This window comes from Brassica napus, chromosome C8 (genome assembly GCF_020379485.1).
Source record: "Brassica napus cultivar Da-Ae chromosome C8, Da-Ae, whole genome shotgun sequence".
NCBI classification, from domain to species: Eukaryota; Viridiplantae; Streptophyta; class Magnoliopsida; order Brassicales; family Brassicaceae; genus Brassica; species Brassica napus.
Window position 1 is genome coordinate 35,951,309 of NC_063451.1, and position 121,896 is coordinate 36,073,204.

Here is a 121,896-nt window from a genome sequence, read left to right on the forward strand (position 1 = left end):
TAGAAAGTCACATTGTTAATTTCTTAATTAAGTAAATATATCAATTGATTTTTGTTAACTTAGGTGTATTATATGTTTAGTCATCAAAACAACTATCTTCTATTCATTAAAATAACTATTTTTTCATATTGTCAATGTCAATCTTAGCTTACACCAGATATTGAATTTCCCTTTTGTTTTTACAATTTGTAGATACATCTTGTTTTGAGAATCTATTTTAAACACATAATACTAGATTTTTAACTCGCACTACGCGCAAGTTTATATTAATAATTTAGTTTAATATTAGTAATAAAATTAAAATTTACAAAAAATAGTGTAATTGCATGACTTATATTTTTATGAAAATATCTAAAATATCTTGTGCCATTGTTTCCTACTTATGGTTTATTCTTTATATTGAGTCACCTCATTCTTTGATTTTCCACGAGTTTACAAAAAGATAAAAATTAAAAAGTGACTGGGAGGAGTAAACCTCTTGTGTAAAACACATATTATTAAAAAAAGTTTATATGTGAGTTTTAAATTATTTTTTTATCAATCAACAAAAATAACGAATTTATTGTGATATTAAAAATTGAAATTTTAATCAATATTATTATCTTATGTTTTAACACAAATTCTTTTAGTCAGTTACGTTACATCTTTCATTAAAACTAATCAAATATGGTATGATAAAACAAATATAATACGAGTGTAATCTACAAAAAAGGTCATTTAAGCAAATTTCATGATGAATTCTCTTAAATCTTTAATATGGTTCACAAATAATGTTATAGATTTTATGCAATTTTAAACAATTAAAATGATCTCAAATGAGCTAATGAGTTATATAAAATAAATATATTTAGAGAAGAATATTTATAATATAGATAAAATAAAGATATAAAGATGTTTGTCTATACGTTAGTTAACATTTCTAATATTATAAACAAATAACACCAAAAAGTTTAAAAGATAACATAAAAGAATGGTAAACAAATAATGAATATTCATTTATCAGTATGATACTATACTATCTAAATATGCTTATTAACAAACTAAGAACAATAAAATTTTAAAAACTTCTAATATTTAGAAAATGAATCACGAGATACAATTATATTTAGTTAATTAAAAAGATACATTATAAATCTTGACTCAATTACTCAGATATATATAGTATATCTGTTTTGAATTCACTATCATAATTATTATATTTTGTTTAATTTTCTTACTTTAGTGATGCATTATTCTTATTCAACCTCTACCATAAATACAAGTAACAAATTTTTTGGAAATTTTGACTAAACTTTTATGAGTTTATTTAAATTTTTATCAAACATTATAAAACTACTAATTGATGACTCTTTGCAGTTAGACTAAATTTTTGGGAATTGTTTGAGAATATTTATAAAGTTGACAAGCTATCCCAACTAACCTCAAACGACTCAAGACTCCACAAAATTCTTAAACAATTGAAATCAGCACAATAGTAACACAAGTAGTCTATCTATCTTTGACACATCAGCTTTTAATTAAATTCATTGTGGAACTGCCATGTCAATTAATTGTACACGTCAATTCTCAAGTTTCTCTCACAACTTCATTTCTTTGATACAAACCTCTTCAGATCTCTCATATTCATTTCATTATATTCAAGAATCGTTGCGCCTTCACCCATCTATATACATCGTTAAATTGATGATATCGAACAATATGAAAACAGTTCCTCTCTATAAATTAAACTGTTGTTGCTTATGGCTGGATATATTGCAAAGTCGTCAAACACTGGAGAGAGAGCGGTTCGCATGAGGAAGGTTCGCGGTGGTCAGGATGACGATCTAACCAATGAGAGGCTCATGTGGTGATTATGTTTTGATCTAAGGCATGCATGAGAGATTAAGCGGTGGTTCCGGCGAGAACGTAGCGAGTGAGCATATTGGGAATTCGGTAAGTGACCTAAGAGTAGATCAACCAGAGTGGTTATCCGACGAGAGAACCAAAACCTTGACCGATCTAAGCGGTGGTTATTTGAGATATATGCAAGTCTCGGCGTTTGATGGCGGTGAGGATTGGTCCAACTACGGCCGCGAGATTTTGACGACAAGGTGAAGATTTGGTGAACCCGGCGGCTGATGGCGTCTCTTTGTCATTATTATGTTCGAACGTCGTTGGTTTGTATCCTTTTATTTTGTCCAGTTTCGGTTCTATAATCCGATTATCAAATCTAATACTATAAAGTAGAGCTTTACTTTCTTTTTAGAGAGACACGTCATCAAATAGGTCTCTGAGAACGTGACACCTGTCCTCCTTAGCCAAACTCACCGTTTCAATTATGTGTGTTTTCATAATTTAGTGGGCCTTATTCTATGATTTAGCCCAAAACAATGAGTTTAGCCGCAAGAGGATTAGGATTTCGCATTCTTAGCGAAGAGTTTCTTCTCTGATACATCGATAGAGTTTTGATGTTCTCAATCCACGTTTTGATATGGTGTTATGTCTTCTCTTTGTGTAAACGAAACGTCTCCCCTAAATAATTCATCCTCTTTATTTCATCACCCCCTAAGAGCACGATCTGTTTTTAATGATAGCAAAGAAGTTGTAGGTTCATATCTATCGTTTCTGTTTTCCATCAACATGTCCTTCTCTGATTCAAGTGGGCATGGGACACCCGTGACAGGTGAGATTATAAGTTCTTTTTGTCGGATCGGCTGCAATCGTAATCTCTCTCTTTTTATCTTTTGTTGGTTGTGGTTATGATGTGGTTAGTCTAACGACGTTTCAGGGTTGCTACACGAGATTCTTGGATCTACGAAAACAAAGAGATTCAAAAGCTTGGAAGGTGCTTTCAAAATATCTACGGAGAGAGAAAAATTTTGATTTCTCAAACGAAAGCACTTGCAAACCATTCCCAGAGTTTATTCATACAACATCACCAAAGAAGAAATAGGTACTTCTTTTTCTTTTGTTATTCGCTTTTGTATTTTTATTTTAAGTGATACACAATCTCCCCTATAAGAGAGTGATGTCAGGTTGGAAGAAGAAAATAAACTAATTAAGTAATGATGTTCTGTTTCAGTTCGTAATTACATGAAAAATAGATAGAACCAATAGATAGAAGAAGCTGTTGGATTGGAAATGGATGACGAAGGAACCAAGGGAGATAGAACCAATGAGGAGAGTCAGTTCAATTGAATAGTTCTGTCCTGAGTCCTGACAAAGCCAGGACAGGCTGCTCTCTTGACCAAATTTTGATACACAACAAATGTAAGATTCTGATAATGCTCATGTACTAAATATTTTGTCATCAGGAAGAATGCTTTTCATTACTCCCAATGACTTCACTGGGAAGGATCATGTAACCTCAAATTAATATTATTTCCTAATTGCAGGTTTGAGATTTAGTTTCCTTTATAAGCATACCAATAATGGTTTGAAGCAACTTATTATAGATATTGACATCTGATGCATTCTCTTCTGTTGTTTAGTGCAGACTGTTACATCAGATGATCAGAGTAAAAACAGCTCATGTGAGAACTGATACAGAGAGAAATGTCTCACCAATGCATATATGGAGGCTCTCCTTCTCCACATCTTAACCTTGGCGACTGGTAACATTCATCAGCTCCTGCTAATATATTTGTATTGGAGTATGTTACTATCAATCTTCTTCCCAAGAATGCCTCTTAAGATTATTAAGCTATAAGCACAAAATATGGATTCTTTTAAGATGACACGTATTAGATGACTATTAAACTCCATTATAATTTTACAACACATTGTAACAGTTTTAGTGTCACTTGTAAGTATTATAGCAAATGTTATTTTGAATCTCCTATGATCTGGGCGAGAGAGTTCATGTTAAATCCTCGCATTTTCCCTTGGTTTCAGGACATAACTAATGATATATTTTCAAGATTACTATGGTTGGAGTCTTGGAGTATTGAACATGTTATTCCAAGGAGGAATATACATAGTGTTACGTGCGAGAATAGGCATCACTCCTACATTGCTGTGGCTGGTCCAGCCTGGTTGCAGTCGATGCTTGCGAAAGCGGAAATGCTTGATACAAGAGCACAGTAGTTTTAATCAGTGTCTTTTTATACTGACGGGTCCACCCCGTTAGTTCTCATGTTTTGTCTTTTTGGCTGATTCAGTTACTCTGTAGCAAACTCTGTTTTGGTCTTTGGAATCATTGAAAGTGTTAAAAAGCAAATGTTACTTGAAAACACAGGTGGTGAATACTTTAGAATTTTTATCACGCTGTCATAAATTAAAAATGTGATTTCGCCAATTTTTCAATCACAATATCATTCAAAAGTGTATCTATTTGGAAACTAGATATTTACTAATTATATAAACCTCCATAGGAGGTGTTATTGGTTTATATATTTTGATTGATTTAGAAATCCATATAGTATTTATAAATCCAAGTAAAATATGCAAATCCGGAGGTTTTCTTTCGGATTTGAGTCTATGTGTTTTTAACTAAAAAATCCAAACAAATCCATTCAAATCCATTATAAAATCAAATATATTAGTAAATCCGTACGATTGAATAACACTTGATTTGATACAGAATTTATGAATCATTAAACCAATAACACATGATTTTAATACAGATTTGAAAATCATAGAACCAATAACACTAGATTTAGTTCAGATTTTTAAATCCATTAAAATACAACAACCAATAACCCCTACTAGAACTGAACCTACAATTTTTTTATTCTTTACTAGATTGTCCGATTCAAAATTTTAAAACTATATTTATCAGAATTAGGAATTTTTTCTTACATAAAATATAATAAGAATATATATGTATTTGTTAGATTGTAGAATGTTTTTACTAGAAATAAAAAAATATGAACATAATGTTTTTGTATCACATTGTTGGACTGAATATATTCAAAACAATTAAACAGATGCATTAATACTTAATACTGTAAAACAAAATAATATTTTTCTTTGTCTGCAAAAAAATAATATTTAATTATAAAATTAAATAAATTGAGCATATATATTGATAAATTATTGATTCTCTTTTTACACTTAGATTTAATCCAGAATTATATTTTAACTATAATTAGATTGTAATATATTGTTTTCTGTTTATATTTTTACGAATAATATAGTAAACATTAAAACATTTCATAGAAGTTTTAGTGTATTTAACTTATACAACAATTTTAAAAGTTGTTTTATTAACTTTTTATGATTTTTTTCGGATAAGAGATTAAATTTAGTTTTACTTAAAATAATAAGTATTTATATATGTTATACCTATTATAATCGTAATAAAATATATTATAGGCGTAAGAAAATATATTATAAAGATTAAATAGCATATAAAATTAATAAAAAACATGATATAGATAATATATATAACAAACTAAAATATATAATATAAGAGTAGCGCGGACCGATCATAACTAACAAGTTCTACTTTATAGTATAAAAAAAATTAAATTCAACTCTAAGAAGAGAGTAAAGTTCTATTTTATAGTATTAGATATCTTATGAGTTATCTCTAATCTGACTTTCATGAAGTTCTCGGGCTCCTTCTGCAAGGTGTAGTTGCTGCCAAGATTTCTGCTGGAGGATATTTGGATATCTTGTTCATATGCTGGAGGATATTTGGATATCTTCCTCCATTCATTAAGAAATTGGTCGACATGAGACTTCTCTTCGTTTTACACCAAAGCAAAAAATATGGATGCTTAAAAATACTCTTCTTTGTTGTTGCAGCTACTTCTCCATCCTCAACCTCATGATGCTGTTCAGCTATCCCATGAAAGAAGAAGAAACAAATATGTGGGAGAGAATATGTTTTAAAAAAGGATCTGTGAGATTAATGTATGAGATGACGAGTCCCACATCAAATGGTACTTTAAAAGTTATAGAAAGCAACAAAAGTGAGACAATGCCAAAGTTTCATGGTGAGACTAATGAAAGTTGTTATAGCACGGTTGAGAAATGGGGGTAGGGTCATGGTGACGGCAGAGTCTGAGTGGCGAGGAGGTGGTGTGGTCACGGCTTGGCAGTGATGGCTGTATGACTTAAAAAAACACAGATCAAAGCAGAGGAGAGAAGAGAAGGAATCAGAGGTAAAGAAGAGAAGGAAGAAGATAGTTTGAAGATTGGGTTTTGCCTGTACATTTAGGTATTTGCCAAGCCACAGAGGATAAATTATTAGTAGTTTGGCTACATTTACTTATAAGTTACTTTTTTGGTTTAGCTGCGATTTGGTTCACTATTTCTTTGTCGACTGAAACTTCTAAAGGCTATTTTCATACAATCACTGATAATACACTGAAACTGAATAATAAAATTTTATTAAAAATATAAACAAAATAGAAACTAATCAATGTTTTGAGTATTGAATCTAAACACAACAATAAAAAGTCGAATAATACTTACTATGTACAAAAAAATTGAACAAACATTTAATAAATGTATACCATTTCAATCATTAAAATCATTTCATGCTAATACAACTTTATAATCTCTAACAAGAATAATAAAAACAAAGAAAAAGTTAGACATATCATATGTCACATATGCGAAGATGATGTAAAATGTGTTCTCATTATAAAAAATATAACAAAAAAAAAGATAATAACTAAAATGGTATTATGTAATTAAAATATATTTGATAACAAATAAAAATACAAAAACAAGTGAAAAAATAAGCAAACATCAAACATTAACTAAAATAGATATAATATCATTCATCAATTAAAATGTTCTATTCGCCTAAAACACTAAAATACAAACCACCAAAACAAACAATAAACACTATTATACATATCTTTTGCAAATACAAACCTAAAACACCAACCACCAAATCAAACAAAAAATAAAAACCAAAGTATGCGGGCGGGCCTATCCTAGTAAATTAAAAAAAAAAAATCAGATGATAAATTGACCCCTCTAGACTATCATGATCGATCTTTGATCAAGAGGTGTCCTTAATTTGTTTTATGCTTCTCATTATATCAATATATAAGCTTAGTTTTAACCAGTTTCTTTCATGTATATGTGCAAAGTTTAAGGATATGGATTTTTTCGAACAGTTCTCACAAGTTCCTATGGCACCTACACGTTCCCTCCTTCATTCTTTCTCACTCATATAACATTTCATTGGGTGTGTGTTTATACTTTATAGGTATTTTCAGTTAAGTTGTAAGAAAGTTAAACATCGTTTGAGTTGAACATAAAGCACAAAAGAATGATCAAGATATTAGAAGAGTACAAAAGCAATGGCGAACCATGATTGTGTTCAAAAAAAAAAAGCAATAGCACGTACATAATAGGTTATTGGCAAGAGCGAGCTGACTCAAGAATATTGAGTATCAAGCAACTGTCGGAGCTGTGGGACGAATCAAATCCATATTTCATATTTTCTGCTTTCGGAAGAGGTGGACATTTGTCCTCGACTTCAGCTGAAAACAGTTTGGTTGCTTTGAATTTCTTTAACATCGATTGTTTATTCGTTAAATTGTTTATCTTGGTTTACACAAACTTATGGCTTTCTTATAAATTAAACCAAGTACATAACCCTTAAATGACTTTAGATAAAAAAAAAAATTCCAAGCACATGAAAATGAAAACAATCGTAGATCTTAAAATGTTAATTTGGCATTAATCTGTCCATTTCTCCAGTAACTTAATAAATCTTCAAAACTGTCTTTTCAATTTTTCCTTTGACAATCATGTGCAAAGTGGAAGACGTGATAGAGCAAGTTTAGATGAAAGAATAAATGATATGTGATATACCTATACAAAATGAAAAATCAGAAATGTCATGCTGAAAACGTCAATATCAAGTTCGAAGGAAAAATATGGAATGAAGACATGTAAAGATACTATCACACAAGTTTATGTTGGTTATTTGATATAAGCTTATGTCATTATAGGCATTATATATTTTCTATGTTTGTTTAGCATGTACAAATTTAAAATCAGAGGAATTTTTGGTAAATTTAGGAAAATTTGTATTTGATTTTGTTTTTTATTTTGCTAAGACAGAAAGGTGAAAAGAGTGTATGTGCTGTAAATAGAGCGTTTAGAGACTGAATATTTCTGTGTTATTATTGATGATCAAAAGGGTTCCTTTATATAAAGATTACAAGATGAAGATAAATGGAAAGTATCCAAAACCTAAATTCACTAGGATTAGGAAAACTACTAATACATAATAATGGAAAGATTACATCTACTAGGAAAAGGAAAGGGTTTCCTTTTTTCCAAGCTTTGTGGCCGTCTCTCTCTCTCTCCTAAAGTCGGCTATCTCTCTCCTCTCTCTAGGGTTCGGCCGTCTCTCCATCTTCTAGGTATTGGGCCGGTCTTGGACCGGGCCTGGTTAATGGCAATTCACTCCATGATTTATAACACTCCCCCTTGGATGCCATAACCATACAGGATTTGTAGTACGCTTCATGTTGCCTCATTAAAACTTTATCAGGAAAACCCAGTGGGACAAAACCATGATGAAGGAAAAAGAGTACAACACACACTACTCCCCCTGATGTGAACCTCAGTGTAGGTTCTACATTCTACGCATCTGGTGCGTGATCTTTCCTGTATATGTAGGAAGAGAGTAATCGGCCAAGTTCATTACTAAGCCGTATCTAGACCACTTTGACTTCTCAGGTCGTTTCTCATGTCTCTTGACATTGAGTGTCCCGGTAAAGCATGTGTGCTAAACAATGTGAACCATATTGTTCTCGGGGATCACTATTGGGTCTTTGCAAATCGTGTTTACATGTGTCCATAGTCTAGACGTGATCGTCTACTCTTAACTCTTTACTATGGTCGGATAAACCAAGTACTTATGGACAGTGTACTAGACATGGTTAGACAGGGCTGGACAAAAAATCCGAATCCGAAGAACTGAACCGAACCCGACCCGAAAAAGTAGTATCAAACCCGAACCGAAATTGATTAAATATCCGAACGGATTCAAAATTTTGGTATCTAAAGAACCGAAACCGAACCCGATCCGAACCGAAGTATTCCGGGTACCTGAATATATCTGAAATTGATTTGTATACCCCTTATATAAAAATATTTTAGATTTATTGTCTATTAAAAACATCCAAAATATATATGATATTTTTAAAATTTCCAAAATACTTGAAAATATATACAAATAGTCAAAAGTAAATGTCTAAAATAGCTAAAATATTACTCAAAACACCAAAAATATTCGAAATATCTATTGATTATCTATCCAAATATTCAAATCAAATCAAATTATATGTTAAGTTTAGGTATTTTGACATATGTTATTCAAATTTTTATGTAATATAATATTTTGTTTATAGATTTTGAGAAAATTAAAGTATATAATGAATTTTTAAATTTTTAAAATAATTTTAATGGGTTATCCGAACCCGAACCGAACCCGCACAGATCCGAACCGAACCCAAACCGAAACTTAGAAATATCCGAATGGGACTGAAATCTTTGATCCCGAAAGCCCGAAACCCGAATAGACCTGAACCGAACCCGAATGGGTACCCGAACGCCCACCCCTAAATAATTTAGTTAAATGTTAGTAATAAAATTAAAAAATTACTTGTATATAATGCAATTGCATGAATGTTATTTTTATTAAAATATCTAAAATATTATGTGTCATTTTTTCCTACTTATGGCTTACTTTTTTTATACTAAATCACCTCATTTTTTTATTTTCTACGAATTTAGAGGAAATTTTTTTAGAGGAGTGCCTGGTAAGAGTAAGCCACTTGTATAAAACACATATTATTTAAAAACAGTTTATATGTGATTTTCAAATTATTTTTAATCAACCAAAAGAAATTAACGAATTTACTTGTCATTAAAAATTAAAATTTCATTCAACGTTATTATCTTATGTTTTGACACAAATTAATTTAGTCATTTACATTCACAACTTGCATAAAAGCTAAATAAATATTTTATAATAAAACAAATCTAATATGATTGTAATGTACAAAATTGTCATTTACAGAAATTACATGATGAATTCTCTTAAATCTTTAAAATGGTTCACAAATAAAGTTATAGATTTTACATAACATGTAAAATTTAAAATGATCTCAAATAAGTTATCGAAAATAAAAATATTTAGAGAACAATATTTATAATATAGATAAAATAAAGTGTATAAATAGGCATGTCTATAATTTAGTTAAAATTTCTAATAAAAATTATCATAATACTAAAATAAGTTAGTTTGTAAGATAACATAACAGAATGGTAAAAAAAAATCAATATGGATTTATCTGTATGATATTATACTATCTAAAGAAGTTAATTAGCAAACTAAAAAAAATTTACAACTTCTAATATTTAGAAAATAAATCTCGACATACAAGAATATGCTATCTAAGTGATCTACGATGATATTTTTAGAAATTAGCAACTAGGAAAACTATCAAATTATGTAATAATTCTCAAAGAATTATAGAAATTCTCATGTCAAACTGCAAAACCAACAAACATTATTTACCATACCATATATAATAATATTTGTATATAAAAATAATTTATAAACTATGCAATTCATTATACAATCATACAAACTTCAATACAATGAAAATATTTAACTATATCAAGTAAAAGATAAATATGATACTCTAAATTTTTATATTATTTTCTCAATAAATAAAATATTACTTAACATTAGTTAAAATTTATTAAATTTATGTAAAATTCAAATTCTTTTGAATCAAAAGTCTATCATGTGCAAAATTATCTTAAACTGTATATTATCAAACCAAACTATTTTATGTTAATTAAAGTTCATAAAATATTAATTATGATTAAATTTAGAATTTAAATAATATACTATCACAATTCAAACACACACACATACACACACAGATATATATAATAAAACAAATCTGAATAAAAAATAAATATTTTAGAATTAATATTATTGGTATGTTTTATTTATTTTCTGCATAATAATTTTTGTTAAGTTTTTAAAATTTTCATATAATAGCTTTACAATTTTAAAATACAAAAATAAAATTAATATATTACATTATATAACATGATTTCTAAAAAATCGCAAATAAAATTTTTATTTAGTTGTATAACATATTAAAATAATATTACTTTTCAAATGATTTTTAGGAGCATAGCAAATATTATAAAGGAAACTAAAATATATATTTTTTTACTATCATCTTATTTAGATCAAATAACTACAAAAAAAAAAAGTATAAGTCAAGATACTTTCAGTGAAAAAAAAGTATTATACCTTATGATTATGAAATTTTTAGATTATAAATGATTTTTAGGAACATAACAAATATGATAAAGGAACCTAAAATATTTTTTTACTATAATCTTATTTAGATCAAATAACTACAAAAAAATAAATAGTATAAGTCAAGATACTTTCAGTGAAAAAATTATTATACCTTATGATTATGAAATTTTTAGATTTGTTTTTTATATTTTTTTAACCCAATTTACCCATAATAAGAATACCCAATCCAATCTTACTTTTTATTTTAAAAATAATTAAAATTTTATTTATACATCTAATGTGTAAAATAATTAAAATTTTATTATACCTTATGATTATGAAATTATTACAAAATATATATTTTTAAATGATTATCAATTAATATATATAGGAAATATGTACCAAATACCAAATTCAAAAATATCATTTGTCTAGAGAAGCAAGTTTTGGGCCTTGTCAAATGGTGGTCGTTAATGAAATTCTTGCACATTGGGAAAGTCAGAGGAACCTGAAATTTATGCAGATCATCTTGTGAGCTCTATACCGTCTCAGTTTTTGCTTCATCGTTGATTTTAGGAAACTGTCACAAATATTACATTCCTAATACCATTTTTTCATGTTTACTATAACCATTTTTATCCTTATTTTTAAAGAAAAGTAAAATACATTTATACCTCTGAGATTAACTAATCTAGACTTGAATTTTAGAATTGAAAGATAGGATATAATTTTTGAATGTGAAATTTAAGATTCTAATAAATATATAAATAAATACTTTAAAAAATTTAAAAAAATAGTTTCAAACATAATTTTCGATCTTCAAAAAAAAATTTTAGAAAAACAAATTCGAAAAAAAAATTCAGAAAAAATTATAACAAAAATCAAATGTGAAATAGTATAATTCCAAAACATTAAAAAACAATTTAGTTTTTTATTTTTTATTTGTCTAAATAATTATTTATTATATATACAGAGAGCAATGATATAAGAGTCTTATGCCACTTAAAGAAGAATATGTTTTTTGAAAATGTCTCTTTATTGGTGGTAAATATGAATGTCAATGTGAAACCGCATGTAATCTATTAACTTAGAATCCTATTTTTTATTTACTATTAACAATTTATAGTAGAACTACTTAAAAATTAATTAATGTGACATATTTGATTATTTACATTAATAATAAACTAAATATAAATTAGATTTTTTTTAATTATAACAAAATCTGTTGATAAATAATCTAACAAAATATTACAAAATTTTTAAATATTTTTATAAAATAACACATTGATTAATTTCGTAATTAGTAATATAATATTATTATAAATCAATATTAATTAAAATTTTATTCTAAAACAAGAAAATAAAATTCTATACTATTTTTTTATAAATTTTATAATTATATTATGTATTATATAAAATAGAAGTGATTTATGAATTACATATGATAAAATTATATTAAATATGTAAATTAACAAATTTTATTTTCTAAATTGTTTCATTTAAATAAATTATCACTCATCATTAAAATGAGTTAAAATTTGTAAACTATATAATATTTTTATACAAAAATAAATTTAGTAACATAGGTTAAACTTTTATATCTACAACTATATGTTATCTTTTTATTTTTTTTGAAACTCTCAACAATATGTTGTTTAAAAATGTTTATACATAAAAAAATTATGGTATATAATTTTCTTATATACAATAATTTAATTATAAATATTTTTAAATATTTTGCTTAAAAATGTTTATACATAAAAACTATTATTAAAAAACTATGAAATTTTAATAATTTATTTAAATTATTAATACAAATAAATTTTAATCATAATTTCTTTCAATTGTAACAAAATTTGGTGAGAAAAAATTTAGAAAACATTACCAAAAGTTCAAATTATTTTTTTAAATAAAATAATGTATTAATGTAGTAATAAAAACAAATTCAAAATTCATGTAATCTTCCAAACTCAAAAATAGTTGTGCAATTTTCCAAAGTTTTTTTGACAAAATATACAGTTTTAAAAATATATATTTAAACTCAAAATGATAATATTTCAAATTTTACAAAATATAAAATCATAGATAATAAAGAATAAATTTTTGAAATACACCACGAAAAAAACAAACTATATATGTTGTAGAAATTAAAGTAATCTAATATTTTGAAATCTTAATTAAAAAATTAATATCATAACATCCAAAAAATACTCTATATCAATAAAATTTACTAAAATAAATTGATAAATGCTACTATGTATAAAATTTACTAAAATAATAGAGCTATGTTATTTGAACAAAACAATATTTTTACTTATAAATCCTGTAAACTACTAAAATGATATATGTTAAAGTATATTTTTTCAAAAATACAAAATGTAAATATAAATTATCTTAAACATATATATTTTCTATAACATAAATAAATAAATTTTAAAAATGTATTATATGCAAAATGTATAAATTAAAGAAAAAACATTTTTGGAGAAGGTTTTCTATTTGATTATTTCAGATTGTTATTTTACTGTACATATCTCAAAAATATATTCGTAAGTAATAAAAATAATAACAAAGTAAAATGTATTACACAAATTACTATATAATAATAATGTCGAATAAGAAATATAAACAATAATATTATAGAATTACACAATATATAACTCTAAAATGAGAATTATATATTTAAAACATTTGTAATAAAATCAAATACATTTGTAAAATGAAAAAAATATTTGCACGGACGTGCGGATCAAAATCTAGTAAAATGGTAATTTCGAGAACCAATTCGGGATGATTGATTGGACTGTAGATATTTTTTTAACTTTAACTTTTATCTATTTTAAATTATCAATTATGTTTTAAGTCAACTTTTAAATCTACTGAACAAAAAAAATAAAAATGGCTATAAAATATCTATTTACTAAGTCAATATTTTTGTGATATAGAAACAATACACAGATAGTAGCTACATCTACAACAAAAATTATAGACAAAATTTTATAGCAAAAAAGTTAAATCGACATTCCAATTCCCCTTGGTTTGAAAAAAAAAAATCAGATCATTATCACGACTTTTCTGTAAGTCACAGAATTCTTATGAATTTGAGTTTCTTATGAATTTGAGTGCTTTGTTGAAGAGTTAACATAAAATCAATGATAATGCTTCTAACTACTTTAAATATCTAACCATATTACATCACATAAATAGAGTAATAGAAACAAATTGAACTATAAAAGATACTGGATGGAAGAAAATAATACCAAGTATCTCTACAAATATAATCAGCTATTTCAAATTCGAATTAGCATAAATATCAGTACTTTCTTTTGGAATTTGAATTTCTTTCGCATTATCCTAATCAACACTTTAGTTGAGAAAACACCCCGGACATAGTGAGTAAAAGTCAACCACGGATAGTAATGGTATACTGGTATAATCTGAGAAGGAAAATTAAAATAAACATATAAAAAATAAAATCAAATAAATCAGCAAATATAAAAGAGGCAACTGGTTCCATTGAAGAAACCCAATTTTGTATATCTCCTCTCTTCCTTCAAAGTTTGTATATCTCATCACCGTCTCTGTTTCGCTTAAATGCTCCAAGTCGATCTTGAAACCTTGGTTTCTTCAGTCTGCTCCGGTGCCCCCGACCGGAAAATCGCATGCGAGACCCTCTCCGACGACAACTCAGCTAACGCCCCGATGATCCGACCCGTTTCAAACTCTGTCGCGAGTCCTATCGATGTTCCACCTGAGTCTTACTCCGTATCAAAAGAAGCAGAGCTCGAGTGGTTCAACGAGAACGCCTTCTTCGAGCGGAAAGGATCACAGAAAGGAATCTCATCCTCCACTCATCATCCGAACTCCAATTCGAGCTCTCAGAGAGTTTCTCTCAAATCCAAGACGTCGATCATCAGATTACCGAAACCGCAGAAGACGTGTTTCAACGAAGTGGCGAAGCGGAGAAACTGCAGAATCGCGAGGACACTCATGATCCCGAAGCGGATCGGGTCGCGACTGAAGTCGGAGCCTTCTTCTCCGAAGGTCTCTTGCATTGGTACAGTGAGATCCAAACGTGACCGGAGCCGCCGTATTCAGAGACAGAAATCCGGTCGAACCGATTCGTTTAAAGATAAACCGGTTCCGGTTAAGAAACCCGGGTTTTTCGCTACCTTCAGAGCCATCTTCAGAACCGGTGGCGGTTGCAAAAACCTCTCCGCGACTGGAGCCCACGCTCCGCAGAGGGATGTCGCCATTCCGGGGAGAAGTTCCGGTGATATCAGAGGAAGGCTTCCGCCGGAAGAAGTCGGGAAATCTTCTCCGCCGAGGATGAGTATCACTTCGAGGAGATCTATAGACGGTGAGGAACCGGTATTACCCGGTTTAGGCGGGGTGACTCGGTTTAAATCGGGGAGAAGACCGGATTTGTTGGTAGAAGTTTGACGTGGCGTGACGTGCGGCGTTTACGGTGTGGACAGGTGAGAGTCGGTGGGGTCCAGTCCCGTGTTTCAAGCTTACGGAGTAAACAAGGATGGTGATTGGGTTGTTGGCTGTTCATGGGCTTTTGTGGGGCCCATGAGCGTGTGTTATTCGGAAAGTCGTTAGTGTTGACGTGGCAACCAGTTTAACGGAAACACGGCATAGAAAGAGAACAGGCGCACACTTTTGATTTGGTTTCTCGCGTTCAAACCAAACTTCCACCGTTTTGTATATCTTACTAATATTATATCGTGCCCCTTTTTTCTTCTTAAGACTTTGATTTTGATTAGTTTTGCTTTTTTTTTTGGGACCTTTTGGTTGTACATAGCTGTTTCTATAACTTATTTGTCTATGTGTTTGCTTGTAGAATTTATCAATAATGTAAAAAATACTTCATGAGTAAACGGTCAATAGTCTGTTTTCTACGAATGAGCATGTTTTAAAATGAGTCAATTAAATAGTGCTATAATCTCAGGAAAACATAAAAAAGATTCAAAACAATGAAAGTGAATTTTACCCACTAAAAACTATGAAAGTGAATAGTGGGAGCCATAAACATTTTCAAAAACTTTGACGTGTTCAAGTCCTGGCAAAGAGACGAATTAAGTAAAATTAATCGCGAGTGTCTTTTTTCTTTCTCTTTTTGTATTTAATTTGTATCTTATTAGTTGTTTCGTTTTCAAGAAAAGACAGGACATCCTTTAGCCATCTTTGATTCTATAATATAAACAATAACAATTAATTTGGAAAAGTCAGTTCTTCGAATTGGCATTTTATTATTGGTCTTGCCTAAATAATGGGGGTATTTTGACAATTAATATGAGGTCTGATAGACTGGTACCTGTAAGTTTTTGTTCATTTCCTGGGGAGGCTTATGATGTGTTAATATTCATCACCATGTCTTAGCAATTGTTTAATTTTAGCTGCCTTTTGTGTTTTTCCTCAGATGTATTGTTAGTTCTATTTATAAATTTCACTGAAATTATAATAGAATAGCTTTTACATATTTAGCATTCAGCAAACTACTTGTAGTATTCCTAATACTTATTTTCAAACTGTACTTCTAAATAAAGGTGTCCAGAAAGTTTAGCAGCGATCACAATTTCTTGTCTGTACTAACTTTTGGCCTTATGCGTATTTGTTGTTATGTTCGTCGGTGAGGATTTTTAGTTTTTATCAACGCGTCGCCATTGTTTCTCTCGTCATCGTGTTGGTTTTATGGTAAAACTTTTACCATTTACAATATAATTGCCACTTCTCCACTCGTCAATGAGATAAATAAGATCAATGAGACTAAGGGAGTTCCAGGTTCGATGTCTATATTAATATGATATATACTCGGTGACAAATAGCATTTCAATTTGAGACCGACGTTAGAATGGTTCCATACTCAAAGATTTTTGACAGGCAAATATGTTGAAACAGAGAAGTTTTGACAATTACCCAATTAAATGCTTTCTATATTTTCTACGACATTTCACAAACTAAAAAACAACAATTGAACTATGACATGTCTAACTTTTTTAACAGAGGAATTTATTTTAACAACTAAGACCGCGAAGATTAAGTCCAGTGAGACTTATGAAAAAGGAGTGTATGGAGGAAAAAAATGTTTCGCTGCAAATAAGAGAGGTCCACCAATTTTGATAACATATAGTTTTTTTTCCTCTTATAGCACACCTTTGTAATATATACATATAGTTTTAGTTCTAGTTACAAGAATTGTTGTTCGGAAGTTGGCAGGAAGGACAATGACAATAAATTTGTCTCACTTTCGATCTCACTTTCAATTTTTTCCTAGCAACAATTATTTCTAACCAGTATTGAAACAACCCCCTTTTACATTTGTTTTCTCTCCATCAGATTTATGATCCAGTTGCAATAACTAATATACCTGTTTATTTTCCAATATATAAAATAATAATAATGAAAAGTTTCCAAATGTATCAGCTCACAAGATATATATTTATGTCTACACATATTTTCTGTAAAAATGTTAGAGATATATTTAATGTATTGTTCGAAATTATATAGCCACATCATGTGATTCTAGACATGTCTAAATTTTTTAATGTAAATTATATTCAACAACAAAAATATATGTTCGAGTTGTACATTTTTGTGTGTGCCAACCCATCAATGGTTAAACAGATGGATACATTGTGATCAATAGAGATCAACTTGGCTTTGGATCATTAAACTGGTCAACTGATTAACTAGGATTGATGCCTTGACGTTTTCAGGTCAAAACGTGTTTAACACTTTGAGGGTATTTATGTACGTAACTGTAGTTATCAATAAAAATATAAAATGCGGATCAAAATGAATTAGGTGCGACATACTATATAACTCATTACTAAATGAGATATTAGCTGATGCACGTTATTTTCAACGTAGCAGCATATAGCTCTCAACACCACATTCTCAAATTTGGAAATCGAAGAGAAGTACTGTAAACAACAGCATAGTACCACATACGATTATTTTTTCATTACGATTTTACAAAACTAGTTATTAGGGGGTAATTAGGTTCTGAACAAATCGACAGGCAGAAATAATTTAATTGGGTTTTTTCTTTTTGTTTCCGGCTTTCTTTTTGGTGGCGCGCTCGTGGAACATCTCAACTCGCCGGCCGTTTAGGGGTTGACAAGGTCGTGCATTTTTCTTGTAAGAAATATCCAATGGAGATCTTAGTAGTTCTACTTGTTCCTTTGACATTGACCTCACCTGCATTTAATTATTATACACGGCAATTAGAAATCAAGAATCAAGATGTCACATTAATTTGGACCGTTTCCATACAAAAATGTCAAATGAACATGAAAGTAGTAGCTAGGTCAAAAAAAAAAAGAGAGTAGTAGCTAGGTCTTATCCATCCTACATCGAAGTTCTCTATTTCGTTCTAACGTATATAATAAGTTTGACATAAACACATAAAAGCAGGGACTTGTCACACATAAAGCATGGACTGTGGAACCCAAAAGACACTCCAACCGGTTAGATATCTTCATAACGTACGTGTACTATACGGTCTATTTATATGTATATTAAATTACTTTGATAAAAAAAAATTTGATAAAAAAAAAGTATATTAAATCACTTCTATTTATAGTCGGTATTTTAGAGGCCTAACAAATAAAACATAAAAACTATTTATGTATATTAATATACATATTAAAAACAAATAAAATTTAAAAGGTTGTAATTTAGGGAGCTTATGAAAAGTAGAACTAGTTCATAAAATTTACTTTAGAATGTAAATTATTATATTCTCACCAAAAAAAACCAATTATATGCATAATCAGAAGTTTTTTTTTGGTAACCAGACCAGTCTCGAGCATAGGCGAGGGAAGCGACCGCTTAGGGCGTCATATTTTAAGCGAAATTTTTAATTGTATATAAGGCATAAAATTTTTTTACATAAATAACAAATGCATAAAATTTTAATTGAGCTTAGAGCATCAAGAAAAAAATTAAAAATGTTGGACCGCCACTGTTGGTAACTACGCGGTCCGTGGTCGTCAAAAGCTAAAGTATTACCAACCAAACGAATATCATTTAATTTTAAAACCTTTTTAACCCGAAAAACCTCCTAATTACAAATAATGGTCCAAAAGGTTACCTTGCCAAGAATGGTCCAAGATACGTTTTCGGAACAAGGAGGAGTGGTGAGTGAACCAAAGTATCTGAAGTACTTTCGAGTCTTACGTTCGATATGTCTTGTGTTTATTTTTCCAACTTCCACTTGTGCTGTTCGGTTCCCTTTGAGCCTCTCCTCCTTTAGCTTCACCAATTTATCCTTCATCTAATCATTTCACTTATATTATTTTTTTTTGAGAAAAAATTATCCGGTATATTTCACTCATATTATTATTAACGTCATACATGTAAATAAACAAATATATATATAGTCACGTCAACAGTTGTATATATGATATTTAGACCTCAAAATATACCTGAGAGAGGAAAGGCTCTTCACTGCCGATTTTGAAGAGGCTTGCAACCACAGCAAAGCTTCCATCTTTTGCTTGGTGTACCATGTGTAGCTCAGCTGCATATCTACGTTATTTTACCTTTTATTTAAAAGTTTTCTTGAACACATTTTCTAAATTAACACAAGATAGTACAACTCCAAAAATTGTGTGACAAAAACAAAATAAGACAGCGGCCTCACGGGCCTCACGGGCCTCACGGGCCATACTAGTTCACAATTAACATTTACTTATGGGCTAGACTAAATCTGGGATTTTTAATACAAATAATTTCGGACATTTCTTAAAAGTTAAGTGACAATTGGCATATAATAGTAAACTATTTGAAATCCAAGCTAAGCTAATTCGGCAAATAAACAAATAAAAAGGTGGGTTGTTTTAGTTTTATGTGTCACAGATCATAATAAAGTTGTAATGCTTATATTAAAATTATAAATAATACTAATGAAAAAGGAATTGGGGCGTACTGGACACCATGAAGATGATGTTCGGAAGGAGTGTGCCAATGCATTTGCAATAAGGTATAGTTCTTATTGTTTATCACCACATCTCCTGCTCCTTCCGCGAAGAACATGGCGACATTGCAGACGTGGTTCACGAGTGTTGCATTTGTCGTGTAGTAATCGCGGTGAAGCGGTTCCAATGTGCTGTTGTAAAAGGTTTGTGTCCTTTGGATATCAATTGGAGATTGCAATTTACCAACCGAGCATTCAGTGTAGTGAGGGTTTAAGCGTCCCCATTGTTTTGGTCCATTTCTACCTCGATATCCAAACCCTATTCCTTGTGTCTCTGCTCAAAAGTCACCAATGTTTGTACTGTTTAGAAGTTATATTCATAATTCACTACTACAAGTACCTAAGGCAATAGCTAATGCTTTTGAGGATGAAACCTCTTTAAGGTTATTTTTTTACCGTTTTATGATCAACTAATGTCTAGTATAATTTAAGCACAACACATATCTCTACCTAATCCTGACTCAAATCTTAAAACCCATATAACTTTGTTGAATTTTTTCGAAGTTATTTTACCCGGTGTAAATAAGCTTATACACATGTGTATGCATAACCATATATGTGCATATAAATACATAATATAATTTATATATTAATAGTTATGAATTATATGTGTGTATATAGATAGAGGGAGATAGAGAAAAGAGTGTTAGCATTACGAGCATTTGCAGCGGCAGTGCAGAGGGGGGCCATGGCCAAGAGGCAGAGCTTAATAATCAGCATCACCATCTTCTTCGTGAATTGTGTATGTTTAATTCCTGTTTTGTTGGAATCTGCTAAAAACCGGGAGAAAAGGGTTTGCATTAGAAAAATAGATTCAGAAGAGGACAAATGTTCCAAATCTGCAAACTGGCTAATGATTTTTCTAAGTTAAACCTGTGGAGATAACAAAGTGTTGTATTAGCTTTACTTCATGGCTGACACGACCGGACTGGCTCTGCTATTTATAGCCCTCTCTTCAAATCAGTCCTGCTTCAAACATTAGTTTTTTTCTTCCTTTCGAAAAAGCAATAAAGAAATAAAATTAAAAAGATAAAGAATTACCTAAAAACAAAACAAATGTTGTCCAAGCGAATTTATGTGGTTATATATTCGTTAAAGCAAGGATTCGGGTTGAGGAGTATAAGCATATAATATTCTTTAGTAATAATATGTTTTACGTCATATATATTGAATAAGGAAACTTTTGTATTTGGTCAACAGTAGAATAAATAGTAATTATATCGTAAAACTATTATATATGAAAATACGTAGTCAACTTTTTGCCAAAAAAAGAAATATGTGGTCAACTTTTGAATTCAGTGTTAGACTAGTTAGTAGTTACAATGGAAAGGTTGAATACAATTGAATCATTAATGAATATAGTAAAAAAAAAAATTGATAATGTGGATTATTTGATGCTAACAAAAATTTAACATGGTAAATAATGATAACTAGAGTTTGACCCGCATACCCGTGCGGGTACGTTTTTGATTTATATAACTTTTTCATTTTGTTTATACATAACAAAATTATTTTAAAACATTATAACTTAGTTTTGTATATTGTGTAACTTTATTAGCAATGTTGGTGGATATTTTTTATTTGATTATTGCTTATATGAAAAATAATTGAAGATTTTATGTAGAATCTGTAACATATATACTGTGTAAACTTTGTATATTATGTAAAGTGGTAAATGAAAAACATTGCAAGAAAGGAATCTCTACCACTAATTTCAAGTGAAAATTTTCATTTTACTTTGTTTACGACTCAAAGTCTACCTTATAAAATGCATCATTCATTTTTAATAAGATAGATTAAATGGCTATCAATGCTTTGATTATAGGTCCCCTCACATCTGCTTAACACCACCTTTTTCCCGAGAGTAGTACCAATAAATTAATCTTTTATCCCTATACCAATATCTGTTACAAAACTTACAATCAAATTCTAAACACAATTTATCCTTAGTTGCCTCATAGACCAACCATTACACATGGTTATAAAGTAACGAACTGGAATCAATTACAGATCAAACAATTCTCAAGAAACATGAAAAGCTCATTCACTATGGTACATAAATCTCAGTACATCACAAAAGCAACCAAACAAGAAAATCACAAGGAGCTTTATAGAGAAAAACTCAAATCTCAAATTCAGAAAATCGTATGAAGTTGTTGGGTGGGTAGTGTCTTAAAAAAGTTTTGTTACAGCTCTGTTTTTCTACACTGTTTAATCTATACTTTTATACTGACTTTATTATCTCACGACCATAGTTATATGGCAAAACTTCTGATGATGATGAGATGATTTCACTCTTCTTCTTTTATACTCCATCATTAATATATCATAACCAAAAATGAATAACAAAACATCTCTGTCAAGTTGTAGAAAGATAAAATATTGTCTGGCTTACTTTGTACATTATTTTTCGTCGACAGACCTGTGAGAGTATTATACCAATGCATGTAAGTGATCAGTTTACAAAGATAAGTTTTGTTTTGGAGGTTAGAGAAAAAGTAAAACCTTATAATGCTGTTTATTTTTCGGGTAAAGAATTGTTTCGTTCATTTGGTAGTATTTTATAATAACTATTAAGGCTAGTCCAATTTCTAGTTAGTTAAGAAAACTTGTTGGACTCAAAAGATTGAGAATTGTTTCGTTCATTTGGTAGTATTTTATAATAACTATTAAGGCTAGTACAATTTCTAGTTAGTTAAGAAAACTTGTTGGACTCAAAAGATTGATATCTTTATGGTTAGTGTGATTGAAATTAATTAAACTGACATTAAAATAAGTTAAATTAATGGGAATGACATGATTTTAGGAATATTTTGTGGAACAATTACTTTGATTGTTGGTTCCAATCAGTTACTTTTAAAATAAATAATATTATATTAAATTAATTAATTCAATGGCATTCACTTATAATTATTGAAAAAAATTGAGGGTTAATTCTAATTTGTACTTCAGTTTTAATAGATTAGATTGCAGAGGTTGTGTAATGACATCTCTTCTTATAAATTGTCCAGTGTATTAGAGGTTCAAATGAAATAGTTGATGCATTCTAAGACATCGTATATACTATAGGGAAGTTTAGTATACTAACCTTAAAAATTTGTTTCCGTCGATGCTGGTGTGATCCAGAATCTAAGGCGCACCAATCATATCTTCGAGTTGGACAGATCTTTCATAAAGAATAGCATCTCTATATCCTCTCTTTAGGTAGATTGTACTGCAGATGAGATAGGTTGACAATACGGAAAACGGATTAGATGTCTAATATAAAGAAATAACCAAAATTTTAAGATGAAATTAGACAAGAACAAGCTGTCGTAAATGACCTAATCCCCTGAGCAAAAATAAAATCAACATTTTCGAAATCTCTCTGAGGCCATTTAGAAACGAAAAGGCCTTTAATCATCAGTTGGTCCATTTTATATTATTTTACATAATACTAATAGAGTACAACCCAGAACAATATATATATATATGTCCCACGAAGTCCATAATTTAAAAACTCACTAATCTTGCGCAGTACATCCGTGAGGGTTTTTTCTTTTTATACTAAAACATTTTAGTTAATATAACAAAATTATCACTAAATTAATGTGATTTATATATATTATATAACTCTATAATGCTTATATTTAAGTGGCTTATATTGTTATTACTATATATTTTTGTAATAAAATTTATTTTGAGAGCATTATTATGTAACAATACTATTTTACATAATTTTATTTTTTCTAAGTTTGAAATGTATATGGAACTCAAATTAAATTGGACTTACATAGTAGAGGATAAAAATTGTGAGATATTGTTAAAAACAACAAAAAACATTTTTTTTTAAAAAGAAGCTATAATATATTGTACATGCAAAATAGTTTTATAGTAAAAATCTTATTTGAAAAATTGTTTGAAATACACAAAGTTGGATAAGATTTATTTTATTTTATTTTATTTGAAATAGAAATGGATATTTTTTTCTAACAAAATCTTTTTAAGGTATTAATAAAATGTATTTCCGAAAAATTAATTAATTTAAAATTTTATTATCATTAAATAATTATTAAAATTATTTTATATGATTTTAATTTTCGTTCACTAAATAAAAATAAATTTAATTTGAAATTCTAATTATATTTGATGATAGCTAAAATTTAAATTAATTAATTTTTGGAAATAAAATTTAAAATAATTCTGTAAATATTTTCTTAGATTTTTTTAAACAATATTTATTTGTATTTTAAATAAAAGATAAAGATATTAAAAGATATGATGATTAAATTATGTAAAATTTGATAAACATTATAGAGGATGATCCATTTTTAAATATCACACATAAAAGAAGTCATGACTTCTATTTTAATAGTATAGAAGTAGAGCCCACCAACATCACAATGCCACATTATAAAAATTTATGATATTTACATATCATCTTAGTTATTTAAAATTAATTATTTTCACTATAAAAAAATATTTAAGTTATTTAATTATTATTTTATACGAAATTTCATTATTTTATTCTCTACAAATAGAAAGTAAATTTATTTAAGTTCGACATAGAAAAAAATTAATTACTGACTAGTAAAATAAAGTGTTAAATTTTATAAAACAAAATTATTTTACAATGTTAAAAGTAAATGTGCCTTAAATTAGAAAGAAGAAAATAAGACGCGGATGTTAAAAAGTATAGTGTTGAAACTTAGAACCATTATAGATAATCTTCATACCTACATAGGTCAATTCTAGGGGTGGGCAAAAAAACCGAAACCGAAATACCGAACCGAACAGACCCGGAAAACCCGAACCGGACCGAACCGGACCGAACCGAATTTATGAATTACCCAATTGGATAGTGAAATTTTATGCCCGGAAAACCGAAACCGAATCCATACTGAACCGAGAACCGAATAATACCCATATAGAACCGGATGAAAAACCCTTATACACGTACCTTATACGTATATCTTTATAGTTTATATTTTATACACTTGTCTTTTTGATCAACACTTATCTTATACGAGAACCTTGTGTTTTTGGATGTTTTATTCTCACAGTTTAGATTTTGGTTTATGAATGAAAAAATCGTTTGAATGTTATTTTGGTATTGGTTTTAATTCATTTATTTGCAAGCACATCAGATTAATTTGGGCAATATGGTAACTTTGTAACCATTTAGAACCGACCCCAATTGGAACCTTTTCCGGTTCTAATATGGTTATCAAACTCCAGGAACCGAAAGAACCGAGAACCGTAAGAACCGACCCGAAAATTTCACGGTTCCTTAATGGTTGTCAAACGTCAAGAACCGAAAGAACCGAGAACCGACCCGAACCGAACCGAACCGAACGCCCACCCCTAGTCAATTCGTAGTAAGGATGTTCAACCGATAAAACCGAACCAACCCAAAATAGAGAAAGTAGTTTATATTTGCTAGCTAATTGTTATAAATTAAAATACCAAAAACCGGAAAAAACTGAACTAAAACCGGATCAATATCCAGATTGACCATGCCTAATTCTTAGTACAAGTGTTGACAAAAAATATATTAAATTTCATATATTAGAAACTCTATGAATTGGTACTCAATACATTAATAAATAAAAATTAATAAATATGATAAAGTAATAACTTTCTGATCTTAAATTGAGGCAGCGTAAAATCAATAAGATAATAATACAATAATATTTAAAAATATTTAGCTAATTATATGGTTTTACTAAAATCATAAATTAATAATAATATATAATTTTTATATAAGTAGAAAAATATTTTTGATGCTTATTTATTTTAAAATATATTTTATCTCTAACTATTTATTTTAATATTCTGATGTTACTTTATTGAATTACATATAAAAACATTTTTCTATCATACATATTTAATATATATATATATATATATATATAAATAAATCAAATAATCTTGGCACGCAGTGCTCGGAAACAACCGTCTTTCGTCGTACACATGGATGAGTGTTACCGATTTGGTTTACAGAGTCAACATTAATCTGTGTTTGCTGTCAAAAAAAGAAATCAAATAATCTTATAAAATAGATGAAATTTAAATCTATGAAGTTTAACTAATATATAACTTCATGAAAAGATATTATGTTCATATTTTTAAATAAGAATATTTTAAAATAGAAATTTAAGAAGGATTTTAAAATAATTAATAACTAAATAAATTGATAAATGATCATAATTCTAATATTATTAATTTATAAAGTTTTTACTGATATGGCTAAACCCGACACTGGGTTTAAGCACATTCTTTTCTTAAATCGATCTCTCATCTCATCAACTATGTTTATGCGGGAACGGCACACACAAAAAATTGACTCTTCATTTAGAAAACAAAACATGTAGCTCATAAATACTGTTATTTTACTCATATCAGAAGTTAATGTGTTTTTCAATTTTCATCACCTTTTAGCAAACTTGAGTATGGAATTTGTGTTGTCTTTACAATTGGTGAATGGACATAACAAAATGCAAGAAAAGAACAAAATTAAAGTGATTCATGACACAAGCCACATATTCTCTATTTTTTCTTAAATCCTTTTTCGTGAAATGTTATTTTCACGCTACAAAATACAATTATTAATTATGTTACCGTGCGTACTAAAAGTTGTCCATTAAAGTTATTATTCCTTTCATGGATCGGATGCGAAGTTAATTAGTGGAAGTTTTCTAAAAAGTTTATTTTCTTTTGTAAAGGTCTAGAGACTTAGACTATTTTGTGCTTTCAGTTTTAATATTATACAAGAATTGTCAATCTTAAATTTTAAAAATAAACGATTGTCTTATCTTTTTGGTGTATGCATGATACCTTTACGTATAATCCACAGATGGTGCCTGCCTCATAAAAACCCACCTCCCATTTTTCTTTTCCCCCACTTCTTATCAAGAGAATTTTCACTATTCCCATCTCCTTGTTATAAACTATTCCCACTACCTAAATGATTATTTGAGCCAAAACAGAAGATAATTATTTAAAAAGAAAAAGTGAAACATGTGATGTGATAATCAGGTAGGGGCATCACTCAACGGGATCAAGACAAAACTTTCGGGAATATTCATTTGTCCATACTCCAACCCCGAGAACATAAACATTTTCACGAGCTCGATCTCTAGTCTCTTGTCGCAACAATAAAAAACGCATTATGCGAATCCGCAAGTTGATAAATTCCACTTGGTTTGTCCAAAACAATGTTCTTTTAATTTGTTTCTCTATAATTCAGGCTAGTCTGGCACATTTGAAACTTTTCTTATACATTGGAACGATATGCTTGGTTCAGAGTGTTTTTATGGTTGTATAACAACTCACTTACGCTCACCTTCTAATTTGTATCCGGTTAATGACATGTTTGTGGCACTATTACAAACCAATACGACACGCCGCACGTGTGTGTTTTCTTCGGGGTAGATGCATGCCGTTAGAAAGTAGTGCGCAAATTATATGATTTATGATAAAGAGGTGGTCAAAATCTAATCTCTAATATTTGCCCCACAGCATAGTGGGGTGAATGCTTTAAAGATCTCTGCACGAAATTGAACCAATGTGGTTTTGTCGGTTAAGTCCCACTTAGTTCTACAAAATGCAAGAACGATGATTCTCTATCGACGACAGTGACTCCTCTGGCTATTCTTTAAAGAAGGCATATAATCATAATAACCTTTCTTATTTGGGATCAAACAAAAGAAATGGAGCGAGAGCACTAGTGAAAAGACGTCTTTAAAGGTTTAATTATTGCACAATCCAAAAACAACTTTTAATTAATCAGAATCAAATAGCAGGTTTAGGTGAAAGTATATGAAAACCATCATCCCAATGATTTTATTCAACAAAAAAAGAGAGACTTGTAAGTGCAAAACAACAACAAAGGAGAAATCTCATTCTTCAATAGGCCTTTGACCCAACACAGAGATGTCTTCATACCGTTTCTGCACCATGACAACAATATCAATGTTATAAATGAAACAAAAGAGGTGCAAACAGAGATGTAATCATTCCATAACAAAGTTAGCTAATACAAAGAATAAAGAAACAGCTACCACCTAGGCTCTAGTTCAAAAGACAAGATTAAGCAATACTAATCAAATTTTTTGGCAAAGTTGTCAACAGGAGGATGCATCTTCTGAGTTGAAAAGTATTAACACATTCAGACCAAAATGCAGAGAATCCAAACTTAAGACACTGGAACAAGTAGTGCTCATTCTTCATCAACCGATCAATCAAATCCACAGCAACACACAAGAGGGAGACAGAATAAAAAAAAAAAAAAGAAACAGAACATACCCCAACGTTTTTGCTTTCCCAAAGCTTATGAACACCATAATCCACAGCCTGCACATATAACATTTTCGTATTAAAAATGACCCCTTTTGTATATAAACACCAAAAAAAAACAAGAACTTTCTCACAGTTTCGTCTTAAAATTAACAAATCTCCAGCAGCTATCTACTGCAGATGGCTCAAATTCTATATCGAATGAAATGAATTCACCAAAGATTGTAACTTTACATAAAAAAAATCGAGATTTTGTTCCGATCCCAAAACAGATCCGAAAGCTAAGAAGGTATTATTGTAAAAAAGGGGTTAAGGATCTCTGACCCTTTCGCCGAAGAAAGCGCCGGCGATGATGAAGGAGACGTAGACGGAGTTACGGCGCATGATGACTCTGTAAAATCCCTCGAGAAGTGCCATGTCTGTCTAACCCTTTCGTTTGTTTCAGGTACGTATCGGTTCTGGATTAAGGGTTGAAAACGCGAGCGGATCTACAAACAAATGGAGAGCGAGAGACTGAAGAAAGACGACGAGATTTGCGCGACTAATCGAGAAAAACAATCTCGACCTTTGACTCTTTCGTATCTGGAAAGGCCAAGTGGGCCTCAATAACTTAGCCCAATAGTTAGGCCCATTATCTCGGTTACTCAAAATCCAAAGGCTTGCCACGGCCCGATTCTCTTTAAGATCTTATATGAGGTTTTAGAAATCATGTATGTACACATTCTGTGCACACAAAAAGAAATGCATGTACATTCAAAGTTCTGGGATATTTTTAATTGTTTGATAATTTAGGTAATTCGGGTCTTAAACACATATAATCATGGGATGAGGTGGTCCGTTAAATACTCTTCCTCATGTAAATCATATAGACCTAAATCCATAAGCCAAAACAAATGTGTAAGTTTCTAGTTGTGGATCGAATTCAGGAAAAATTGATGAGTTGACCACAGTCGATGAGTTAAAGTTTGAGATATTGTGAGTGATATTGGTATCTTACGAAAAGTTGGTCTGATCAATTATCCGGAAAAACATATAATTAATGTTAATTGTATTATGGCTTCAATATTTTACTTTAGAGAGCTTTTTGAGTACTTTGTTTCAAATAATATTATAGTTTGGTATCGGGATCATATCATAAAAATAATTCCTGAGACTTCAGATCATATTACATAAAGCGTATTTGGATCTGTGTGAGAAGCAGAAGGAAACTATGGGGAACCCTAGTGTAGGGAGATTAAGGGCAGAGAGTGCAGCGAAGTATAAATGGCAACGGTTGGCTGAGTTAGAAGAAGAGTTTCTGAAGCAACGTTCAAAAATTCATTGGCTTGACGTTGGAGATGAGAACAATAAATTCTTTCATAGCTCAGCGAAGATTAGGGAAATCAGAAATGCTATTCACGAGATTGTATGGGCTGATGGATCTATTGCTAAGACAGATGAGGAGATCAAAAAAGAAGCTGAGAATTTTTTTGTTGAGGTTATGACGCTACAACCAATGAATTTTGAAGGAGCTTCAGTAGAGAGTTTAAATGAACTATTAGGATTTCAATGTAGTGAAGTGGATTGTTTGAAGCTGGAAGAGAGGTTACCAAAGAAGAAATAAAAGAGGTATTATTCTATATGCCTGGCAATAAATCTCCAGGACCAGATGGGTTTACAACAGAGTTTTTCAAGGGAGCTTGGAAAGTAATTGGAGAGGATGTCACAATGGCGATACAATCCTTTTTCGTAAAAGGTTTTCTACCAAAAGGGTTAAACTTCACGATCTTGACTCTGGTACCAAAGAAAGAAGAAGTGAAGATGATGAAGGACTATCGACCCATCTCCTGCTGTAATGTGCTTTACAAGGTAATATCGAAGATCATTACGAATAGGCTGAAGTGTGTGTTTCCTAAATGCATTACTTTGAATCAATCTGCATTTATCAAAGAGCGTCTGCTGATGGAGAACGTATTGCTAGTGATGGAATTGGTTAAGGACGACATATCTCCACGATGTGCCATGCAGATTGACATCTCTAAGGCCTTTGACTCAGTTCAGCGGCCCTTCCTGATTAATACATTGAAAGCTTTGGGCCTGCCGAGTAAATTCATCAACTGGATATCACTCTGTGTAACATCTGCATCCTTCTCAGTGCAAGTCAACGGGGAACTAGCATGGTACTTTCAGAGTATAAGAGGACTAAGGCAAGGATGTTCTCTCTCTCCATACGTATTTGTGATTTGCATGAATGTGTTATCAAAGCTATTGGATGATGTTGCTAGGAAGGGGAAGATAGGTTATCATCCAAGATGTAAGAACATTGATATTACCCATTTATGCTTTGCGGATGATTTGATGATTTTTGCGGATGGCACAAGGAATTCTGTTGAGGGGATTCTTAAAGTGTTTGAGGAATTTGATAAGATGAGTGGTCTGAAGATTAGTAGAGAAAAATCGGTGTTGTTTATGGCGGGTACTGATCAGAGAGGAGAAGAGATTCTAAGACTGTTCCAATTTGCTACAGGAAAGCTACCGGTACGTTATCTTGGCCTACCTCTCTTAACGAAGAACATGACCATCACTGATCTTCTTCTGTTGGTTGAGAAGATTAGAAAGAAGATTAGTTCTTGGACAGGAAGATTTCTCTCTTATGCTGGGAGATTACAGCTGATTAACTCAGTCATTATGAGTCTCACAAATTTTGGATGGCAGCTTTTAGACTCCCTAGTGGTTGTATAAACGAGATTGAAAGGATCTGTTCTGCGTTCTTATGGCCGGGTCCTGAACTGAATGGAAGAAAAGTGAAGATATCATGGGAGGATATCTGTAAATTGAAACAGGAGGGGGGCCAGGGTCTAAGACCACTAAAAGAAGTGAACCAGGTTAGTTGTCTTAAACTCATATGGAGAATACTCTCTGCTCACTCGCTTTGGGTTAGTTGGATAAAGGTCTACCTCATTAGAAAAGGGTCTCTTTGGATGGTTAAAGAGAATATTCAGAGTGGGTCTTGGATGTGGAAGAAAATTCTTAAGAATAGATAGATAACGAAGCAATTCTATAGAGTTGAGGTTTATAATGGGAGGAAAACGTCTTTTTGGTATGAAACTTGGAATTCTCTGGGTCGCTTGAAGGAAGTTGCAGGGGAGGGAAATCATATTGACATGGGTATTTTGATGAATGCTAGTGTGGAAGATAGCCTGAATCATCGAAGGAGGCAGCATCACACGAGATGAGATTGAGAAATTTAAAGAAAACTGGAGTCAAGAAGATGATATCTCATTATGGAAGAATGATAAGGGTAAATACAAGAAGAATTTCTCTACAAAAGGTACATGGCTAAATATTAGAGAAAGACATCAACCATGTCATTGGCATCACACGATTTGGTTCAAGTATGCAACACCAGAGTACTAAGTTGTAACTTGGATTGCCATGCGAGGAAGACTAGCAACGGGCGATCGAATGCAGCACTAGAGTGGAAATGTTGATGTGTCGTGTGCATTATATCAAGAGCCGCTCAAATCACCTCTTCTTTGAGTGTCCTTACTCAGCGCAATGGGAAGTACTAACAAGAGGTATACTTAAGGACCAGTACACTGTAAACTGGAAAGGGATCATAAACTTGCTTGTGGGGAACTTGAGTTGGAGCAAAGTGAAGATGTTTACCATGAGATATATTCTTCAATCAACGGTACACACCATTTGGAGGGAACAGAATAGAAGGAGGCATGGAGAGGTTGTAGTACCTGCAGAGATTATGATCAAGAGACTTGATAAAAATATGAGAAATCAATTCGCAGTGATTCAAAGAAGGGGAGATAAAGATTATGGAGAGGGGATGGCTTTTTTGTTTGAAACTAGATAGCTTTATGAAGTGAAGAATGAGACAAAGTCTGAAGTTTTAACGAAAAGCCTAAGAATAGAGATTTAAATTGTTGTTGTTCTAAGCTTTCAAAAACACTTGGATGCTAGATCTTTTTTTTTTAGTTAAATATAACATTCAATTCAAAAAAAATATATATATCTTTCAGCAATGCCCATACTCTGATCTATAATAGTTCTATAGACGTTCCTTGATCCTTAAGTAACTGGACATGATTTCTTCTCACTAATTACGTACGATGTTGTCTCTTTAGTCATTTTGTCACTAAACGTTGAGTATTAGACTTATAAGAAGTTAGGAACATGATTGGGTATGTTTAAGCACATGCAAGTGAAACTATAGGAAAAATGGGCAAATGTCACATTCAGAATTAGATCTTTTGACAAAATTGCTGATTCAAAATAAGTATTGAAGGTTTGAAACACATACTCGAAATGAATCACCAAGCAAATTTTTTTATTAAAAAAAAATAGAACGGCAAATAGAGCAAACTGGGTTCTGAATTTAGCAATGGAGCTTTAACCAAGACAAACTGAAATATCTCATGCGTTTGTAGATGCAATTTTGCTAAAATAAATAACTTGATTTGTTTATTTTGATTTGGCAATTTTGATTTGGCAATTTTGATTTGTTTTTCCCTAGTATATTTTTAAGTTCTTCAAATGTATTATAATTTTTAACAAATGGGATGTCTTTTCACTTGATATTAATACTAGTTCCGAGATGAATATGGATTATATAGATATGCCGATCCGTAACCGAATGTATCACACTATCATAAAAATCATATAAAATATGCTCTTTACCACCTCTACCAGTATAAGCAAACAAACACACTAAAAGCAATATTGGCAATGTTCTATATAATTATTGGTAAAATGAAAAAGACTCTATATCAACAATATATCAATAGTGTCTTACATATATTATTGAGCAACAAGAACCACATTTATATATGATATGATATTATATAAAAATTCAGCGTAAGATCAAGCAACGACTATGTAACCCACCAGAAGCCGAAGCAGCTCGCCTAGCTTCGTCTACGAGAGCTGCACGTGCCGACGAGATTCCGGCAGGGACAAGACACGTATCAAACGTTGAACAGTCGATCCAGTCCTTAAGAAGCTCTTCTTGTCCCCATATGTCAGGTATCCAAACTCTTCCGGCGACGTCTCTCCGGTGCTTCTTTAGCTTTTCTCTCCCTGTGTCCACTCTCTCTTCTTCTTGATTTTGCTTCGGCTTCTCTTCGGGCAAAGCTTGATCCTCTTTCTTGTCGGTGACAGAAGAAGCTTCATTGGGCGAACTTGGATCTTGTTGGGTTTGGTCGGAAGGAGGTTGAGATGGAACGATCGGGTGGGCCATTGGAGATGTCGTATCGTCTATATTCATCATGGTTGAACAAAAGTGAAGCAGATTCAGATTCCTGGGAGAAGCAAAAGTTTTTTTGAAGAAAGATGTGTGTGTTGTGTATGAGATTCGGTGTTGATAATATGTATATTATGTAGGGTTGTGTAAAGAAAGAAACAATCGGGTGGGAGTATGGGTTACACGTCGACGTAAGTTTATTGCTTGGTGAATTTCTCTTTTGTTCGCTTTTGTATTTTTGTATGGTAATTGACAACTTTACGTGTCTTTTTAGATTGGTTAGCTTTGGCTCTTAATTTTTTGGGATTTAAATAAAAAATAAATAATCACTTTGATTTTTGAAAAATTATTGATTAGATACTCCTATTAAATATTTTTAAATCTTGATCTTTTGCATGTGATCAAGTCTTGACAATTGGAGCTAAGTAATTCTTTTTTTGCTAAAATATTGGGGCTAGTTTCTTAGACGAGACTCTCAATTAGAGTATCTCTAAGAAGAGATGCAAGAGAAGAAGACATTATATTTTCTATAAATTTTGTGCATGTTTTATCGATATTCATTCATCATATAAGAACATAGTATTTTTGTCACCAGAACATAGGATATCGTCATTTTTTTTTTTTACATTTTAAACATATTTATTTACTTATTTTGGTCATATATATTTACCTTCAAAATGGAATATATATATATATATAGATATATAAAGATTCAAGTTCTCAACTGTTTCACGAATATTATTTTATTTTTTTGGTAAAGAGAATCGTGAATATTATGTGCAGAATATAACTTAAATCCTCTTTGTACTGTGCCTATGGGCTTAATCAGTAATATTAAGCAGGTTGACAAAAAGAAATGTGAAGAATATATAAAAAAGCATTCAAAGGGGTTGGATTTTTTTGGGAGGAACATGAGGCTGATGTTGATTTAGGATTTATTCCAATGAAATATATTGAAGTGGGGATACGTTGGAATTAAATGATCCTGATAATGAAACAAACAAAATTCTTTTAGTTTCTACATTACCAGATTTTGATCCGCGTTTTAAAAACGCGGAATTAATTTTATTCAAAATTTTATTTACTAAAAATTAGAATTTTATACATATGTATTTACAAAAAAACATTTATTTTTAAAATTATTGTAATTAAATTAAAATTTACATGAATGTAATTTCATGAAATAAAATAATTCATTTACATAACGCACCACGTATTAATTTTATTTATATTTTAAAACTTTAAATTATAGTACAAATTTCTATTTAATTTTTGTATTGGTCAAAATTTATTTTATTTTTATATAAATTAACTATATGTCATTCAATCCATCTCATACTTGATAAATATATTAAATTATTTTTAATATTATAATCTAAATATGTATATTAAAATATGAAATTATTTCTTAGTTATATATCTTACTTAAATATTTTGTTTTAATAAGTTGAAATATGTTGTAAAACTCATGAATATATGTTATTCTTTAATTTAATAATTTATAAGATAGTTAATAAATGGACTAAGTTATTTAATATTTATTAATTGGTGTAGTAATTTAATTATGAATATAAGGTTTGTATATATAAATATTATAAAATTCTATAAATAAAAATGAATTAATATTTTTTTATAATTATAGTTAATATCAATTATGAATTTTATTATTTAAAATTAAATTTTAAAAGAAATGTAAATTTATATTTTAAATAAAAATATATTATTAAAATGCAGTTTTAGAAAAAGATACTTAAGAATATCTTTTTAGATATCTTATTTTGAAAATATTAGAATAATAGTATAGGTTTTAATAATAACTAAGTTAGTTGCATGAAAAATAATAGAAAATTAAATAAATATAATGGTCTAAACTGGACTATTTGTAAGTAGATAAAGAGTGTTTATGTTTTAATAGTATTGATAAAAACGCTATTTATATTCACGCAAACAAAATAAAATTTACATTATGATTGACATAATAAAGAGGTCACGATTTGAAAGTACATTTTCATGTGTCGGTATATGAAATTCATTTGTCTCTTTGACAACTTTACTGCCCTCTCCAAGTATATGTTTGTAACCGAGAGAGCTCAGTAATAGTAAGGAGACATTATAGTTGATTAATTTGATATTGTCCATACTCTTTACATTTTGGCTAATTAAGCACAAGCTAGACTATAGAGTAATATATGAAATGTTTTGTATCCTTCTACAGAAAGCAAATACGTACCAGCGTATAATATCCTTCTGATGTAGATGTATAATTTATTGGGATAGAATATTATGTGTCGTGACTCGATAGGGAGATCGAAGAAAGGATATATTTAGTGCAGACGTTAACATTTAACCATACTTTGAAGTTTGATTGTATTTGGTCCTCTCGCTTCGATATTTTCTATAGCAAAAGTACGTACACGTTTAAAAACAAATCAAAAATAGACGTACGCCTGATGTGAAAAAATAAATATAAACAAAGATCATTATGTTATACATAATGCATCTAAGTATTATGAATAACAAAATTAGATATCTTTATTTGTTTATAATCTTTGTTTCAGTGACAGGTTTTGTCGATCATCGACATGTTTAAACAATCAAATCGCTGGTCTAGTGACACCAGTCGAGGCACGCCTCTTCTTGCTTCTTGGGTTGAAAAATATTGGAATTGATTTAAGTTTTTTATATGATTTTTTATAAGTTTTTTAAATATGATTCTTTCCATAGCTGATGTACAAACCGCGTTACATTTGAAGTTTGAATTCAAGTTTATTTATTTACTATATATATGTTTGATTTTTCATAGCTTCTGTTCCATATTATTAATCTGCTAGACTTCCTATATATTTATCCTACTGGTCGGCATTCGGCATGTTACAGGTTTGGAACTAAACTAAGTATATACGATAATGAAAAAAACAACAAAAGCTTTTCTTCTTCTAAGTTGGCTTCACATACTCCTATGTCTATCCTGTCAGGTTCGTGTCACAGAGGCTAGATTCCGTCACTTAGGTCAGTCTCTTCTTATTCCAAATATCTCTGTCACATAAAAAGATTTACTTACATAATATGACTTGTGTGTTAAAAGGTATATGTGCAAAACCTTCCCCATCATGTGGAGATTCTCAGGGAAGCCATCAAGTTAATGGACAACCAGATAAGCCTTGTAAACGCATTCCAAGACCACCTCCTCCTAGAGACTGCTAGCAACGTTATATCGTTAGGTTCGACCAAGATTTTCAACAGAAGCTTCTCCTTTTCATCTTTTTTTTTGGTAAAATCTCCTTTTCATCTTTTCTTTCAAGGAATCATGTTTACAATGTAAAATAAATAAATAAAAAACCAAGCTACTAGAGGTTATATATAGTTTGTTTTATATGTGATCAAACATTCATACATACATAGGGAAATCTAAATTCATGAACATGAGTGATGTGGCCAAAACGTAAATTAAAGGACTCATGAAATGTTTGACAAAAAAAAGGACTCATGAGATATAATGGATATGTATAAAGCAGAGTAAATTTTTTTTTTAAGTTTTCACCCATAGAAGGCGACCTCTTGAAACAAGTGCGAGTGCGACAGAGACTGAGATTTATAATACCATCTGTCAATCAATAGACATTTATTGTTATGTTTTAATATAATCAACAACAAAAAACATTTATATCACCTAGCAATGAATCACCAAAAGAGGCATTTACTTACTTAGACCGCACCAGTTCTTAAAAATATGAGTTTTAGAGGCATGCATAATGCATCTAAGTAATCTGATAAACAAAATTAGATATCTTTAGTTGTTTAATCTTTGGTTCAACGATAGGTTTTGTCGATCATCGACATGTTTCAGCAATCAAATCGCTGGCCTAGTGACATCAGTTAAGTCGCACCTTCTCTTGCCTCTTAGGTTGAAAAATGTGGGATTTGATTTAAGTTTTTTATATGATTTTCTCCACATAAGTGATGTACAAAAACGCGTTACGTAGAAAACAAGAAACCGTTGAAGTTTGAATTCAAATTTATTTATTCACTACATGTTTGAGTTTTTTTTTTAGCTTTAGTTTTCATATTTATCAATCTGCTTGACTTCCTACTATATATATTCTACTGGTCGACACTCGGCATGTTACAGGTTCGGAACCAAAACAAGAATATCTGATAATGAAGAAAACAACAAAAGCTTTTCCTCTTCTTCTAAGCTTGATTCACATACTTCTATGTCTATCCTCTCAGGTTCGTGTCGTAGAGGCTAGAATCCATAACACAGGTCAGTCTCCTCTTTATTCCAAATATCTCTGCCGCATAAAAGATTTAAGTAACATATCGGCTCGTGTGTTAAATTAAAAGGTGTTCGGATATGCGCAAGACCTCCCCCTCCTTGTGGAGATGAATCTATGGGAGACGATCAAGTTTCGGGACATAAAGATAAGCCTTGTAAAACCATTCCAAGACCTCCTCCGCCTAAGTGCTCGTAGCCTCTCTTGTTCATCATGTTTACATTGTAAAGTAAACTAGACCTTCACCCATGCGACCGGCACGGGTATTTATTTTCTGTTTTTAATTTTTTTTATATTAAATGATGTATTTGTAATATTTGGTCATAATTTAGATTGAAAACTAAACATTACAATTATAATAAAAATTAAAATTTTAATAAAATATATTGATATAAATTCAATTATCCTAATTAAAATAATTTAGGGGTGGATCATAATGCTTTCCAATTCTAAAATTTTAGCACCCTTTAGATTTTTTTTATAAATTCACAAACTATATACAAATATTTGAAATTTCTCGTAAAATAAATTTGTTAAAGAATAATAATCTCGCGCAGTCATTGTTTATTCTTAGAACTTGACTCGTGACCGTGTGAAAATTTGTTTTCACAATATTTTTGTTTGTACTAAATGGTATAATATATATTTATAAATTTAAATGTATTACATAATTGTTAATATAAATAATTGTTAATATAACATTTTAAAACATCAAATTTTAATTATTACTTTGAATAATTATATTTTATGATTTTAATTGTCTATTATATCACAGTGTATCATATAAACAAATCCAGTATTTGTAATAAATTGGGCTTATATACTAATAACTTAATAGATTATTTTATATTATATATATATATATAATGTGTGATTTTTTACTTTATTATTTATTACTAATAAATATTAAAAAATATTTAACATATTACTACGAAATCTATTGAGAAATTTATTTTTGTTAAGATTCGATTAAGGAAATCTATTATTTAAATTAGGAAAATACATTAGATACTTAAATCTATTGTTTAAATTAGAAAAAAACAAACACACTTAAATATAGGTTCAATAAATATTTCAGTAGTATTATAGTGTAAATAAATAGTAAAATTAAAAGGTATTTTTATTTTGTATTTTTCTTTTAATAACATAGATAAACAAATAACCAAGCTACTAGAGGTTATGTAGTTTTTTTATATTTGATCAAACGTTCATACATAAAAGGACGACCTGTGGATATGTACGACGCAGAGTACAGTTTTTTTTTTAAGTTTCACCTATAGAAGGCGACCCCTTGAAACAAGTGTGACAGAGACTGAGATTTATAATACCAATTGTCAATAAACATTTATTGTTATTGTGTAATATAGTCAACAATAAAACCATTTCTAACACCTATTAACGAATCACCAAGTGAGGCAATTACTTATATCCGCACGCAGTTCTTGAGGAGATGAGTTTTTTAGAGGCGAGGATAGCGAGAGCGGCCTTTCTTCTTCAAGAACTCTGGGATCTCTATGGAACTGCCTTCACTGAAAGATGAAGAAGGACGTCTTGTTGTTGCTCCCATCGTTGCATCCGCTTGTGTCGCCTGCGATTTTCATATAAAGAGTTGGGAAATGAGTGTAAGAATCGAGTAATGTCAAGGGAGACGAAGTGAATATAGTACCTGAAGAGGCCTCCCTTCTCCTTCTTCTTGGCGTTTGAAGCCGGTTGCTATTAGGGTAATACTTACCTGACAAAGAATAAAAGGTTGAACAATATCTCAGAGGCTCATATAAGATCAAAAAAAAAAAAGATGACTTACTTGACCACTAAAGGATGGATCGACCACAGCGCCAAATATCAGATTTGCTGTTGGATCAACAAGGTCATATATCACTTCTGCAGCTGCATTTACCTACAAAAACCGTTTCTCCAGGAATCAAAATAGAGCAACAAACCATTATAAATTTCATGAATTGAAGCAAAACTAGGCTTTGCTCTGAGTTGTCTAGGGAAGAAGATGGCTAGAGAACCTCGAACAATGTTAAGTCAGTTCCACCAGTTATGTTCCAAACAATACCAGTGGCTCTCTCAATCCCAATATCTAACAACGGTGACTGGATTGCGTTTAATGCAGCATCTCTTGCTCGTGTCTTTCCTGCTCAAAACAACAGTATAGCATGATGACAATGATGCAACCAGAACATACTTTTCTTTAATAGTAGAGTTACATGGAGTGTCATATAGTAATTTTTAGAATAACAAACACTATTAGACTGGTTCCTTAGTCATGGTTACAGAGTACCAAATCTATAATCCTATTAATCTACTCAATATGTAATACCAATTCTCAGCAACATTTTAGTATTCTAGTTAACAAACATATGCATATAGCGTCTTACATAGATCTTATCTACACAAAGTCTTAAGTCTTAACCAATGTTCTAAAAATCGCCAGGCGGTTGTTAGGCGCTAGGTCGATTTTTGGACGACTAGATCGATTTTTTAATAAATCGGTTTGAAAAAATTGTTCGCTCATATCCGATTTGCCGACTAGGCACCGCCTAGACCGAGTTTTAGAACACTTGTCTTAACCAATTATGCCTACTGTTACTCAAATAGAGCCTATCTACAAAAAGAAGCTTCAACTCCAAACCACACTCTACTCTTACCTGTTGCAGTTCCTATGCCCATCAATGAAGAACCTGCATTTGCCATTATAGCCCTCACATCCGCAAAATCCACATTAACCAATCCAGGAATCTGCATTCATCAATACAGCTGTTAACCATTTTCTGTAGACAATTGACTCAGTTGAGACAAAACAAAGCCATATTACCGTAATGATATCAGAGATTCCACGGACTCCTTGACGAAGTATATCATCAGCCAGATTAAACGCTTCTGTAACAGGAGTGGACATAGAGACTGCTGTGAGCAGCTTATCATTCGGAATAACAATGAGAGTATCAACATTATCCCTCAGCGCTGCAATCCCTTCCTGAGCTTGAACCGTTCTTCTCCTTCCCTCGAATGAGAACGGCGTTGTCACAATACCAACCGTTAATATACCCATTGCCTTCGCCACACCAGCTATTATCGGAGCCCCGCCCGTTCCGGTTCCACCTCCCATTCCAGCCTATAGAAACAATAGGCAATATTAAGCTAATGAACTTAAAGAATACACAAGAAGTGATTGAGTACATACTGTGACAAAAACCATGTCTGAACCATAAAGTGCTTCTTCAATAGCTTCTTTGCTTTCTCTAGCAGCGTTCATTCCAATCTCCGGATTACCTCCAGCGCCTAACCCTCTGGTCAGCTCCTTACCAATCTGCAACCTCTTGTCTGGAAAAACCGGAGACATCCTCATCGCTTGAATATCGGTGTTCACAATCCAAAACTCCACGCCGATCATCTCGCTCTGTATCATGCGGTTCACAGCGTTTGAGCCACCACCTCCAACGCCGATAACTTTGATCCTCGCCTCGTTGTAGTTACTAGGAGGAGATGAGTCGCCAAGATCCTCGGTACTGGAAGAATCTTTTCTTGGGTTGAGCATGGAGATCTCAGGGTGGAGGTTCAAGAAAGGGTCTTGGCTTTGTAAATGGTTGGGAGTGTGAGAGCTGGAAGTGGACCAAGGCTCGGATCTCTGAGCTGAAACAAGACGGTTTCTTTTGCCTTGGACCATTCTAAAGCAGCTTACCCTGCTGCCTTCTGGTGTTACACTCTTTCTAAGAAGAGTGAGAACTCGTGAATCGGGAGAAGTCAAACAGGGAGAAACACAAGTTGTCATCTTTGAGAACACAGAACAAACCTGTTCAAGAGAAGGAACAAAGAAGTCAACTTTCAAGTCCACAGATTGATAATCAAAACACCCATTTTATTAACCTAAACAAAAGCACAAAGAGTGAAGTAATGGTTCAATTAGAGTCATGAAGAGAGTCAATTTGACAAATTTTGCGCGTTGTGTGATTACGAATTAACGAAATTGAGGAGATGGGTTTTGAGCAAGCAGTACACGAAAACAAAAAGCTAAGACATTTGAATGGTAAAGGAGGAAGAGAACCTTGGAGAAGCAGCAAGCAGCAAACAGAGGATTTTAAGCTAGAGTGAAAGGGAATGTGAGGAGGAAGAAACAAAAAGAAAGGGAGGGGTTTTGGAGTTTTCTGGGCTTGGAATCTGTTTCTCTATCACATACGAAAAGTGGATTGTGATCTTGATTTGCCTCTAGTTGCACTCACTAAACTCATCTGTTTAAGTTGGCTAATGAGAAAAACGTTGGCCGACGACGGCAAAGTTATGAAGTAAAAATAGCTTAAAGGTTTAAGAGATATGGGCTTTAAAGCCCATATGATATTTTGGGCCTTATTAAACTAAACAAGTGCTGATACTTAAAGCCCATATAATCTTTTTGTTTGGTGTAAGTTCGATCTTTTTTAAGTATATTTAAGGTTTATACTGGAAGTTACAAGTCAGTTTTGAGAACATTTCACAATTTTATGTTGTTGTTTCATGTATTTTAAACCGGTAAGAACACACAATTCATCAAAGTCAAATGAAAACTATTAGAATCCTTCAAGCTCGTAACGGAAGAGATGAAACAAGAGAGAAGAGTTTGTTATGAAGGTGAAAATGAATTGTATTATTCAGCTCAAAGAATAAGTGACTGTACATAAGTATAAGTGTATATATAGAGCTGGTTAAGCTACATGAAACTTAAACCAGAGTAAACCAGATTACAATAACCGGTTTTATAACTCTAATACCCCCCTTAAGATGGAATGGACAAGTGATGAAGACCCATCTTGAGTATAAGCTGCTTGAACACAGCCGGTTGCACCGTCTTGGTGAGAATATCTTCAAGCTGATGTTCTGATCTCACATGCATAATTTTCAAGAAACCACTGAGCAACTTCTCCCGAACAACGTGGCAATCTATCTCGATATGTTTTGTCCTCTCATGAAAGACAGGATTGGATGCAACGTGAAACGCGTATTGATTGTCACAGAACAGTGTAGCTGGACCTGTAAGTGGACAATGCAGATCACGAAGCAGAACAACAAGCCATATCAATTCACACGTCGTATCTGCGATCGACCGGTACTCAGCTTCAGAACTGCTACGAGAAACTGTGTGTTGTTTTTTTGCCCTCCAAGAGATAAGAGAATCGCCTAAGAACACACAATACCCAGTCGTGGAACGACGAGAATCAGGGCAAGACGCCCAATCAGCATCACAAAATGCTGTCAAGTGAACTGAGGAAGAAGCAGGATAGAACATCCATTGAGCTGGATCATTCTTCAAATATCTGAGAACCTGTTGAGCTGCGGTAAGATGATCCTGACGAGGAGCAGACATAAACTGGCTCAACTTGTGCACCGCATAGGTAATGTCAGGGCGTGTATGCGTCAGGTACAATAGCTTCCCAACTATCTTCCGATATACTGACAGGTCTGAGAGAAGACCTCCTGAAGAATCTGAGAGCTTCGAGTTTGGTTCCATCGGAACCAAAAATGGTTTACAACCAAGGTATCCTGCTTCTTGAAGTAGTTTTAAAGTGTATTTCCTCTGATTAATAGAAATCCCACTGTCATTCCTTGCAATCTCAAAGCCAAGGAAATACTTCGCCGTACCAAGATCTCGGAGTTTGAAAGCTCCTTTGAGAATGTCTTTGAAATTCTCGATGGCTGCTTCATCATTGCCAACAATCAAAATATCATCCACGTAGACAAGAGCTGCGACAAAGATCTTCTCTGATCTCTTAACAAACAATGAATGATCAGAAGGAGCCTGAGTGAACCCGCAGATGTGATGACATGACAAAACTTGTGATTCCATTGTTTAGAAGCTTGCTTCAGTCCGTAAAGGGACTTATGCAGACGACAAACATAATTTGGAAGAACAACTCTACCCGTTAGTTCTTCATAACCTTGAGGGATCGTCATGTATATCTCCTCGTCTAGGTCTCCATTCAGGAAATCATTGCTAATGTCAAGCTGCTGAATAGACCAATTCTTCGAGGCATCAAGACTGAGCAATAACCGAAATGTTCCCAACTTAAAAACTTATGAAAACGTATCCAAGAAGTCAAGACCCTCCAACTGAGTATATCCTTTGGCCACCAAGTGAGACTTAGGGCGTTCAACCGTGCCATCAGTGTTGAATTTATAAATATTCACCCACTAACAACCAACAAGATGCTTCCCCTGAGGCAGTGGACAGATAAACCAAGTACCAGTCTCTTCTAGGGACGTCATTTCAGATTTCATAGCACCTTAAAACTCGTCGCTGAGAATGGCTTCCTTAAAGGTTTTGGGAGCCGTGACAGTGGTAATGGCAAGAAGAAAAACACGATGATGGGAATCAAATTTGTCATAAGAGAGACAAGCAGAGATAGAATATGCAGTAATTTGAGTAGGGTGAGAAGGAAAGGGTTTAGTTTTATCTAAAAGATAGCAGTGATATTATCAAGATATGCAGGAACTCTAGTTTGAAGTTTTGTACATTGTGAGGAACATTAGTGTCATGTGAAGGAGATGCATGCACATTCTCAGAAGGAACAAAATCAGCAGAAAAATCATTTTGAAAGGGAAAATCAGTTGAAGTAGTAAGACCTAAATCGAAAAATGCAGGAAATGGAGAATCTGGAACAGGAAGTGGTAAAACATCTTGACCAAAGATGTCATCTCCTAAAGAATGGGAAAGTCTTTCAGAGAAAGGAAAAGCTGATTCATGAAAAATTACATTTCGAGAGATGGAAATCCGATTTGTATGAAGATCAAGTACTTTATATCCTTTATAACCTTGAGGATAACCATTTATTTCTATCTTTTAGTAAAGTTGATGTGAAACAGAGACAGCCAAAGACCCTAAGATGATCATAGTTTGGAGCTTTGGAAGTAAGAACTTCAAAAGGAGATTTGTTTTGAAGAATAGGGGTTGGTGTTCTGTTTATGAGATAAATGGCAGTTTGAATACAATCCCACCAATACTCAATAGGAATGTTAGATTGAAAAAGTAAAGAACGAGCTACATTCAATATATGTTGGTGTTTGTGTTCTACTACTGAGTTTTGTTGGGGTGTGTATGCACATGAGAAGTAATGTACTATGCCTTTTGATTTTAACAAAGAAGAGAAAGCAAAGTTCAGGAGCATTGTCTATTCTAATTGATTTAATAGATGTGTTGTATTGAGTTTCAACAAATGTGATGAATTATGGAAAAACCGTAGCTACTGAACTCTTATCTTTAAGTAGATATATCCATGTTACTCTAGTGCAATCATCCACAATTGTTAAAAAATATCGATAACCATCAACAGTAGGTACATGAAATGGTCCCCATATATCAAGATGAATAAGCTCAAATGGAGAAGAAGCAAGATTATTCAAAAAAGAAAATGATAAACGTTTTTGTTTTGCTATGGGATAAATCTTTTTTTTTGAATTATACAGAGGTATCATGGCCCCACAGAAGTGATCCAGACTAGTCACGTGTTGCCACGTGTCGGTCCTCTGTCCCTGGCGATGCCGAAATGTTAATTCCCCAGTGGCCGGGATTCGAACCCAGGTCGCGGTACTCACAGCTGTAAGCCCTTTACCACTAGAGCTAGAAGCCCCGGTTTAAGGCACAAATTAGGCCTGGGCAAAATAACCGGAACCGAAGAACCGAACCGGAACCGAACCGAAATACCCGAAACCGGAACCGGACTAATACCCTCAAATACCCAAACGGTTCTTATATTTTTATATCCGAACTAACCGAACCGAACCGGAACCGAACCGAAAACCGAACGGGTACCCGAATATATAAAAATATTAATTATATATACATATAACATCACTAAATATATATTTTTAATTTAAAATTCTATTAAAAATATCTGAAAATAGTTGAGGATAACTAAATTATTATAAAGTATTCAACCTACCCGAAAGTATCCGAAACTATCCGGATAGTTTTATCCGAAATATCCAAAGTAATCCGAAATATCCAATTTTTTTATCTAAATCATCTTAATTATTTGATATTTTACCCTAAATAACCGATATTTTATCCAAATTATCCGAACTACCCGAACTATCCGAACCCGAACCGGATCCAAATGAGAACCAAACTTTTTTCGGATATTTTCCGGTTCCTACATTTACTATCCGAACCGAACCGAACCCGAAACTATCCGAACCGAACCGAACCGAAAATAGGTCAAGTACTAAATGGATCTTCTAGCCCCTATCCGAACTACCCGAAACCCGAAATACCCGAACCGAACCGAACCGATACCCGAAATGCCCAGGCCTAGCACAAATCTTACACAACTGATCATATTTAATTTTGTCTTTTGAAATATCTAAGTACTTTGATAAAAGCTGAATTTTGTTTGGTGATGGGTGACCCAAGCGTTGATGCCAAACTTCAGATGAAACGTGAGCAAGATGATGAATGTTAGCTGTGGAAAAAGAAGCAGGAGCATTATAGTCCAGGATATAGAGATTGTTGTGGAGGTTACCCTTCCCAATCATGTAATCCGGAATATGCTCCTGAAAAAGTTCCAGAGGGTTGTAAGAAAGAATATGACAAGAATGCTAAGAAAATAACACAATAATAGATGTGTTTTTAGTTAAAGCACTAATGCTCAAAAGATTAAAATTGAAGTTAGGCACAAACAACACAGAATCAAGAGTCAATTGATCAGAGAGAAAAACAGTTAATGAAATCATGACAGCTATTTGAGTACCATTTGGTAACGTGACAGAAGTGTTTGTTATCAACCTAGTTTGTGAAAACATTTTCAAATCAGAGCAAACATGACAACTAGCGCATGTGTCTATAACCCATGAATGCGATGAAAAAGTAAGGCTGTCTTTAATTTCCGCAGATGAAATAAAATGATTTTGCTTAAGAGAAGTACCTGATGAGGAAGGATGAGAAGAAGTGATAGGCTTCATAGTAGATGAGGAAGGATGAGAAGAAGTGATTGGGGTTTCATAGTAGAGATGGAGCCATCAACGAGTTTAATGGTGCTGCCTGAAATCTGAGAATGGTTGTTCTCAATGCCAGATGAATTGGTTTTAAGAACACTTAGAAGATGTTGAACTTGATCTGTTGTGACTGTCCCCAGATGAACACTTTGTTGATCATGCATAGTGATACTCCCAAAATCTTGAGTGATAAGACTGGCCACGTTTGTACCTTTGGACATCGCTTGTTAACCTCCAGAAGACTGAGAGGAAGGACCATTTTGATTCCTTGAACCGTAGTTGGGAAACTTGTAGCCTTGAGGGTAACCGTGCAATTTGTAACAACGGTTAACTATATGACCCGAAAGACCGCAGTGAGAGCAAATAGGTATGTTCTTCTGCTTGTTATAGCCACCTGAGTATGCTGCAATAATCGGCTCAGGAGATGAAGAAATAGGAGAAGCCTGAAATGTTAAGTTGCTCGTAGACTTCATTGACCTCTGGCACTTCTCTTGAGAGATGAGATTGAATACTTTTGACAACAGCGGCTTAGGCTTCATCATCAGTATATGTCCTTTACTAGCCATGAAAGTGTCATTCAATCCCATAAGGAACTTCAGAACTCGGTCTTGCTCTTCCCTCGTGGCAAGTAACTTGTGACTCGCACAATTTAAAAGGCCACAACAACATGTATATGGATCTCCATGATTCTTGAGCTTCTCCCACAACTGTTTGAGTCTCGTATAGTATTCACTGACCGTCTGAGAACCTTGTACCTCAGTATATATCTGTTGCTTTATCTCAGCTGTGCGAGGGCCATCACTCTGCTTAAACTGGTCATGTATATCCTACCACATCTGCCTAGCAGTATCGAGGTATATTATGCTTTTCGCAATAGATTTATCCACAACATTGACGATCCAAGTGCAAACAATGTTGTTGCATCTTGACCAAGATCCATAATCCGGATGACTCTCATCAATAACATGATAAGCACTAGTAACAAAGACCGCCTTATTCCTAGCACCTAAGGCCATAAGCATCGATCTACGCCAACTATTGAAGTTTCCAGGACCAGTAAGTTTCTCAGAAACGAGAGATATACCCGCATGATCCCACTACAAGAAAACAACGGCATACTGAGGGAAAAAATCGTCGGTATGTCGTCGGAATAACGCTATTCCGACGACATACCGATGAAAAAAGTCCTCGGAAATAACTCCTCGAAAATTCATCTTTCCTCGGAAATCCCTCGGAAATTTCCGACGGAATTCCGAGGAAACCCTATTTCCTCGGAATTTCCGAGGACCACAAGTTCGTCGGAAATTCCTCGGAATATTCCGAGGAAGATGTCGTCGGAATATTCCGAGGGATAAACTTCCTTGGGTCCGACGGATATTTTCCGTCGGAATTCTCTCAGTATTTTCAATTTCAATTTTCCCGAAATATTTGGCGGCTTATTTGCCCGGTTAAATGAAAATATTCCGAGGAAATTCCGACGGCCACTTAAATATCGATCGGAATTTTCTCGAAATATTTTCATTAATTCGAGGAAAAAGAATATTATGTGCATGTATTTCTATAAATTTATATTGTTCCTCGGAATTTCCTCTGAATATTCCGAGGAAATACCGAGGAACTAGTGTTTGGGGTTTCAAAACATCAATTTTTTTTGTCGTATTTCATTTCTTATACAATTGTAATGCATACCATTGAGGATTCTTTGTATAGATGAGCATAAACCATGAAATAACAAATTTCAAAACGAATTGTAAGTATTCCCTTTACCGTTCATTAAAGTGTATAAGTGTTTCTCTTATGTTGTGGGGATTTCGTTCATACAATCGGAAAAGTGTTTATTATAGGGTAAGGAACAAATTTTTGACTTCATAATGAACGTAAGACACTTAATAAGGGTTATATAGGTGTTATTCAAACCGCAAAAACGTTGTTTTCGGTTTAAAAACCCTATTTCCTCGGAATTTCCTCGGAATATTCCGAGGGAATTCCGAGGAAACCCTTTTCTTCTTCGGAATTTCCTCGGAGTATTCCGAGGAAATTCCGAGGAACTAGTGTTTGGGGTTTCAAAACGTCAATTTTTTTTATACGGATCGATCGATGGATATATGTCCAAAAACGCATCGATCGATCACTAAGATGGACCAAAGCGTAACAATGTGATCGATCGATGAGATTATCCCATCGATCGATCGAGGATATCAAGTGTTCCTCGGAATTTCCTCGGAATATTCCGAGGAAATTCCGAGGAACTAGTGTTTGGGGTTTTAAAATCTCGAATGTTTTTTTATAAACGGATCGATCGATGGATATATGTCCAAAAACGCATCGATCGATCACGAAGATGGACCAAAGCGTAACAATGTGATCGATCGATGGGATTATCCCATCGATCGATCGAGGATATCAAGTGTTCCTCGGAATTTTCTCGGAATATTCCGAGGAACTAGTGTTTGGGGTTTCAAAATCTCTAATGTTTTTTTATAAACGGATCGATCGATGGATTTATGTCCAAAAACGCATCGATCGATCACTAAGATGGACCAAAGCGTAACAATGTGATCGATCGATGGGTATATGTCCAAAAACGCATCGATCGATCACTAGTTCGTCGGAATTTCCTCGGAATATTCCGATGGATTAATGTTTCCTCGGAATTCCGTCGGTATATTCCGAGGAAATTCCGAGGTTTTCATTTTCCGTCGGAATGTCCGTCAGAATACCATTGTTTTCTTGTAGTGTCCGTATTATGCACGTACAGAGAATTAGAATTCGGATCTGAATGCGACGGCGACGGAACATCAGTTATCGACGGCGAAGCCAAATTAGGATGAGAAGACGGCATCGGAGATCCAAGAAATGCAAATCAAGATTAAGAAGATGGTGAATTGATCGGAACGAAGACGAATAGATCGAGATGAGGACGAATCAATTCACAAATTGTAGAACGAGATGATGAAAGAAACGAGGTAGAAAACAACAAGAATCTGCGTCGGTAGAATTTGAAGAATCTCGCAAATCGCAGGATGAATGAAAGCACTCATGATGAACGTTGTGGAGCTGAAAGCGGAAGAATCGAAAATCAGAAGGTGTCTGATACCATAGTAGAATCCTTCAAGCTCGTAACGGAAGAGATGAAACGAGAGAGAAGAGTTTGTTATGAAGGTGAAAATGAATTGTATTATTCAGCTCAAAGAATAAGTGATTGTACATAAGTGTATATATTGAGTTGGTTAAGCTAAAGGAAACTTAAACCAGAGTAAACCAGATCACAATACCGGTTTTATAACTCTAAAAAAAATCCTTGTAGTATTATTTTATTCTCATATATAGACGCATAAATTGAAATGTAAGCATAATGCTTGGCCAAGACTCATCATTATATCATCTTATCAACTTAAGCAACTTAGGGTTTAACGTTTACGTCTATAGACTCTATACTTCCCATGAAACTTAAACAACATAAATACATTTTGAAACCGAGATTCTTAATCTCTTATCTTTCTCCAGCTACTGAGGATTATGAGTTCGATGGGAAAACCTCACTCATACTTCACCTAGACATGATTGTGAAGATTCTGAATCATCTATGCAGCCTCTGTTCCAAGTTCAGACCACATATAGCCGCATGTGTTGCAGAGACGCTGATGTATAATTAGTATTCTTAAGCTTTTTTGTTTTGTTTTCGACTATCTCTTATCTCTTATCTCTTGTTTGAACATTTCAAGGACTTTTGTTTAGCTTATTTACTTTGATGGTTGTAAACTTTACCTCCATGCATCGAGACTAACTTTTTTTATCACATTCACATAATAAACTTCGAGTTAATTTTCTGACATGTAATCTATCATATATTTTATGCTAGTTAAATATATTATTATTTTATTTTTTAATCTGGGGGCATCTCATGCATATGGAAAGGCCCAGACTAATCTCCAAGGAGAGGTGTAACCCACAGATAGACCTTCTCTCCGGATATATGCAAAAAGATCTTAAAGCATAGGTCCATATATGTGTTGGGTGTCCAGAAACATCATAAAGTAGTTCCTTGCAACAGGGCTCGAACTCGCAATCTGGATGCAGGAAAGGGCGGTCTTTACCATTGGACTACGATGTTCCGGACTAGTTAAATATACTATGCTTGATAAACTTCTCAGTGATGTTTTGCAAATTCGCCTCGGAAGAGTAACGTTAGATAGGAACAATGCAAATATAAGTTCCCCTTTGCACGAAGAAGCTCTCCATCAGTCATTGCGCGCCGTTAATTCAGAAGACCAAATCGAAGTTTATGTCTTGGACAGTACGTGCTCTATCTTTCACAGGACGGCTCCAGCTTATCTCAACTGTGATCTCCGGACTTATCAACTTCTGGACTTCAGCATATATACTACCAAAAGCTTGTCTAGCAGAAAATGATTCTCTTTGTGCTAGATTCCTTTGGAAAGGAAAACTTGACGGCAGTGGCGCTTCAAAGGTGGCTTGGATCACGTGCACAACACCAAAAGAAGAGGGAGGACTCGGACTTAAAAATTGGGTTGTGTGGAACACAGTGTGTGCCCTCAAGCTCATCTGGTTGTTGTTCTTCAAGTCTAATTCAATATTGGCCTCGTGGATTATCACAGAAGTTCTTGATGGTGACATCGGCAGATTCTGGGTGATTAATACAAAGCAAAAACACTCTTGGTTAGCCAATCACCTCCTATCACTTAGAGACACCATCTTCCCTTGGATGAAGATTGCAGTAGGAAATGGTGAGACAACTTACTTCTGGACGAGCAACTGGTCTCCATTTGGGAACATAAGAAACTATTTGCAAGGCGAAGGACCTCGTCACTTTGGAATCCCTCCAATGACAACTCTGGCTGAACTTTGGAAAGATGACAATTGGAATCTACCTCCTGCACTTTCAAAAAGGCAGGTTAATATCCAAACATTCTTAACCACGATTTCACTATCGCACGCTCGTGATGAATACTCATGGGAACCGAACAGTAATATATCAAACACTTACTCGGCAAGGAGGATATATGATTTGTTGCGTGTAGTTGTGCCTCCTGTGTCTTGGCACAAAGAGGTCTGGTTCTCAGGTGGAATTCCAAAGCACAGATTTATAACTTGGCTATTTGTTCTGGATTGCTGCCCGACAAAAGACAGAATGGCTTCCTGGGGGCTAGATGTAAACAGGGGATGTGTTTTGTGTAATTGTGCGCAAGAGTCAAGAGACCACTTGTTCTTCAACTGCCCCTTCACTTCCGACATTTGGGAATTCCTAACTCAAAGAAGCCCCATCAATACCCCTTCCAATTGGCAAGATGTCCTCTCAATTCTGAGATCGACTGCTATGACTAAACCGTGGCGCCTTCTCACCCTCCTCTATTGGCAAGCAGTAATCTACTTCTCCTGGTCTGAACGTAACAGCCGCATTCATCGTTCCACCTTCCGTCAGGTTTCAGCGATCAAAAAAGACATTAACAAAGTTATCAGGTTGAAAATCGCAGCAATACGACTAAAGGACCCGTCCCTTTCATCTGCAATGTACCAAGCTTGGATTTCATAACGAGCATCGTCTCTTCCTCTCGCACCCTCTGCATGCAACTGATCGTCTCCTTCGGTTTCGTTTGATCGCGATCCTCACTATTGAGAATTTCTAGACTTGGGCAAATTTGGAAATTTTCTATCTTTTCTTAGCCTAAGAGACTCTGGTTCTGTTCTAAAATGTATGGCCTTTGGCCCACTAAGTTCAGCTTGTAAACTTTTTGGTCTCATGTTTTAAATAGAATATAGCAAAAAAAAATGCAAAATATAATTGCATAGGTTGATGAGGTTCAAAGATAATATACATCATAACTCAAACCCTATGTCATATATTGTCCATAAAATATATAGGTCTCGTAGATAAGAAGTGAGAAGAATAATGATTATAGAAATTGAAAACTGGAACTTCATAATTAATTCTGACGTCAGATAGTGATGTCTTGTATGCTCTTCCAAAGAGATTTTGAGTAATCATAAATCGGACATCTCTAAAATTGAGATTTCAAAGTTGACTTCGAGTTTGCCTAGTGACCTTGTATAATATAATATGATGATTCATTTTGGCCAATTATAACATGATGGTTCTCGGTCTCTATGTAATTTTCATACCCACACTTGAGTTCGATGCGACATCTTCCTTATTTCTCTTCTTTTTGTCTAAGACGTTTTGATATGCAAGAACATTGTGGATGTGCCCGAAATTGTTTTTAATTTACGATTTTAAACGTAGACATTTTATGAAGATATTATTATCAATATGAAAAAGGTTTTTCAAAAAAAATATATATGAAAAAGCCAAAAAGGTTTTCAAATAGTATTGAAATATTGAAGTGAAAATGCGAAGAAAAAATAAAATAATAAGTTAAATCTGATGAGTTGATGTTTAGGGTAGGAGTAGGAATATAAAAAGTCATTAAGACCAGAACTTGAGTAACATTTAAAAAAAAAATGAATAGTCGTTTGACTAATAATTTATGGCTTGGTGACGTTCAGAATCCGAATGAAAAGCTCCTTGTCACATCTTTGCACAGAACCCCTTGCATATTATTTAAAATAATAAAACCATTATATTCCCTCTTTTTCATATTAATTGTCGTTGTAAAGAAAAATTTTCGTTTCAGAATAAGTGTCGTTTTGTGATTTCAATTAAAAATTTATTGATAAGATTATTTTGTTTATTTTTCTATTGGTTAGAAATATGGTTAGGTGTATGGGTAATGATGTTTTTATTTTGAAAATGTACAAAAATAAATATTTTATTAATATGTATGCATGAACCTAAAACGATAACTAAATTGAAACGGAGGGAGTGGTTTTCTGGGAAAAAACATCTACGGGGATTTTTTTTTTTTTTCTGAATCTATATGGTGAATGAATTGTTGGGCATGTTATACTAGTCTTACCATTGTAAAAATGTTTACTTTAATGTAATTACGTAACTAAATCAGCTGGTTTGAGAAGCTATAAATCATCAGTATCGTCCTAATTGAATATTTTTTTTATTTAGTATTGTTGCTGATGATACATGATTTACGTATAGAAATGTGATGTATATTATTAAAAATAACTTGTTTGAATTTGAACCCATAGAATAATTGAAATCTCCAGATCACATGGCCTATTACGAACTCCTTTCAATTTAGGACGTTAAAACATCTCAAACCCATTTTTATATTTGTCTATATAGTAATATTTAGAGTTGAAATTATTCTATTTTTTAGTGTTTCTAAAATAAAAATGTTATTTTTTATTTATTAAGAAGAAGTAGCAATTTTTAATTTTTAATTCTATATTTAAATTAAAATTTTATAGAAATATGAGTAAATTTTGTCTGTGTGAAAAGAGTTTCTCTATTTTAAGAAAACATAACAAATATATTAAAAATTATATCCTAGATTACATTTTTTTTTGTCAAATTGCGTCTACACTAGTATTATAAGTTGTTTTTTCTTCATATTCTCTTAAAAATATTTAGAAAGATAATTATTAAAAATTTGTTGACATGTCCTCATTATATTTTTATCATTACTATATTCTCAAATAAGAAGATAATATGTCAGAGTTACCACTTTGGTTTACAGAGTCACATGAGTCTTTAAATGTTTGCTGTAAAAAAAGAAAGATAATATGTTTTTTTTTAACATTTAAGGTGTGGTATCAAAGTTAATAACATAAATAATTTCATTTACCTTGTTTTGAATTTTTGGTAAAATTTATGGAATATGATAATAACTAGTATAAATAAAATAAATTAGGAACATAATTATAAATATCACAAATTTCACATCAACTTAGAATTAAAAAAAATTGTATAAATATTTATATTTCTGTTGAAATAATTAATGTATTTTATAAATACAAAACCAAAAAGATGTGGATGAAATGTTAAAACTTATGGATAATTAAATTTTTGAATTTTACTTGAATCAATTTTACTTGGATTCATTTATATAAGTATAAAGAAAATTCTAATCAAGTAATCAAATCTAATGAAATGTTTTATGAGTTTGCTAAATTGCTGCCTCAATCCAAATATTTTTTTAATTGTGGTAAATTATCATGGACAAAATGGTTAAATATTTTGTTTGGGCGTATTTCATGATACGTTAGGGTTCTACATCTCTTTTTGACACATAAGATTTATATTTAAATGCTGTATAAATGAAACTTTGGTCCCTCAGTATAAATCAATGGATAGTTATAGAATTAACCAGATATTTGATAAGTAGAGCAGAGGTACCATATTATTGTAAGAAAAAACCAAGTCCTAAAAACCCAAATCGGCAATCTCACACAAGAAAGCAAAGATCTTTAGTTAACGTAGAAAATAGAAATAAAAGTGAATGCGAGTGAGAAGACCAACAGAGAGACACTGTCGTCTTGTAATAAAACAGAATCTTCTTTTCAGAACAAACTACTGGATACACCACTACCTTCCCTACATTACACCAAATAACAACAACAACAAAAGATCCTTCGGGTTGAGTTTTTTCTTCTACCAATGTCAGATCTTTTAATTCAGGATTTTCCAGAAGCAGAGCTTGATGAACAGATATCGTTGTCATTGTTTGAACCATTAGGGTTCTTAGTTTTGGAGAGTCTCTGTTTGAGCTGAAACAAAAGTTGTTGATTCTCTTGATTCAGAAGCTCAGCTTTCTTCCTTAGCCTCTCGTTTTCTTTCATTATGTAACAGTTCTCCACATACAGCTTCGAGTTCAGCCTCTCCATTGCTTTATTTCTTTCTTTCTTCAAGAACAAAAACAAAAACAAAAACAAAAACAAAAAACTATTATCAAGAATAAAAGACAAGAGAGTAATAGTAACAAACATCAAAGCTAGCCTGTGTTATGATTATTGTTCATATTAAATCATTACATAAGTTAACATAACACATGGGTTGTGCAGCTTCACACGTCGGTTGTGAGTTACAGTAGGGAAGATTTTTTGTCGCATTTATGTCGTTTTCGTCCATAAAATGTGAATTTTTTTTCTAATAAATCAATGATCAAAGAGAGAAGAACATGATTATATTTCGTATGGAAGATCAATATATATAAAGTTGGCTTTTTCCCTTCTTATGACATGTGAAAAGAGGGTTTGTTGACATATGTCCTCATGTTTTTTTTGTATTTAAATTCTTCTTCTTTTAAATTATTGCAATTTTTTCTATCAATTTTTAGTTTTGTATTATCTAATCCTTTTCACATTTACTTGTTTCTAAAATTCAAAAAATAAATAAAATAATATAAATATATTTTAAATATTTAATTTATTCACAACTAAAAATAACAAGACTTTTCATCATTTTATTATTTTCACTAATTTTTATTATTTCATTTACAAATTATATTTATTTCACTATTAGTATCATAAGATAATCAAATTAAGAATAAGAAACTAGACAACCAACGCATAAACTAAGAAAGCGGGTCAAAGGAAGAATAATAATCGAAAAGCCAAAGCCACCAAAAAGCAGGAAAATATATGCCTAAAACACCGGAATCACTACCAGTAGCTAAAAAGTAAGAAACACCTCACAAACTAAACAAGAACATACAAGCCGACATGCAACTGAAAAACCACAAAACTCTGGATAGAAGGGACCAAAGCTCTAAGAGACTAACTCCGCACACCAATACCAAGAAAAACATGGAAATAAAAGAAACAACTTGAGAGAGGGAGAATGGGATACAACCACCAAAAAATCAGAGACTAAACTTGAGACCAGAAATAACCTTCCAAACCCACATAACATACACGAACGAAAACATTATTCAAATCTCGTGTGGCAAACATGGTGAAAGGGAGAACCACCAGAGATGCAGTGAAAGCTGCAAAGAGATTCAAGAATAGAGAGGGAAAGGGAGACAGAGCGAAATCAGAAAACTATGGAGCCGTCCTCGAGTTATGAAAGAGAGCATAGAAGTCAGAACACCAAAAACTAAATATTGAAAACCAAAACGAGAAGAGACTATTGACGGTAAGCCAACGACGAGGAATACAAAATCAAAGACGAATAAACTCTGACCCAACCAAGGAGATGCAGTTCCTAACATCAGCTGAAATCTAAAGAAGAAGAGGAGCAATCAATATTGACTGGAACAGCCTACAATGCCGTGGGAAGCAACCGAACAACTGAAAACTCATAAACCCAATCTGCAACAAATACCATATAATCTCATAGGTGAAGAAGGCAAGAAGAGCAAGAGAAAAATGTGAGTCTTTTTCCGGTGATGGTGAGAAGCACCGCACACCAGAAATGTAACGAAATACATAGACGGTGAGGACTCAATTTTAAAATATGGGGAGAGGGCAAAAAACATCTTAAAAATTATAATTTTCTAAAATATGAAAAAAATATAATACAATTTTGACGATGAAACCGTTAATTTTAGAATCAACAAATGTGTAGATGCAAAGTCATTGAAATTCAATATTAGTTTATGTTAGATGCTCATTTGACTACTAACAAGTATTATACACACAACAACACATTATTCAAAAAAAAACGTAAAATATATTAACTTATCACCTACTAGATAACACACTAAAAACATCAAATAATGATCTTAACAAATAAAAACGACAACATAATTACATTATCCAAAAAAAAAATCATGTTCTTAGCAATAATAAAACAATATTCCGCGCGAAGCGCAGACATCCTTTTGGTAAAAGATAAAAGTAAGAAACGAAAAATGAAAAAGAGATAAAAACAAGTAATCATGATGATATGCAGTAATTACAATTGTCTTTAACGTCTATGCATTTTTTGTATTGACATAAAGTAATGATTATTTTCGAAACGCAACCAAGCGAGAAAAAACAAAATAAGCAACAAAACCAAAATCTTCATAGTATTAATACAAATTTTACAGGAAATCAAACGTATTTTGAATCATCAAAAAGATAAGAAAAAGATAATTGTTAATATAGAAGAAAGAAATCTAACATTTTATAAGAATAAAGATTAAAATTTCCATCACTTAGGGGAAAATAGTAAAATTTTAAATAAAGAAAATAAAACGGATTTGTTTTCATGTTGCTTGCTTCTACCGTTCTACGTGTGACGTTACTACATAGTTTGACCTAAGTAACGTATATGCCCGCAAAAAAAGAATCGAAACAGAGCAAGAAAAGAAAAACAGAACAACAAAGCAGAAAGAGTGTAGACACATAGCGCAAAAGGAAACAGAGCATACAGAAAGAGAGTACTATCATTTGCTGGTAAAGCTTCTAGAAGATACTAAAAGTGAGATAGGAGAAAGGTTAAACCTTTTGGGAAGGAGTGTTTGCGAGGCAGAAGAGAGAGAGATGGTACTACGTGTGTGTATGAAAGGTAGAGGGACAAAGAGAACAAAGTGAGGCACTGTCTGTTATATAGATCCCCAAAAGCTAGAGAGAAGGTTATTTATCTCTCTCCTGACACAACGATCATGCAATTGTGTTGTGTTTATACATACATGGCGGCCGCAAGAAGAGAGAGATGTGTGTGCATATTGCGTCATGTGAATGATGATGATTTATTAAAGAGAAAGAAGTTAGAGAGAGGTTTCACGCTTTGCTTGCTCTCTTTTCGAAATTGATCTCTAGGAGTATTTTAGTAACTTCCAAAAAATCCCTTTTCAAGCATTTTCAGCTTTTCATCGTATTCATCCTCTAAACGGAAGAAGACTCGTTACAAGGGACCTAGTCCCAACTCCCAAGGGTGTTTGTGTAGTATGGATGAGGTAGTCAGGAAGGATAATTTCGTCATTCGAAATGAGGGAGCTAGTAAAAGGCCATCAACGACATCTATACAGATCACAATGATGGTAAAGACGGGTTCGGACCATCATTTTCATGATTCAATTTCAACCATTTTGGACATTTTTAAATGTTCTGTTACCTCCTCTTATTATTTCCTGGTTTGCTTAATATTGGTCTAAAGTCAATATATAAACTCAGCCTTGATTACATTACAAATGATTTAGGTCATGAATGGGAGGACAAGGACATATCATACGTGGTGCATAAGAACTGTTTTTGAATTTCTATTCACTATTTTTCTGTTTCTAAAAGTAAAAGGCAGAGCAACTGCATATTTGATTTTTTTTTTGTATTTTTGTGCAAAAAGCAGTTTTTCTGTCTCATGTTCCAAACACTCACTTTTTAAAAAAGGTTCACACATTGCCTCTCTCTTCTGACCAATAACATATTTTTCTACAAATTAAATTTTAAAAAAACTATTATACTCTTCTCTCTTATTTTCTATTATTAGGTAACTTCACTTATCAAATACAAATACAGTAGATTTAATTCTTTTTTTTTCTTGTCAACATATAGTAAATTTAATGTTTTTATTGTTTTATCTATAATATATGCATGTAAAAATGACTAATATTTATGAGGCTTCAAATTTAGAACCACAGATTTTAATACAAGCTTTCATAGAAACCATATACATTACATGAAATATATGTATTAGATATTTTTAAATATATAATCATCAACCGGGTTTTTTATTTTTTAAAAATTAAATATATATATATATATATACAATAAGTATAAATCTAGCTATATAATAAACAAGAAAATATTATGTAAATTGAAATTGATAAAAACCAAATAATTAACGGTTCAAATTACCATATTTATTTATTCTTACAATTGAAGTCTTAAATTTTTATGAATATAAAAAAAATAAGAATAGTATATGAGAACCAAAAAGGAAATTTTTACATTCTTTCTTAAGAAAATAAAATTAAAGAGAAAATTAGTTAAATAGTGATAGTTAAACATTAGCTATTAAATATTAAATTTAATAATAATTGAAAGCACATTAATTCTATGTTGATTTTTTAAAACCGGGTTTTGAAATTGAACATGTTCACTGGTTTTATCGGTTTTTAGCCGGTTTTACTTGTTTTTCTTAAATCCACGTTTTAAACCGAACAAGACTCGACTTTTTCACTGAGTCATGGTTGGACTGGTTCGATCGGCCGGTCCGGTTTTCAAAACACTAGTTTAATATTGTAGATATGTTATGGGAAAATCTAAATATTTTTCAATAAATTAGTTTATCTTTGTTATGTATTATTTATATTATATGTTGATATTTTGGTGTAATTTTAATTGTTTAAATATATGATCTGCATTTTTAACTGTTTTTGCCATTCATAACTTCAAAAGTAACTTGTCCTGCTTGATCTGCATCTCTCCTGCATGATCCGCTTGATCTGCACTTGTCATGCTTGATCTGCACTTGTCATGCTTGATCTGCATGATCCGCTTGATATGTCCTGCTTGAACTGCTTTTACCATTCGGAACCTTAGTACATCTTTCCAAAAAATTAGGAACTTCTCATTACCATAGCATTTTGTGGTTTTTTAAAAAAAAAACTAAAATTTTGGAAGGTAATTTTTGGAAAATAAACATAGAGAGCAGTAATTCTAAGAACTATACATATATTTTATGTAATACTATTAAATTTATCACATTAATTTTTTTAATTTATAATATAATTAAACTTGTATTACTAACTAATACAAATTTTATTAAATAAATATAATATTTTGTTATGTGCTTTTCATATTTAATAGTTTGTAATTTTGAATATAAATAATATTTTAAATGCGGGAAAGTAAAATGATACATTTTTCTATGACAATTAGTATCAGAATGTATAGCATTTTAAAAAAAAATTAGAGCAAGAAGAATACAAAGGAATATAATTTGTGCACGATGTTGAGCACCTGAGGAATCAATAAATCATGTGTTTTTTGAATGTTCACCGGCGGTTCAGGTTTGGGCACACGAATTCAATCGAGTCTCACTTAATCACTCTTTGCAAACATGTATCATTTATTTTGGAGGGCTTTTCCAAAATTTGAAGATCTTCAATTTGCATGTATCTTATGGTACATATGAAAATGAAAAAACAACAAAGTATTTAGAAATTTAGATATTGATCCTAGAGATATTTTCAAATTGGCAGAAACGTAATCATTACTTTCGGATGAAGCACAACTTTCATTTACACAGGGAATCGATCAAACTCGATTACCAGTATAAGCAACAGTAATGTCTATCCTAGGTAGATGGTGTTTTACGGATGGATCATGGAAAAATCAGGAAACCTATTCGGAACAATGGTGGAATAGCACACTGGAAGGTTTTGATGGTTTAATGGGAGCGATGAATGCAAGTACGAGTCAGTCGGTGAATGCATGAAAAATCTAAGACAGTTTATTGTTACATTTGCAATGAATTGTTCTCAGTTGGTGAATATGGTTTCAGAACCAGAAGAATGACCAGCTTTTGCAAGTTATTTAGAAGACATAAAGATCTTGAAGAGAAATTTCAACAGCTCAGAGCTCATTCATATACCACAGACGCATAATTCAAGGACGGGCAGTCTCGTACACCGTACAAGAAAGAACCGGTTGTTTGTTGTCCATATGGATGCGAAGCTACCGGTTTGGTTTACAGAGTCTATATGAATCTATTTAAGTTGATGAAAAAATACTAATATTTTATATAAAATAAATACATAAAATATTATATTGATAAACCAAAAAATATATGTAAATAAATTCTATAAATATTAAACTTCAAATATTTAACAAATATATTATCTAAGTATGATAAACTAATTATTTATTAACTACAAATAACAAAATATAAAAATTATTAAAACTGAAAAAATATATAATACACTTTTGTTGTAAATTTTTGTGTTATTGTTGAAGATTACATAGATATTATGAGGCCAAAACATCAAATTTGATATAATTTCAACACCAAGTTTAATGCGTCCGAAATGCCGTAACTACTAGAATAACCGAATGGTTTGTGGGTGGATAGTTGATCCTTGCCTCCAAAATCTATGAATCATTAGACTATCACATATAGTATACTTCTTTATCAATCAATTTACGAATATCATTTGTCAAAAAAAAACTTTCGAATATCTTAACATTTGAAATCTTCGCTCTGATTATCACCAACATACGTTGTCAAAAATCACACCAATATACCAAATATGTGGACGTGTTTGGTTGAGAATATATTAGAACATAGTTAAGAGAATTTGTATCTCTTTTGGTTGAGAATATATTAGAACATAGTTAAGAGAATTTATACCCCCTTTGAATAATTTTCTTTTTACATTCCCATTTGTTACATATAACATTTTTATAACTTTACTTCTTTAATCCATGTCTCCTCAATTAAGATTTAAAGTGGTTGATAGTATTAGACTGCATGCAAGCAATATCCTAGCTGGTCTTAGCTTCTAAACATTAAAACTTTTTTTTTGTCAACAGCTTTTAAACATTAAAACTGAAATATTTTAATAAATATTTTGTGGGGGCGATTTTGAACCAATGACTATATTTTAATATTTTATATTTGTTGTCAATACTCAAACTATGAATATTTCGATTCCACCTTGACGACTAATATTATATTCAATGATGAAGAACATTTTATTTTAAACACACGAACGGAGCCGGTTTAAATATGACAAGATGAATCGGCTGAGAGGCTTGTTAACCAAACCGAATCCTTTTCTACCGACGCATCATCGTCGTTCCTCTGCCATTTCCATTGTGCATGAGACGCATTCACCACCACCAATTGACCATGCCCGAAACTTGCTTCTCTAAACAATGATATTGCTGGAGTTGGATCTCGGTAACTGTATATATATGAGTTATAAACATCATCAAAATCATATAATATTGTCACTAATGTATAACAGCTCTTTTATAATAAAAAATAACCATATTACGAAGATCATCTTACTTTTTAGCAAGGCCTTCTTTGTTTCCTCCATCTCCAATGTTAATATAAACCGGACCACATTTGTCGAATTTATCTTGGTACACTCGGTTCTGTCAAACAACTACAAGAGTTAGCTATATAAATCCAAAACAAATAATTTAGCCCTTTGACTTACAAAGCGTTCGTAAGCATGGACATGACCGGCGAAAACCAAATCAACACGAGCATTATAAAGAAGAGTTTCCATGGACTGTTTCATATCGACACTCTCTTTCTCTCCTTGGTGTGCTTCGTTTGTGTTGTACCACGGTGCGTGTATCACAGCCATCAACCACGGTGTGGTCTTACGATCAATGCTTTTGAGATCTTTTTCTAACCATTGGTACTGATCCGAGCCAGGCTCGAAATCAGCGTATGACCCCAACATTATAAAGTGGACTCCGAAAACGTTGAAGGAATAGTACAAGTTCGAGCTCGAGCCACTCTCTTCAAATGGCATGCGCCACCTGCCACAAGTATATAAAAAAATATCAACAACTTACTGCTTACATAACAATATACAAATCTTCATTTATTTACTAGCTAAATTTAAGACCGCATGAGTTTTTATTTTCTTAATATATGTGTGAATAAGTGCGTTTTAATCAAAAAAACTACACATGACAATTCCTATAAAAATTTAGCAAAAGTTATCACTCTCTATTTATTTTCCATGCATCAGAAAACTATAAATTGGATGGTTGGATTGAAAAGAGCTAATGTACCTGTTGTTATAGGCGGTGAAACTTTGACGATGGAGGACAGGAATAAGTTCGACTTCGTGGTTGCCTTGAGTGACCATCCATGGTCTTTTGCTCGCAAGTGGTTGCACCATGCGACCGAAAGTGTCCCACACGGGTTGCAAAAGGTCAGCATACGACAAATCTCCAGGCAAGATAAAAACATCATGTTCCCATTTCGATACATGGTCCAATGTTGATTTACTCCATTCAGTTGTACCAAGGTCACCTTCATTTTTCATCAATTTTCAAGATCATTAACAAAATAACGAATTAAGTTACAAAACTATGATCACATATATGTTTGTATATTACATATAATTTTTGAAATGAAGTATAAAGAGCTATATGAGTGAATGAGGGAAAAAAAAAGGAAAAGTGTAGTACCAGCCACAGCGAATCTGATGGGAAATTGAGAAGGAGGGGTCTTGAAGTTGAACTCTTGGGTTGAAGATTGACCACCACATTTGTAATAATAAACTGTATTGGGTTTTAATGGACCTATAACCACATCGTTAATTTGGCCCGATCGATAAATCATCAGGTAGTGGTACGAGGAGGATGTTCCATTAGCCGAGCCTTCGTATTTTCCAGAGGTTGTGCCGTATACAACAGTCGGCATGACTGAGTTTTTCGTTATCCATGATATTCTCATTTTGTCCGGCCCAACCAGAGATATATGCACCTTGCAATTTATGATTTTATGTTTAAAATCAGCATAACATATTCAATACTTAGATAAGAAAATTACGCAAAAGAGAAATAAATTAATAAAAATAACAAAAATCGGGAAGTACAAACCTCAAAGCGTCCAAGCAAAACCTATGAGGGACGACTGTCTAACGAACAAAAGACATAAAGTGGGCAAATTTGCTATGCCTTTCATCGGACACATGGTTTGCATGAAAATACGTCACATGGTTACTATACTACTATTTGCATTTAAACTGTTTGTTGACTACCGTGGAAATACATTTTTTATTAGAAATTTATTTATCTCATATTACATGTTCTGTTTGTTGATAAAAAAATGTTCTGTTTTAGGATTCCAGTAAGAATCTAGCGACTAGAGACTAGAGAGTATGTGTGTTCAAAAAAAAAAAAAAAAAAAAAAAAAGAGACTAGAGAGTATGTTTCCTTTGACCAAATGGAAAAAAAGAAGAAGAGAGTTCCCATGTTTCCTTGGCACAGTTAATAAATATAGGTACTAATGTAAGGTATTTTGTCAAGAAAAGCATTAGGTTTGTAGTGTGAATATATCAATAAAATGTCTCAATTCATAGTTTCGTAATTAATAAATGTACAAAGTACAGTGTCGGTTCCAACAACATATGTGTGAACAGTATATGTATCTTCGCAATAATCAACCCTAATTATGTCAATGCATCGGTCGCAAGTACTCTGTACTGGTAAGAAACTAAACGGATCTGTGTTTGAAAACTAACACAGATCTAATGTGTGAAAGACAGAAGTCTTGAGATTTGTTGGTCAAAATTCTACATGTAACGATTTATATGAATGAAACAAAATACATAAATTAAATATAGAGCTTAGTGTAAATTACCTGTTCCGGGGACACAGGATCGTTGCTGGATGGATGCATCACTATATTTTTCCGAGTGGCCGGCCGATCATACGACGAAACATTTGGGAGTAAAACAATAAGCATTATAGCCACTAAATTCCAAATCTTCACCATTCTGGCTTCTGGCGACAGAGAAAGAAAGGAATAGAGAGAGCGATGGAAATATATCTTATGGGTTTGACAAGAACAAGGATGTAAGGGACACGGGGCTTTATAGAAATCTCTTACTTACTGTTTTGATTTTTTTTTTATAAATGGGGAGATGTATTTGACCCTAAAAGATAAAAAAAATTAAGCATGGATTTGAATAACGTATGTGCATTAATTAATTAGATGCCCCCGAATTCTAATCATCTAATGTCTTTAAAAAGTAAATAAGTTGGGCGTATGTATTTTTGAATAAAAAATAAATGTCAGGCATGTTTTATAAAGTTACATGTTATAGTCAGGCCCGGCTCAAAAATTAATTGGCCCTGTGCAATATATAAACATAAACAAAATGTGGTGTATTAATTATGTTTGTAAAATTTTGGGTCCTATTTTACAAATTTTCAGAAAATTTGGACCCTAAAATGCATAGGAAAAAATAATTAATAGGACAGGACCCGGTGCAAATGCACTGTCCCCACACCCTTAAAGCCGGCACTGGTTATAGTTTATCAGACAACGCATACAATTTTAACTTAAAATTTGGCTATCTACATGTAAATTATTAAATATACACACACGATTTTAAGTGACTTTTGACTGGTCAATAATTTTAATTATTTTTATGTTAATTAGATTTAAATATTATAAATAAGTCTAGCACGAATTAACATAACTTGTCAAATAATCTAAAAATATTATTAATAATAACTTAAGGTAACTAATTGTCAAAATCATAGAAAGATTAATAATTTTTGATCAATTATTTTAAATATCAATAAAATATATATCCTCTTATATATTAAATGAGAAGTTAAGTGACATTTGGATAATTCATAAAATAAATTATTATAATTTGATTGGTCAATAATTTTTAATATTTATTTTAGTTAGATCTAAATAGTAAAGATAAGTTTAGAACTAATTAAAATCACTTGTCAAGCAATCTAAACAATATTACAAATAAAAATTTATGGTAACTAATTGACAAAATTATAGAAATACTAATAATGTTTGATCAATTATTTTAATATTTATAAACTATATAATATAATGATTTTTTATATATATTAATTTTAATTAGATCTATAAAAATAAAAAAGTAAATCTAGAACAAATTAATATCACTTGCCAAATAATCTAAATAATATTACAAATAATGATTTATTGTTCATATTATAGAAACAGTAAAAATGTTTGTTCAATTATTTTTATATTTATAAACTATATAATACAATTAACAATTTATTTATATTGAAACCAATGTAATAATTTTCTATTTTAAATAAAAATTATATTCATATATGATAACGAATAATGTATTATAAAGTTCATACATGCTTTATAAACCATTTATAAAAATTTATAAAATTTATAAAATTAAATATCTACAAAATCATTTTATAAGATTTTAAAATTATTTATAAGAACTTATAAATTTATATGATAAAATTAAAAAAAAATTGGAAAATAATTTTATATTTTACATAAAAAAATAATATTCATATATAAGTATATGATAACTAATAATGTATTATAAAGTTCATACATGATTTATAAATTATTTATAGAATATTTAAAAAAATTATAAAATTAAATATCTACAAAATCATCTTTCAGATTCACGGACAACCATCTAGTTATCAATTATTATCCGCGAATTCACGGACAACCATCTAGTTATCAATTATTTACATTAAAATATACTAAATTGAAATATCTTAATTATAACACCAATTATATAAGTAAAAAAAAATTATTTGGACATGTGGGGGAGATAGAATGTTACTATAAAGAGGAATACAATATGGATCAAAATAAATCTCTTGACAGTCAAGGTTTCCTTTAAATAATCAATCACAATTATGTATAACTGAAATTTATATATGTATGTATAAAATAATCCATCACGCTTTTTAATCAGGGAAATTTGTAAAAATGTCAGTTTAATCTATTCTATGACTTAGGATAATGGTACACAAAGATTTAATAAATCTTTTAGTTTGAATAATAAAATATCTAAATTCTTACTTGAAAATTATTAACATTTAACTTTGGAAAACCCCAGATTTTGTGTTACTAATTATCTATTATAGTTAATTTTATTTTATATTATATATAAAATTGAAATTGGAAGAAAATAATAGTTCATTACTTAGCTTACAAGTTATAGTTGTTGTTTCTCAAAAGCAAATGCACTTTTTAATCTGGGATTTTTGGATTTCATGAGTAAAGTTGTGTGTAATCCAATTCTTACATCCCCTCCCCCGAAAACTTATTTCCCCCGAAAACTTTCTATTTCACAATACTAATCCCATATTATTAGTTAATACTGTATTAAAATTTTAATTATGCCAAAAATAAAATTTTAATTAAAATGTGTGAGAAAGAAAATTGCCTATATGCTTGTTTTTTCAAATACAAGCCCAACATATATTGGAATATTGATGAATCATATCTGAACTAGGCCCCAAAAATATATGTCCAATAATTCACAAGGCAGAGATAATCGTATAGATTACGTATAGATGATTAGTGACTACAGTCTGAGGGATCAGGAACTTCATCCAATCGGTTAAAACTGAAGAGTAATACTTTCTGGCGAGAGACTCGCAATACAGTGGTCACTTTACGTATTGCATGAGGTCTGTGGGAGCTACAAGCTCGATTCCAAATTGTTACAATTATATGGCGTAAATTTGGACGTGATCAAGACAACAACTGAGTTCGGATGCTTCTTTCAAATTATTCTCGTTTATTTTACAAATCTTTGTTTTTATGTTTTTTTTCCAAAATATATGTTTAAAATGTTATTTTTTACTATGCTTTATTTAATCAATAAATTTTAAGTTTAATAAAAAATGTTTAATAATTTTCTTTTAAGAACCCTTGATTAAGAGACTTGCATTGGAGCTCATAAATGTCCGGGTCTCTTACGGAGTCTCTTAAACACACATTTATTGCTTAAAAGTATTATAAAATAACTAAGAGACCCTAAATGGGTATTATGGATAATGATGCTCTTAGAGCACGTTCAACGTTGTCGCTTAAGTGTGTATTTAACGCTTAAACATGATTAAAAGAAATAAAAAAAAAAGACAAAACCCGAAGCCACGTTCCTTAATTAGGGGCGCTATGATACCGTATGTTACGGGCACGTGTCACACAATAATTGGAAAGAGCAACGGTGGAGACGCGTCTTCGTTTCATCTTCTTTCTTTTCTCTCTTTCGGTTTCTCCGTCTCGACGACGAGAAGGGCGATTCCTCTGGCCTCGGTGGCTCTTCTCTCGTCGACTCCTCGGCGACGTCTCCTCTTGCCGAGGAAGGAAAAAGGCGACGTCTCTATCGATGGCTCTGCTCGAGGAAGGATGACGGCGATTTGGATGGAGAGCTTGAGTCGGTGGCTTTCCTCGGCGATACGGCGATGTCTCAAACTGTGGGTCTCGTCGACGAAGGAAAGCGACGATCTGACTATTGGTGGCTCTCAGAGACGCAGATAAACGCCGCCAAGTGTTAATCTTTGTTTTGGTTGTTGATCAAAAGGTAAAAATCTTTTCACTTGATTCTGTCTTAAATTAATCATGTCTTAATCTTTGTTTTGGTTGTTGATTTGTTTTTTAATTTGTTTATGTGGTTCAGTCGATACATGGATGGATCAAGACGCACAATCTAGGTTCAAGACGAAGATAAACGGCGTCTGTTGCTCAGGCGTATGAAACGGTAATACTTTGTTCATTTGGTTATGTCTTTGAGTCTTCCAATTATCCATGATCCCTTTTTTCTTTCATTTTCTAATTTGTTTTTTGTTTCTTTCTGTCTTTGAGTCGGGAGATGGATGGATGAAGACGCATGATCCAGGTTCGCCAGACCAAAGGCGTACTCTTGTTGATAGAGGTAAACATTTATCTTTGCTCTGTCCAATAGAATAAAGCATTGTCTCAGGTAATGGTTAGGTAAAGCATTGAAATGAATTGACTCCTCGGTGATAAATGCTTTGGTTAGGTTTGCGTTGTGTTTAGGTAATAAATTGATGGTTTTGTGTAGTTAATGAATTGATGTTAAGGTTTGATAGATAGAGATGGTGTAGTGTGATGAATATGTTAGGAATATGTCAACTCGGTTTAATAGATATAGATGGTGGTTGTGATCAATGCGTTAATCCTCCTCTTTCTTCTATTAAACTCTTCCCCTTTCTCCTTTTTTCTTATCTTCTCAATTCGTTGCTTCTGTTCTTTTATCTTCTCTCTTCTTTGATCAATGGAAATGGATTACAATCCGTTTACGCAGTCATCAAACTTTGTTGGACTACTTAATAGTCAACAAAGTATTTCCTTTGGTTCATCTCAAGTTCCAACTCCAGTCTCTAAGGATGTTGGTAAGCGTCGGGAACGAAGGAAGTGGACGCCCAGTGATGATATTCTGCTAATCAGCTCGTGGCTCAACACGAGCAAAGATCCAATTGTTGGCAATGAGCAAAGGTCAGACACATTCTGGACGAGAATTGCAGCGTACTATGCCGCTAGTCAGAAGGTTGCTGGCTGCAAAGAGAGAGAGAGGCTGGTCACTGTAAACAATGCTGGCATAGGATCAATGACTTGGTCAGCAAATTATGTGGCTCGTACGAAGCTGCTAAAAGAGAGAAGAGTAACGGCTGCAATGAGAATGATGTGCTCAAAAAAGCACATGAAATATTCTACAATAACTTTAACAAGAAATTTAACCTCGAGCATGCTTGGAAAGAGCTGAGGAATGACCAGAAGTGGAGTGTCCAATCTTCTGCAAAAAAATGTGGGAAACTCTAGCAAGAGGAAGGGTGATGACGGTGGAGAAACATCGAACTCCCAAGGTACTGAACCCAAGCGTCCCGCGGGTGTTAAGGCCTCAAAGGCCTCTGGGAAGAAGAATATGGTAGAGGAGAAAGCGCTTAAAGAGTTTGAAAGTATGTGGGCTATTAAACAACATGACTTGGCCGCCAAGGAAAAGTTGTCGAGGATGAGTCTACTTGACTCTCTGCTTGCAAAAAAAGAGCCTTTAGCCGAGTATGAAGAAGCCTTAAAGAAGAAGCTCATCAGTGACATTATGTTTAATTAGCGTAGGTTTAGTTATTGTTACTTGACTCTCTTAGTAATGGTTCTTGTTATTGTTAGAAATGCTTCTTTTTCTTGTTAGAAATGGTTCGAAATGTTTATTCTTGTTCTCTGTTTCAAGTCAGGACAGTGTGAAAAGATGGAGCAATGGGAGTGGAATAATCACGGAGTCTCTGTGGTCTTGCGGTCCTGGCGTCTTGTGTCACCGAGCTTTTAGAGTCACGGAGTGAAAGTGTAGTAGTACTTGTGGTCTTGGAGTCTTGTGGTCTTGAAGTCTTGTTGTCTTGGAGTCTAGTGGTCTTGGAGTGTTGTAGTACTTGTGTCACGGAGTAAAAGTGTAGTAGTCTTTTAGTACTTGTGTCACAAGTCTTGGTATGTAGTCTTGGAGTGTTGTTGTAGTCTTGTAGTACTTGTGTCACAGGTCTTGTATCAGACTTTAGTTCCCAATCTCTATATATTAACTCATGTTGCGTTGATGTTTTATTCACAATCTCTCTATCTCACTGTCTCACTTTCGAACAAACCAAGCGTACAAAGATCACAAACCAATCTCATTAAACCAAACACATTCACTGCCAATAAAAATAAACCAACTCCTAATCTCTCCAAACAATTATCAAAAATGGCATCTTCTTCTAATAACACATTTGATGGATCAATTGATGATACTTTTGATCAATATTTTGATCAACATTTTGATCAAACGTCTGAAAATTTTTCCAGCGATCATGGTAATCAAGAAAGAGAGAAAAAAAAGAAAAAAAAAGAATTTATATCGAAAGGAATCGTGAAGAAGGTGATAGACGTTTATGGGATGATTATTTTAGCGAAACCCCAACATATCCTCATAATCTATTCCGACGACGCTTCCGAATGAACAAGGGATTGTTCATGCATATCGTTAATCGACTCTCCAATGAAGTTGAATTCTTTCAACAAAAGAGAGATGCTCTCGGCAGGCGTAGTCTCTCTCCACTTCAAAAGAGTACAGTAGTCATTCGTGTCTTGGCATATGGTAATGCGGCTGATGGGGTCGACGAATACCTCCGTCTCGGTGCATCTACTACTCTGTCATGTTTGGAAAATTTTGTGGACGGAATAATTTCTTTATTCGGCGAAGAGTACCTAAGAAGACCAACACCTGCTGATCTTCAACGTCTACTTGATATTGGTGAGTATCGTGGCTTTCCCGGGATGATAGGAAGCATTGATTGTATGCATTGGGAGTGGAAGAATTGTCCCACCGCTTGGAAAGAGCAATATTCTCGGGGTTCGGGTAAGCCAACAATCGTTTTAGAGACGTTGCTTCATATGATCTCTGGATATGGCATGCGTTTTTTGGACCTCCAGGTACCTTAAATGATATCAATGTTCTTGATCGCTCACCTGTTTTTGATGACATAATAAATGGTCAAGCTCCGCAAGTCACATACTATGTCAATGGAAGAGAGTATCGTATGGCTTACTATCTCACCGATGGTATTTATCCGAAATGGTCAACTTTTATCCAATCAATTTCATTACCACAAAGCCGGCATGCAGTTTTATTTGCTCAACAACAAGAAGCTGTCCGAAAAGATGTCAAGCGTGCTTTTGGAGTCTTTCAAGCTCGCTTTGCCGTTGTTAAAAATCCAGCACTTTTTTGGGATAAAGTCAAAATTGGGAAGATTATGAGAGCTTGTATCATACTCCATAATATGATAGTAGAAGAAGAACGAGATGGATACACTCAATTTAACGTTTCATAGTTCCAAGAAGCAGAAGACAACGGAAGTTCACATGTCGATCTCTTGTATTCTACAAATATGCCTTCAAATATCAGCAATATGATGGATGCTCGAAGAAGAATTCGTGATAGACAATTGCATCAACAACTGAAAGATGATTTGGTTGAACATATATGACAAAAATTCAGACATAATCAAGGCAACAACTGAGCTGTAATGCTTCTCTCAAATTATTTCACTTTATTTGAATAATCTTTGTTTCATGTTTTATTTATAAATCAATATTTAAAATGTTATCTTTTAATATTTTTTATTTAAGAATTAATTTATTTTTTTAAGTTTATTAATTTTTAATTTCTAAGAATCCTTAATTAAGAAACTAGCATTGGAACACATTAAATACCGCCGTCTCTTAGCCAAATCTCTTAGCACACAATTACTATTAAAAATTAGTTATGATACCCATAATGGGTTTTTGGGTTGTACATGCTCTTAGTCTCAAACCAATGACCCCTACTCCATCTACATGGAGCTTTGATCTGTAAAGAAAAAAAAAAGGTTTTAACACAAAACTGTTATATGTCGCCGACCAAATTAAGTGAGAACTAAAGTGATAAATTATGAACACAAACAAATCTCAATCTACATATGTAGCCGACCAAATAACGAAACAAAACAAATGGTTCAGACAAAGCATAATTTATCATATAAGACAGTGAAGACATGTGCATAACTGATTACCAATGTTCCAAGAGACCAAACTTATACAAATGGTTCATTCCGACAAAGCATACACTATCAAAAAAAATTATTCAACAAATTAACACTAACTACACATTGCAGGAAACCAGTAACGTAAACAACCTTACTTTCATTCTTAAGAGATCACAGAGATGAAATAAATGAACAAAACTATGAGTCAACTAAACATACACAAAAATAACTTAAGAGATCACAGGAAACAATAACGTAAACAACATACACAAAACTATTTCATTCTTAAGAGATCACAGGAAACAAATAACGTAAACAACATAATATCAGCTATTACTGAGTCCAAAATCGAGTTTTCTAAGCCACACATAAATAAGTTCAGACAACAGTCAACACAATTATATGTTCCAGAGTAAACCAACAAAACATACTTGAAAAGAAACTCACTTGAAGTATCAGTAGCCTTGGTCCCGGTGGGATGCTCACGTCTTTTAGCGCACTGGACACACACACACATAGACAGAGAGTTTAGAGCAGATCAGTTTTCGATGATACAGAAATGAAAAGCTGGAAAGCTCATTTACCTATCAGTGAGCAATGATACAGAAACTAAGGACGCTCACAGCAAAAACGTACCCTTGAACCAAAGCAGCCTGCAACCCAGAATCAAAATCAGAAGAAGCTGAAAAGAGAGAACAAGAGAAAATAATGAAACAATTAGATGCTTACCTTCTCCTAGTGAAGAAACCGAAGAGACCCACAATATTGTTTCTCAAATTCGATCATCTATCTATCTATCTATCTATCTATATATATAAAAGAGTGTTTTGCTCTCTTCTAGTGAAGCCACGTCACTAAGTCGATGGCTGTGAGCGTGACACCTGTCATCTTCATAAAACGCATAGTTTCATCTAAGTTAGGATACAATTAATTTAGGCTTTCGTGTGGGCTTATGCTTTATGAATGGTATCTAATTTTGTCTGTTCACTTTGAATTTGGGTTACCCGTCGTCTTCTATCTCTGCGATGATTGAGCTAGAGCAACAATGGAAATCAAATCAAGTCAGCCGAAACGTCTCATTAATGATACTCAGCTAACACCAAGGCGGTTTTCTTTACCTATAAAAGGGTAAGTCTTCTACTCTTGAACATCATCCTAACATTTTGTGATTCTACAGAAAACAAAGAAAATTCTCAATCATGGCTAACTCATCGGTTCTTCTTGGTTATTTGAAGACTGGTGACTGCTCTTACACCGTCCATGTGCGGTTGCTCCGATTCTGGGAAGCTGATTCTTGGTGATTTGAATATTTTATTATCTCATGCTCATAGTATTTTTTTTTTCCAGCAACCACCTTCATAAGGATGATCTATTTTATATAGATTTAGATCTTCATTGAACCTATTTTTGTTTTTTTCAATGTTGTTTGATAAAGATCTCTTTCACATTTGTTACAGTCAACCGTCATGCCAGCCACCATGAATGTTAACCGGCTAGCCACTTACAGAGACCGTCTCCAGGCTGGTTTCACCGGTGCAACCAGAACTTCAGGCTTTCAGACTTGCTTCTGACAGTCCGGTACAGTGATTCAACCAATCTAGATGTGCTAAACGAACCAGATTCTCACATTCCTGAAGAACGTTTCAGGTTCGGTGATCACGATTCGCTTCTTGGCCCAGCCAACACCAACACACATCTTCTAGGTACAGCTTCTTAAAGACTGTTTATGACAGACTTATCATTGAAACAGATAATAAAAAAAGATGTTATTAATCTCTCAGACGTTATTACTGAGCTCACTGCTATGAGAAGTACGGTGAGTGACATTCCTCAAGTAAAAGAGCGAGTTATGGCGACTATGTAGATCGACAGGAACTCTTCTATATTTGAATCTATTCAAAACTTTCATAAATTATGTAATTTCCTTTTGCATATATGTTGACCTTTCTATGATATGCCTTCCTTTTCACACACATATCATTGTCACTTTCAGTCTGTTTGACTCACAAACGATCTCTTTTCACAAGAAACTTGAAGGTTGTTGTTGCAAGTAGCATAAACCCAAAGATGGTAGGAGGTATATTTGTGTCTAGAGTTAAAAACACATGCATACTGTCACTTATACTAATTTTAAAGTTTAGTGCTTATGTGTGAGGATCCTAATATTCTTAAAACACACATGGAATATTTTTCTGCAGGACGTTTGTCACACATGTGTTTTTCGACAAGGAAACTGATGCAGAAGCTAGACATGTCTCTTTCATTTAAAGTGAGGCACTTGCAATTCCATTTTTTCTGAGAATACTTTTGCAAGATTTTTTTTCTTGGTGCACTGTATTAATAGGTCTTATATTTGTGGTTTTAGGATCAGTCAAAACAGAACACATTCAGATCTCGATTATTAATCTATAGTACATGAAGAAGTTTCAGGTAGATATTTATTTCCCTATGTCATCTAATCTTATTCATGTTCAAAGTATGAAGGCTGTCTCATGAACGGAGATGATGATTGTGTCATCCTTTAGCACGTTAAACATGACAGACATGATCTTTTGAAGAGAGAAATAGATGTGTATCTGCTGCAGTTGTACGGCTACTGAGATAGAGAGGACACAAAAGAGGATGAATACAAAATAGAGATCTGCAGTACTTTGATGAACTAGAAGCTAGAAATGATGTGTAGCCTTCTCCCAAACTGGAAACATCAACAAACTACCTTGGTCTAAATATAAAAAGAGTCTTAACAGCAAGTAGGGTCTAATCATATTTACTAATATATAAGCCCATATGTAGAAAAATAATACGAGTGTACACAATGATTTGGTCTATGTGTTATTGTATATATTTTTCTTTCTAGACTACAATTCTTCTTTAATCTTCTTCTCTGAATATTCTTCTACTCAAGTCATTAGAAAATTACCAGTTACAGTACTACTTTGGAAAAAATTGTTTCAGTTAATAACACTTGGTACATCAATTGATATGTTAGCTTGCACAGAGTAAGTTTACAGCACCTTGCGAACCACCGAGTTCGTATATTGAATCAAAAGAATTTTTCGACACTACTTCCAATGGGTTTGGATACAACAATACAATGAATTGTATCCTAAAGACTTGCCCATATCCAAGTACCGTTGGTCGAAGTTTTATATGCTTATCAAAGTCTGCATATTATGATTTTAAAGTAATTATTGTTTTGAATCTACTTTATAACTTTATATTATAATAATAGACTATAATAGATTAATTTCATAATAATATACTTTTAAAAATTCCTTTTCAAAATAGCTATTCAGTGAATCAGTGTTACATGATCCAAAAATATAGCTTGCAATATATCTATTGAAAAATATAATATCATGAAAATAAAATAACAATATTTCATAAAAAAAAATTACTAATAAAAAATATGGTAAATTTTTAAGGAAATAATAAACTAATTATATATATAATAAAACCAATGTACAAAAATCATATTCAAAAGGTAATCAAATAAAAATAAAACAACAACCAATTATACTCTAAAACTAATAATAATATTTGTTTAATAATCTTAATCAGTTTGGATGATATGGTTTAATTGAAAAAGTTTTAATAAAATATGTATATTCTTAAATAATCAATTTCAGAAACAAAATTAAAATTTTCATATTATCTACAACAGTAGGTTTAGAAATGTATAAAAAGAAAAAAGGTAAAATAATTACATTAATGAATTTTTTTTTATTAATTTATAAATTCTTTTATTTTTAATAATAAAACAAAAACAAATAGTAAAGATTAACATTATTTTAGTTTAAAGCAAACCAAATATTCGTACACGTATATTAAAATATAATCTATTTTAAGTTGTTTTTCATTTGCTTACCCGTTAGTAGGACGGGTTTAACCCTAATATCATATAAAACAAATCAACTATAGAGTTCTACAATTTCCCATGAAACACATCAAATTCCTTCTCCAGTTATTAAGAAGTCTTTTAAAAGCAATACAAATTAATACTAAAGGTTAACATTTATTTCTTATTGGATTCTTAAATGTCAAAAAAAATTGGTATGGATAAAAAAATTAAACAAATAGAAACATATGCAAATTTCTTAAAAAACATCCTTATAAATATACTATTAGGTAGGAGTACGCTGCACTAAAATTATATAAAACTCACTGATTGCTTGGTCGATAAGATATTAATAAACCGAGACTAAGATAACAAAATAAAAAATAAATTAATCCAACAACATATTTGACTACTTAAAAACGTTACATACTTTCGTCAAGCTCATACAAAGCCACATTAACAAACGTGATAACCCAATATCTCTAACAGTCCTATAAAATACAGCTCACATACGTTTGAACTTGTATATCTAACGACGAAAAGTCCACCATTTTTTTCAAATATCTCATAATGTAAAACAATCAATACAGTATGAAACTAAAGAATACCTAACAAAAAATGCTTTTACGATTCGGTTCAAAGGAAAATGACACATAATCCAAATCTGCGCGTAGCGCGGGCCGATCCTAGTATCATATGTTTCTGAGTTTGACGGCAACAAGATTCGTATATTTTGAGATCAAAAGGAACCCTAAGACAATACGAAGCCGTTTCTATACTCTCAAAAGAAGAAATAAAAATAAACGGGCACCCTTTTATTCGCGGGTAAACCCGCTAGGCCCGCGGGCATGTGTAACTAAACGGGTACGGGCGCCGCCCTACAATCGGCCCGCTAGGCCCGCGGGCATGTGACCCGTTTAAACATCCCTAGGAGATGCTATAGGGGTAGAGCGAGACTTACGAGGCTGTTCGGATTGGGGTGTGAGGATACGGTTTGGCTTCTGTTCATCCTGCCATCCTCTAGCTTCTTTGATGGCCCTTAGAAGAGCCTCTTCCTCCGTTAGGCTAATATTTTCGAACATGAGTTTATTACGGGTAGCCCTTAAATACCAGAAAATCCAGGGATGAAGCGGAGAGACAATTCCTGTGGGAGGCAGGCAGGCAGCCCGCTCTTCCACTGTATTGGAGCAATAGAGATGGCGTGGTGCAATCTATACTTGAAGGTTTGTAAGATGCCGGAACCTTATCAAGGCATGACACATCGTTTACATTTATCATCCACATCAATACCTCTAACCCGTAGATTGTATCCCACCGAGAGGGCATTATTTCCAACTCTCTAGAGAAAGTGCTTGAGCTTAGGTGAGGTAGACAACTTCCAAATATTCTGCTTCCAATTAAATGTGAGGTCTATGTCTGGAGTAGCATTGAGCTTTGAAAGGGAATACCCTGACTTTGTAGAATAATCTCCATTCTTTTCTGGGAGCCAAACATATTCATCTTTCATCCGAGGTGAGCTCGGGTTAAGAGCTTCAAAATCAAACCCTCATACTGAGGTAAGTGCGTCTAATAACAGGAAGGTCCCATTCAGTAGAATTTGGCAGAAATAAATCTTGGACCACGAGATCTTTTGAGCTGAGGAAATTCAGAGTCAGCCATGGCTCTGTCCAGATGCCAATATTTGACACATAATATATAGGAAAAACAATTACCAGAAAGTAATACTCGAGTACAAATATAGATAAGTTGAAAATGTTATAGATCGTAATCCATTTTCAACCTCTAATGAACCGTTTTACTTTCTGCTTGCTCTTCACTTTGAGTGGCAGTACAAGCTTTTATCTAAGATAATCCATAATATACGAAAACTATAGGTATCTCTTATATATTAATTGAAGAGCATTGTTTAAGTTGTAACTTATAGTATCATCCTGATGTGTCAGACTCTCAGCCTCTCTCAGAACCCTTTTGAAAGAATCCTTTAGTTACTAGGAAAATTACATTTTATGACATTCATCGACCAACGTTATATATATAGTAACGGGAGATAATTAATACAAGTTACCATTTTAATTACAACTTGGCCTTTATTATATTGTGTGCCATAACCACGGCCCATTATACAAACTAGTTTCTCTCTCCGCGCGATGCGCCGAAAAGTGTGTTTATAGTCGATTTTCGATTATAAGTTTCAATGTTTTTGTTTGGAATGGAAGCATTGTATTTTCCTAAATGTTTGGAAAATTGGTGAATATCGAATCCATGCAAATGCTTAAAAACAAAAAAAAAGTAGGTAAGTAAACATAAATAATGTGAGAAACAGATTAAGTCTTTTGTAGATCAGAAGTTGCGTTGTGTCTCATAAGAAAGAAATAGCCTGAAATTGGTTAAGAATAAGTAGTTAGCATAAATTTAGGTAAATACAATAGTATTGTTATTTGTATAGAAAGGTTCATACCTGGCATAGCCGGAGAAAAAAACTCCGTGTAAATCCCTTATTTATTTGATGAAAAAAACTCCGTGTAAATCCCTTATTTATTTGATTGTATCATCGCTTAATTGATATGTTGGAAATTGTAAATCTGTGAATATAATATTTTATCAGAAGACTTCTGAGAAATGGCGGGAGTGAAAACTACTAATTTAATTAGAAATATCTTTGTGGGGAGGAATGCCTTTGAATATTTCTTTGTAAACACAAAGAAAGAGTTGAAGAATATGAAATCCAATACGGAAAGCCAATACCCCCATAAGATGAGATAGTGTTTGTGTCCGATTAAATTACTCCTATGACCAATACGATATCTTGAATTATTATAATTATCTTAATTTTTTAATAAACTTAAGCAACTGTAACATCTATTATATATATATTCGACTCATCATCAGCCAGCCACACGAGTTAAAGAAACACAAACCACAACACATAACAGAATAAAGCAAAGATATAACATAAGTCGTACATAAGAGCACATAGACTCGGATATGGTTCAACATTATCTAAAACTTAATGAGCAAAAACTCAACATGGGCAAACATCTCAAAGATTTTGAATACACCACTGATCACATTCCATAGGGGCCAATAATTTACTTTATACATTTTTGGTTTAGACAATAAAACCATACTAAAACATAACCGTTACATAGATAACAAAAAGAACATGTATTAGTCACAACAAAAAATTAAGTACCATGAAAGACTATGGACATAGCAAAAAATCAGATGGCTACTACACTAATTAAGCCTCCTACGTCCTCTTCGTCCACTTGTGTCATCTGTAAAACCATGGATAGGGAGCCCTCTTCCAATTGCTTCCTCGTCACTTGGTAACAAAGGAACCTCATGTTGAAGCACCAAGAGTTGGTAGATGAAGTTTGGAAAAACCAAATTCGTGTCCGAGTCTGTTAAGCGGGTCATCTCGATCACTTGATCATACACAAGATGGCCAAAGCTAATTGGCTTGTGTTCGGCAACAGCATATAGAAGGCGTAGTCGATTCTTGATCATTAAATCAGTCTCAGGACCTGGAAGCCAATTCAGTTCACAAACACGATAAAGAGCTTGGAACGGTTTGAGCAAAGCGTTGAGATTGAATCCCGTCCATCCGAAGCATTCGCCTCCAGTGAGGTGTGAGATAGCTTGCTTCAGAACAACGTCCCTCCACCCAAAAGACTGAGTAACTGATGGTGTCATCATCAATCGATCGATCACCGAAGGGCTAAACTGGAACACGTGTCCCCGAATAAGAACACCTTCATCATCAAAGGGTTGGTTTGAGATAAACTCTCTCACAACCCTAGGACAGAATGGATGCACATGCATCACAGTGTAAGCCCATCCTACGCTATCGATAATCCTAAACGCCTCATCTAAAGAGTGATCCTTAGGATCTAATGAACCTTGAACTACAAAGCCTCTGAGTGAAAGACAACGATACCCGGTAGCGGCTTCGTTATTAGGAAAATGGTGAGTTTTATCTCCGATGATCGGAACAGTGCTGGGGAATAGACGTCGGCTTCGTTGGAGACGCTCCTCGAATGATGCGAATGGAACTTCTTCTCGGTAACAATAGTTTTCTCCGAAGGAATAGCCGACTTCACTGAACCTCCGACGTCGACCGGTAGAAGAACTGCTCTGATTAGCCATGGCGATGAGATTCAAAGAGATAGCGGTGGGGTGAAGGAAGAAGAAGACTCTCCGGTTTCCCTCGCTAAGGAAGAAGAAAATCTCGAATCTCTAACTTGACGTGACTGACAATTTGGACCAAGTACGGTTAATATACCGGGCCTGTCCGATTTGAGTTGTATTTAATCAGTTTCTATATTTTGTTTTGATTAACTAATGGCCCAGCCCATTTCCATATTTGGGAATTTCAAGCTTATAATTGATATTTATAAAAACTATGAAACCAATGATATAAACTTAGAAATGATATTATGATAATTAATATATGTCTAATATATATTTTCATATATATTAAATATTGTCTGGACTGCTTTATCAGTTGTTTATATCGCATGTAAATATGAGATTTAATATGATTTTGTATCAAAATAAAATCATGTGTATTTGTAAGTCTGTGTGGGTTTTAATTCCTTTACAAAAATGTATTGTCACATAATATGACTCTATAATACTCTTACTATCCAAAGAATTTCGTTATAAGTTAATTTGTTTGTGTAGATAATTAGGTTTCAATATAACTTTTCCTCAAAAAACTAACCACTAAAAATTTAGTAAATTATACAATATAAAATACATGAATTACTATCCCACAACCACATCTTATTCTTGGTTATCAGCAATACAAAGAAGAACAGTGAAGCTTTGTTGGGAGCATTAATATATAACCCAAGAAATAATGAATTTTCTATAAGTCTTTTAAATACACCATACGTTACAACAATAATATATGTTGAATAGTAAAGAAGTTATAAAAATCAATTTAAAAACATAATTATAAAATATGGTTCCGTTTCAATTAGGTATAAAAATCAATTTAAAACTACTAACGTAATCATAAAATACAATAACATAAAATACGGGCTATAAAGAATAAAAAATCTAAATACACACCGATAGGTATCAATTAAATTTTTAATGAGCAAAAGAAAAATAGAACATGAGAAAAAATGCCGTAGATAAAAGTTCTATAAATCTTTTTCATAGAAAGTTTTATAAATTTTCATAAAAAGCAACAAACTTCTTTTTAAACCATGAAAATGAATTATTGTTATAGACTATAGACCAAAGCCTAGTTGATCACTCATGAGTGATTACTAACTTTGTTCCTCTGATTGAAGCTTCGTATAAGATCAATAGTACTGTCACAGTAAAAGCGGGTAGCAGGTGTTGACGTGAGTATCAGCTTTCCTGTAGTCATATAAGAATATGTCGGTGTGAGTTACTATGCATTTTACTGATTAAACAACGTTTAAAACAACCATATAAGATCGATTGATATTACCTTTGCACACTCTGGGATTGATGCTTGTAATGATTACGACTTCGTGTTTCAAGTCTGTCCTGCAATGTAACTCTCTAAACAGAGCAGATGCATTGTCCATTAGGGTCAAGCGAACCCTTTTTGACCTGTATGTAATGTGTGAGTGTAAATAAGTTGGGCTCACTCAAAATATTAAATAAAGGGGTGGGTTTAATGTAATCTCGGTACCTGCTTAGCAGTACACAAATTACTACCTTTGTTGTTGCAACTGGATTTTTGATATTGGTACCTTGAATCAATAATATTTGCCCGACCACATCTGCAATAATGTTTGTATTGAAATTAGAGTTATACTTATTAATAAATAAACAAAATAACGTTGATGTTTACCTGGTAAGTAGTTTGTAGCAGTCGCTAGGTTGATAAATTGTTTGTATAGGAGAGGATGGAATGTGTTATGAGGCATTATCGGGATTTCTTCTTCTATTCGATCAATCTTTGTCCATGCGTTGATTTGAATAATGTATGGCTGAGTAGTGAGCTTGTACCGTTGATTATTTTGTAAGAGGGAGAAATACTGAATTTGATATATCTTATTCTCTTTTAGGATCTGAGTTGTTTCTACTGGAATTCTGCTACTAATCTTGCCTTCGTATGTCTCCCCCTATTTTCATTATGTTAATAATTGTATTTGTTTTCTATTTTTCTTATAATAAATAATTAAGATACTACATACCTTGATGTCAATACAAAGGAATGAAGTACCAAGATACTCGTTTTTATTTTTGTGATTAAAAATTTACCACATCCGACATATACGAACCAATTTTGGCGTCATTGCCAACTCCTCGTTCGGCTGAAAAACAAACACAATACTCGTATGGAGAATAATTGTTATATTATCAGTTCAACCAATTGGGTATTAAATGGTTCTAAAACAATTATCAAACAAATTAGCCATCAAACTCTAGGATACTAAATGGTTCTAAGATTTTCCAGTAGATCACATATATAAAATTAGGAAAAACGGTTTGGTTTGGAACATCCTTAACATCCTCTACGGTTTGGTATCATACTACAATTTGGAAATGGTCTTCTACATAGCAGAAAACACATGATCCATATGTACTACGAAGAATGAGGTATACTTAAAGAATACAAATATTATATTAGCTGAGGAAGAATAAGAGCAGGGTACCTATCTGGTGAGCAGTGGAGAAAGGGAGAGAAGCTCTTGATCTGAGAGAGGTGCTTGGAATGCCTGCGTAATAAATTATATGGGGTGAGTATTGTTACTTTCTAAACAAACGTCTATATATTAAACGTATTGTTGCAGATTTCCTAAAATGCATGATAGCGAATATCTTTATTAAGTGTGAGATTGGAGATTAGTTATCTAATTGCCATATATGTTTATGTGCAGGTCTTTTTTTTTGTGTTTTAGAAAAGGCATATTAGCTTTTTGTAGAGAGAAGAAGAAGGGCTTGATTCTCGTGAATACTTGCCTTTTATTAAAGAAATGATTTTACAAATATGGTTAATAGATATTCTCAAAATAATTTGATATAAATCTATTAAACTCTTCGATACTAAAATCAGCCGTATATCATCCTTATAATTGCTACTTAATAATAAACTAAAAAAAAATCATGAAAATAACTTGGGACATGAAAATAGAATCCACACATCAGTAAGTGAAGCTTATACGGTTATAACTAATAGATTATGCATACATTCTCAGATGTTTATCCCCAAGTTCAAGGATAATCGTAAGTTATCAACATTCCTAATCGTATGTTTCTAAAGTGAACTGCCTAAAGTGATAGGAAAAAACATATAAAAGATCATATTAGGATAAGTAGATGCTTAAAGGGATAAGTAAAAACCATATAATGAAAATTGTATCAGAATAACTTAAACATAAAAAGACAAAAGTTTGAAGATTAAAATGGAAAGAAGGCAAAGTCTTTATAGAAACGCAAAAACAATAAGAAGATAAGTTGAAGCTATATTAGCCACTCTTGGAACGCTTGTCATCGTCTGACTCAAGACTATCAGCAGCTTTTCTAGCCCTATCACCCACATGATCTCCAAAGCCGCTGGAAGGAGCAGATCCATCACCCGTAGGATCTGCAAAGCCGCTGAAGGAGCAGATCCATCACCCCTAGTCGTCGGAATATCATCGGACGTTGCTGGAAGTGGAGCTTCTGGTGGGAGTATCTTTGTGACAGTTATGGTCTGAGTCTTGCCTTTCAAGTTATGGTCCGACACTTTCACGATGAACTTTCGTGTCTGCCCTATTGTATCAAGTAAAGCTTGCGGAACCGGAACGCAATGGTCAGCTCATGCTCCCTCATTAGACTAAAAATCAAGTAAAAACATACGTGAGTTCAAATAATACAACCTTTACTAAATGCATGAATAGGTGATGTTCTAACTAATTTGCTATAATACAAAATTATTTGCTATTTATAGACAGGTCTAACATTACCTCAAAAAAGAAATTAGCAACCAATTATGCTGCATGTTTCCCCGTCAACTCCTTGCTGGCATTACCAAGGATGACAAAAACTGCTTGCTCACTCTTATCATAAACAGAAATCTTCGTGAGGTACCTGCAACGAAAGAAGATTAGCTATTAGTACTGATAAAACGTAGATGAAACTATGACTACAACACTTACTGAGGCACACATGTGACTTCACTCTTCTCACACTTCTTGTTGTTGCACATCAGAGAAGTAGGGCCTTTAACTGCCTTACTATTACATCCACCGCAGGAAACGTAATACCAAGAAGAACCCTGGACAACATCATCTATAGTTGCTGTGCATTCAAACTAAGCAACCTTCATTGTGGAAAGTAAAATAAAATTCATAAGTGCCCAAGCACACAGAAATGAATGATAACAACTGAACAACTCTTGACCTTAGAAGCTTCCTGCTTAATGTAGGAGAATAGCTCCTCAAGAGTCACTTTCTCAGGCTTTGTGACTACCTCAGCAGCAATCCTATTAGCACTACCTGTGTTGGAGCTCAACCTGAGAAAAGGCGGAAGCCCAAAAATTGTTACAGATGAAGACGCTTGAATAAATTAGCAAAAGTAGCATGAAAAATAATTAAATACACAAATGCCTACCATTCAATGTAATCCTTGCTAGGCTGAACATCGTCATCCATGACCACTCGAGATGATGACATAGAAGTGAGACAAAGGGTTTCTGTTAACCAAAACTATACGATTAACCACAGCTAATTTATGCATATGAGTATGAAATTTTATTATTAAAATGCTAACCTCCAAGATGCTTAGGGTTCACTGTGGTGACCAAAAGAACGTGTGGGGTCCTTCCATACGATTTAAATTTCTGGCAAAACTCAGATGCGGCATTATCCCATAGATAGAGCTTCATCACTGGTCTGCAAACATTACGTGTTAAATATAACACACAACGAAAACAACTAATAAATGGACAAACTTACTCATGTGTCTGAACATGAACACATAGATGCCGCTTCTCAGCTATGGCAACTTCGTCAAGAACAATATGGTCAGTGAGAGTCTGCCCATTCACCAGCCTCATGTGGCCAACATAATCTGAGATAGAATAATTAAACAGTCAACAAAAATCAACAGAATAATACTGTAAATAGTTAACAAAACTCAACTGAATAATAATCATTGGAGGTGATAAATTATAAACTAAAAATTCAGGCATAAAGACCAACCATAGTTCAACATGACTTACCGTAAAGATCACCCTTGGAATCACACTTGGCCATAAACTCCTCGAAGCTGTGGAACCTGAACCTGTCTTCTGGAATCAGAAACGGAGGGTTCTCAAGAATGGATACATCAGAATTCCAACTGAATGAGACGATGGCGATATGATCAGCAACCGAGAAATGAGCTTTGTCCCTGCATCCGAAAAAATTGCTGAGCTTATAGACGGAACCAGCTACCAGATCAAATGTCCCTACTCGACTGGCTGGAACAAAACCTTGAATAACAGTTCCCTGAAAATAAATTGAAATCTTCGATTAATATAAATCAAATAATACATCAGATCACTTTGAAAACTTAAGCAGACATATATAGAGCGACATATATAGAGCAGACATAGGAACCAATCTAATCTACTGAAAAAGAATAACACTCGGAGAAACCAATCTAATCGATGCCGTCGCCCACTTGAAGTACGGTACCGGTATTTACAATCGTCACTTCTCTATAAAATCAGAAGCACGAAAAAACTAATACGTTATACTGAAAGCAAGACCAAGAATAGCAGTCGGAGGAAATAATCTAATAGACAAATATAAATTCAGAAACACAAAAAAATTAATCAGATCTATTGAAAGCAAGACTCGGAGAAAATATCTAAACGACTAATATTAAATCAAAAACACTATTCAAGACAAAAATAGAGAGGGAAGATAAAGACGTTGACAAACCTCTTCGTCGATAAGGAGCATCTCTTGTCCAATCAAGGTTTTCGTGTATATATTTCGAGCCTCCCATAAGTGAATCAGATGAAACCTCAACTCGGCTTCGCGTGGGCCGAGTGAAACATCTCTGAAGAACATCACTTGGTTTGCATGCGCGGAGGACAGAGCGGTAACAGTGTTTGGGTTCATCAAATTTCTAGACGAAACAGGGGATTTCCCGTTTGGTTTCGCAGTCGTAGAGGAGGCGACGGTCTTCTTGCTGGCTTTGCGATCGCCGGAGATGGATGAGTTGCCGGTGGATTCCATCGGGATGAGTTTCTGAGAGTCTTTTCAACTTGGATGGAAAGATAAAATAGGAAAAGAGATTTATATATAGAAAAACAGAGAAGAAGGTGAAAGGAATCCATTGAATGAGTTTAATCAAGGATTCAGTTAGTGGTGATTTAGTGGTGGAGATGAGAAACTGAAGAGATGGAAGTCGCAAAGGTACGGGGAAAAAAATTAGGGCTACGAAAGACAAGACGGAGACAGCTGCTTGTGGCGAAGAACACATACACATCATTCCAGAAAATGGGCTACACCTAAACAGCCCAAACTACATACCAAAACCACCAAAAGCCCAAACCAATTAATGATGCATTCCTATTGGTCGAATTTTCTGTCCGATGTGAATGCCGTAAGAAGACTTCCTTCGCTCCTTTTAGTATAGTTTTGATTGTAATCGTCCGTAGACAAAATCATATTATATCAAATTGGTTTAACAATGTACCAGATATACCATAGTTATGAATGAAAACTTAATTGAATACACTTTAATTAATTTCCGTCAAGAAAGGTTTCTTCCAATACATATAACTCTCAACACACAAATACATTGGTTAGATACCAATGATGAACAATATCAGACTGAATAATAGCGTGTGATATTCTCAATTGTATCATGTAACTATATAACGTTTGAGTTAAATGTGTTTACCTGATAACTAAATTTTTGTAGCTCGATGGCAGTGGCAAATATTGACCCACGTTACTTATCCCTAACACGATAAAATATATATTAACAAGAGATCATCAACTTAAACATCGTAACATATTTCATATTAACCCTGAGAACGTACGTAGTCAAATGGCAGTCATTCAAGTATTTCAGAAAAATTGTTATGTTTATTTTGTCAATGTTCATATATATAAATTATAATATAATTTTGTTGACTAGATTAGTATTTTTTTGGGGATAAGTGACTAGATTAATATAGGTTATAAAAATACCTTAAATGCTGAAAATGGAAGTTTTATTATTGCTTCCCGCACAAGTGTTCCCTGCAAAACAAAGCAATAAAATATTTATTATCAGGATCTTATTTCTATATTTTATATTTTTGTAACATTTAACTCCATATATTTAGCAAAGATATTAGAAAGATTTGCGCAAATACATTATTCCTTTATTTGTTACGCGTATAGAAATAAGATTTATTAGAGCACAATATATTTCATTCATATATATCACTTAACTCTCTTAAACATAGTTATCCCCCCTCCGTTTCAGAAGGATCTATATTTTAGAAAAAAATGTTTCTAAAAAATCTATATTTTACCTTTTCAACGTATGTAATAATGATAAATTGTAAATTTCAAAGATATTATTTGTGTTTACTGAATTTTTATAGATTAGAAATCATATGAAATAGTTAAACACGGAAAACAATGTATTTATTGTCAAAATTTTACGTGTTTTCTTAATAAGTGTGAAAACTCTAGAATCTCATATATATTAAAATAGAAACATTACAACATTTAAGATAGTCATGTGTCATCACCACAATGATTCTTAGAGTCTCTAGAAAAATAGGTTCATCCATCTAAATATATAATATACTTTTTATTAAACTTACCATAAATTAATTATTAATGTTCTTCATTCATTCCATAAATAAAAATTACATAATTGCCTAATGTGGCTAAAATATATATGAAAATTAATGATTTTGAATAATAAAGATTTGATAAAAATTAGTGTATCCTCTATCATTTTAAGCAAAAATTAACTTATTAAAATAAATTAAACAACCACATTAACCATATAATATAAATTTATATTTTTCCGTATATGTTATATTTTAAATTTTAAAAAATGACTATAAATTACAAAAACTATTAAAAGTCTAACATTAATTTTTTTGTGAACCATGGTTTAAAATTTTTGTTATGACAAGACACAAATGATTACAAAATCATATAAGTATGAAAACTCATTTAATAATTATATATATGTATATATTAATATCATTTAAATTAACAATATACCATATAAAATACATAAATAATTTAATTTTGAAATTTTCTTTGAACAATGTTTTGGATAAAAGCTTTGAAAAATATTGACAACTTAATAGTTTAATTTTAATTGCATTGATTTTTTTTGTAAATTATAAATTAGAAAACTATTAAACATCACACAATGAAAATTTTGTTATCAGTGATTCAAGTTTTTGTTATAAAAAGATACAAATGATCAAAAATAATATAAATAGAAAAAAATATTTAATAATACCAATATTAAAAATATACAATATAGATAAATATATCTATGTTAATATTATTTAATTTAATTATACACGATATAAAATAAAAAAGTTTTTTTGGATTAATAAAATTTATCTAAATATGCACATCAATTTGATAATATACGTAATAGTTATTGAATTTTTAATATTTGAATTCATAACATGTAAAAAATATATAATACTTAAAAATAATTTATATCTTGACCTAGTATGTATTATTGCCACTGGATATAGGGGATACCATGTTTCCAGAGAACCGTATATATGACATCATGTTTTCAAATGTGTGTACGAACTTCATATTTTTTTTTTTCACATAATGGAATTCTTACATAAAGAGTTAGGATAATGAAAAACATATACAATTGTTACAAAAAGGTGGGGAGAAAAGAACTGAAGAGAAATTTTACATCTATCTCTTATATATTAATTGGAAAATATTGGAAAAACAATAACCTTATTTTTGTAAGTTAATTACAACCAAACCAGCTGTTGTGTCACTCTATTAAGCTCTCTCAACTTAAATATGTAAGGACTCTTTAATCAATACTATTAAATTAGGATCATGACCCATTGATATATGTTGTGTCCAACTTATTTTATAACTGCAACTAAATAAAAAAATTTCAAATAATTTTATAATTGTATCTACTTTAATTAAAAGCAGAACCACGATCTTTTTCTCTCTAACTTTAGCAGTTACGTTTCCCTCTACAAAAAAACAGTTGAATTTATGGTTTTTGATCGTACACATGGTTTCTCAGGATCATCCTATCGATGTGGAAGGCCAAAGCAAACAAAACTACTATTATTAAGAAAATATATGAACTTGGAGAACATAAACAGAATACAAGTTCCACCTGATCCATTTTTGAAGAATAGGGATTTCTCCTCAACTCCTACAATGAAACCCAGATGAAGAAAATCAACATCTTTCTTTATGAATACAAAGACTGCAATTCGTTACGATTAAGTTGTTGCAAATATAGAATTGGATGTATTCATAAACAAAAAGAATCTGATATGAGTCCAAGTTTCTTACATCAAGACATTGTGATTGAGTTAGATTTTTTCATGTAGCTCAGCTGCAGTGAGGCCAGCGTGTATTCATTCGAATTTTCAGTTTATGTGCAGATGAATTTCTGTTCCACTGGCATAAAAGAAAAAGGTAAATCTCTTAGTGAAAATCAAAAACAAAAACTATGCAAGCACTATGTGGACCTTGGATTAGAATTATATAACTCAACACAGTTTACTGCGACTTTTACCTAAAGACGATGATTCTTGAGTTCATAGAAGCACAGCTTCCTGATGTTCCTCACGTACTCCAAGCGTATTCTTACCAACCTACAACTCATAGATAATGAATGAGTTAGCTGCAATGCATAAAATATGCGCAGTCAAGCTATTAAGTAGGTTGGAAATGATAAGTGGATCGGAAGCTGTCCTGTCATACTCCTCAGTTAGGCCTGCAGTACTTCTCCCTCATGGATTTGCTGAGAAACGCAGTTTTTTTAAGGAGATTTTTGACAAGCTTTTACTTGGGACATTGATCGAACCTGAAAGTTGACAAGGGTTTCAATAGTTTATTAGATTCAGGGTCATGAAACAAAACTCTATGTATGTATTACAAAATGAATACCTGAGTAAGAAAACCTCTCTTTGCAGGACAAATGTTGAGTCAAATGACATAAGTTAGAAGTTTGTTATTATATTTAGATTAAGTAGAGAATCTACAACAAAAAAGTAGTGAATCGACAAAATCAAAATAGTTCAAAGAAAGCTAAATACATATTTAGCCATGTAACTAAGTGTTCTATAATCAAAGAGAGCTTGATGTAAAAAAATCAAAGAGAGCTTAGCTGTTTTATTTTGCCTAATGTCCTCTCTGTGTTCAATTAAAATCGCCTTAGGATGATCGGGTTGACCTTCCACCTTCATCTACCAAGTTCGAGAGACAAAATATCTGTTTTTTTCTTCATCCAGTTTTTTTTTGTTTTTTTTTAAGTTCAATTCGTGAACGGTCACACTAGAGAAGCAATGCAGATTACATGGACTTATTGATTCTATCTCTATTTTTGAGCTCTTTAATACTAGAATTGGGTCGTTGTAAAAAAATAGAGTTGGGTCGATTGACAAAAATAAAAGGAGTATTGAGCACTAGAGTTGGGTCGGTATTTAGTATGATTTTAATAAAAAATATTTATATAACCAGTTTTTATATGTTTGCTCCAAACATAAAATTAATCACCTTCATATGTTTGGTAAAAAACTCATCATGTCGTTCTAAATATCAATATCAATATTTATAAAATGTAGTTACAACTTTTTGTTAGTGAATTAATTATTAGTCACATTTTAAATATACTTTTATGTATTTAATGTCCATTTAATATTATTGATACAAAATTGTTGAAAAAGTTAATTATTCTTTTTAACATATTTTTCTAAATTTCAAGTCTTGCGCAAGTACAAAACTAAGGGATAAAAACAATGTTTGAAAAACAAAATTACATTTTCTCATTTTGCAAAATAAAATTTCAAATGACATCTATCTAATCAAAACACATAACTTTCACCCAATAATTTTATAAATAATCAACCAAAAATATATCCGCTCTCTGCGAGGGCGGGTCAAAATTTAGTTGCTAGAGAATTTACATGCAGTGCCACTGACATTTAGTTTGTCGGGCCAAATACAAATCGCTACTATGTTTATAATTATTAATTGATATATCCTTATTTAATTGCTACATCCTTATTTCCTTTTCTCCATCTTTATAACAGCTCTGAGAACGGAAGGAGGTTGAACTTTGCTACTGGTTCAGATTGTTGGGTGAAATAAAAGTGCCTACATACAAAGAAAATCATATGCTTAGAGGAAGATTCATCAAAGAACGCTATACTCGAAAAATCACTTCTGTAAATTCTTCCACGAGACGAGAAAAAAATATATTCCCTCCGTTTCAAAAAGTTAAATAGTTTAAAAAAAAGTTGTTTCAAAAAAAATATATTTTTTATATTTTTAATGCAACTTTTGTCAATTAATAATGAAAAATTGTGAACTTCGAGAACATTAATTACATTTTTTGAAGTTTTATTGGTTTAGAAATATAAGAAATATAAAACTACAATAAACATGAAAATCTTAAAACATGTATTATTCTGAAACGCAGGAAGTATATAACAAACATTTTATATCTTATTTGTCGACAGATATATAGGTTCAAGAATTTCAAAGAAAAAAAATAAATAAATAACAGAATACTTCTATACTATTAAAATAGAAGTCATCACTTTTTTCATGTATGATTTTTTTATTTGAACCATCCTTAGAAAATTTATTAAGTTTTAAATAACTTAATTATAATATATTTTAATATCTTTATTTTTATTTGAAATACTAATAAATATCTTAAATAAATTTCTAACAAAATATTTCAAATATCTTTTAGAATCTTTTTAAAAATATATTTTCGAAATTAGTTAATTAAAATTTTAATTATCACAAAGTATAATTAGAAACTAAATTTTAGTATAGTTTTTATTGTAAACAAAAATAATAATTATATAAAATAATTTTAATAATATTTTAATGATAATAACAATTTTAAATTGGTTTCATTTTCAAAATTAAATTTAAGAAATATTTTAAAATATGATTTTAAAAAGAAATATTCATTTCTATTCTAATTTAAAATAAAAATATCTTATAAATTTAGCACATAAATTATGAGTTATTTCATATGTGTTTTTTTTTTTAATTTAGACCACTAGAAGTCATACCTTTAAATATTTTTACCATGTAATACAATTAATTCCACCTCCCTTCATATATGGAACATTTGATCTTTTATTTATATCGTATATATAAGATTTTTTTTTTTGATAATCCAGGTAATCCGGACATCCCAGAGGGAACCCGACTAGCGCCTAAGTATACCTCCGCAGAAGGCATCCTGGAGGGCCGACTTTTCCACCCCATTTTAAACGACGGTGGCCAGCAGGGTTCGAACCCGTGTCCGTATTGGGGCCAAAGCTCCCTCAAGACCACTGAGCCATCCTCGCTTGGTTTATATATATATATAAGACTTTAATCTATTGTTATTAACGTATGTGTATTCTCCTGAGTTAAAAACCAATTCGATTTATTATTTAAACAGTTATACTAAAAAAATTAATTAATTACTGTATACCAAATTCTCTATTATACAGGTTCAACTTAATTTAATTTCCACATATATTTCAAATTTAGAAATAAAAAAATAGGTAAATCATTAGTTACATATAATGTTTTTAAAATAAATTTTGTTACAAAAATACAAAATTTATAAATTTTATAGTAATAATATTATAAGCCAAACAAATATTATTATAAAATTAGATAATATATAACCCCAAATTATAGAATTTATTGATATATTTTATTACATAACCTAAAATATTTTAGTATTAAAGAAAACTCGCACACTCGTGCAGGTCAACATCTAGTTGTATCTTATTTGACTATATAAGGGTTTGCTTTGGTTCCGTTTGGTACATTCTGTCGTTTTAATACATTCTGAATCCGTGTTGTTTTGCTGTATAATGAACATGAATTTGAACGCATTGTTGTTTTTGTATGTTCTTCACTCGAGCCAGTTAAAAGAAAGCCATCATGTATAGATGTTTTGTTAGTAGATACAATCTTTAAGATAATGCATTTTTTTATTATTCGCTAATTACAAATAAGGTAAATTATTATTGTATATGTTAAACTTTGTGTACAATCTCTTAGGTTTGATTTGATTGACAAGTCAAATTTGCATTAATATTGATAACAATATTACAAAATTCAAGGTATATTTGTTATTCAAATCAAACTTTACTTATTTTATTCATATAATTAATATAGTTTATTACCAAATTACTAAGGTGTAACAAGATATGGAATCTATATTACTAGCTCAAATCATACATAGATTTTTAAAACTATATAAATACGACAATTGTCTCACAACTTTGCCAAGAAAAAAAAAACATACGAAAATACTTCAATCTTCAAATTCTCTCATTTGTTCCAGCTATTTAAAATTCTATAATTGTTTACTCTTATTTCACCATCTACCTTATTATTTTATCTGTACTTATTATTTACTTATAACAAATACTATACTAAGAAATAAGCTATATAAATAAGCTATTTGGGTACTTATTATTTCACCATCTACCTTATTATCTTATCTGTACTTAGTATTATTTATTTATAACGAACACTGATGTATATCATTATATTGTTTTAGCTATTGATTTTGTTCATTTTAGTGTCTAAAAATTGCATTTAGATGTCATTAGGTGCTGCATTTGTACATATTGCATATAGAGAAGCTGGAATGCACAATCAAAAGTTATGGGGCTAAATGGAGGACAAAAGCGTACAAAATGGAAGTTATGAAGCCAAAGTCGAAGAGGAAGAAGAAAAAACACAGTTTCACCTACAGCTTTGAAGTGCCCACTTCAAGAACTTGTCTTCAGCACTTTACTGCTGTAGGAAAATCTGCGAAGTTATCTAAAACCCTGAAATGACCACTTTAGGAAAATTGCATATTGCACATTGACACTCTAGGAAAGCTGTTTTGTTTGGGCATTTGTGTTTTGAAGCCCATTAGTGTTGGGGCAATTAACCACATGCCATAGTGCATATATATATGTTGTTAAGGGTAACATAAACCCTAAGCTACCTCAGCAACATTTTGTTTCTCTCTTTTTAGATCTGCAATTCTTGTTAGTTCTTGCATTAATCTAAGTACTTATCTTATTTTTATATTTTATACTCTTCTCTAAACATGATTCTTCAAGGATCGGCGACAGATTCTTGGATTTCTATGGCTTACAGTGAGTAGGTTTTTAGAGTTCTTGGGTTGGTAAATTAGAGTGAAAGATGAATGATTGATGATGCTTGTGACTAGATTAACATTGTTCTAAGCTTGTTAGGTGTTCTTAATGTTAGATTAGACTTGATCTCTCTAGTCTAGATCTTAAGCTATTTCACGCCCGGAAAGTGTTTGTTGAAATGCTTGAACCAACCTAATATTGTTCTTTACGGATTTGGCCAACGGAAGTTGATGCCCGAGATGTTAAGTGGTTAGTAGACTTGTGATTCATGCATGCTTGATTGCGTTAGGCCAACGGAAGTTGATGTTCAATTCATGATAAGCATAGGGGTTTTTGTCACGGAAGTGGATTAATCTATCTGAATGAGATCTAGACCTTTAGAACATATGTTAGTCGATGATGTCTGGTATCTAAATCTGAAGTCAATCATCTCTTATCAATTACCTTACCCAAGAGCTTGTCTTTCTTAGTTTATTTCTAGTAGTAGCTATAAGTTGTCTTTATATTTCATTAGTTTAGAATTCACTTCACCTTCCTATTTGCTTATATTAAGGAGATTTGTGTATTCTTAGTGTTATAGATCACTAGTTCTCTGTAGATTCGATCCTAAAGTGCTGCATCGATATACCATTCGATTGTGGTAGCGTGCACATTAGGTTAATTGGCATGTGGTAAAACGCAGAACATCAAACACTATACTAAAAGTAAGCGATATTTATTTATTTTGTATAGTATTTCACCCTCTCTCTAAGAAATAAGCTATAGTTGTGTTGTGCTTTGATTTCAAAACTGTATGCATGGCAAACTATAATTTTACGTAATATATAGAAATATATCATACACTACACATGTACTAATATATTGTGTACCTCAGTTTCTACGGAACCAACAAATGCATAGATATATTTAATCTAAATGTTTGACAAGTAAGAGTCAATGTGTTTGAGACCACAAAATACGTACTATATAGTAACTATATAACGTTATCATTTTTGATACGTGATTCCACGAGAGAAGTAAATATTAGTCGAAACAAATATTTTGTAAACTGTGTTCACCCCGCACAAGGTGCATGTCTTAACCTAGTAGCATATTAATAGTCAGAATAACTAGTTTAGCAAAAAAAAAAAATGAAATGGCCATAATACCTGAATACACTCTACAACAAAAGTATTTGTATTTTTAAAGTCCAACCCGCACATTGGGATATAACTTAACCATAAGTGAAATAAATCAACGTTTAAATTTGATGAGAAACCCCCAATTTACTGGAAGGAGAACCCAAACTTTAGATTTATGTGAGAGCAGAGACATTAGGACAATATGGTTTATTCGAGGTCTAGTAAGTTATCTATATGTATTATTTCAAAAATAATCTCGTATGGTATTTTTTTTTTTCTTTTTGTAGGAAATGAGGGTCGAACCGATCAATCTAGTTACTGAAGATGTGAAAAGTGAACTTCTGATTTTAGGCTACAACTCTCGGCATCTCAGATGATGATTCCCATCAAGCATATCATAAAGTTCATAGTATGATTCTCATCAAGCATATCTCAAAAACTATCATATATCATCAGAAACTACGATCTCGTGCTATTCTTCCGTGAATTCAAAGTTACAAATCTATTTCTCTCCGAATTGATAATTCAAAACGTAATTATCCATAAAATATGGATTAATTGGTTTGCAGTTAACCAACCGCTTTAAATCAGCTAAACCAATCGAAATTCCAATTCTTATTATTATTATTATATTTTTAACACCTTCCAAAAAAAAAATTTTATCTGCAAACACCTTCCAATTCGTATTAGGAGTGTCGTTCTTACTATCGAAGCTAGGGCATGATTAACTCTGGTCTCTTAGTCGGGGTTCTTAATTCATGGTTTGACATTGTTTTCTTTTACACTTTTCGGCTAAGAGACGTTCTTATATCTCTTATTTAAAAAACGTTATTAGCTTTTCTTAGTTAAAATCTAAAAAAAACTAAGAACAGTCAGCCGAACTTGAACCTAAGAACCACGGTGAAGAGAGTGGTGTTAATCATGGTGTTGTATCTTCCCATCTCTCCTAATCGTCTTCTTCTTCGACCGTGAGGGTTGCGAACTCTGGCCATGGACACAAGAATCCAGATCAAATCCCAAATCAGATATGTCGTTAATTGCATCAGTTTCCTCTTGTCTCTCGACTTATGTGAATTGTCCCTCCACAGCCACGGTGAGCGATAACCTCAAGCCTGTTCCAATTCGCCACTCCTCCACCACATTCAAACTCCACTCCTCCCACACCTCTCCGTTCCGACACTAGATCAAACCGACCTCGCAACAAAAGAGAGGCAAGAACGGCGGAGATTAGGGACGTGAGAGATGGGTTGAAGTCGGAACTGAGATTTGAGAGAGCGGCGAGACCGGTATAAAGCTCGTCGAGTTTTGTTCTTATGAGTTGCCATTTGACGTTGAAGGACTTAATTGAGTTTGAAGGATTTGATTGAGTTTGAAAGTGAAATCAACCTTTGATTGTGTTAATGGGGTTGACGAGAGAGACAAAGAGTTTGACTAGGAATCAATTTTGATGAAACAAATTATATGGTTTCGTAAGATTACGGGAGATCGAAGGAGAATGTTGATGATTTTTTTTGGTCTGGAAAATCAATTTTGTGATTGTTTAAACATTTTTTTATGAACAAAATTTCTAAAATAAAAATTAGAATTTCGATTGGTTTAACTGGTTTAAAACTGTTTGGTTAACAATAAACCGATTAAAACCATTGTCTATAGATTTTTAAGTTCTGAATTATTAATTTGGAGAGAAATAGATTTACAACTAATAATTCGGAGATAAATAAATTTAGAACTTCAATATTAAAGAAAAATAGCACGAGTTTATAGTTTGATGGATATCTGATGCTATATGATAGTTCTCGTAGAGAAATAGATCGTTCATCCAATCTCTTTTTGTTCTACTAAAAGATATGTTTTGTTGCCGATAACTGCAGGTTATTACTCGCTAATAGGCTATGTGCTGCTTAGAATAAATTTGTGGTTAAAGTTATTTAAATAAAAAATATATATAAAGATAAGGGAGAGAGAAGAGAGAGTACTCTTAAGGATAAAGGTAAAGGCTGGACTTCCATTTTGGCTCCTCTTCCCGCGTGTCTTACTTCTCATATCTTTTTCATTTTACGCACATTTTTTTGTAATTCTCTTATTACATTAAAATGATCATATAATTAGAATCAGTATCAGCTTAAAAGAATGAGTCATGTTTGATTAAAAATATTCGACATACGAGGAGTTAAAGAAATTCCACTATCAATGGTTTTGAATTTCTATTGTTCTTTTCGAAATAATTGATTTTTTTGTTGTTACTTAAACACTACAAGAAAACACAAACCTAACGAGAAAATTTAACGATGAAAAACATTCCTTGTAAATTTACGTCGATTTTACGAGAAACTTAAGTGAAAAAATAGTATCATCGTTATTTCCTCGTAAAGTAACGACAAAAGCGTTTCGTCGTAAAATCGATGTAAATTGACGTGTCTTTTACAAGGAAATATTATTTCCTCGTAAATACGACGTAAACTTCGCGTGTTATTTACGAGGAAATAATTTACGTGTATTTAGCAAGAAAATTTTGAATCCACCAACTTTGTAGGTGTTACACGTTTTTTTTTCCCACCTAATTAATGTTCGTCGTAAATTCATAGGAAAATTACCACTACCAGATTCGAAATTTCCTATAAATATGGATGTTTGAACATCATTTTAAACACACCAACAACAAAAAACGTGAAAGAAAAAAAAATGGCTGGCTCCGGGACTATTTACGAATTGCGGAAGTGGATGTATATGCATAGAGATGCTAACGGGAGAGTGACGAAAGAATACCTCGCGGGGCTGGAGACATTTATGCATCAAGCAGATTCAACACCGCTCGCCCAAGAAAGTGGTAAAATGTTCTGTCCTTGTCGGAAATGCAACAATTCGAAACTGGCAAACCGTGAAAATGTTTGGAAGCATTTAATAAATAGAGGTTTCACGCCAAATTACTATATCTGGTTTCAATATGGAGAAGGTTTTAATTATGATCAGAATGAAGCTAGTAGCAATAGAAATTTTCAGGAAAAAGAACCGGTTGATCATCATTTGCATAATAAACATAGTTACCATATGATAGGGTTCATGATATGGTAGCTGATGCATTCGTAGCTCATGATGAAGATGAAGAACCTAATATAGATGCAAAAAAATTTTATGAAATGTTAAACGCGGCGAATCAACCACTTTACAGTGGTTGTAGAGAAGGTCTCTCTAAATTGTCGTTGGCTGCTAGAATGATGAATATTAAAACTGATCACAATCTACCTGAAAATTGAATGAACGAATGGACGGACTTGTTTAAAGAGAATTTGCCGGAAGACAATGTGTCTGCTGATTCTTATTATGAGATTCAGAAACTGGTTTATAGTCTTGGGTTGCCTTTACGACGAATTCACGAAGAAAACCGCCCTCGTAAATCTTTGTGTGTTTCTTGTAGTGAAAATGTTACTTTTATTATATTTTTATCAGTTTCCATCTTTTTTATTGTTACTAAAGCACCATGCAACTTATAACTATATGATGTTCATTACTTTCATCTTACTCATTTAGGATTTACATCTTCTTCTGGTAACATCTCTTATATCCAGTATTCTTGAATTCCATGCTGGCTTGGCTTGCATCAACCCAGGTAAAAGCGTGAAGACAAATTATTGTTCCCCCACTAATAAACATTCCTAACACTATCTTAGGATACTTAATTCTAAACCAACCCAATCAAAGGATTGCGTGCATCATTTCGGCCACCCTTCAAGCATCAAATTGATCAATTATTAGAGGTTTTATATGTATTTTTATTTTAATTGGACCGTCCAAATGTTTTCTAAAAAAATCTCTGATAAGTTGGAGAAACGAGTGGTAAATTGGATACCAAGTTGACATAAAGAAGAAAGATCCCAAGTGGTTCTTCGAAGGTATCAACACGGTACCATTTATTAATAACGCACACGGTGTAAGGTTTGACCCATCTAATGAGTTTTATTTCTGGTGAGGAAAAGGACTTTATTTTTGTAGGAGAAAAACATTCAACCATAAAATTAAATGAAAATACTATATGAATCAAATAAGTGACACCACCATGACGACATTTAATTACTAGTATAAGATTTGATCGTCTAATAGAACGAACCATTACGTGTCTAGTAATAATTATTCTCCTATTTATAATTAATTTGTAATAATACATAAAGCATTAGTTTTATTGTTTAGAAAAAGTTAGCGTAATATAAAATTAATATATGAATGAAACGAAATACCATTATCTTTCTATTTAATTCCCAGCAGCGTTGTCTCTGTTTTCGCCGTTGTTTCCTTTCCCCTCTCTCTCTCTCTCTCTCTCTCTCTCTCTCTCTCTCTCTCCTTTTGCTCTGCATATATTGTCTCCCTTCCCGATTCAATCGTTTCTAGCAAAAAAAAAAAAATAAGTGAATCATCTTTCTTCATCTTTCTTCATCTCTCTCAAGAACAGGTAAACACAACCTCTCTCATCCGCTCCTTCCTTTTCTCCTATCTTCTCTGTATTATTTTCCTTTTAATAAACTCTCCTTCTCTTCTCTTCATTTCCATTTCTGTATATTTTACAAAGAAAGCGGAGGAAAATTTTCTGAATTTTTCTTCGCTTTTAGTACCCATCTTCGGTTTTATTACAAGATTCTGGTTCGTGTTTTGTTCTTCCTTTTATTAATTCTGTAAATTAATTATCTTTTAAACGTTTATTTTCCAGATTTTCGACGAGCTTGATCGATCTAAATTCTCAAGATCTATGGCGGAAGAGCATCGATGTCAGACGCCGGAAGGCCACCGTCTATGTGCTAACAACTGCGGCTTCCTCGGCAGCTCCGCCACCATGAATCTCTGCTCCAATTGCTACGGCGATCTCTGTCTTAAGCAACAGCAACAAGCTTCCATAAAAACCACCGTTGAATCCTCTCTCTCCTCCGTATCTCCTCCGTCGACGGAGGTAGCTTCCGTCTCTTCTCCGGTGATCTCACCTCTCGTTCAAAACCCATTAGCCGAACTGGAGGTAACGACGAAAAACGTTCCGGCGACGTTTACTCCGCCGCCGCAGACAACGACGGAGGATAAGCAGCTGAAACGGCCGAATCGCTGCACGACGTGCAGGAAACGGGTCGGGTTAACCGGGTTTAAGTGCCGGTGCGGGACGACTTTCTGCGGGGTCCACAGGTACCCGGAGGTCCATGGATGCACCTTCGACTTCAAATCGGCCGGTCGTGAAGAGATCGCAAAGGCGAACCCGTTGGTCAAAGCGGCGAAGCTTCAGAAGATTTGATCCGAGCCGTTCGATGCGTTGACTTTTCTGTCTTCATGTAAACGCGTCCGTCTCGGAGTAATCAGGATGGTGTGAGATTGATCTCAGCCGTTCATCATGGGTCATTATGTAAAAGATATGTATTATCGATGGACACGTGTCACGTGACGCTTCCATCTTCCCAATTAATTTTCTTTTCCCTATAAAGAAATAAGATTATTCGCGTTGGCTTTTCTTCTCCGGTAAATTATGTGGCTTTTGCGTGTACAGAGTTGATTCTTTTTTTTTTTTGGTCATCTAAGATTTGTATTAAGTAAGAGTTCGGGTTACAAGACAGGTCCTTCTATACTGAAGACTTAACCCATATACAAGATCAAGGAATATAACTATAACGCCCCTACCCACCCACGGCTAATGGACCACAACCGTTCATTTGGTCCGTGGGCCCATCCGATGGGTGGTGCATTAATTTCCAAGGTTCTAAAATCATTGTTTACTGGCCCTGCAATCACCACCCGACCTTTCTTCGAGCTTTGGTTTCATTCGCACGGTATCGCGAATCACTTCCCGATAGGTCACTCATCTTTTCACTACTCCAGTCCAAGCACGCTTAACCATAGAGTTCTAAACGGATGTGTGACGAAAAAGGTAAGTCAACTTTGGTGATATAGGTAGTCAAATCAATTATCTTAAACCTTTTTATATATAACAATTCTGTATGTTACAATAACCGGTCCCGATCATATACCAAACCCCAAAAACATTTGTAAATAAAGGAAGAACCATTCTCAGATGCGAAGCTGATATTCAGACAAACATACTTACAATTAATAATTTTGAAACTAAAAGCTGATAATCTTACAAAGCGTAAAAGGCTTTATAGGTTCTTATGTTGTGCTATATGGATGTGGAATATATTAAACACGCGAATTTTGATTCCACCTTAAATATTTTTTTTCCAACTTGAATATTGGATAGTATAGAAAGTTATCACCAGTGAAAAGAAAAAATTATACGTATAACAATCAAATTTCCAATACAATCTTTTTTTTTAATCTTTAAGAGTATAGAAAATGTCTGATTAATAGATTATGTATCTTTAAACAAAATGTATGGTTAATAGTTTATGTATCTTAATAGTTTTATCACAAAATGTGTTTGAGATATTTGTCATTTCTGTTTTTTTTTATATATGTAAAGACTCACTTCATATTTTACATCAAAATGAAGTTTGAAATAAAAAATGCTTCAACTTCACTCCATTTTTCATTCTACAATAAAATAAAATTGAATTTATTACATAAATAGAATAATATTTTTATTTTTTGTTCATTACTCCAAAATAAAATAAAACTGGGATAAAATGAATTTTATTATGAAATTGCTATATTAAAAAAATAGAATTTTATATTGAAAATGCTGTTAGATACAAGTTTGTGACAAACTATTGTTGTTCCTTTGAAACGGAATACATAAAAAGTTGAGCAAAGCTTATTTAACCTGTTAAATTAATATTAAAGTTGGAAATAATATTAGTTTGTATGGTCTAATTATATATCCCAAATATTTCTACAATTTAGGTAGATCGATAATATACTTCGGTTATTGTATTCATTTGAATAATTTTCTGAAAAAAGCACAAAACTATATGCCAGGCGAAATATACAAATTAGATATATAATGGGCGGTGGTGACATACAATAAAGAGAAGCCCTTTTCGCCTGTCACCGTCACCGATTGTTATGTTCATTGGTACACATGGGTCGGCTTTGTTGTTGTATATCGGCTGCTGCATCAGCAATAATTTGCAATCAATAAAGTAAAAGAATCAAATCATTTGCACATAAACATAAAGTAAGAGAATCATCCTTTATCCTTTATTTTAATTTTAATAACTAAAAATGTTAAAACAATATCAAATATGGCAAACTGAAAATTTTCTATATAACTAATCTTAAAAGTAGGAGTTATTTTCTTTTTAGAACTAGTATGTATCAGACCTAATTTGTTTGAATGAAAGTTGTTTCACAAAAAAAAAAACTAGTTTTTCAGTTGTTTAGTTTTTAATGGTTGATTTAGCATATATTCCGAGTAATGTTGCTTTATAATTCGAATCATGATCAGCTTGGGATCAAACGGAGAGAGGGGAAGAAGAGAGTAAAGCAAAGTAAGAGACCAAATATTTTTATCTTCTTTTAAAACTTGTTAAGATGGAGATGAAGGAAACAAAAGATGTGATGAAATTGATTAAATATTGAACCGATATGTCTTGGGTTTTGTTTGTACAATTCGACAAGTCATTTGTTTCGTTTTTTTTCTTCTGAGTTTTGCTTGCAAACGAAACAAAATTCAAAAAGAACAAAAGTACAACTCAGGCATATGTCTTAGATTTTGTTTGTACAAAACTCGACGAGTCATTTTGTCTCGTTTTTTTCTGAGTTTTGCTTGCAGCTTTCTTCATCTTTTCCTATCGTGTAACGAAACAAAATTCGAAAAGAACAAAGCACAAAGCCAATGCTTGAGTTATAATCTACGTACAATATATAAAATGAAAGAACATCTAGTAACACTGTCAAGGCCGCATGGGTGCTTAGATTATAACTCTTTTTGCTAAAATATTAAGAAAGTCGTGAGAAAGATTAATACAGACGGGATGAGGTAGCTCACTTGGTAAGAACCCTGTGAGCCAATTGTCATGCTCACGGGTTCGACGCCAGGCGGAGGCGAACTGCCCATTCTGTCACCAAATGCGGTACTGGATGTTGGACCTTGTCCCCAGCCCAGATACAGCCCTCCCGGGTGAAGTGGACCGCTGCCTAACCGGTCCCAGGGGAATGATCCACGTAAGTGGGAACCCCTGGATTAAAAAAAAAAAAAAAAAAAAAAAAAAAATAGTTTAATACAACAATTCAGGAAAAATGGTGAGTATAATTTGATAATTCTTGGGTTTTTGGTTACCACTTCACTAGTTTAAACCAGCAAAAATACTTACGAACGGTCTTAAATAATTAATAAATTCAAAGGGAGCAAAGAATTAACGAGTAAGATAGGTCCAGTTTATATCATACATCCATCTATCTTACAAAATAACAATGTTATAACCTAAAACATAAGCAAGCAATACTTGAGCATATACTCATAAATTTCCAAATACAAAATAAAAAATGCCTAATAAGAATGTGATTTTTTAACAAAATGAATATTTCTTCTTTCTTCTACGAACAATCGAATGAAAAACAGAGAGTAAAATGTCTGATGGTATGATGATTTAGAGCTCATCATGGGATTGACTTGAAGACCAACATGATGATGATGAGCTAAGACTCTCGAGCCAGACTTCATCAGCAAGAAGTGTGTTGGAGTCATTGTTTCTATGCCACGACCAATGTGCTCGTTTTCCGTCTATAACCTTCAATCTCCCATGTCCAAAACTCGATTCGCGGAATACCGATAATGGCGAAGGAGGTTTCTTAAACCTGCAATTCGAGTGAAAAATATGGAAATTAAGAACCATAAAAAGAATATGAGTCTTGAGTTTAGATTAAATGATAGAAGGTCAAAAAAATGATAGAAGGTGACATACGAAGTAGCAAGGCCTTCTCGGTTGCCTCCGTCACCAATGGTTATGTGTATGGGTCCACATTGATCAGCCTTGTTGTTATATACCCGCTTCTGCATCAATCAGAATTCGCCATCAATATAAGTAACAATAATTATCTTTGTTTAAAAAATGAAGATGAGTACTTACGAAACGTTCGTAGGCATGAACATGGCCGGCAAAAACGACGTCCACTCGAGCATTAAATAGCAAAGACTCCATAGCTTCCCTCATGCTCTCTCCTTCACCTTCATGCGCTTCATTTGTGTTGTACCAAGGCGCGTGCAGCAACACTATCACCCACGGTGTCGTTTTCCGGTCAACCTTTTGAAATGATATTAAAAAAAATAATTAAGAAAAAATCTAATTCTTAATAATTGATAGAAAATTTTGAAATAATGTGAATTTAGGCAATGTATTTTTTCACTAGTTTATAAAATATGATGTTTTGTTATTTTACAAACATTTTAAAAGTAAAATAATATATATTTATCAATTTCTATTGGATATAATCTTAAATAATTACTATGATTTGAATGATTCATTACGTTGGTTAAATAATAAATTTACCTGAAATACGATAAACTATTATTTGATCCGGATATAACTTTTGAAAAGATTTTTTTTGTGAAAGTGATGAAATGATTGTATACTAAACATTGCATAATCCCGCAACTAACCTTTGCTAAATCGGCTTGGAGCCACTGGTACTGATCGGAATCACAATCAAAGTCGGTGTAAGAACCAAGCATAACCGTGTGGACACCAGCGACATCAAAAGAGTAGTAAAGGTTGGACTCAGAGAGGCTCTCAGTGTAAGGCATGAGCCACCGGGAATTGTATGACTTGAAGGTTGTGTGTTCAATGATTGGGAAGAATTCAATCTCGTGGTTTCCCTGAGTAACCATCCAAGGGCGCTTGCTCGCGAGTGGCTCCACCAGGCGACCAAAGGAGTCCCAAAGTGGTTGATTAGTGTCAGCGTAGGAGAGATCGCCAGGAAGTAGAAAAACGTCGTAGTCTTGGCTCTTTATCTGAGCTAGTGTTGCTGCTGTCCATTCGGTTTGGCCTAGGTCGCCTTCAATTTGACATAAAAACCGGTAATTCATAAGTACATATGAACATTTGGTCCTTAACCGGTATGAACAGAAACACAACGTATATAATAGACAAATAGAGTGTGGAAGTACGTAGATCAACGATAATCCAAACACAACTCGTCGTGGACTGAGTGTTTTCTAAGCTTTAGATTCAATTCAAATAACTATTTGTATCCATGAATTTTCTTGTTTTTCTACATGGACCTGAATACGTATCTACAAAAAAGTTTTATGCTTATATAGGTCATTCGGTCAAATATTAATATATGTTGATAAAAAACGAATATTAATTATAGATTACAAAGTTATATATATATATATATATATATATATATATATATTGATTGGGAAAACAAACTGGTTTAATTAGTGGATATACCATTAAACCATATTTTGGAACTAAAGCCAACACATACACATATAAAGCTTTTTGGCTCATAAATTTGAATTTTTAAAAACTTAGTCAAAACTCAAAACTCTTTTAAGAAAATTGAATTTCATATGTTTGGCTATACTATTTATATACATCATATTTACCTGTTGTGCTATCGTTGTGCAATTAATGTCTCCAGTTCCAAAATAACCAACATAAAACTGGTAAAATGAGTTTAGGGAACGTACCAACTATGGCGAACTCTACCGGAAAAGATGAGGGAGGAGTCTTGAAAGAAAACTCAAGACCGTTGCAGCCGCACATGTAATAGTAAGTTGTATTGGGTTCTAGAGGTCCGATCTTGACGTGGTGGATCTTGCCCGAATGGTAGAAGAAGTATTTGTAAGAAGTGGATTCTCCAGTGGTTTTTCTATCGTACTTTCCCGGTTGCTTACCATATTCCACCACCGATTCCACCTTCTTGTCTTCCGTTATGTATGTTACTCTCATGTTGTCCTTACCCGCAAGTGATACATGCACCTTTTATTTAACAAATATTTAACAACACCAACACAAGCCTTTAGAAACAAGATTTAAAAGGGAAATTTATGTCATCAATAAAAGCAAGAAATATAGAAAACATTTGAATTTTTTTTTCTGTAAGAACATGAGATTAATTAATTAAGACTACAAAAGAGACATAAAATCGAAAATAAGTACCATCTTGTGTTGCACAAAGTTGAGATTCAATCAAAGAAAATGAGATAATGTAGATTAATAAAAATATGCAATGAAAGATTCAACAACATAATGGGTTTTGTACCTTAATAATTACTAATATATCTGTGATGCTTGAAGAACATAACATAGATGAGGAAGGGAATCAATCTACCAAAACTCAAATACATTGATGTTAATTAACTATACATCTCACATTCCACAGAAAACCAAGAATGAAAAATCTTAGGAATTGCTAACACAGAAAATGCTTTGAACTAAACATGCATTATATGAAGCATGTTTAGAAAGAGAGTTTAATCAAAGAACCTGTTGTGGATCGGATTTGGAGCCGTCATGAGGGACAAAGACAATGGGACGAGGGGGCTCCCGGCTGAGTTCCGGGACATCGGCTTGAGACAAGAACGGACAAAGAAACAAAAAAGTAAAACTAAGAAAGAGACTAAAATTTTTCATCTTGTTGTCTAAAGAGTTAAAGTTTGGTGAAGAAGAAATAATTGTTATTGAAGAGATCGGTGGATGAATTCAGGTGTGTTACTACTTTATACATCTCTTTAGCCATCGCGTCAAGTTACTTCATTTCCTTTAATAAAGTCTTTTTAAAAATCATATATACGTTTTGTTAGTTTTGCTTGCAGCTTCCTTTATCTTTCCATCACTTAACGAAAAATAGTTATTAAAGTCAATGCTTGAATTGTTTAATTATGAGGTTTCCGTAACCTTAAAGAACTAGACCTAAAGGAAGTAATAAAGAATGAGACTAACATGAAAATTTAAATATTCCCTTTAAATACAGCATTGTCCAGAACTCCATATATTCGTATATATCTGTATGAAAAACGTATGGACAGTAGCAAATTATTCTGTAACATATCGCTGGCCGTAATTAATTAGCCGAAGTGTTTATTGTGAACAATTAACATAAGTTTAATTTGTGTTTAATTATACACCATTGAAGAGAAAAAGGTAACAGTTAAGATGTATGATTGAATTTAAAGTGATTGAGTTTAAAGATCACTAGTTATATAGTGATATAAGTACTAATAGAATAATAGTACAAAAGAGAGAAAGATGAAGAAAGGGGACCATGTTTAAGTTCCTAACGTCGACAGGTGAGCGATAGAGCAAGAAGCCTCAAGACCACACACATATGCGAGTGATATGGTTCCATTCAACATAAATCGTTGTACTATTAGACTTGACTATAATGTTTTTGTCCCGACATTAAACCTTAATTTGCTGGATAATCGTGTATGAACACGGCACATAAAATTTTCATCCATATTTTTCGTAGCTAACGACGAGAATATTTATACGAAGGGACGAGCACGTGTCAAACAATGAACAAGAGGAGAAAAGAGTAAAACAAGTAATCTGATCTGATGGAACGTGAGAAGATGTAGAACGCGAATTATGTCATGTGGCCACGTTGCTTAGATAATATGGTACAAACGGATATGCTTTATGGATCTTTCCCAAGTCCAAATCAAAAATATGAATAAATTGATCCATGTGTTACGTATTCTAGATAAGCCGTGTACGGACGTTGGAATCAAAAATAGCATATGCCATTGTTTCACTCCACATCCGTTTCTACAACTCTTTGACTTAATCTATTCAATTACACTATTTTCATATTTCTAAACATACTAACATACAATATTCATTTTGTTCTTACTACGGAACTACTAAATGTTAAAACCTTAGCAAATTTAAAACTTTTTCCTACAACTACTAGTCTATAATGTCTATTGCGATGTAGAATGCTATATTTCCTATGATGCAATGGTTCATCTTGGCAATCTGAGAATCTACAGGCCCATTAAATTATTTATAACCCAAACTATTAGATATCAACCCGATATGAGACGTTACAAGCCCAATACTTTCTTATGTGAAAATTGAAAATTCTAAGCCTACACCCGTTTTAGTTATAAAATTAATGAATGTCAAAGCATTTTTATAAAGCTTCAATGGTGTGGACTATGTATATCTGAGTTTTACTGAGCTTAACTAAGAGCATAGAATAAGATATGTTAATATTAGATTATTTTTTTGATTAATCTAGGGTTATCCCGGACCTATGAAAGGGTCCAGACTAATCCATAAGAGGAGGTGTAGTCCATGGATAGACCATTTCTCCGGGTATTCAAATGGGTCGAAAGTAAGGGCCCATATCTATGTAGAATGTCTAGATAACATGTGACTTAGTTTTGCATAGCAGATGAATCGAACCTGAATGTGTTGACATCTCAAACTCTTTTCTTTACCATTTGACCACAAGCTCCCGTACTAATATTAGATTTTTGCACTCTTTATTTGCAGTCTTTTTTTGATATACGGGTAGGCAAATGAACCATTGGCTTTGCAAATGAACACAATGGCGGAAAGGTAAAGTTTTGGTAATGAACATAAACGTCACTGGCCTGCCTAGATGGAGACTGCGGCTTCTGTAACTATGCTGGAACTTAAAGAAGAAATGTCTTAGTAACTGTGGCCAATCTTCTCAAAGATAGTGAGAAAAACAAAACTTGTCTATCATGTTCTTATTCTTCTTCTTACTTGCTCTAAATATTAGTCACGTAATTGATATATTAACGGGTTCTCTTTTCTGACCAGGTACCATGTATCCCGTTCATGACTAAAGCCATATATGGGAACCTTCTAATTGTGTTTGAGGAATGGAATGGTGATCTAAGTGGGATCTCTCTTGTTAAAAGAATAAACAAATTAAGCTCTTCTTAAATCGGCCGGATATTTTCGGAATTTTTTTAACCAGTGGTGTGCTTCTTTTGTGAAATTAAGATTTAAGGTTATGTGCAGAATGCTGTATATCCTGGTTCACAGGAAAAAACAAATAAGACAATCAATGCTAGTTACCCTGCCTATGAACACCATTTCAATTTATTACATGTATCATCTTCTCAATCTCTTGAACTCTAATCGGATAAACAAGCAAATATGACATTAGTATTTTACCAAAATAATGACATTAGTATAACTTATAGAAAAAGGGCACAAACTTAAAGTTCTGCCCTAAAAATATATTTGTTTTTTTTCTTTTGAATACACATAGGTTCAGGTTCAAAGACCATAATCCTCCATACTCGAAACTACAATGTAATATTAGTTTCGTTCCAACGATAATTTGAACTATGGACCTTTAACACAATGACCAAAATCTTTTAGATTTGAGATAACAACCTCTGCAATAATATATTTGTTTCGTTCTCTTTATCTTAATTATTTTTTTTCTGGTTTATTTCAAACGTCCTTATTTTGACCAAGGGGTTGATTGGCTTATTTTCACCAAGGGGTTGATTGGCCGTAAGATCTTTCTACGGTCTAAATTATTTCTACATTCCAAATTTTCGCCAATCATGCTTTGTAAAAAAAATTTAAATCTACAGACTTTTCTTTCATTTTTATTTATTTTTAGCCGTAGAAAATCATAAATCTAGAACATTTATTTGTTTGCTTTAGAAAATTTATATGTAAGTCATTGAATCTTTTTAAACCTACAGCTGATATTTTACAGCAAAATTATCTACAACCACGACAAAAAAAATCTACAGTTTTATTTTTAAAACAAAAATATAAAGGCACTGCTCCTCCCAATCATTCCCAAGTACGTATTTCTTTTACTGTACTGTTAACTATGTGTTATTTTTAAGATCGTGAAAGACTATGATCAAATAAATATAAACCACAATATTATAATTTGCTTCAGATCTGAAAGTTATTGCTCATTTAGGATAGTGAATAAGCTAAGTAATGGGTAAGAAACGTACTTAAATAAGAATCTAGATATGGGTGAATGTGTGTACCTCTGAGTCTGTGCCAAGGACTAATCTTTTTCAGTACAGCTTGGATACTAAAGATCTTAATTACAAGATAACAACAACACACACGTGTTTCCCGTTTTACTATACATAACCAATTCTTAAAACTCTTCTTTGTTATCTTCATTTACGGAAACCGACAAAAGAAGAACCATTCCATTAACCCCATCTCACTTCCCTTTATTAATTAAACTAAATTAAATCTAATCCTTAATTTAAAATTATTAAATAAACCCTCTTCTTCTTCCTTAACTCATAAGCCTCTCTCCTCCTTCCAAAGCATCGTGCTTTTTTCTACGAGATCTTCTCTGTAATCTAGGATCTTAGTTATAATCATGAATCAGGAGAAGCTAGGGGTTTTCAGTGTCTCGTTTCTTCTGATCTTGAGCCTAGCGGTGGGAAGATTCGTTGTGGAGAAGAACAACCTCAAAGTCACGTCACCCGATTCGATCAAGGGTATTTACGAATGTGCCATTGGGAACTTCGGAGTTCCTCAGTACGGTGGTACATTGGTGGGCACCGTCGTGTATCCGAAATCGAATCAGAAAGCTTGTAAAAGCTACAGCGATTTCGATATATCATTCAAGTCTAAGGCTGGTCGCTTACCAACTTTTGTTCTCATCGATCGTGGAGGTTCGGTTTCTTCTTACCTTAATTGGTTGGTTGATCAATTAGGTCTATAGTATCTGGAAAATATTCAATTTTTGCTTATAGTTTGTTGAAAAGATTCAGTTTTTGCTTTTTTTTGTCACAAAAATGAAGTTAATACAGTTTTTGCTTTTGGTATGTGAATAATGTTCAATTTTCGGTTAATAGTATTAGGAAAAGATTCAATTTTTGCCTATAGTATGTGAAAATATTCAATTTTTGGTTATAGTATGTGAAAAATATTCAATTTTTGCTTATAGTATTTGGAAAAGATTCAGTTTTTGCTTATAGTATTTGGATAAGATTCAATTTTTGGTTAAAACATATGGAAAAAATCTATTTTTGGTTATAGTATTTGGAAAAAGATCCAGTTTTTGCTTATAGTATTTGGAAAAGATTTGATTTTTGGTTACAGTATGTGGAAAATATTTGTTTTTGGTTATAGTACGTGGAAAAGATTCATCAATTCTTGCTTATAGCATGTGGAGAAGAAGATTCAGTTTTGGTTATAACATATGGAAAAATCTATATTTGGTTATAGTATTTGGAAAATATACAATTTTTACTTATATTATTTGGACAATGATTAAGTTTTTTTGCTTACATTGAAAAAGATTCAGTTTCGCCTATAGTATTTGAAAACTATTCAATTTTTTTCTTATAGTATTTGAACAAGATTCAGTTTTTGCTTATAGTATGTGGAAAATATTGGATTTTTGCTTATAGTATTTGAAAAAGATTCAGTTTTGGTTATAGTATTTGAAAAATATTTGTTTTTTGGTTATGGTATTTGAAAAAATATTCAATTTTTGCTTACAGTAAGTGAAAAGATTCTATTTTTGGTTATAGTGTCTGAAAAGGGTTCAATTTTTGGTTATAGTATTTGAAAAGATCATTTTTTCATTATAGTATTTGGAACGGGTTCAATTTTTTTGTTTTAGTATTTTGGGAAAAGATTCAATTTTTGGAACTGAATGTGTGTTTCTTTTATGAACACAGACTGTTTCTTCACTTTGAAAGCATGGATAGCTCAACAAGCTGGAGCAGCAGCGATTCTTGTAGCCGACAACAAAGCCGAGCCATTGATTACAATGGACACACCCGAAGAAGACAAATCCGATGCAGACTATCTCCAAAACATCACCATCCCTTCTGCTCTCATCACCAAGTCTCTGGGAGACAGTTTAAAGTCTGCTCTCTCCAAGGGCGACATGGTGAACATGAAGCTAGACTGGACCGAGTCTGTTCCACACCCTGACGAGCGTGTTGAATACGAGCTCTGGACCAACAGCAACGACCAGTGTGGGACAAAGTGTGACACTCAGATTGAGTTTCTCAAGAACTTCAAAGGAGCAGCTCAGATTCTCGAGAAAGGAGGGCACACTCAGTTCACGCCGCACTACATCACCTGGTACTGCCCTGAGGCTTTTACGCTGAGTAAACAGTGCAAGTCTCAGTGTATCAACCATGGGAGGTACTGTGCGCCTGATCCTGAGCAGGATTTTACTAAAGGGTATGATGGGAAGGATGTTGTGGTTCAGAATCTGCGCCAGGCTTGTGTTTATAGAGTGTTGAATGAGACTGGTAAGCCGTGGGTTTGGTGGGACTATGTGACTGACTTCGCCATAAGGTGTCCGATGAAGGATAAGAAGTACACTAAGGAGTGTGCAGACGAGATTATCAAGTCCCTTGGTGAGTTATATTGTTTCATAACCCTATGGTCTTTCCTCCTGTGATGTTATTTAACTATCTCATTATGCATTCAGACATTGATCTCAAGAAGGTGGACAAGTGTATTGGAGACCCTGAGGCAGATGTGGAGAACCCTATTCTTAAAGCAGAACAGGAGTCTCAGGTTTGTCTTCTTGTAACCAATTGGCTCTACTCTTCTCTACTAGATCTCTTGTAATGAGTTTGTTTCAGGTTGGCAAAGGTTCCCGGGGAGATGTGACAATACTTCCAACTCTTGTAGTGAACAACAGACAATACAGAGGTACTGAAGAACAGCTAACTTGTCAGTTCCCTTTCTAAACTTTTTGTTGCTAAATCAAATATCTCTGATGGGCATTTAGGTAAACTGGAGAAAGGGGCAGTGCTGAAAGCTATGTGTTCAGGTTTTCAAGAGTCAACAGAACCAGCTATATGTCTAACTGAAGGTTTTATCTCCATATCTCATATCTTTTAACGTTTTGGTGAGGACATCGTCTTGAGGTCAGTTTCTGTTTTTTTCTTTTTTTTGCAGATCTAAATACTAATGAATGTTTGGAAAACAATGGTGGGTGCTGGCAAGACAAAGCTTCCAACATAACTGCATGCAGGGTATACCGTTTAGCCTTGCTATTTTTATCTCTTTTCCAGTTTTTGGTTTTGTTGTTGCTACTAAAGACTGATTACTCTTTGTTTCATTTGAATTGGCACTTTAGGATACATATAGGGGAAGATTGTGTGAGTGCCCTACTGTTCAAGGTGTTAAATTTGCTGGTGACGGTTACACTCACTGCAAAGGTATATCAATTTATCTCCCTGTAGCTTGACATGTTTTTTTGTGGAACAGGACACAAACTCTGGCATGGTTATTCTATTTCCTGTGTATTGCCTGCTCTAAGTTCTTAACGTTTTTTTTTTCTTTCCTGGCAGCGTCTGGAGCTTTGCATTGTGGTATCAACAATGGAGGATGCTGGAGAGAAACCAGAGGCAGCTACACTTACTCTGCTTGCGTAGTAAGTATTTCGTCTTCTTTATCAACGACTCATCTTCTTAACCTATAGTAAAACTTGTTTGGTTCTTGAAATGGATTTTTCAGGATGATCATTCAAGTGATTGCAAATGCCCGCTTGGGTTCAAGGGCGATGGAGTAAAGAGCTGTGAAGGTACTTGTTTACTAGCATCTATATTCATGCGGTCTGCTTGCATACAGAACTAAACCGTATTCTTTTGATTGAATGTGGTAGATGTGAACGAGTGCAAAGAGAAAAAGGTTTGCCAGTGCCCAGACTGTAAATGTAAAAACACATGGGGAAGTTATGAATGCAGCTGCAAGAATGGTTTGCTCTACATGCGTGAACACGACACTTGCATAGGTTAACAAAAGAGAGATCTTCCTTCTGTCTTAAACCCATACTTAATGAAGAGTCATTAATCAAGCTTTGATGCTTTTGAATGTGTAGGTTCAAGCAAAGTTGGAACTACAAAGCTCAGCTGGAGCTTCTTGTGGGTTCTTATAATCGGAGTGGGTGTTGCAGGTCTTGCCGGATATGCCGTCTACAAATACAGGATCAGGGTATGTGTCTCTCGTTATCTTAATAATGTACACATATGAAGATCTTGCCCATCTAGATAGAGTAACAAAAGAAACTCCTTGTGCAGACTTACATGGATGCGGAGATAAGAGGCATCATGGCACAGTACATGCCATTGGAGAGCCAACCCACCCCAAGTGGTCCTCATATGGATATATGAGTGAAGCTGTCAACACAAACCAAGAGAGACACTCTTTCCACGAGAAGCTTCTTCTGTGTTTCCATGTAAATGAATCTAATAGACTTGGAAAAAGTCACAAAACAATAATTTAAGTGTATCTGCGCTTTTTTGTAAGGGATGTGGATTTGCAGATGGAATCACTTCTTTTGTCTGCATTACGCTTGCAATGTAAAATAAGACATAAATGGATGAATAAATGAGTAGGAGAGTTGCATCTATATACTACTGAAACAAATTAACATTTGCTTTGATGTGTTAATTATACTTTCTCCAGCTCCACTCTGTGTTTCTCAATCTGTTCTTTCACTAGCTTCTGTGATTCTTGGATAAGCCTTGAGTGCTTCTTTATTAGCTCCTCTTTTGTCTTGAGCTCTTCCTCCATGACTGAAATCTCCTGTCAAGTAACATAAACTGATGAGACAAATGTGTTTGGAGATTCCGACACATTGGTGAAGTCTTGGAAACTAACCTTCCTAAGACTTTCAGCTCTTGTGGGGGCGTGATTTTCTCGCTTCAACCCCATGAAATAAAGCTGAAGCTTTTTAGCAGCTTCCATGAAATCTCTGGCGTGACGTTCAACATCAACTGCAATGAGAGGAAATAAAGGATATTAACTTATAAAAGACATAAGCATTGATCAGCAGGCAAGCTAGAATATTGAAAATGCCTCAGGTTATGTATGATCTACTAATTAGAGATCATAAGTTAAGAAAGTTAACTAAAAGGATATTCTCTAGTAGAAAGAAACAGACAACTTTCAAACTATCAATCCCCAGACAAGAAGGCCCTTGTCTTTCTTGCACTCAAGAAAACTCTGAACTAACAACAGTTACAGTAATAGTATTCAATAGCACAGACCAAACCAAGAAGAAAGGAACAGACAACTTCCAAACTATCAATCACCAGACAAGAAGCCATTTGCCTTTTTACTCCAAATTAACAAAGAGTTACAGTAATAGTATTCAATAGCACAGACCAAACCCTAGAAGGGGAACCGGGATTGATTTACTGAGTCAAGTCAACTCTTATACTAAAAACTTGAATTACTTCTCAACGGTGAAGTGAAGATCGAGAGATAAGAAAAGGGACTGACTTTGGTGAGAAGGATGAGGAGAGCGGTCGATGGCTTGAAGCTCTCTTGCGGGCAAACATGGGAGCAGTGCTGCTTCCAAAGCCGTGACGCAAGCCATTATGTCCTCAATCTCGTGGTTCTGATTGTTAGATGGCGTCTCCGGTGATGTGATTCCCGGAGGACGGTCAGACGGCGACGGGGAAGGGTCAGAAGACGGCGGCGGTTGTGGTTGATAATCCATTGCGCCGATCTCTGTCGCTCTCTCTCTCTGGTTAATTGGCCTTGGTTGGTTTTAGTGAAGTGAGTCGAAAAGAAGTGTTTGTTAAGTGGGCTAATTATTGGGCCCAGTTATCACATTCTCAACTGTTCGGACAAAAATTAAGGTGTTCAACTAATACTGACAATCTAGCTTAGATTCAGAGAATTTTATTTATCTTCGTTTAAATATACACAGAAACATCTATAAATTAATAATATTGGGATTACACTAAAATTATAAATTTTTTATTAATTTATAGAGATATTAATTTATCGATATACTAATTGAACTAAAAATCAATTTGGGACTATAAAACTATATTATTTTATAGAAATTTTTAGTGTATATTAATTTATATAATATTAATTTAAAGAGGTTATACTGTATTTTTAACGTTTATTTATTTCATTATAAATTATAAAATTATTGCATCAAGAATTTAGAATAGAAATTTCTATTCGGAAATACCCTTGGATAACACTAAAAAAGTTTATGTCACAAATATAGACTCTAAGGAACAAAATGACCAAAATATTTTATTAAAAAGGTAAATATACACTTATACTCTTATTGTTAACTAATCTAAACCTTAGGGTTTAGAGTTAGGGGTGGAGATTTGGGATTGATATTTAAAATTTTATAAAATAAAAAATAAATATTAAAAAATTAAAAATAAAAATTTTAAAAATAGTTTCAAAAAGTATTTTAGAAATTACAAAAAGAAAATTTGAAAAAAAAAGTTTATAAAAAAGTTCGAATTTGAAAACATATAATCTAAAACTATAAAAAAAATTATTTTTTTAATTTTGTTTTAATTTTGTTTTAATTTTTAATTTTTTTGTATTTTTTTATATATCTAGGGTATTAGGGTCTTTTTACCTATTAAATGAAATATTTTGGTCATTTTCTTCTTTGTAGTCTATTTTTGTGATCAAAACTTTAAAATTGTCTATTTAGGAGAATTGCTCTTGGGAAATACCCTAGGATAACACTAAAAAAAATTATGTCACAAATATAGACTCTAAGGATCAAAATGATCAAAATATTTTATTAAACAGGTAAATATACACTTATACCCTTACGGTTAACTAATCCAAACCTTAGGATTTAAAGTTAAGGGGTGGGAATTTGAGATTGAGATTTAAAATTTTATAAAATAAAAAATAAATACTAAAAATTGAAAATAAAAATTTTAAAAATAGTTTCAAAAAGTATTTTCGAATTACAAAAAGAAAATTAGAAAAAAAAATTAAAAAAAAATTAAAAAAAAAAATAGAAAAAAAAAATTTATAAAAAAGTTTGAATTTGAAATAATATAATCTAAAACTATAAAAAAAATTATTTTTTTAATTTTGTTTTTATTTTTTTTATTTTTTTATATATCTTGGGTATTAGGATCCTTTTACGTATTAAATGAAACATTTTGATCATTTTCTTCCTTGTGATCTATTTTTGTGATCAAAATTTGAAAATAGTCAATTTAGAAGAATTGACCATATTCTATTTCTCTTATATAAATTTGATGGTTTCATTTGTTTCACCATAAATATCCATACATAATGGTTATATTTAAATATTCAAATGTAAAAACATTAATCAACTTTTAATCTTACGTTAAAAATATTTCACATACTAATATATTTTAATTTATTTTATCTATAAAAAGATTAATTCACATATTATTTTATCTTTTAAATCCTTGACTCACTTACGGTGGTGGTATACGTATACTAAATATTAATATTAGTAAGCTGTGTACAAGTTGGTGGTATATGTTATCATGAGCTGACTCATCCTCAATACACACACTTCCGTGTTTTCCCTCGGTGAAAGAGATGCTTATAGGTTTTACAAAGTTGCACATATGATATTTTTGCTGTATGTGTCATGAACTCCATAACTGATTGTTTGCCCCACCAACAAGCTTATGAATATGCATCACATCTCTCATTGTATTCTAATAAATAATAGTGTGGCTCATCCCATGTGAACCACAGTCGAGATAAAATCACATTATCTAGTTTCATGAATAGCGTTTACAAGTATCCAATCAGGTTTCATTCAAACACAACTTTATTCAGCATAGGTACGTGCAAGCACATTGCTTAACATATTCTTTTATTGTAAGAGAATAGAAAAAAAGTTTAAACTCTCCCATCTTTCTCCTCAGATCTTAGCAGCAAAGGAGATACCTTCTTTGGTAAGATCATCAAGGCTCTCTGCAGCAGGTCTAGCTTTGGCCACTTTAGCCAAGGCTTTGTTCTCATCACCACTACCTCCTTCCATGAATGCTCCAACCACTTTACCATCTTGAACCCAATATGCTCCAAATCTTGGTTTTGGGTTTGATGGATTGCTGTCTCCAAACAGGACAGAGTCTCCTACGTTGTCTCCATAGAACTGCCATGAGAGATCAAACGAGCGGGAGTAGAAGAATGGGAGGTAGTCGTATTCCTCCACAGCTCCGCCTCCCTCAGCCGCTTTGATCGCCTGAAACAATGTATCACATATATGAGGATGTTATAAACGAGCTCTTCAGATATAAATGTAGCGTTTGAAACAGTAGCAGGCTTATTGTATTCATCATTTTACCTTAACAGCTTGCTCTGCGGATTTGCGAGAATGGTCAACATGCTCGACCCTTCTCATGTCTCCATACATTTTCAGGGGGAAAGTGGCAACGTCACCAACAGCGTAAACATCAGGAACACTTGTTTTGAAGAATGCATCGGTCTGTGAAAAAGATTCAAATCAGAATGGTACGGTAGAAAAAGAAGAGACGCCCGCAAAGCAGATAAATACCTTAATTCCACCTTTGTCTTCTTCGACCTGTCCCTTGAATAAGGCTGTCAATGGTTTCGCACCAACTCCAACTATCACAATGTCAGCTTCTAGTGACCTTCCATCCTTGAGTTGTACTTCATTCACCTAGAGGCGACGAACAAGTGAGACATTTGTACCGAGACAGTTTGGAAAAGCTAATTAATTAAGTGAACCAAACTGAGTTTATAAACCGACTGGTTTTACTATTTTAAAACCACAATATCTGGAACCATAGTCGACTTCAATTAGTACAAAACCAATAGAGTTGAAACTGAAATGTTTAATTTAATCGCCAACTCTTACAGCTAATGAATATTTGGTTTACCTCTCCATTTGGATGAGCGGTGAACCCAGATGCTACTGTTCCTTTAATGATCTTCACTCCCTTGTTTGTATAGTAAGTCTCATAGAACGCAGCAATGTCGGCGGTGAAAAGCCTAGGCACTGCGGGAACGATTTTTCAGTCATGTGCAACTAAGCAGTACATATATATATGAATAACTGAATTGTGAAAAGTTAGGAGTCAACTTACTGCACCAAGGTTCAGGGAAAACCATAGTGACATCAAAATTGTTGATCCTCAAAGCTGCACTAAGCTCAAGACCAATGTAGCCTCCACCAACAACCACAGCCTTTCCACCTTTCTTTGCTTGAATAGCTTCAACCACTTTGTCTGCATCATCAATCTCTCTAAGATAGAGGATATTCTTAGAGTCAGCACCTTTTACACCAAAATCAGTCAATCTCAAGACCTGCAAGTAAATGAAAAGAGAGTTACTTTCTTCTCATCAGAGACATATAAGAAGCTTGCTGATGCGAGATATGCAAGGATATCGGTGTTTACAGTAGAGCCAGTTGCAATTATGAGAGTCTCATATTTGAAGACATCCCCAGCTGCACTGACAAGACTCTTGGCAGCGAGATCTGCTTTCACTATCTCTGTTCTTAGTATCAACTCAATCCCTGCAAACACAAAGAACAATGGAAATGTAGCACGATTTAGCACCACTATCACAATCCCTTAACCTGGCAGAGAAGTGTAACGCCGATAAATTCTGTGGGATCATAACCAGTGGGACTACGTGGATGAGGCAGCACATTGACACTGGTGAGATGCAGAGAGAAAGAGTTCATTACCTTTCTGTTTGTATGATTCAGGAAGCAGTTTTTCTCCACCACTACCAACACAGCAATGGAAACCTGGGAGTCTAGCCGCCCCTGCAACAGAAGGAAGATTATAAGTCGCTCTGGAAACACAAATTCCAAGTTTCACAACTAATAACTGTAGTTAGAAAAGTAAACACGAGAACATTGACTGTCTTACCTTCAGGAAACAAATAGCCCTTGCTAAGAGCAGGACGTTCATAAGGAGCCACCTAACACCAATATACAGTACATAAGGATCATAGTTTACAAAACACACCGCATCATAATAAGGTTTCCAAAGCTTTACCGCCTCTTTGGAGATAACTGCCAATTCCCCTGGTTTAACCCCTTGACTAGCAAACTCCTTAGCTGCGTATCCCTGCAAAAAAAACAACAAAAATTCAAGATTAGAGTTGAAATTGCTTCCGTAAGTGCAATTGTAACTATCTTAATTAACAGTAGACGATCATGTACTACTACGATTAATCTGAGCTCAAACTAACAGTTTAAGAAACTAAAGAGAGGCATGAGGTATAGAAGACTATAGTACGCTAATTCTCAATCATTTGTACGCAATTTTGCAAAGAACAATAACTAATCTCATACCGAAGCGAAACGCTGTACATGCGAATTCATGAAAGACGACGAAGATTCGATTCACAATAACACCAATTTTTTCATGCGATTGTTCGATTTCAGAATCAAGTTGCGATCGTAATATCATCTCAACACGATCAAAATCGAATCAGTCACTGATCGCACGTTCAAACTCACGATTCAAAACAGCTACGAGGGAACTGTGGTATTTTGCGAAACAGATCGAAACAAGCTCTTCGGAATTCTAAAATACTGGATAAGAAAACGAAACTACGTGATATTACGAGGGAGAGAAGAAACTCACGGCTGAGACGCCGCCGCCGAGGATGATGTACTTGAAGCTCTTCTCCGCCATTTTTATCCGATCGATCTTCGGAAAGTTGTTGTTATCTTGTCGCTGGAGTTGGTTTGTGTGAAAAAATGCTGGGCTAATATTTGAGGTGAGCCTAATTGGCTACTAACTTAACTAAAACTCGGCCGTTGATTGGAAGATGAAGACCAAACCCGTACACGTGGCAAGATAATCGCCCTTCGATTATTCATCGTCGTGAATCTGGAAAGGAAATAAAATAATTAGGGGATTATGGATTAGTTTTTTTTTTTTTTTATTTAAGTCAAAAATAGTTGGTGGGATTGGAAAAGTCACAAATGTGCCACGTTACTGGATAAGTCATGAGCTAAGTACGATGGGTTTGAGGCTTATTGGGCTGCTTTTTTGGACACTTAAGACCCCATAATAACAAATTCAATCAATAGTGCAATTGTGATGATGACTCCTGATAATTATCTAACAAGCCTCACATTTACACACAAATACATGCCTAAAATAGCATGATTTAGACCAGGGTTCATATTTCTTATATAAAGTTTACAGAG

The 121,896-nt window shown here is 32.9% G+C and overlaps 17 protein-coding genes and 4 long non-coding RNA genes across 28 annotated transcripts; 7 read left to right on the top strand and 14 right to left on the bottom strand.

Moving 5' to 3' along the window:
- The first annotated feature begins 2,361 nt into the window (after window positions 1-2,361).
- LOC106365043 lies at window positions 2,362-4,198 on the top strand. Of its 3 annotated transcripts, none has more exons than XR_007327100.1 (5): window positions 2,362-2,662; window positions 2,752-2,932; window positions 3,062-3,374; window positions 3,471-3,593; window positions 3,874-4,198. It is a non-coding gene; the product is annotated as an uncharacterized LOC106365043 (long non-coding RNA). The 3 variants fall into 3 exon arrangements; XR_007327101.1 differs by having other exon boundaries at window positions 2,363-2,662; window positions 2,768-2,932; window positions 3,476-3,593; XR_007327099.1 differs by having other exon boundaries at window positions 2,370-2,662; window positions 2,768-2,932; window positions 3,062-3,249.
- Window positions 4,199-14,457: 10,259 nt separating this feature from the next.
- LOC106364867 lies at window positions 14,458-16,134 on the top strand. Its single transcript, XM_013804353.3, has one exon. It carries the CDS (start codon window positions 14,825-14,827, stop codon window positions 15,671-15,673), a length of 849 nt encoding a protein of 282 aa, XP_013659807.2. The 5' UTR covers window positions 14,458-14,824; the 3' UTR covers window positions 15,674-16,134.
- Window positions 16,135-17,997: 1,863 nt separating this feature from the next.
- On the bottom strand, window positions 17,998-21,251 carry LOC106367815 (alpha carbonic anhydrase 1, chloroplastic-like). The gene is made up of 6 exons (XM_013807672.3): window positions 21,090-21,251; window positions 20,873-20,986; window positions 20,169-20,490; window positions 19,666-19,768; window positions 19,332-19,514; window positions 17,998-18,436 (listed from the first exon to the last, which is right to left on the bottom strand). The coding sequence occupies exons 2-6, from the start codon at window positions 20,940-20,942 to the stop codon at window positions 18,269-18,271; spliced, it is 846 nt and encodes a 281-aa protein (XP_013663126.2). The 5' UTR covers window positions 20,943-20,986; window positions 21,090-21,251; the 3' UTR covers window positions 17,998-18,268.
- A 6,671-nt stretch (window positions 21,252-27,922) lies between these two features.
- Window positions 27,923-29,069, bottom strand: LOC106364866 (cytochrome b-c1 complex subunit 9, mitochondrial-like). Its single transcript, XM_013804352.3, has 3 exons — window positions 28,818-29,069; window positions 28,503-28,550; window positions 27,923-28,147 (listed from the first exon to the last, which is right to left on the bottom strand). Exons 1-3 carry the CDS (start codon window positions 28,908-28,910, stop codon window positions 28,097-28,099), a joined length of 192 nt encoding a protein of 63 aa, XP_013659806.1. The 5' UTR covers window positions 28,911-29,069; the 3' UTR covers window positions 27,923-28,096.
- A 4,126-nt stretch (window positions 29,070-33,195) lies between these two features.
- BNAC08G23940D (protein BIC1) lies at window positions 33,196-33,987 on the bottom strand. Its single transcript, XM_013804351.3, has one exon. It carries the CDS (start codon window positions 33,751-33,753, stop codon window positions 33,337-33,339), a length of 417 nt encoding a protein of 138 aa, XP_013659805.1. The 5' UTR covers window positions 33,754-33,987; the 3' UTR covers window positions 33,196-33,336.
- Window positions 33,988-39,291: 5,304 nt separating this feature from the next.
- On the bottom strand, window positions 39,292-42,280 carry LOC106367814 (cell division protein FtsZ homolog 2-2, chloroplastic). Of its 4 annotated transcripts, none has more exons than XM_022708348.2 (8): window positions 42,052-42,280; window positions 41,191-41,799; window positions 40,822-41,121; window positions 40,655-40,745; window positions 40,016-40,140; window positions 39,805-39,897; window positions 39,667-39,732; window positions 39,292-39,588 (listed from the first exon to the last, which is right to left on the bottom strand). In XM_022708348.2, the coding sequence occupies exons 2-8, from the start codon at window positions 41,776-41,778 to the stop codon at window positions 39,460-39,462; spliced, it is 1,392 nt and encodes a 463-aa protein (XP_022564069.2). In that variant the 5' UTR covers window positions 41,779-41,799; window positions 42,052-42,280; the 3' UTR covers window positions 39,292-39,459. The 4 variants fall into 4 exon arrangements, with proteins under 4 accessions (XP_022564069.2, XP_048620544.1, XP_048620546.1 ...); XM_048764587.1 differs by having other exon boundaries at window positions 42,004-42,228; XM_048764589.1 differs by having other exon boundaries at window positions 41,874-42,054.
- A 476-nt stretch (window positions 42,281-42,756) lies between these two features.
- LOC106363462 (uncharacterized mitochondrial protein AtMg00810-like) lies at window positions 42,757-45,794 on the bottom strand. The gene has a single exon (XM_048766951.1). It carries the CDS (start codon window positions 43,822-43,824, stop codon window positions 42,757-42,759), a length of 1,068 nt encoding a protein of 355 aa, XP_048622908.1. The 5' UTR covers window positions 43,825-45,794.
- Window positions 45,795-47,194: 1,400 nt separating this feature from the next.
- LOC106363461 lies at window positions 47,195-47,989 on the bottom strand. The gene is made up of 2 exons (XM_013803196.2): window positions 47,879-47,989; window positions 47,195-47,779 (listed from the first exon to the last, which is right to left on the bottom strand). Exons 1-2 carry the CDS (start codon window positions 47,987-47,989, stop codon window positions 47,195-47,197), a joined length of 696 nt encoding a protein of 231 aa, XP_013658650.2.
- A 3,263-nt stretch (window positions 47,990-51,252) lies between these two features.
- On the top strand, window positions 51,253-52,521 carry LOC125591989. Its single transcript, XM_048766953.1, has one exon. The coding sequence runs from the start codon at window positions 51,253-51,255 to the stop codon at window positions 52,519-52,521; it is 1,269 nt and encodes a 422-aa protein (XP_048622910.1).
- A 2,776-nt stretch (window positions 52,522-55,297) lies between these two features.
- LOC106364864 (protein LITTLE ZIPPER 3-like) lies at window positions 55,298-59,441 on the bottom strand. Its single transcript, XM_013804350.3, has 2 exons — window positions 58,275-59,441; window positions 55,298-55,745 (listed from the first exon to the last, which is right to left on the bottom strand). The coding sequence occupies exon 2, from the start codon at window positions 55,725-55,727 to the stop codon at window positions 55,518-55,520; it is 210 nt and encodes a 69-aa protein (XP_013659804.2). The 5' UTR covers window positions 55,728-55,745; window positions 58,275-59,441; the 3' UTR covers window positions 55,298-55,517.
- A 2,915-nt stretch (window positions 59,442-62,356) lies between these two features.
- On the bottom strand, window positions 62,357-65,357 carry LOC106367813 (probable purple acid phosphatase 20). Its single transcript, XM_048764590.1, has 6 exons — window positions 65,110-65,357; window positions 63,933-64,230; window positions 63,531-63,774; window positions 62,942-63,272; window positions 62,788-62,876; window positions 62,357-62,680 (listed from the first exon to the last, which is right to left on the bottom strand). The coding sequence occupies exons 1-6, from the start codon at window positions 65,242-65,244 to the stop codon at window positions 62,497-62,499; spliced, it is 1,281 nt and encodes a 426-aa protein (XP_048620547.1). The 5' UTR covers window positions 65,245-65,357; the 3' UTR covers window positions 62,357-62,496.
- Window positions 65,358-69,541: 4,184 nt separating this feature from the next.
- Window positions 69,542-70,595, top strand: LOC125591990. Its single transcript, XM_048766954.1, has 3 exons — window positions 69,542-69,876; window positions 70,081-70,359; window positions 70,448-70,595. The coding sequence occupies exons 1-3, from the start codon at window positions 69,542-69,544 to the stop codon at window positions 70,593-70,595; spliced, it is 762 nt and encodes a 253-aa protein (XP_048622911.1).
- Window positions 70,596-72,357: 1,762 nt separating this feature from the next.
- On the bottom strand, window positions 72,358-73,488 carry LOC106365479. Its single transcript, XR_001273502.3, has 3 exons — window positions 73,391-73,488; window positions 73,254-73,305; window positions 72,358-72,631 (listed from the first exon to the last, which is right to left on the bottom strand). It is a non-coding gene; the product is annotated as an uncharacterized LOC106365479 (long non-coding RNA).
- Window positions 73,489-73,569: 81 nt separating this feature from the next.
- Window positions 73,570-75,763, top strand: LOC106364863. 2 transcript variants are annotated; one of them, XR_007327103.1, is made up of 7 exons: window positions 73,570-73,934; window positions 74,042-74,103; window positions 74,264-74,509; window positions 74,588-74,883; window positions 75,005-75,075; window positions 75,172-75,236; window positions 75,332-75,763. It is a non-coding gene; the product is annotated as an uncharacterized LOC106364863 (long non-coding RNA). The 2 variants fall into 2 exon arrangements; XR_007327102.1 differs by having other exon boundaries at window positions 73,572-73,934; window positions 75,172-75,763.
- Window positions 75,764-76,600: 837 nt separating this feature from the next.
- LOC106363459 lies at window positions 76,601-87,201 on the bottom strand. Its single transcript, XM_048764591.1, has 8 exons — window positions 85,390-87,201; window positions 85,231-85,312; window positions 85,021-85,132; window positions 84,777-84,940; window positions 82,484-84,708; window positions 82,322-82,412; window positions 82,115-82,239; window positions 76,601-82,020 (listed from the first exon to the last, which is right to left on the bottom strand). The coding sequence occupies exon 8, from the start codon at window positions 80,791-80,793 to the stop codon at window positions 79,882-79,884; it is 912 nt and encodes a 303-aa protein (XP_048620548.1). The 5' UTR covers window positions 80,794-82,020; window positions 82,115-82,239; window positions 82,322-82,412; window positions 82,484-84,708; window positions 84,777-84,940; window positions 85,021-85,132; window positions 85,231-85,312; window positions 85,390-87,201; the 3' UTR covers window positions 76,601-79,881.
- Window positions 87,202-89,723: 2,522 nt separating this feature from the next.
- Window positions 89,724-92,416, bottom strand: LOC125591115. Its single transcript, XR_007327104.1, has 3 exons — window positions 90,376-92,416; window positions 90,150-90,257; window positions 89,724-90,006 (listed from the first exon to the last, which is right to left on the bottom strand). It is a non-coding gene; the product is annotated as an uncharacterized LOC125591115 (long non-coding RNA).
- A 7,796-nt stretch (window positions 92,417-100,212) lies between these two features.
- On the top strand, window positions 100,213-101,581 carry LOC106367933 (zinc finger A20 and AN1 domain-containing stress-associated protein 6-like). 2 transcript variants are annotated; one of them, XM_013807803.3, is made up of 2 exons: window positions 100,213-100,546; window positions 100,802-101,581. In XM_013807803.3, exon 2 carries the CDS (start codon window positions 100,841-100,843, stop codon window positions 101,366-101,368), a length of 528 nt encoding a protein of 175 aa, XP_013663257.2. In that variant the 5' UTR covers window positions 100,213-100,546; window positions 100,802-100,840; the 3' UTR covers window positions 101,369-101,581. The 2 variants fall into 2 exon arrangements, with proteins under 2 accessions (XP_013663257.2, XP_022546816.2); XM_022691095.2 differs by having other exon boundaries at window positions 100,219-100,734.
- Window positions 101,582-104,381: 2,800 nt separating this feature from the next.
- Window positions 104,382-107,863, bottom strand: LOC106367810 (purple acid phosphatase 22). The gene is made up of 6 exons (XM_013807668.3): window positions 107,463-107,863; window positions 106,664-106,955; window positions 105,626-106,020; window positions 105,096-105,269; window positions 104,931-105,019; window positions 104,382-104,823 (listed from the first exon to the last, which is right to left on the bottom strand). The coding sequence occupies exons 1-6, from the start codon at window positions 107,607-107,609 to the stop codon at window positions 104,616-104,618; spliced, it is 1,305 nt and encodes a 434-aa protein (XP_013663122.2). The 5' UTR covers window positions 107,610-107,863; the 3' UTR covers window positions 104,382-104,615.
- A 3,349-nt stretch (window positions 107,864-111,212) lies between these two features.
- LOC106367808 (vacuolar-sorting receptor 1) lies at window positions 111,213-115,341 on the top strand. Its single transcript, XM_013807666.3, has 12 exons — window positions 111,213-111,628; window positions 112,643-113,335; window positions 113,410-113,498; window positions 113,567-113,636; window positions 113,716-113,799; window positions 113,886-113,962; window positions 114,067-114,148; window positions 114,281-114,363; window positions 114,447-114,513; window positions 114,595-114,723; window positions 114,811-114,923; window positions 115,010-115,341. The coding sequence occupies exons 1-12, from the start codon at window positions 111,331-111,333 to the stop codon at window positions 115,100-115,102; spliced, it is 1,878 nt and encodes a 625-aa protein (XP_013663120.2). The 5' UTR covers window positions 111,213-111,330; the 3' UTR covers window positions 115,103-115,341.
- LOC106367809 (mediator of RNA polymerase II transcription subunit 28) lies at window positions 115,248-116,500 on the bottom strand. Its single transcript, XM_013807667.3, has 3 exons — window positions 116,217-116,500; window positions 115,593-115,708; window positions 115,248-115,517 (listed from the first exon to the last, which is right to left on the bottom strand). The coding sequence occupies exons 1-3, from the start codon at window positions 116,434-116,436 to the stop codon at window positions 115,383-115,385; spliced, it is 471 nt and encodes a 156-aa protein (XP_013663121.2). The 5' UTR covers window positions 116,437-116,500; the 3' UTR covers window positions 115,248-115,382.
- A 1,941-nt stretch (window positions 116,501-118,441) lies between these two features.
- LOC106367807 (monodehydroascorbate reductase 1, peroxisomal) lies at window positions 118,442-121,577 on the bottom strand. Its single transcript, XM_013807665.3, has 10 exons — window positions 121,325-121,577; window positions 120,731-120,802; window positions 120,602-120,653; window positions 120,415-120,495; window positions 120,122-120,240; window positions 119,810-120,029; window positions 119,603-119,721; window positions 119,257-119,382; window positions 119,047-119,187; window positions 118,442-118,944 (listed from the first exon to the last, which is right to left on the bottom strand). Exons 1-10 carry the CDS (start codon window positions 121,373-121,375, stop codon window positions 118,621-118,623), a joined length of 1,305 nt encoding a protein of 434 aa, XP_013663119.2. The 5' UTR covers window positions 121,376-121,577; the 3' UTR covers window positions 118,442-118,620.
- Between the last annotated feature and the right edge of the window lie 319 nt (window positions 121,578-121,896).

Coding starts and splice junctions, on each gene's coding strand:
- LOC106363459 (XM_048764591.1), bottom strand. CDS start 80,793: ATGGCTAATCAGAGCAGTTCTTCTACCGGTCGACGTCGGAGGTTCAGT.
- LOC106367809 (XM_013807667.3), bottom strand. CDS start 116,436: ATGGATTATCAACCACAACCGCCGCCGTCTTCTGACCCTTCCCCGTCG. Junction 115,709..116,216: donor TCCTCATCCTTCTCACCAAA/GTCAGTCCCTTT, acceptor CTCTCATTGCAG/TTGATGTTGAACGTCACGCC. Junction 115,518..115,592: donor GAGCTGAAAGTCTTAGGAAG/GTTAGTTTCCAA, acceptor GTTACTTGACAG/GAGATTTCAGTCATGGAGGA.
- LOC106367808 (XM_013807666.3), top strand. CDS start 111,331: ATGAATCAGGAGAAGCTAGGGGTTTTCAGTGTCTCGTTTCTTCTGATC. Junction 113,963..114,066: donor CCAACATAACTGCATGCAGG/GTATACCGTTTA, acceptor TTGGCACTTTAG/GATACATATAGGGGAAGATT. Junction 114,724..114,810: donor TGAACACGACACTTGCATAG/GTTAACAAAAGA, acceptor TTGAATGTGTAG/GTTCAAGCAAAGTTGGAACT.
- LOC106363461 (XM_013803196.2), bottom strand. CDS start 47,989: ATGCTTATGGCCTTAGGTGCTAGGAATAAGGCGGTCTTTGTTACTAGT. Junction 47,780..47,878: donor GGTCAAGATGCAACAACATT/GTTTGCACTTGG, acceptor ATACATGACCAG/TTTAAGCAGAGTGATGGCCC.
- LOC106367813 (XM_048764590.1), bottom strand. CDS start 65,244: ATGGTGAAGATTTGGAATTTAGTGGCTATAATGCTTATTGTTTTACTC. Junction 64,231..65,109: donor ATCCTGTGTCCCCGGAACAG/GTAATTTACACT, acceptor ATAAATTGCAAG/GTGCATATATCTCTGGTTGG. Junction 62,681..62,787: donor AAAGAAGGCCTTGCTAAAAA/GTAAGATGATCT, acceptor ATATATATACAG/TTACCGAGATCCAACTCCAG.
- LOC106367807 (XM_013807665.3), bottom strand. CDS start 121,375: ATGGCGGAGAAGAGCTTCAAGTACATCATCCTCGGCGGCGGCGTCTCA. Junction 120,241..120,414: donor TGAATCATACAAACAGAAAG/GTAATGAACTCT, acceptor TTGTGTTTGCAG/GGATTGAGTTGATACTAAGA. Junction 118,945..119,046: donor CCGCAGAGCAAGCTGTTAAG/GTAAAATGATGA, acceptor ACATTGTTTCAG/GCGATCAAAGCGGCTGAGGG.
- LOC125591990 (XM_048766954.1), top strand. CDS start 69,542: ATGGATTACAATCCGTTTACGCAGTCATCAAACTTTGTTGGACTACTT. Junction 69,877..70,080: donor GGCATAGGATCAATGACTTG/GTCAGCAAATTA, acceptor GGGAAACTCTAG/CAAGAGGAAGGGTGATGACG. Junction 70,360..70,447: donor AAGCTCATCAGTGACATTAT/GTTTAATTAGCG, acceptor TTTTCTTGTTAG/AAATGGTTCGAAATGTTTAT.
- LOC125591989 (XM_048766953.1), top strand. CDS start 51,253: ATGTCTTGGACAGTACGTGCTCTATCTTTCACAGGACGGCTCCAGCTT.
- LOC106364867 (XM_013804353.3), top strand. CDS start 14,825: ATGCTCCAAGTCGATCTTGAAACCTTGGTTTCTTCAGTCTGCTCCGGT.
- LOC106367815 (XM_013807672.3), bottom strand. CDS start 20,942: ATGGTGATGCTGATTATTAAGCTCTGCCTCTTGGCCATGGCCCCCCTC. Junction 19,769..20,168: donor CATCATCTTCATGGTGTCCA/GTACGCCCCAAT, acceptor AAAATAACGTAG/ATATGCAGCTGAGCTACACA. Junction 19,515..19,665: donor AAGAGCCTTTCCTCTCTCAG/GTATATTTTGAG, acceptor TGAAATGATTAG/ATGAAGGATAAATTGGTGAA.
- LOC106367933 (XM_013807803.3), top strand. CDS start 100,841: ATGGCGGAAGAGCATCGATGTCAGACGCCGGAAGGCCACCGTCTATGT.
- LOC106367810 (XM_013807668.3), bottom strand. CDS start 107,609: ATGAAAAATTTTAGTCTCTTTCTTAGTTTTACTTTTTTGTTTCTTTGT. Junction 105,270..105,625: donor TCCAAGCCGATTTAGCAAAG/GTTAGTTGCGGG, acceptor TCATTTCAAAAG/GTTGACCGGAAAACGACACC. Junction 105,020..105,095: donor TTCATGCCTACGAACGTTTC/GTAAGTACTCAT, acceptor TGATTGATGCAG/AAGCGGGTATATAACAACAA.
- LOC106364864 (XM_013804350.3), bottom strand. CDS start 55,727: ATGGAGAGGCTGAACTCGAAGCTGTATGTGGAGAACTGTTACATAATG.
- BNAC08G23940D (XM_013804351.3), bottom strand. CDS start 33,753: ATGATGAATATAGACGATACGACATCTCCAATGGCCCACCCGATCGTT.
- LOC106364866 (XM_013804352.3), bottom strand. CDS start 28,910: ATGGCACTTCTCGAGGGATTTTACAGAGTCATCATGCGCCGTAACTCC. Junction 28,551..28,817: donor GCGCTTTCTTCGGCGAAAGG/GTCAGAGATCCT, acceptor TTATATGTGCAG/GCTGTGGATTATGGTGTTCA. Junction 28,148..28,502: donor GGGAAAGCAAAAACGTTGGG/GTATGTTCTGTT, acceptor GTCATGGTGCAG/AAACGGTATGAAGACATCTC.
- LOC106363462 (XM_048766951.1), bottom strand. CDS start 43,824: ATGGAATCACAAGTTTTGTCATGTCATCACATCTGCGGGTTCACTCAG.
- LOC106367814 (XM_022708348.2), bottom strand. CDS start 41,778: ATGACAACTTGTGTTTCTCCCTGTTTGACTTCTCCCGATTCACGAGTT. Junction 40,141..40,654: donor GGGCATAGGAACTGCAACAG/GTAAGAGTAGAG, acceptor TGTTTTGAGCAG/GAAAGACACGAGCAAGAGAT. Junction 39,898..40,015: donor CTGACTTAACATTGTTCGAG/GTTCTCTAGCCA, acceptor CGGTTTTTGTAG/GTAAATGCAGCTGCAGAAGT.